The sequence below is a fragment of the Arvicanthis niloticus genome, chromosome 25 (genome assembly GCF_011762505.2).
Source record: "Arvicanthis niloticus isolate mArvNil1 chromosome 25, mArvNil1.pat.X, whole genome shotgun sequence".
In the NCBI taxonomy this organism is placed as follows: domain Eukaryota; kingdom Metazoa; phylum Chordata; class Mammalia; order Rodentia; family Muridae; genus Arvicanthis; species Arvicanthis niloticus.
The window spans coordinates 38,454,463-38,598,641 of NC_133433.1; the positions used below are offsets into that span (position 1 = coordinate 38,454,463).

Genomic DNA, 144,179 nt, shown 5'->3' on the forward strand with positions numbered 1-144,179 from the left:
ATTCCATAAGTTTTGTCAAATATTTTAGCCAAAGAAATTCAAAGCAAAAACAATTTGTATAATTTTATTAGTGATAAGCTAATTTTAAATGAAATGAAAGAATAAATCCATGAGAATGTGTCTATGAATATAAGCATGATTAAAAACCATATAACTTCATATGCTGTAGAACATCTTAGAATCATCAGGTATACAATTTCACTGAGTCTATGCCAATGGTTTAGATCATTTAAAATACAATTTTTTTGAAGATGTTAAGTTTAATTGATGAAAACTGAGAGTAGTTTTTACTTCCTCTCAGGCACTTTACAAATAATCATGTTTTCAAATTAATCATCTCCAATGCTCTGTGAACATGCATGTTGCACGGAAATACATCATAATCCACGTTCTACTAATGTATAAGAATCTGAGAGTAACATATGAATTATAAGTTAGATAAAAACATGCCTGCACAAAGTAGGCTCACGCAGGGTTCTGCTATGACAGAGCTTGTCAGCTAACAAGCCACACTAAACACACTGTGAATAGCACGTATGGTAAGCCCTCACCCTTAAGGCTGCCCTTCAAGCTGCTAGCTTAATGGTTCCATTTCCATTCAGCAGGTGAAGAAACTGAATCATGGATCAAGTCCCTGGCTCAAGGTCAGAACTGGTGAACAGCAGAGGCAGACTTAGTTCTGGCAGGCTTCTTTGCACTTCATGCTCTGAACACACTGTTCATACCCTGCTAGTTTCCTTACCCAGCATTCATTTCTTTGCTGAGCCTCATTATCTAAAGAAATCGAATTTCACCAGTTTTGCATGTTAGGTGCCCCCAGCCCCCACCAATGGCGTGGAAGGGCACAGATATGGAGACATGGATTCACTTGCCTTTGCTTGTCTACAGACAGTACATTCCCATCACCACAAAATGAGCAATTAGTGCTTCGGTGTGGCTGCACTCATTCTCACACAGCAGCTAAGATAATAAAGTGCTCCCACTTTTCAGAAAGCAGAATAAGCTATTAGGTGGCAGCAGCCACAAAAGTGCCACCATTTTCTGGCCAGTGATTATCTGAGACACAATAGTAGGGACAGACTCCTACAGCATTCCTGCATCCGTTGTCATCTCCTACAGCATTCCTGCATCCGTTGTCATCTCCTACAGCATTCCTGCATCCGTTGTCATCTCCTACAGCATTCCTGCACTCCGTTGTCATCTCCTACAGCATTCCTGCATCCGTTGTCATCTCCTACAGCATTCCTGCATCCGTTGTCATCTCCTACAGCATTCCTGCACTCCGTTGTCATCTCCTACAGCATTCCTGCATCCGTTGTCATCTCCTACAGCATTCCTGCATCCGTTGTCATCTCCTACAGCATTCCTGCATCCATTGTCATCTCCTACAGCATTCCTGCATCCATTGTCATCTCCTACAGCATTCCTGCACTCCGTTGTCATCTCCTACAGCACTCCTGCACTCCGTTGTCATCTCCTACAGCATTCCTGCATCCGTTGTCATCTCCTACAGCATTCCTGCATCCATTGTCATCTCCTACAGCATTCCTGCACTCCGTTGTCATCTCCTACAGCATTCCTGCACTCCGTTGTCATCTCCTACAGCACTCCTGCACTCCGTTGTCATCTCCTACAGCATTCCTGCATCCGTTGTCATCTCCTACAGCATTCCTGCATCCGTTGTCATCTCCTACAGCATTCCTGCATCCGTTGTCATCTCCTACAGCATTCCTGCATCCATTGTCATCTCCTACAGCATTCCTGCACTCCGTTGTCATCTCCTACAGCATTCCTGCACTCCGTTGTCATCTCCTACAGCACTCCTGCACTCCGTTGTCATCTCCTACAGCATTCCTGCACTCCGTTGTCATCTCCTACAGCATTCCTGCACTCCGTTGTCATCTCCTACAGCATTCCTGCACTCCGTTGTCATGGTGCTGGAGCCTCTGAACCTTAAGGGACACAAGTGCCCTTTATAACAAATCACATTCTAGTTAGTGTCTAGTTGGCAATTATAACCCAACTAGACAGGAGTGGTTTGTGTTTCCTGTGCCAAGATGCTCACAGGGTTAGCATTTTTTCCTTTATGGAATGATTTATTAGTTTTAAGACAATTAAAATTTTTAAATCTTAGTATGTTTGATTTAGAATTGATCATAAATTATATAGGACAGGTGTAAGAATACATTTCTTTGTTTTCATTATTGGCAGTTTTACAGAGAACCCTTTCCTGGCTTTAACTCTGAGGACTGATTTCAGCTTCCTGAGATGCTTTTCTGGGTGTTTCCTGGCTGCTGTTAGCTGGTCTCAGAGTGATAGATAGCAGAGCACTTTTGTTTTCCAGATTTTTCCTCCTTGATGGTGGCAATGAGTTTTGAATGTGAATTCAATAAGACAAGCTGAAAGGAGATGGGCAGGACAAAATTTCCAAAGATAGAAAACAGAAGAGGCAGCCTGGGCAGTCTCAGTCAGGCTTCAGAGAGCCCTGCCTTGTGCAGGAATGGGAAGCCCTTGAGCTGGTCTAAAGCCTGTAAGTACAGATACTTGGAACCCTTGAAGAGACAATTCCCAAAAACTCTTCAATGACAATGACTGAACAACTTGTGCAACACAAACTAACTCAGATTGGATAAGATGGCAAATACCATTAAATTTATTACAACACCTGACATTTTGCTCTCCAAACAAAGGTCATGACATAACTCTGTGTCTGTTTACCTGATAGCTCAAACCTACTGTCAGTGCAGGGGAGAGCCTTACAGATGACATGGGAAATTATAAGTAATAAAATAATAACAGCTCAGGGACAGACAACAGGCTAAATACTAGTCACCAAGGGTTTTGGTAAATACCAGTTACCAAAGGTTCCAAAACCACAAACAGAAAGTGGATCAAGCATGTTGCTGTACAACTTCCATACACTAAAAGCTGAAGTTCACCCCAGAAGGTAATTCACAACCACTGAAGAGGCAGGTGACTTTAACCACTGATTAAAAGAAAAGTATTTGCTTCATTGTGGGAGCCTGTGTAAGAAAGCTGTGAGCTTACTTTGAACTACAAATGAGACAGAGTATATAGAATGTGGCCTTCTACGAAAGGTGATGTTCTAGAAATAATTCTATAACCTGTGATAAGTGATTGCGTTTGAAGTCAAGGACATGAAGGATGTGCCCTGACATGTGCACATTACCTCTGTAGGAACAACAAAAGCAAAGAATAGTCTTGGCCCTTTTCACATGGCCAAAAATAATAAAACATAGCACCAGGTGTACTCCCACGCTGAACTTGTGTTTGCTAAAGCTGACTGTCCACATCACCCCACGTTTTGCTTGCTCTAGTAATAAAAATGTGAAGTGCTTCGTTGAGGTGGTTGTTGTTGTGGCACTTCTCTTGAGCTCAAATGCCTGAAGTCACCTGGTTATCTTACACAGATCTCTTGGGACATCGTCAATGGAGACAACCTCGCTGGCTTGCACAGATCAACATTTCATTGAAACTCACTCTTTTCTAAAAACAAAACAACACAAAACAAAAATAGAACCCAACAAAAACCCCATGGATCATTGAGACGGTTCAGTGGAAAACCACCTGAAGCCTGATGGTCTGAGTTCTAAGTTGGATCCTGGCGGTCTACATGGTGGAAGGAGAGAACTGACTCTCACAGGTTGTCCTCAAACCTCCGTTCATTCACCATGGTATCATGCAGCTGCACACCAATGCCTATACACACCAACAAACTCACACCATAAGCCAATAAATGCAAAAAATTTTACAAAAACAGGTTGTAGAGGTTTTTTTAGAGAATTCCTTTGCAATTTAAAAAATATTTTGACCTACACATATATTGACTATACTTATTTGTCCTGATGATATCCTGTGTGTACCACTGGCTATAAAAAGTGACACATTTGCAGAACAAATATCTTGTGTACTATTAGCCATTTTATTTGGTTGTTACAGTTGTCAAAGACAAATACAGACACTGTTTTGCTACTAGGAATGGACCCTATGGTCTGATACATGCTAGGCAAACTTTAGGCCTCCGACTTATAACACCAGTCTTGGTTTTTGAAGGAGTGTTTCTACATCCTTCTGTGTCCATCTTGTCTTTTAATGTTTACAATTCCTATCTTCAATTTACTCGGGCATTATTTTGAAATATGAATGGGGAGAGGAGCAGACTTGGTTTATTTTAAGAAGTAATGCAATGTCTTCCCATCTGAGCCGAGACAGTAGGTAGATTTCCCTAACTTGCCCTCTATGCCCTGTGGAAGAGCATCAGTAGAGTCAGACTCCTTCTCTTTGATGGACTGCAGACTTAGGTGGTACTTCAGCCTGAGCCAGAGGGAACAGATGAGAGCCTGCAGTTCAGAGGAGGAGGACAATGATGCTGGGGCTTAATCCCTAGGTAATACCCTGTGGTGCTCCCAGAAAGATGGAGAAGGACCTGCCTTTAAAAATTCAAAATAAGGGACAGGAGAGGTAACTCTGCAGTTAATGACCTTTACTACTCTTCCACAGAAGCAGAGTTTGGTTCTCAGCACTCGAGCCTGGGAGCTCACAGTCCCCTGTAACTGTAGAGAGCCGACACATCCTTTTGGCCTCACAGGGACCTTTACATATATACGCATAAACACACACAGTAAAAATAGAATAATATTATATTATTAATATTAGAATAATATTACAAAACAATTCTAGCACTCAAAAGGCAAAGAGGAATGTCATGAGTCTAAGGCTTGTCTCTAAATAAACAAATAAAAATATACCACTATGTAATGACCCTGGCCTAGGCTTCATCTATGCTATAAGCTGCATTATTTTAATTTATATTTTTAAAAATAGCTAATGATTCATTTGAGCAATAAGTCTTTTATAGGGATGAAGTGTTCTTCCCCAAAGACCCAGGTACTGAAGCTTTTGGAAACTTTCAAAAGTCCCGCCTTAGATAGCGGATAGGACCCTGGGAATAGTCGTTGAACACTGTACTCTGCCCTAGATGCCTCTACTTCTGTTGTCTGTCTGCTGGGGTGAGCCCTAACTACCTTGTGCCATAATTACTATGGTCTTCTGCTGTACTGCAGATCTAGATTCAAGAGCCAATGAATCTACAGTTAGGAGCTGAAACAAACAATTCACCCTTTGAAATGTTTTGCTGTGGCATTTGATTACAACAATATAAAGCTAATTAACGCCACTTATGATCAACCTCTTTGCGCTTCAGCTAATGTATATGGGGAAGCACCCAGAAAGATGCCACTCAGATCGAAAAACATGGTAATTGAAAAACATGGTAAATCTGCTCTACAAATTGGTGGGGGGTCTTTGAAATCTTAGAAAAGCGATAGATAGCCAAAATAATTTGGAATCAAAATCCTTAAAGTACTAATAGAAACAATATTAAGAGAAACCCAGGGGCTTATAAACTTGTTAACAATATATTTGGAGATTGGGACATGACTAGAAACAAAGTCATATAGATATTTATGGGAAAATGAGCCATATACAGTGGACTCAATAAAATAGAAATGGCTACCAGGAAAACATTCAATGTATGTGGGGCTTTTACATAGAGGCAAAGGGGAAGCAGAATACAATCCCAAGACTGTAGTTCTCTTGGGAAAATAAAGTAAAAATAACAAAACACCTGCTTAAAATACATTCAATATATTTTCTACAGGAAAGCAAAATAAATACAGAGAGATGAAAAAATTATGTTAGATGCTATAAACAGGAAGAAACTGAGAATAGGATTTAAATATTATATATTTATAACACACACAGATATATATATATATATATATATATATATATATATAGATAGATAGATAGATAGATAGATAGAAGATAGACTGATGAATGGAATCTTTTGAAACAAGGTCCCATACTGCCCAAGTTGACCTTGAACTAGCTATATACAGTTGAGAATGACCCTGAACGTCTGATTTTTTTTAACTTTTTTTTTTTTTTGGTTTTTGGTTTTTCAAGACAGGGTTTCTCTTTGTAGTCCTGGCTGTCCTGGAACTCAGGCTGTAGACCAGGCTGGCTTGTGAACTCAGAAATCCACCTGCCTCTGCCTCCCAAGTGCTGGGATTAAAGGCGTGTGCCACCATTGCCCGGCCTGAACTTCTGATCTTATGCTTATACCTTTGAGTGTGTGGATTCCAGGGATATACCACCCCACTGGCTTAAGCACTGCTTGGGATTAAACCCAGGTCTTTGAGCATATTAGCTAAGTACTAAGCACTCTACCAACTGAGCTACATCCCCAGCATAAAAAACAAAACAAAACAAAACAAAACAAAACAAAACAAAACAAAAAATCCGAAGGTAAAAGCATCACCTAAAACAAAACTAAATGGTAAATATGTGAAAAAGATAAAATAACTGCAAACATAATCCACCTGATAATAACATCTCAAATACATTTGTCAGAACTGTGAGTCAAATATGTAAATGAAATTCAATGTATTAATCCGTTTTATACATGTTTTTTTTTTTGCTCTGTGTAAATTTGTTTTTTTTTTCCACACAGAGGATGGTATTTTCTCGTTTTCTTCTAAATGTTTTGTTTTACTTTTCACATTTACTTAAACAATACATCACATATTCATTTTTATGTGTTTCAGACAAATTTTGTGGCTACAGTACATTTAATGCTGAGAGAAACGAGATTTAAAAAAAACAAACTGCATATATTAAACAGTTGTTTCTTTTGGAGTCCATCTTTAAAGCAATTTTGTTAAGTAGGTACTCTGTTCCTTACAGCAGGTTCTTCAAAAGACACCAGAATTTTCTATAGGAAACAAGTCTTGGGATATTTCAAGGAAGTCTGGGGTATGTTGCTGATGAAGTTTGGTAATGGGCACCGATGCTGTGGGATCACTGATAAGCCTGGCCAAAGTAGAGTATGGGATCCTAACAGGAACCGGAAGTGGATGACTGTAGGTTCTGGTCACACTCAGCTTCTGTGTGGCCTTCAGTGTGTGTCCCAAGCTTTAGACATTAGCATTTTTGTGTTCTGCTGGTAATGTACAAATGGTTTGCTTTGTTTGCCCTTGCCCAGAATTTCCCTTAAGGCAAAATGTATATTCCTTTCAAGTACAAAGGCTGGTTAGAAACTCGACTTTCTTAAATGTCTATTGGTTCTGAAAGTGTAGGCTTTATCTGAGCAACTCAGATTGTCATGAGAAGCTGTAGAGAAGAGCTTGTTACTCTGTCACTCTCCACATCTCATGAGAGCCATGTCCTTTCCAAGGTATAGCTGTTTTCTTAATCATGAAAATCACTTGTCAGTTCCAGTAATGCCCATTTTGGTTTGGTACCACAGTGAACTTTGTAGGGGTTCTAGTTATTTTTTTGGAAGGTGTTCATATGTGCATGTGCACAGGTGGCATGCATTAATGTGAACATGCATGTGGAGGCTGAAGATCTATCACGTGTCTTCCTTAGCTGCTTTCCACTTTATTTTTAAACAGGTTTCTTACTGAAGCTGGCTCACTGATTCAGCTAGTCAGGCTGGTGATAAACTTCAGGGATGCTATAGTCTCTGTGTCCAGCACTGCAATTACAGGTATTTGCTGCTGTGCCTGTTGTTGTTTTGTTTTTGGTTTTTTTTTTTTTTTAACATGGATGTTTGAGATCTTAACTCTGATTTCTGTGGCCTGAGATCTAGTTATAGTTCTAAAGGCATTGTCATGAATATTGAAGAACCTCCTGTATCAATGTGGTGTAAAGCATGTTCCCCAATTGTCTCTGATTTGTTTGCTAATAAAAGGCTGAACAGCCAGTGACTGGGCAGAGGAGACAGGAAGGCTGGACTTCCCATCTCAGCCTAAGGGAGAAGAGTCAGAAGAAGGAGTTGGCCATAGGGCAAGTGAGCGTCCAGAAGAAGGGCCACAAGGCAGGTAGAGGAGGATGAACATCTCCATGAGGCCGGGCATGAGTAGGAGTTGCCAAGGGAGTTCAGATAGCTACAACAAAGCAAGTCAGGGAGAGACTAAATACAAGGAGGTCAGTGCGTGTTGCTGGGAAATAGCTAGATAACCATAGAGGGTTAGAAAAGTCAGTCATTGTGTTTAAAGCTTGTTGAATAAATGTTTCAATAGGTCTCTGACTCAATTATTTCAGAGCTAGCCAGGTTAGAAAAGCTGCCACTTTTAAACTTCATCTAACATCTACTTTCCAACAGAGATACAGAATTCATTAGTATTTTTCATTTGGCAACTTATTACTTACAACAAGTGTATATCTTTTTGGCTTGGTGTGCATTTATGAAAAAATGATAAAATTAATACTACTGATTCACGAAAGTGTTCAGAAAACTAAACATATTTGTAGATTGCAATAGCTCTTTCTATAACAGTGACGACTATTTCTTGAATACAGCCATGGCCTTTTAACTTATTACAAGCACAGTAATGTTACATGCTGAATCAGAAATATCCTCTGTAGGATCATGTTCTGAACCCTTGGGCCCAAATATCTTGGGAGAGTTCTGTAGACTTTGTGAAGTAGAAACAAGCTGAAGGTGGTGAGTCCCTGGAGGAAAGTCCTTAGGGATGTGCTTTCCCTGCCCCTTTCACACTTCACTCTGCTTCTTGGTCAGCCTGACGTGAACAGTCTTACTAACATACTCTTGCTTTTATGATCTGAGTTTCTCCTACCATAATGATAGGAGCCAAAAGAATTCTGTCAGGCATTCTGTTACAGCATTGCAAAAGGTTAAATAAAATCTACGTACCTCTTGATGTTCTGGCCTAAGAACTGTAGCTAGTTTATAGTGTGAGATTTTAATGGTCTCAGTAGATAACGGCTAAGCTGACTTTTGTAGCAGTGAGGGGTATGTATGCTAGGTATCACTGATTAGTGTGGAGCTCTGTTGGCAAACCAGGATCTAGAACTGGAAGAGGATCTGCTATTCCCAGCCCGTGTGGGCTTATCAGGACTGGAGTGATGATCAAATGCATCAAATGCAAAGTGTATTTCTAAATGTTCTTATTTAGAAGGGCACTGTTACTTCTAGATCATTTCACTGTTTTTATAAATATACGCATTGCTTTCATGACTGTAAGGCAAGCCCTCTGGTGGAGGTTTTCAGAAGATGAAATAACCAATATGAAGCTTCACAGGAAGCTGCTCTCACCCCCTTGGCTGAGGCTAAGTTGGGACACTCATGAGGATGTGGTACTTCTGTGCAGTAGCTGTTAAATAGACAAAGGCAGAAGGGAAAAATATAGCTTCCTATTAGAACACTCAACCTGTTTTAAAGGCAGTACAAAACTTCCAGAAGCTATACTGAAATAGGTTGCACAGGGAGCTAAACATGTAACCTGTGATAAGAGAAAATGCTGGGAATGCAGACAGTTTATGCTTGTGAGATAGGCTATACCTTTTCAGAAGAGTTGTGGTTAAGAACATAAGCATTCATGTTCATCTCCTAAGCTAGTTAAGGTCATATTCTCTGGCAGAGCCGAATTCCAGAGAGATTACAAGTGACACCAACAACATGAACTCTCCAGCTCTACTGGAATTGGATGATGACATTTCTAAAGCAGTTAAGAAGGAGAATTACAACATCATTTTGGAATCAGATTCCCAGAAGCCTTTTTTAAAGGTGCCACAAAACCAGAGTTCTGAAATAAACACCAACATTCATAAAACAAAACAAAACAAAACAACTGTCAAGAGTTATGGAATCCACCAGAAACTCCTAAAATGGAAAAAAGAAAGTTGAGGGCAACTTTAAAGATTAACAGCACACTGACACAAATTGGTGATGTGTGTAAAAAGGTTCAGAAGTATTGCCATGGGGTGCAACCTCTGCATAGCAAGGCAGCCCTGCTGCATTCTCATAGGACACATGCACGTAACTGCTTAGATTTGAAGATGAGTGAAGTGTAGAACCTGAGTTAATCTTAAGGGTTGATACTCTTTTCTTAGCATTGGAAATGACATTGCTAAGTAAGCTTTAAGATAGGAATGAAAGAAACTGGTATTGCTTACTCTAAATGGCTGCCAAGTCTGAGCCATCCAAGAAGTATGTAAACCACATAGCTTCCAGCTGACTGTTCGGTCTCTTAACCACTAGTTAAGTACTGCTTGAAAGAATTTCCATCTCACCCATAAAGATTATAAACTGTACTACTTAAAAATTTTGGCTAAAGACAATGTACCAAGCTTATGAGGAACATAAGAGCTACCAGTTAATAGGAATTAAGAAATCTTGCTTCCTAGTTTTTAAACAATTATCAAGGTAGTTAAATTTATGACAATTTAAGCATTTACCCACTTTGGTCGGCTTTAGTCCGTGGCTTCTGCTTGATTTTTGTGGTGCTGAGGACCAAGTCCAAGTTCTCACTATGGGCATGCAGGCCAATGAAGATATTTCCCCGGCTGCATATTTTTAAAAGCCCATGTATATCTGTAAACCTAAATCTTAAAGGACAACAGCTACTTTAGACCTACTTTTTAAAAGGACTGTAAGTTTACAACTTTTCTCTAGGTATTCCTGCATATTAACTCTGTGTTGACTCCTATTTTGACCCAAAGAATGTGGTAGAAGCTTCTGACGTATGTTGTCAATCTTACTAGGATGTTGCTGCTCTTTGTGAGCATCAAACAAACACGTGAGGACATGGCCAATATGAACTATTCAGTCTCAGCCATTAACACACATCTGCAGCAAAATAAGCAAATAAATGGTGTTATCTTAGGCCCCAGAGAGCTAAAATGATCTGTTGCACAACACAAATCTCATACTAAAGTTCCAATATAAAGATCTGAATAAAACAAAACCCCTGAACATATTGCTGTTATAGAGAACAGACTATTAATAGAAGTCAAAAAGGTTGAGAAAGTGTGCTGGAGACCACAAATGTGGAAACTTATGGCTAAAACCAGCAAAAACAAATGGCCACACCAGCAAAACTACCATCCGTGCTAAGGCTGCCAAGTCATGTGCAAGGTATGATAGTTGGCTCATTTTAGCTGTTTTAGTGAAGCAAGACAGAGATCAAACAAATACTAAAATGTTCAATCTGTGAGAGTAACTTAGCTAAAATAAAGGACTACTCAGGGACCAATGAGTTGGCCTCAGCAAACTGAAGATGTTGAGTATGGGTGTTATGTGTTCACAATCAACACAAGTCTTTGTGAGATCCTCGGTTAAGATGTCCCTATTCTGAGCTAGAAAAAGTGACACCTACAATATCACTCCGAGAGGCCTGCATTATGATTTAGCTAATACGATAATGTGAGAGGCAAAGCTTTTTCCACCATCAACAAGACACGGATGCCTACTTCCACATCCACTTGACAAAGTATTGATGTTCTAGAGGGCAACCAAGAAGTGGAGCTATGCTGGCAGGTGACACGAAAGCCTTAACAACCTCCATCCCCACCCCACTGTCAAGCAGTTAAGTTTCAGCATGTAAGAAAAACACATTAAAATTAGTGAAGTGTGACAAAACAGTGGCATTAGACAACACTCACTGAAACACCTAGGAGTGTCCAAAGAACAACTGGCATACTAAAACTGCAAAATACTGAGACTGACAAGATGGAAAACCTCTATGGCTGAATGAACACAATATTCTTGCTCCTCATTGATGACATTTTTGCTTTTCAGCTTTTAGGAACTTTATTTTCCTTCCACCTTTTCCCCTTTACTCAGGTGTCTGCAGAGCAGCCCAGGTCCATTCTTAATGTGATCACTATTTAAATCCTAATGATGCCTCACCACCAAATAAATGTAATAAACATTTTAAAACAGCTTGACACAAAGCTAGGAAAGAGAAACTTCAATTGAGAGAAGTTTCCATTGGTTTGTCTTTAGGAACGCCTGTAGGGCATTTCCTTGAGTAATGATTGAAGTGGAAGGGCCCAGATCACTAGAAGTGGCAACATCTCTGGGTACGTTGCTGTGTTTTATCTAAAAACAGGATGAATAAGCCATGGGGAGCAAGCTATGTATGTGGCATTATGCTGTAGACTCTGCTTCAGTTCCTGCCTTGACAGTCTTCAGTTGTTGACTGTGACCTGAGAGTTTTCAGGTGAAACAAGCCCTTTTCTCCCCCATGTTACTTTTGGTCATGGTGTTTTATCAAAGCAATAGAAAAAAAAAAAGTTACCAGGTTTGTAGGATATAGCTGTGACAGCCATGACCATGTTTTTGGTAGAATTGTCAAAGGACCTTGGAATTCTGAGATAGAAAAGCAACTGAATAGTGTGGTGGTTTGAATATGCTTGGCCCAGGGAGTAGCACTATTAGAAGGTATGTCCTTGTTGGATTTGGTAAGACCTTGTTGGAGTAGGTATGTCACTGTGGGCCTGGACTTAGTAGAACTCTTAGCTCCTCTTGCATCATGCCTGTCTGGAAGCTGCCATGCTCCCACCTTGCACCTTGTTGACAATGTACTGAAGCTCTGAACCTTCCCCAATTAAATACTGTCCTTCTAAGAGTTGCCTTGGTCACGGTATCTATTCACAACAATAAAACCCTAGGACAAGAAGTGTTCAGAGCTTAATGGGTTGTTGTGAGAACTTAGAATGTAAGAACAGTATGAGCAGTACAGGTGATGAGGATTTGGCTTGATAAGTTTTGTGGAAATTTAAAACTGTGGTGTCTGGGAAGTTGTGTGACTAACTGCACTAACATGAAATCTTTGCTTTGCTGTAACAATTGATACTGGTCAGCAGGGGATAATCAGATGTGATAGGGGCCAGCATCATGGAGGCAATAATCTTCTGGAAAGTGTTTCCTTGGGGTCACCACACAGAAGCTGTGAGCCAAAGGGACCAATAATATCATAATGTAGTTGAACTTGGTAATATACAAATCAGTTCAAATGTGAATTCTCAGCTGCTGCTCCAGCTATCTGTCACCTCTGCTCTATCATCACCATGGACATCTGAAACCATAAGCCAAACACCATCCTTTCTTCTACAGGTTGCCTTGGTTTTATCACAACCAATAGAAAGGCAATGATAATTCACTATTAGATTTTAATGTGTTGTTCTTAAATGTAAAGAAACAAGTAAAGCTCACTCTTGAACACATGCAACATGAATGTTAAAGAGACATGGAAACAGAATGAAGGGGTCGTAGAAACTCACATTATTGAGATGAAGAATGGAAACAGAATGAAGGGGTCATAGAAACTCACATTATTGAGAAAAGAGGCATGTAAACATAATGAAAGCGACACATAAATTAACATTAATCAGGCATGGTAGGGCACGTTTTTATTCCTAGCATTTGGCAAGGGTAGGTGGATTTCTGAGTTTGAGGCCACCTGGTCTACAGTGAGTTACAGAAAGTTCAGAGATAGATAGGGTCTATCTATATGTATATATCGTATCTATATGTATATATAATTGCATTAAAAGTATGACAAAACTAAGAAACATTAGGGGCTACAATATATTTTTAAAAAACTTTTATACCTTACTCACTTTTTCAAAACATTATTAGTTTTATTTCTGTACACTGATTTTACTTATTTTTCTCTGAGACACAGGGTCTTGCTTCAAATGCTTGAGTGCTTTATTTATAGGCATGAGCCAGGCATATATAATTTTTTTATTATATCAAATTACCAATGTTACAATAAACATATGTAACATAAGCATTCTTAAAAAGTTCACAGTAAAGGCCTTTTTTTTCTCCCACCTGCTCTTCAGATACTGTGTTTCCCTGTTGCTCAAGCACTCCTGCCTCAGCCTCCTATGATGCTGGAACCACGTGCAGCCCTTATAAAGCTACATTTTTGTCTCCCTCAAGACTATACTGTATAAAGAAACCTATAAAATGGTTAACATTTTTTTAGTTCTGAACACATTCCTAAAAGTTATTTGCATTCAAAGTGCAAACTCTGTTACATAGGTTCCATTACCCTGTTTTAAATATCAGACAAATGAGTCTGTTTATGAAACTATATAAAAGTCCTATCTGAGACTGAAAGTCAGGCATTCTAGCTGCAAACTTCATATTGCTTTTAATCATGTAAAACCAAGAATAAATTTAGGTTTCTGGAAATGTTTTGTTTTCCTTCTAACAAAATCATTTTAGTTCTCACTTGTTTGAATGTTATGTGTGAACACTGGTAAGATGAATATGAAAGCACTATATAACAAAAAAACAATTAAGGACCACAACAGTATTAATGAAAGAGATTTAGTGTGTCAGAGCACACAATAATTCCACAGCATAAAACCATATATTATATCTGAAGAGCACCAATTAAGTTAAATGAACTGTGCTAGCAGACTCAAACACAAATACAACTGTTAAAAAAAATACATAGTCATGTTACATTGTAGTCTCTATATAAAGAGGTCATTGAAGGATTGAATAGAAACGTATGAAATCATTTGTTCATTTATTCATTAATAATGTTGTTGAATTAGGTATTCTATACACTATCATGTTTATTCCATTTTCGTTCTATTAGATTACATATTTATAAAAATATTCAACTTATTTTTATGAAGAAATTAAATATTTCTGAAAAAGAATCATTTTATTACTGCTCTCTAACAACAACCCTGAAGAAACTCTTTCCAATCAACTAGCTACTTCAACATCTCTGTTCAGTGCTTTGTTCAGCTTCTAAACCTTGAGTTTACATGGTTCTTCTGTTCCACAGAACACCACTTCACCCTGTTACATAGGATACAAACAACATTTTTGTAATAAACATGTTTCTCTTTGATACAGAACATTTTTTCACCTTTCTCAGCAGTCACGAAATATATTAAAAATGTAACCTTCAAAAGGCACACACATTTACACTTTCAATTCTTTATTGTCTTAAAATTGTACAGGTCCTTTACAATACAGAATTTTGTTATTTAAATGACCTCTAAATGTTAATGTACAATGAATATCTTCTTCTGAAGCTCAACCAGGAATTATGAGTTCATCAATATGATTATTTCAAACAGTCCTAAGATACTGAGAGGTCTGAGTCCTGTACTTGAAGATATCAGTGGTACAGACTCTTCCTCTCTGGAGCCTGGATGATCTGTGTGAAAGTGCTTTTGAAGATTGCTCATTATTTATGGCTGATCTTAAAGTCAGTCAAATTACACTGTTATTTTTTTTTGAAACATTAAAGGGTATTTTTAAAAAAATGAACAAATTTGCTTTAGCAGTCTTCTGAGGCAAACTCAAAATTACGATTATCTGCATGCAATAACACTCTTTAAATAGTTTGGAAGGATTTATACATTTTATAAAGAACATGTTAAAGAGTGCAAGGACTCTTGAATTCACAAGAGGACAAATGCTGGTAACAACACGGGTAACTATTCAGCTAGTGTTTATTAACAGGCAATTAATGAGGCTAGTCACAAGCCACAGTGCAGGCTCTGCCCTTGGAAAACATCTACTTTGGTCCGCATTTCTAGTTATTTGGATGGAAACAAACAAAACCATTTCGATTCAGCCAGGAATTTTAATAAATTTATTGTTCCTAAGATGTAGCCACTTAAAAGTTGAGTGCAGTCCACCAGTGAAGTATGTTGTCTGTTAATTTTGTTAAAAAAAAAAAATGGCCAGCTGTTGTTGGAAGTGGTTTACCAGCACTGGAGGGCAAATCAGAAAACGGTATCAGATGTAGAGAGTTCTTCTGGGGCTATACTTTCTTATTCCATGACACAGCTTTCACTCTGTAAAACTTTGTCCCCAAAGGAACTTTAAATCTGTTTTGTGCCTATGAAGGAAAGAAAAGAAAAAAGAAGAGGAGTCACTGAATGACTGAATCAAATGACATAAGCACCCTTCTACCATACTGCTTACTGCTAGAGTATTGGAGATGGGGTGAAGTAGAGTCTCTACTCTGTACCAAACTATAAAAGATAGGTTCTGAACCAAGTGAGAACACATTAGGTAATTAATATTAACACGTGCTGAGGGTGGGAGGATGGTGTAGTTACCCCTTCCCTCTCTATTACAGTCTAACTATATGCCCTGGAGGCCATGGCACTCACTAAGCAGACAAGACTGGCTTCAAATTTGTAGCATCCCTGCTTCCCCTCTCTTACAAAGGCTGGGATAACATGTGCATACATTCATAGCCCAGGAATGGCTTGAAACTATATTGATCCTTCTGTTTCTGCCTTGGCTTCAAGTGCTTTGGTTAGAAGTATACTACCAATCCTGGCTTGCCAGTTTTCATTTCCAAATAAAAACTTGAGAGCATCTTTCACTAATGGTATAGCATATAAAAATGAGTACAGACCAACTGTGCAAATAAATAAAGTTCATTGTTGCTTCTAGTTATACAGTGTGCTTTCAACATGAGTTCAACTGGTTGTTCTCCTTTGTAGGTGAATGGACTGTTGGCAATCCACCTCTTTTATCTACAGATAATAGTAATATTTACTAGGTTCCTGGCTTAGACTCATTTAATAAAATGCAAGCTTTAAGTGAAAAACAGTAAGAAAACACTAGTAACCATTTCCATATAATAAAACTCCTATGGAATACTATTACAGGATATAGCTCTTACCTTTTTGGCTTGACAATATTCCTTTTCCATTACTTTCCCAAGGACCCAGGGTCTTCTCGATGCACCTGAAGCTAATAAATAAATTGGTAATGTATTTCAACGTTCATTCATGAAAAAAAAAAAAAAAAAAAACTTCAGAATCAAAACAATAATGGAGTTCTAAGAATCTTTAAGCACTTTGAAAACCAGTAAAATCACTGAACCCAAAGTTTTACTTATTGAAGAAAAAAAACTATAGTGTGCTCCAATATAAATATGTGTGCTTTTTAAAATACTCATTCAAGGAACACTAGTAATCTAAGTAGGATTCATGAACCAATAACTAACTCGACACTGCCACCTACTGAAGGAACTATGATAAGGACATCCAGACTTCGGAGTGGCAGTCCTTCAGTGTGTTGGAACCTGTAACCAGTGCCTAGCACAGCAACATCAACATAACTGGGACTCAGTGAGCAATTAATAATAATAAAAAAAAATGAAGTCTAAAGTGTAGAGACTGAGAACAGCCAAGACCAGAACACTAATGAGAAGACAAGCACTTTGTTTTAAAATTCATTACAATAAAATTGTATTGCAATACTGTAATACAATTCATTACAATACTTGAAAATAGTACACATTTTCAAGTGTACATGTTTAGAAATACACATAAGAATAAGGTAGAGCCGGGCAGTGGTGGCACACGCCTTTAATCCCAGCACTTGGGAGGCAGAGGCAGGCAGATTTCTGAGTTTGAGGCCAGCCTGGTCTACAGAGTGAGTTCCAGGACAGCCAAGGCTACACAGAGAAACCCTGTGTCGAAAAACAAAACAAAAAACAAAACAAACAAACAAAAAGAATAAGGTAAAATGATACCAGGTGAATCTGGGTAAATATGTGGGTTTGTTTTGTCTTATGAATCTTTATAGTTTTTAAAGACTCATTTTCATCTACAAATATAGAGAGCTGAGAGACAACTTAGAGAAATAAGTCATAGGTTTGATTCCCAAACTGTGAAAAACAAAAAACCCTAAGTAAATACAAGGAAACAAGTGAAACAAGAACAAGGCCAGAGGGCAGAAAGACGAATCCGGGCATAGTGCTTTATGCCTGGAAACAAAGCAGTGTGGAGGTACAGGGAGATGAATCAGGAGTTCAAGATCAACCTCAGCTGTTCAACAGTTTGCTACCAGTATGGGATATATGAGCCTGGGTCAAAAATCCAAAAATATACAGTAAGAAAAATGCTACCTATTTCCCAAATTTTATGGTGAAACTATATTTATCTTTTCACTTTTCATGGTTCTGTAACTGCTGTCCCACAGACTTTCTAAATAGGTCATACATCAAAAGCCATGATGGAGTAGTCAAGTGACACTGCCCTAGCCCACGGATGGGGATTTGTCTACAGGTCACTCCACATAAGAATATCAGATCATGTGGGGAAACTGACTTCCCTTTTCTTTGTTATTTGAACAGGGTTTCTCTGTGTAATCCCACCTGTCCTGTTATCTGCTGAGACAGCGTGCTGGGATTAAAGGCATGCTCTACCACACTTGGCTTGGTAAACTAATTTTCTAAGCAGTTCTATTTAGTGTAAAAATTCCAGAATAGCTATTCTCTTCTCTTTGAACTTTCTAATGAGCCAACAAATAAGAGGTATTGTTACTCAACATACTGAACAAAGCTCAGTTTCTATACAACGAAACCCCTTTAACGATAATGACAATGATGAATCAATGAACAAATGAACAATGTAGGAAAACAAATCATAAATAGTACGGGAAAGGCACTACTTAAACAACTTAATACCTTTGAGCAAATCAGCATATGCTAATTGTCAACAAAGTGAACACCAAAATTCTGACAGTAATTTTGCAATTACTAGGTTATACCATGTTTGGATATGGATACACACACACACACACACACACACACACACACACACACACACGCAGTCTGAGCAGCTGATCTACTCTAAAATACTATAGTCAAATTTAGAATTATCAACTAAGTCCATAAAAAAATGTAGCTAATGTAGATTTCATTTTTTTAAAAAAGGCAGATTTTCCTAATGACTTAATTTGTGTATAAAATAAATACACAACAGAAGGGTATACATGTCCTCCACTCAGGATTAGTATTTTAGAAGTGTATATGCACTTACCTCCCTCACCTGGTTTGAGATCCAGGGCAGGAAGAGACTCTGAATGCAGAAAATACAAAGTAGGACTAACAGTAAACAACACATAATTGTCATGCCGCTCATCTAGGATGATGAGAACCAAATCTCCCACCTGAAAACTAAGGAGAGGTAGGTAGGTTATTGCCCTAGAGAGCATTAATCATGTGATACACACTTGAGACTATCCAGCTGGCTCAGTGTTTGTGGGTTCTATATCTATTATTTGCATGGAGTAGAAAAAATACCTAGTCATAGGTTAATTTTTACCCCCAATCTTTCATTTTATACCAAGAAACATTCCTGGAATTTCAATTCTTAGATGTTATGCTCTTCATTTAAAAAAAAAAAAAAAAAGGCAACTGAACCAAGTCCATGTGCTGAATCAGGCCTTAGAAGATGTTGAACAGCAGATGAAGAAATAGTTACAACACCTACATGTACACTTAACTAGTGCCTGCCTTTCAAACTGTGCTCAAATATTTACAGGTTCTGAAGATAAGCCTCAGATTTAGTTTCCAGCTGACAAATTCAACTATGAAGCCTTTTTCCCTTCTCTTTTTTGGAGACAGGGTCTTGCTATGTGGAATAGGCTGGCCTTTGACTTGAAATCGTCTCTTGCCTTCTCTTTCTCAGGACTGGGACTACAGGTGGATGCCACAAGGATAGTCTAGGAAGAGTTTTAAATGCTGCTACAACGATGGGGTAAATACTGTTTTGACTGAACCAAAACCTAATATATTAAACAGAGGTAAAGGATCTTTTGAGGCAGTAATGTTAATAAGCTCGTCTCTAATCTTTCAAAGACTAAAGATTTGATACATGTTGGGCCTTGGACGAGATAACTCCATTTAACCTGTTACCTTCAGTCACGTAGGGCACAGGTAGAGGGTGTGACTAACAAGTCTCCACCTCCAGAAATTTAAATATTAATGAATTATCAAAAGGCTAGGGGTGTAGCTAATTAAGTTATTCCCTCCCCTTTCTCCCTTCCCTATAAGATTGGTCTCCCCTGGCTTTTGGCGGGGGAAGCGTATACCACTTGCGCCCATTCACCATGCCATGAACAATAAAAGCTTTGGAAAACCGGACTCCACGTGTCCATGGTCTGTCCGCTTGATTCCCAGCTTTTGGAACCCTGGAACCTTGCCGATGCAGCCTGGCCCGCCCACCAACAGCTGCGTGAATGTGGGATCCTCCACTGGCGGCGCGGGAAGCCCGCCAGGGACCCTGATGTCGGACCGCCCTGGGACTCTGCCCGCGAGATTTCTTCCCCACAGATACACAGCTAGTTAAGCAGACAGCTATCCTGCCATTTCATCAGTTAGAAGATAGAACTGAGATGCTAGGGCATCTATATATGAATATATGAGATTCGTACAAAAAAAAAAAAACCCCTAGACAAACAAAATGAAACAAACAAACAAACACCCTTCAAACAATTAGTAACAAAAATCTACTATGAATAAAATAAAGGTCTTCACAAATACTTCCAGAAGCTGAGTACTGTGATTCAGCACTTTAATCCTAACATTTGAAGCAGCAAGGCAAGAAAACGGTGTGTGGCAGGCCAGAATGAGCTATGTGGTAAGACTCTTTGTTTTAAGAAAATCAAGTAAGTGAGTAATGTTCAGTAATTCTGGCACAACAGGGTTCGTTGAGCTGCTGTGATGCTTTTCTCTATTATTCCAGAGCTCCAGCCAAACAACCCCAGGGGAGACAACTACACTTCTATGAGTTAATTTAGTCCAGAAAATCTACAATGTTAAAAACTGTTTGACTGATGAAAATTTCAAATTATACTCTGAATTTATAACACATAAAAAATATAAAATGGAGAAACAAAGCATAGCAACCTAAAATCAAGATCTTCCAATTTGAAGTGAGGATGAAGAAGCTAAGGATGTTGTTTTCAGAGCAGACGGTCAGCTGAAATGTTAGCCACTGTCAAGGAAAGCTTCCTGGGTGTTTGTGTAAATGGCAGACCTCTAATGGAATGATTCAGAATAGTCAGTCCCAAAGCTCCAAGAGAACAGTGAGAAAAGTCGCTTTCCAATGAGCTTTCATTTTACCATTATGTACTTGCCTCAATGAGCATGGATATAATAATGATTGTTACTACAACACATTTTCACTAATTCAACAATTTGACGCAAAACCCACAAAATAAAAATGAGATACTTACTCTCTAATGGCTATTTTTTCAGAATGCCTTGAAGATACTGAGGACAAGCTCTGAGACATCTGAGACAAAAAAAGGAGACTCATGCATTAGATGCACACACAGTGCCATACTCACCAGAAAGATCTGCTGTTATACATCTTTTATTCTACGTCTTTTATTCTGTGTTCAAGCTGAAGAGGCCACATTAACACTTATTTATGTTCATTAATTCAACACTGAAATCTAAATTTGTGCATTAAATGTCATCCACTCCATTCCAAACCGTATCTTGTACAAAGGCAAGGAACTGGTAACAGAATTATCTGACTAAGATGGCCTAACATCTTTCAAGAGTTGATAAAATTACCCAGGAGAGTGACATATATCCTACCAGAGAAGTTAAGTCATATTCAACACATGTTCAATTTTATTTAGATGTTCTAAAAGCTCACTCTATAAAAAGCATCTAAGTTTGGAGAAAAAAACATGTCAATGCTTCTGTGTAAAGACAGTAAATGTGTGAGAATGCACCCTTCTCTGAACACCGGGTCTAGCTGCATGTGCTAGTTCTCTGGGTCACATGGGAACATCTCTACTTCTCTGGTTACTACTATTCTAGGTGCTAGGGGGAAAAAAAGCAGTTTTAAAATATTTCTTGACCTCAAAACTGCTCTATATGAAAGCAAAACAACAAAATATTAGTAAAAATCTCAGCCAAATAGGGCTTATATTCCCTTGGGGACTCTCCATAAAAAATGTATCGGTTGATGTCATATGGAATAGGCCACTCTTCTTTAAAGCCTTCTTAATTAGTAATACTCTCAGTATAGAACATCTAATTTGTGTTGGTGTGAAGGCAAAGGAAGAAAGCAGAAGCTGGCAATAAATGGTGGCACACGCCTAGCTGGAAGTAGCACACTCTGAAGGAAGGACTATGCACTCCTCCTGATCTCTAGTTAGACAGATCCTGTCTCAAAACAAACAAACAAACAAACAAGAAAGAAAGAAAGAAAGAAAGAAAGAAAACAGAGAGGGGATGCTTCACTGCATCTGTGTACATCTTTGTACATCTGTTTCGAGACAGGGCCTCTCCTTGTAGCCCTGGCTGTACTGGAACTCCCTGTAAAATAGGCTGGCCTTAAACTTATGGACATCTGCCTACCTCTCTCTGCCTCCTGAGTGCTGAGATTAATAGTGTGTGTCATTACACTCGACTCACTGTTACTCATTAAAAATAACCAACTGCAGAGACCAGTGAAATGGCTTAGTTGGTGTCATGGTTTGAATATTCCTGGCTCAGGGAGTGGCACTATTTGGAGGTATGGCCTTGCTGGAATAGGTGTGTCACTGTGGGCATGGGCTTTAAGACCCTCATCCTATCTGCCTAGAAGTCAGTATTCTGATAGCAACTTTCAAATGAAGATATAGAACTCTCAGATCCTTCTGTACCATGCCCGTCTGAATGCTGCTATGCTCCTGTCTTGATGATAATGGACTGAACCTCTGAACCTGTAAGCCAGCTCCAATATAATGTTATAAGAACAACATTAAGAGTTGCATTGGTCAGCCGGGCAGTGGTGGCGCACGCCTTTAATCCCAGCACTTGGGAGGCAGAGGCAGGCAGATTTCTGAGTTCGAGGCCAGCCTGGTCTACAGAGTTACAAAGTGAGTTCCAGGACAGCCAGGGCTACACAGAGAAACCCTGTCTTGAAAAACCAAAAAGAAAAGAAAAAAAAAAAAAAAAAAAAAAAAAAAAAAAAAAAAAGAGTTGCATTAATCATGGTGTCTGTTCACAGCAATAAAACCCTAGTTAAAACAGAAGTTGGTACCAAGAGTAAGGTTTACTGTGATGGGACTGACCATGCTTTTGTTTAGAAGAACATAGATTTTGAGACTTTAGATTTGGAAAGCAGTGGAATTCTTTAAGTGGAGCTTAATGGGCTATCCTAATAGGAATATAAAAGACTTTGTTACTGAGAGTGATTTGGACTGTGCAGACCTGGTCCAACAGGTTTCAGTGGAGAATTTCAATATATGGCCCAGAGACTGTTTTTGTGGTATTCTGGGTCCTGTTTGCCCTTGTCCGAAGAGTCTAGCTGAGGCTAAGGTAAAGAGATTTATATTAATTACACTGACAAATGAAATCTCAAAATAGCCCAGCAGAGACATTGTTCTCTAGTTAATAAGTCTCATGAAGAGTCTTTTGAAAAAGTATAGCAAGCTTATAAAGGAAAAATATAAAATACTTTTAGTAAGAGTGCTTGTTGCAGAAACCCTGATGATCTAAGTTCAGTCCTTGGAGCACTGGAGGAAGGAGAGAACCTATATCAAAATTTGACCTTTTACCTTCACATATTGACTGTGATATATATGGGTATCTGCACAGAAAATATTTCTCCTTATTTTTTTTCCTAACCACTGAGCATAAGCCTGAAATTATGTCTTCTTTAAAATATGCAATTATCAGAAAATAACTGTTTTGGATGCTAGGAATTCAACCTGATTTAAGGGAGTATTAAATAATTACTCTATTAAAACACAATTGCTGAGGAATTAAAGCTGCTGAAGAAATTTAAAAAAAAGACCCAAGTCAGGACAGAGCCAGTTATCTTCACTTTCAAGATTCATTAAAGTAAATGTCAATTGTCAACAGATTACAAAGTCCTCCTAACTCAATGAATTAAACACGCAAAGATTACATGCATAGATATGGAATCCAAAGAAATAGTAGTTCCTTAATAATAGAGACTATATTCATTTTCTTTTTTTTTTTTCCCTAAGTATCCAAGTAAGGTAGTGAGTCGACTTTGTTAAATTCTAAGTACAATACTTTCAAGTCAAGAAAAACAAGATTCGGGCTAGAGAGATGGAACACTGGTTAAGAGCAATTGCTGCTCTTCAGAGGATTGGGCTTCAGGTCCAGCACCCATGTGATGAGTCACAACTATCCGCATGCACTCACAAGTTGCACATAAGTATATGCAGGCAAAACATTCATATATACAAAATAAATAAATCTACAAATAGCGGGAGCAGGTGACTCTACAATCAATCAAAACAGCAACCCTGACCCAGATTCCGTCACTTGAGAGCCAGTGATGGTCAATGTACAAAATAGCTTAACAAACACAAGGATGAATAAATCACACACATTCTGGGCTGGAAAGATGACACTGCAGATTAAAAGCAGGTGTTACCAAGTCTGATGTCCTGAGTTCAATCCCCAAAAACACGTGGTGGCAATAAACGTATTTTATCATCTGATTTCGTTACTGACACTATGGTGGCACACGTGCTCCATTCTCTGATTAGTACACGTAAAAACAAAATTAGAAAAGAATATATCCTTGAGGTACATGATGTCTACACCAAAATACAAAGTCAATTTTTTAAAAAGAGTCATAACCAGAAAACACTTACCAATCTTTGATTTAACCGCTTGTTTTCTTCTTCTTTCAACTGCAGTGTCTACAAGTGAAAACAGACCTGTGGTTTATCCTTGAACGATTAGCAAGGTTCTAATCTTCAAATAGAGTACATGTCGGTCTATTCTAACTGTTCTGATCACTAACCAGAATATACTACAGAATATATATTTACAGAATATACTACTCTAAAACTTGATTCCTTAAGTTTTCGAATCTTGTCATTAGCTGTGTAATGCACAATAAATGCTGCAATTATCCCACCCAAATTTGTTAGTTCAGAGATGGAACTTGCATTTGCAACATATTGCTACATCTAGTGTGATCCTAAGGTGTTAATCACAAAACAAGAAGAGAATGGCTAATACATCAGAGTTAAATCGGACAGTTTGGCTCCAGATTATTTTCTAAGCTGGTATACAACAAAAACACTGGTGAAAATCGTCACGACCCAGTACTGTTTTCAAAGTACTTTTCATTCATAAAAACTGCCAAATATTTATCCTTTATTTTTGGTGTGTTTGTGTGATCCATTTGTGTTTCTGTGGGTATATATATACAATTTTGTATGCAACTGGAAGGAAGTCCCTTCCACATTTCAATATTATTTCAATCTTAATTTTTTTAATATTTTTGCTCAACTTAAAAAAAATCTACTTTTGTTTTTAAAATAAATGTGTTGAAATTCTTATATTATTGTTTTCTGAGCTGTTATTAAGTAAAATTCTGTAAAACAAATTCTTTTTGCCTTCTAGAGATGTCAATCCTTGAAGAAGTTATTACATGGCAAGACCTGATCCTACAACTATTCATTCAGCTACTAGAACACAAATGACAGACTTTCTCAAACTAATCATAAAAAGACTTAATTCACAAACGCAAGTCAAAATGTAATGTTTTTTAAATAAAAGGCATGTAAATGTTTTCCCCAGAGTCATCATATTAAACAAGTACTTCACAGAGAGTCTGCTCACCCGTTCTAGGAGCATGATCCTCTGCTTCTCTTCAGATAGCATATTTTCTCTAAAAGTAAGAGAATGGTTGTTTTTAAGGTTTAAGCACTTTCACAGAATGTACACTCTAAATTGTACATTCATCAACAAGATTTTAGAAGCTTAGCTGGGCATTTTTTTTTTATATATATTTTTGCTCAACTTAAAAATCTTTAAAATCTTTAAAAATCTAATCTTTAGGATTAGAGGCTGCACACCTCTAATCCTAGCACTTGGGAGGCAGAGGCAAGCAGATCTCTGAGTTGAAGGCCAGCCTTGATAACTTTAGTAGAGTAAGAGCTTGTACTAAATTTTCAAAGGTAGCCCATATTTATCAGAACAGCTGATACTCTGTGTTCAGATTTAGACACTTCCTGAGACTTATTTACACAAAACTTTGAATATGTTTTTATCTAAAGATAATGTCTACAAAATTCATACTTTCTCAGACATTAAATAGCACTCTTTTCCCTACCTGAATTAATTTTGAAACAAATGTATATACGGTTATACAGCTCTCTCAGAATATTCCATTGATTATACTTGGTTTTAGATCCTTTTGTTTACTCTAGAATAGTCCAATTTCTACTTACATACTAATATATTCTTAGAGGCATCAATAACTATACATCTAAATAAAGATGTGTTAAAATTTGCAATTACACAAAGTCACCTTTTTGTTATTAACAAAAGTTGGGAAAATTGATTGTCTTTTTTTTTTGGTGTGGGTATGTGGTCTATGCATGTGTTTGTAGGGATGTGAGCATATGTGTGAAAACCAGGTCAACATCAGGAGTCTTCGTTGAGACTGCTTGCTACATTTTTTGAGTCTTCTCACTGACCCTGGAGCTCATGAATTCTGCTAGAATAGCTGTCCAATGAGCTCTGAGGATCTGCCTGCCTCTGTCCCCTCCCCGCCAATACCAGGTCGAAGATATTAGATCCATGCTATACTTTATCTCCTACATTGAGCAATTCTATATTGTTCTGTTTTAACTGCCTCTCCTGTACATAGAAAACAGCTGGGTTTATTTCCCCCCTGTAGGTCACTTTTCCACTCTGGATTAATTTCTGTCATTTATGAATTTTAATTACCATATTCTCTTAGCATGTTTCTACACTGTCTTTTTAAATTACTTTTATATGGGCTGAGAACAATTAGTAAAGTTAAAAATACATCCTTTCTTTAGAATTTTCTAATTTAATGGAATAGCAGTACAGATTCTTTTGTTTGTTTGTTTGTTTTGTTTTAGTTTTGAGACAAATTGTTCAGGCTGGCTCTGCGTTCACTGATGCCCAAGGAGAGCTTTAACTTGTGATCTTCCTGTTGGGATTACAGCTCCATGACACCAGGGTCAGGCCCAGTATGGTACCGTTGAATATAAAAAAGCCTCTGATGAATTGAATGGAAAATAAGCCTACTTACTGGACAGACATCATGCTTGTCTCCATTGCTGAATCCACTCTGCCTTCATCTGCCGTCTCCAGGGCTGATCTCTCCGGCTCACCTGGGAGCTCAGGTGCACAAGCGCCATAAAGCTCTGGGGCTGCAACCACAGGCGCTGAGGGAAGGAAACTGCTAGTGCGCAGTTTACTCACTTCCTCTTCAAGCTGCTTCTTCTCTTCAAGCAAACGAGCTCGGTCTTCAGAAAGTGACTCTATCAAATCTAAGACCCCAAGTTCAGAGATGCATTACTTGCTGAAAACACTTCAAAGTATTTAAAATCATACTAGAAGACAACACTGACCTTTATCCCGCTCTTGCTGCTGCATTGTACTTTTTAACTTATCACTAAGATCGTTTATTATGTTTTCTTTCCTCATTTTCTCTCTTGTTAAGACTGTGTTAAAGTTGGTCTGAAACAACAGTAAGAGTCAATTAACTGCATACACTTAGGAGCCAATACTATGGAAATAAGATTGCAAGGTTTTCTTTTCTGAGGTACATTTGTGGAATCACATGACTAAGCAAAAATGGTTTATATTCCAGAAAAGGTTATTATTTTCTTTGTTTGAACTCAGTATCTTAAAAACAAATTTTATTTTCTCCTTGTCTGTATTGTCAAATGCTTGAGATTTTAGGGAAGGAAGTTAAATGATTAACAATTTAAATAAGAGTGTTGTTGTATACATGAATTTTCTTTGGGAAACTTTCTTTCCTCTGAAATCTTTGATCTTTGGCTCGTTCTTGACTATTATGCTAGTATGTGATTATCTTTCTCTCTCTGATTTGACATGTGGAAGGCCCTCTGGGCCTCGATAGTGATTACACTTATTACTCCCCAGGTTCTACCCACTCTCATTGCATGAAGTTCACATATCCAGTTGCCTAGAGAGATCTGACAGACAACTGGCAATTTTAATTACAGAGATTAAATTTATTAAACATTTCATTTATATTCATTAAACATATCCATTCATTAAAATATACCAAATACATTTGAGAAAACAATCTAACCTGATTCTTTAATCTACTTAGCATTTACCCAAAACCTTTTAGAAATCCATTAATGGCAAAAGAGAGATCATTTGACAGGAAAATCATTTGACAGTTTCAGACAAAACTATAACAGCAAAGAACAAACTAAAAGTTTCAGGCTACCAAGAACATTCAAAGAGCCCTAGAATTTGAAAAACCTTTCTTTGAAGAAAAAAAGGGAATGAATGTTACCAATGCAGCTTACTACCACGAAATTTGTTTACAAATAGAAAATTAGCACATATAAACGAACATTAACCACTGTTTATTTTTATGAACCATGAAATTTCTGTACTATGAAATGGATTAAGATGATAATCACAATTTATAGTAAGCAAACTGGAATTTTAGGGTAATTCAGATAGTTGTTTGCTTCCCAGTTTTGAATTCAGTTAATCTGGCCCCTAATTCATTATGGGAATCTGAAATTGAGTATATTTTTATAAAAGAGCACAGTGAGAACTGCAGAGAAAGAGCCCAATTACATGTGAAGTAAGTTGTACCAAGGACACTGCAATTCTCCAAAGCAGATTTCATGTCTATGTGAGTTGATAATTCTTATATAAACTGACTACATTCATGTGACATTATTACAAATTTTCTTTTTTAAAATAAATGCTTTTATCATGAAAAAAGTCAAACATGAAGAAGGTCAAATAATGGAAGCACAGCCCACAAGAACCCTCAACTGCAGAGAACTAGCTTGCCCAGCTTTTACCAAGTTCCCTCAGATCGCAAGCGCACCTGCTGCTCAGCAATCAAAGAGGTTCGGACATTTTGCATTTCTTCATTCTTCCTTTTCTCTTGTTCTTCAAGTTGTTCCAGAAACTTAGCTTTTTCTTCCTGAAGTTTCTCCTGAAGTTCAGCAACTAAGCTTGAAGAATCTTCTCTGGCTGACTCAAAGGCTGGACTTAAAATTGAAAAAAAGATTTTTTTTTTTTAAACCCAATAACAGATAATCAAAATATATCAAATATCATACTTTAGGTTATTTACCTCCCAGAAACCCAAGATAATGAGAAATGTACTTCTGTATGAAACCTGTTTTTCTGACTGAAAATGAACTATGAAGTATGTAATATCTGAAGTAACATGACTGATGACAGCGACGAATGTGGCATTATCAGGGCTTCCATAGGCATCTTTGAAACCAATGTACTTGTTGGGCATTTCAAGATTCAGCTTTTCTATCCCTATAAACTCAAGAGGAAACACATACCTGGCAAATTCTTACAGAAAATAGATTTTGGCTCAATTTGATGCCTAATGGTAAATAATATGAAGCTAAAAGAGAACTGTCCATACAAAGAAAATCGATATATTCTTAAACCTATTCACTTTAGTCAAAACTTGGCAATCTTTTAGCAAGGCAGCAGAAATGAAAATAGCCAAGTCAAGCACAGACCAGGTAAATGATTACACACTGGTTAGTAATCTTAAAGATTTTTTATTTTCTTACTGGTTATTTTATTTACATTTCAAATGTTGTCCCCCTGTCCTGTCCTGATCCCCTCTGTCCTTTGCCTCTATGAGGGTGCTCCCCCTCCCACTCACCAATTACTGTCTCATCACTCTAGCATTTCCCAACTCTGGGGCATCAAGCCTCCACACGATCAAGGGCCTCCTATTCCACAAAATAGAAATAGAAAGAACACTCCCTATTCTGTTCTATGAAGCTAGTTACGCTGGTACCTAAACCACACAAAGACCCAACAAAGAAAGAACTTCAGAACAATTTCCCTTATGATTATCGATGCAAAAATACTCAATAAAATTCTTGCAAACTGAATCCAAGAACACATCAAACCAATCATTCACCATGACCAAGTAAGTATACTTCATCCCAGGGATTCGGGATGTTCAATATATCCCATCAACATAACCACTATATGTTATAAACTCAAAGAGGAAAAAAAAAAAACAGATGATCATCTCATTAGATGCTGAAAAAGCATTTGACAATATACAACACCCCTTCATGTTAAAAGTCTTGGAGAGATCATGAATTCAAGGCACATACCTAAACATAATGAAGGCAATATACAGCAAACCATCAGGGAACATCAAATTAAATGGGTAGAAACTTAAAGCAATCCCGCTGAAATCAGAAACTAGACAAGGCTGCCCACTCTTTAATAACTCAATCCAGTACTCAAAGTCCTAGCCAGAGCCATTAGACAACAAAAGGATGTCAAAGGGATACAAATGGGAAAGGAAGAAGTCAGGATATCACTATCTGCAGATGGTATAATAGTATATACATAAGTGATCCCAAGAATTCTACCAGAGAACTCCTACAGCTGATAAATAACTCCAGCAAAGTGGAGTTATTTATCAATTAACTCAAACATTTCAGTAGCCTTCCTCTACACAGAGGAATAAATGGGCTGAAAAAGAAATTAGGGAAACAACAATCTTCACAATAGTCACAAATATAAAATACCTTGGTGTGACTCTAACCAAGCAAGTGAAGTTCTGTAATGACTGCATGTAAGAACTTCAAGTCTCTAAAGAAAGAAACTAAGGAAGATGGAAAGACCTCCCACGCTCATGGACTGGCAGGATTAACATAGTAAAAATGGCCACTTTATCAAAAGCAATCTACAGATTCAACACAATCCCACTCAAAATTCCAGCTTCACAGTGATATAATGAGCAATTCTCAAATTCATCTAGAATAACAAAAAACCCAGGATAGTGGAAAAATTATTCTCAACAATAAAAGAACTTCTGGGAAAATTACCATTCCTGACTTCAAGCTGAACTACATACAGAGCAATAGTGATAAAAACTGTATGGTATTGGTACAGAGACAGGCAGGTAGATCAATGGAATAGAATTAAAGATCCAGAAACAAACCCACACTTGATGTTTGACAAAGAAGTCAAAATCATCCAATGAAAAAAAGACAGCATTTTCAACAAATGGTGCTGGTTCAACTGGCTGTCAGCATGTTATCTTAATTTGCATTCAACTTTGCAAAGATTCCTAAAATATTGCCTTTGAAGTATTGAACCAAGCCAGGCATGGTGGTTCATTCCAGCACTCACATTTCTGCAAGCTTTCTTACCCACACTAGCGTGGGTTTCACATAGTATCAGGTGAGCCTAGGCTGCATGGCAAGGCTGTTGTCTCAACCTCTATTTAAGTGTCAAAACAGATCACAAGAAAATAGAGGCTGTTGTGTCGTTACTAGAAAATAAACTTTCAGTGTGCATTTGGTTGATTTTAAAAGACACTGGAATGTTTTTGGAATAGAGGTGCAATTATAAACAAGATTTTTAGTTTAAAAAGTTATGCTTTTTATGCTCATGCCTAGTTTTTTATTGTAATCATGGTGGCAATGTACAATTAATACTATAGCAATTGAAATTATGCAGAAGACCACTGGGAATCTTTTACCCATATATCCAAATTTACGGATAAAGCTAACCCAAAGTTAACACTCAGACAAATCTTCCTTCTTAAGCACTTTAAACAGTCTGATTCATGACTTAGTGCAGACAGTTTGTAATCTTCTATTTCATAACATAGCATTAAAAAGTGAAGAGCTTATTTTGTTTCTCCTTAAGGCTGAAAGAAATGCTGAGGTGCAAGTCAAAGCTAGTACACAGAGCTGCATGCAGGAAGTCTCAGCGAGAAACACAAAGGACTCAGGACTGTAACAATGGATAAAACTAGGCCTAGGCAGTGCTGAGAGGTAATCCTAATCAGCTAATACAGTTACTGAAGAACTACCCCTATAGCTGGAGGGTACATAGCAATAATTTAGCATATAGAAGGTCATAGCCAGATTAGGTTATGACCTGGCAGAGCATTGTATGGATTGTACTGGCAACAGTCACAAATTCAAACTTACTGTAAACAAAATGCTTTCTGAATGATACCATGAAGGAGAAGAACATGTACCAAATAAGTAGAGGAGATTTATATTACTAAGAATGAAACAGTAGTCAAATTGTGTGACTGGGGGTGTGTATGCCCAAAGGCAAATACCTATCATTTCTAAATTTTCTTTTTTTTTTTTTAATCTTTGTATCACTGTGCATTGTGTGTTGGCATAAATGCTGGGCTGAGATGACACAGGTAGAAGAGACAGTTCTAGTCAAACAAGCATATACAGCTATCATACTCACTCTTTCTGAAAAGAGCCTATGATCCCCTAAGTGATTAGCACAGATATATTGCACAATGACACAATGGCTAAAGGGGAGAGAAATACAGCCTAAGGCCTGAGATGGAAGAATTAACTAACACAGTAATGAAATAGTAACAGTTGATATAACCAACATTTTGTTCAGTTTCCTTTTTCTAGACTACCACTTCTAGGCTTTGGGGAAGCAAAGAATTGTGAACTGGCAAAGGAGTGGTAGTGATGATAAAAGGACACACTGAAATTCAAGCTTAAATGCGTACTGGCTAAGATTTTTAAGTGGTTCTGTTTAACTGCAATCAGACTAAGCTTAGCTATAAATAACCTAACTAGTTATAACCAAGTGGTGAAGTAAAGCACCAGTAGATTAGGGCATTGCACAGCAACTTTTATGAAGGGACCAATGAAGGCAGGGCTCTGGGGTATGTTCAGCTGCCTTTAAAATACTAAAGAGCTTCCATTCCATACAGCACAGGAGTCTTCTTTTCCAGAGGGATGCAGTTCCGTCCTTGAAACTTAGGTCCTTTACAAGATCCTGTCACAGAATTCAGTTGCTTCCACACCCACCGTGACTTTCAAACCACGTATCCAAGTAAGTTAAAAATGTAACCAAAGGAGGTTTATATTCATCAATTACTCAAATTGTTTTGGCAAAAATATGGAAAGATAGGGCGAAGAATATACCTAATATGGGAGACATAAGCTATTATTATAGGAACAGAAACCCAAATCTTCTGTCGTGGTACAGACAGTAAAAGTGTTAACCCAATGACAGGTGTTCTAACTATTCAACTTCAGCAAAAGCAGTCACTGGAAAGTTATACATGAATGTACATGGCGCACTGCAATAAAGCTGTATCAGAAGCCCCATACCTGCAGGGTCAATGTCTCAAGCCATACAATGGAGGCCTGGCAGCATAGAGATTATCAATTCTTTATATACTGTTTCTATACACAAATATATAAGGCAAATATTAACTTACAAATTAGGCAAAGAAAATAAATGATAGTCTTGTAATTTTTTATAAAACATAAAAAATTTTATAACATATAAATTTGCCCTCTCAAGATATCCTATCATACTATACTCACTCTCCAAGTCAGGAGAGTTAGGAATATCTACCTGGTGAGATGAAATAAGGTAAATGAAGTAGCCACTGTGTTAGAAAGCCAGGGCACTTTACCTCCATTAGAAGAGGAATTGTGCGCCATAATGCTTCTGAAACTAAGAAAAAGATGGAGAAACTGGGGGTGCACATATATAACTGAAGCGACAATACACATGTTACAACAGTGGACAGATTTCTAGATTCTAGCCTGTCAATTCATGCTACAAATCATCTGCTAATTTTGTTAGAATCGGGTTAGCAGGCATTAAACATCTGGCTTCAAGTCTTGATTAGAAGCTGACCTTGCGGCACAGGCGGCACAGCAGTTTCTTACCAATTACAGAAGGTTTTGTACTAGTTGGCAGAGATGCTCGGCTTCCTCCTATTCTGGACAGCAGACCGAACTAGCACATTTAAAGGCAACGGCTGGCTAAAGTTGACTTGTATTTAGAATTATAATATATCTTCATTGGGCAAGACATGAAGGGCTTATACAAAGGCTATGAATATTTGGGGTTAGTCAGCAGAGTCTGTGACCCTTCTAAAAGGGAAAAAAAGGCATGGCTGGGCAAGCCTCTAAATCTTGGAAGTAATACAACCCCACCTGAGTATGTTGTTTTGGGCCATTTGCCAAAACTGATAAGGCTGTCTGTCTACTTGTTCAAGGAACAAAGCAAAATCCACTTTTTTTTATATGGTCTAGACTAGCATATAAGCTTCCTTAACCCTTAGACCACACACCTGAGTAGATATTTGAAGTATGGCTAACAGAAATGAATGATGTATAGAAATTTGCAGCGTACTGTAAGATAACCACAATTAAGACTCTAGAGATAGGTAGTCAGTATTTTCCTTTTGCAGAATTATCATCAAGTGCGCTACTTGGTTCCTGCACAGATTAAAACCCTTACTGCAATAATCTCCTAAATTACTGAAACACCATGGCTGTTTTCCATAAAGTACTGTCTATATTAGTTGCTTTTCTGTTGCTGTGATGAAACATGAGCAAGAAAGACTTTACTTTAAAATCATAGTATACGAGTGGCACTTGCATGGGTGAGGTAAAGTCCAAATGTAGTTAGTAGTGCTCAGTCTTAAGATCATCTGATGACAATCCTGCCCGTTACGTCACAGTAGCAGAACTTGAAACTGGTACAAACACTACTCCAAAGAAAAGCAACAGGAATCTGGCCTATGCTTATTTAGAAGTGACTTACTTCTTGGGAGTTAGTGAGATGGTTCAGTGGGCAAAGTACTTGCGACACAAGCACCCTGATATAAGTTGGAATCCCCTAAAACTACACAAAACCAAGTGTGGCAGCATACTTCTGTAATATAAACATACTACTAGTAACATGGAAGGTAAAAACAGAAGAATCCTTGGAGGCTTTCAGGATAACTATTCTGAGTATTCAGTATTGAATGTTAACAAAAGAGGCCCTGTGTCAAACAAAGTGGAAATCAAGGCTGTACTTTTATCTCCTCTCATGGCATAATAACATTCTTTTAAATTATGTTATCACTTGGCCACTGAGCCCTCCTCCCACATTATACTGAACCATTAAGTACATATGTTATCTGCTATATAGCTGGCTTAATTTCATACTACCTAATAGAATAAGGACAGAGAAGACGATTAATGTATCACGATTTTCCTGGGATGTATCTAGGCATTACCATGTTTAGTAATAGAGGGGACAAAAAGAAAACTAATGAAAAACTATACCAACTAAGAATGGGGATGTGGTGGTAATTGCCTAGCTCAGTGGTGTAATTGCCTAGCATGTACAAAGCTCTGGGTTTAGACAGACAGACAGACAGACAGATACCCACCCTCTCTCTCTCTCTCTCTCTTTATAAAAAATTAAATTAAAAACCTCATGGCACCTGTCTTATAGAAGTAGTCTTACAAAGATTTGAAGTAGATAATAGAAGGAAGAAAGCGGCATATGTTTGTTTATCAGTCACAAAGGTAATTACAGAAATAGAGGCTAGTCATTAAATCAATTTACATTAATGCATTTCATTTTCTTTAATGTTTCTTAAAAATTTATAATCCCTTCTTCTACTCCTACAGCTTATGAAGTAAGATAGTTAGAATGATGGTAGTATTTTTTTTTCAGCTTTTACCCTACAGAATGGCAGTGATTGCAACAAAACAAAAAGGAAAAAATAATTCAATATAATAACATCAATTTGAGTCTTACCTTTGAAAAGGGGATAAGAAAATCTCAGGCATATGTGGGACACAAGTTGCATCATGTGAAACAAATATGATATTAATCGAAGTGTTTTTATTTGGGTGTTCAATATGAATAAAGAAACAGTGACATCTGACTACTACGTTTCTAACAGGGTACAATGCTATACTGCTCTCCCCCACAACACTGCTACCAACTCTTTTTTAATCTCATACATACTTCAAAGGAGAGAGTCTACCTTACCCAAAATCCCTTGAAGAGCTTCAAATATGCCAATAAAAGAACACCTGCAAGGTTTTGGAGACAGAAGAGAGGTCCAGTCCTATTCCCCAGAAGTGGTTGTAGCCAGCGGTCTCACAGAAACTTCCTGACAAGTAACTGAGAACTACTCATTTGATGTTGCAGATTAAGCCAACATTTGCTGCTTTTAAAGGGTTCCTGAGTACTGCGGCAGCTTCCCAGTAAGCCAAGGAGAATCGACGTTGATGGGTACTTCACAAGATGTCTTGATTATTTCACTCAGAGCCTGGCAAGTCTCACTAAACATTAGTCAGTCTTTCAGGCCCTTTAGACTCCAAAATTGACAACTGTCTTTGTCAAGCTTGTACCACTTAGCTGTAGCATGGTGTTTGTAAGTCAGTTTGGAGAAAATTTCTCACTCCTGCAATCTGATCTCTCTCAATTGGATCAAATTCTTTATCTCCTATGCTTGGTTTCTTATCATTCTACCTTGCTATCGGCAAGAATCTCGGAAGGTCAGTTGGAAAGGCTAAAATTCCCTTTCATTTGATTGCTTTATCTTTATAAGGCATCATCCTGATCTGGATCCTGTTACCTAGAATAAACCTGAACTGGTCCATGCTGTACTAAGAACTAAACTCAGTTTTATAGTACAGCTACTGCAATAATTCATTAATATACTCTGCTATTACCAGTTACCATCCAGTTCTTTAATGCGCTTTTCATATTCATTACACTGTTTTGACGTTTGTCTTCAAGTTCTATTTCCACAAGGCTTCTCTATTAAACCCTCTCACGTCCCATAAATATAAAAAGAGCTATTTTAAAATCAAGATTGCAACAGAGGCAGAAACATACATATACACACATACATGCACGCACTATACAATATTCACATTGGGAACTTCTGACACGGCTAAGTGATAGACTTAGTCTACTATAATGCATAGAAATCCCACCACAAAATGGAAATACCAAACGCCATCTGTGGTAAGGAAACAAACAAAAAAACATTAAAAAAATTAATAAAAAGAAGCACACAAGCAAGAAGTCTGAAATGTAAAGCATTAGCTCTCTAACCAGAGAAAACAAAAATGAAATTGTATCAAGAAAGCAGTAGTGAGGTCCATTCTGCATATTCCACAACCACATAAACTCTAAAAAAACAGAACATAAGCAACTTCAACTGAAAAATTTAGTAAAAGGTACAAATCACGTGCTTCAAAAACTTTTTTTTCTGAAAACGATTTGTTGTTTCCTTTTTAAGACAAAGTCTAGCCTAAAACTAGTTCACTCTGTAGCCCAGGCTTGGCTCCACAGCAATCCTCCTGCCTTAGCCTCCCAAGTACTTAGATTATAGGCATAGGCTATCACACCTAGCTCCAGCAATAGTAAATTCACATAATGTTATTTTCATGTTTGATATTATTTTTATTACATATTTTATTTACATTTCAGATGTTATCCCCTTTCCCTATCCCCCCCCAGCCAGAAACCCCCATTACCCCTTCTCCTGCTTCTATGAGGATGTGCCTCCACCCAGCCACCCACTCCCTCCTCCCCACCCTCGAATTCCCCCACAGTGGGGCATCAGGCCTTCATGGGACCAAGGACTTCCTCTTCCACCTATGCCTGACAAGGCCATCCTCCCCTATATATACAGCTGGAGCCATGGATAAATAGTATTCTAAGATAAAATTTCTTCAGTTTTTGAAAATATCCCACCCAGATATTCTATTTAATTATAGAAAATCAACAAATCAAGGTATAATTAACACATACATCTGAAATAGTTAATTACATTCTAAGCTTAATACTTACCTTTTGGCTATTTGATTCTCAAGATGTTTAACTTTTTCTAATAATTCTTTCTCAACAAGTTCTCTCTCCAACTTAAATTCATTGAGTGCAGTTTGAACAGCTTCATCTTTTTCAAAATGAAGCTTCTGAATTAACTGTTCTTTGTCTTGTTCATAGTTCATGACCAATCTCTCCTTGTCTTTCTCAAGAGTCTGAATAAGTGCTTCATACTTCTCTTCTTGTTGGGTTATTTTTTCATCTTTTTGTTTTTCAAGAGCACTCAGTTCTGAGTTCAATTTAGTCTGCAATTCAACTATTTGTTCTTTCAGTTTTTTTTCTATTTCAAACGCTTGGTGATGCAAAGATGTAACACTGTCTAATTCAGCCTTAAGTATATTAGATTCTTCTTCATGTCTACTGATTAGCTCTGAAATGCACTGGTCTTTCTCAATTGTCATTAAAGCTCTTAACTCTGATAAACCCACCTGATAACTCTCATTATTATCATGAATTTTTTGGTTTAGTTTACTTATTTCTGTTCTTAAATTTCCGGTCTCTTGTTCAAGTAGAGATTTCAACGTTTCCTTCTGCTGTGTTCTGCTCTCTTCCAACAAGATCTTTATCTCATCCGCCTCTGCTTCCTTCAGTGCAAGTTCAACCTCGAGCTTACACCTCATGTCTGACAAGTCAGACACCTTGAGTTTCAGTTCTTGCAACTGTTGCTCTTTTTCCTGAATAGCTGAGGCATGAGAGTCTAACATCTGATCGATTCTTTTCTGATTTTCCTTTTTTAATTTCTCCAAAGACACTTTGTGGTCTGTCATAACTTTCTCAAACTCCTGTGTGTGCCTGATGTGCAGTGTGTCCTCTAGTTCCTTCAGGTGACTTTGTTCTAAGCACTTGAATTCAGCTCTCAAGGACTCTATTTTTTCATCATGCACCTTTCTCAGGTCTTCTAACACCATCTCTCGTGACTGCTTCAGTTCTTTAATTTCATGATTTTGAGTATGCATTATATTTTCCATCTCTAGCAACTTCTGATCCTTTTCATGCTGCCTGCAGACAACAGCATCCTTTTCATGTTTAATCAAAGCAAATTCACTGTCTTTATTTTGTAAAGCCTCCTCGAGGGATACTAAATCTTCTTTCAATTTTAAAATTTTATTTACATTTTCTTCACTGTCTTTTGCTAAAGCATCAAGTTTACATTCATACTCAAGTTTTAAAGACTGGAGTTCTTGCTGATGCTTTTCCTTTAGTGTTATTTCTAGGGAACATTTTACTTTTTCAATAATATTTCTTATTTCTACAGCTGTACATTTTAAATAATTTGATAAGTCATACTGTTCTTTTTGTACAAATGTTCTGAAGTGGCACAGATCATCCTTGATGGTTTGTAGACTGATGTGAGAGTCCTGGGCAGCAACTCTGTATTTCTCCAGTTGGACATGGAGAGCAGCCCGATCCCCAAAGCCCTCATTTCCACGAGTACTTGTGTCCTGCATGCGCCTACTGTCTATCGCATTGATGACTGAAGAGTAAAGTGACTCCACCATCATTTCTGGACTTTGTGGATCACTTATAGGGTTCGGAGACGATAAATTTTCTTCTATCACAAACTCATTCACAGCAGACATAAAATCAGACTCAGGGCTTTCTGCTAATGAATCCAAGTCTATAGAAGCTTGGTGAACAGTCTGATCTGTGTTTGGATGGGAGATGGTTTCAAAATCAAATGTATGAGCATCAATGCTATCTGGAGATAATTCTTCTAAGGGACACACTGCCGGACATAAGGTATCCTGAACAGTTAGTGGAGGAGGAGTTTTTGGTGAGGTAGTAGTTGTAATGCCTGTTGCACTTTCTATTCTTGGAGAAGCAGCTGACTGTGGGGATGCCTGACTTGTGGAAACCTAAAATACAGAGTGAAAGTTTTAAAAATATGCAACAATGAAAACATATTAATAAAAATATTTAAAACAACTCATTTGCCTTTTGTTCATTCAGCAGATCTGTAATGGTCTGTGACATTTCATCCAAACTTTGTGCTGCTTTTACCAAATTATGTAGGGCAAGTACATGCTGGTGTAGAGGTTCAAAGTCACAAAGTAAGGGAACCCTGAAAAAAAAAAAGATAGATTTTTACTAACAAAAACTGCAAACAAATTATTTCACTCAGTTAAAAACCATGAACAGCATGGCCAGTCATTCTTAAGCAAGAACAGGCAAGCTAAAAGAAGCCTGTACAATCATTTTTTAAAAAACAATATTAAGTTAGCGAAGCCACAAGAAAACAAATCATAACTTTCATCATTTTAAGATCAACTGAAGTCAAATGTATTCATGGCTGTTACCTGAGGAATGGCTGCACTTCTGAGGGACAAAATGATTGAAGAAACTGTAAATCTTTTAGTGATATATCTGGGAGTTCACAGTCAAATTTTCGAGGCTTCTGAGTCTATAAATGGAAAAACAAACAAACTTTACCAATACAAAGGATGAATTTATGATTTCTAGTATAAGAGACTGAAAAAACATGTCAAACAAAAGACCATGCAAATATGACAGGGCACACTAGTCTGGGAACTGAGCTTCTTGATGGTAACTAACTAACATGCTTGTTCTTTCCCTTTTGTTTTAGCCGCATTTTATAGAAATTCTAGTATCCCATCAAAACTAAATGGTGCTATATGTTATACTGCGTAAATTGGGAAATTCTCCAATTTTCCCTTGACTTGCAGAATGGTCACAAAAGGTCTCTATAGTAAACCTTTTTTGTATACCTTAGAACTATTTGGGATTTTTGCTTTTCTCATTTTGAAGAATTCAAACTTTAATTCTAAATGGAAAATGGAGTGTAAAGACCTACTAACTGTTTTTTATAATACTGGCAAGAATTGGTGTCTTTTCAAAGTAACTCTGATTATGTTAATCACTAGTCAAGAAGTTTTAAATATGTGAGGATAATCTTCATTAAAACAGGTTAATTGATAAGTGAGTATGAATTTTAATTATAATTGTGCATTCTTAAGAAATACTGCCATGGAGAAACATGTTTGAAATTGATGTCTTAATATGGTGGAGGGACACAGCATTTCCTAAATTTCTTTGATCATGAAACATGTTTCTTTCCATTTAAAAAATTAATACACCCACTTAACTTCCCTTGAAATATATCAAATAATATTTTCATGTTTAATTTTTTTGTTTGTTTTTGGTTTTTTTTTGTTGTTGATGTTTTTCGAGACAGGGTTTCTCTGTGTAGCCCTGGCTGTCCTGGAACTCACTCTGTAGACCAGGCTGGCCTCAAACTCAGAAATCCACCTGCCTCTGCCTCCCAAGTGCTGGGATTAAAGGTGTGCGCCACCACCACCCGGCTTCATGTTTAATTTTAAGGAAGATTTACTGAAGACTCAAGCTACTCTGAGTCAAATAATGAAGTGGCATGGAGACAATGGAATAAAATGATGACAGCAGAGAGACCACAAAAAGATAAAATGAAAAACAGAAAAAAACAAAAACAACAACAACAACAACAAAAAACCCAACTGCACTGCCATCGATGATGGCAGCCTACTCGGCTCTTGGACGATAAAGTAGTGTAAAGCACTCACACCTTGGCAGTAAGCAACAGCTCTCTAACTGAACATAAGACCTGCTCAACAGAAATAGGCCATGTGTGGGGAAACTTAACTACTCAGCACTAGTGAAATCAGGATTATTATAGGAGAATATACAAGCACTAATTTACTAAACCAGCATAATCCCTAACAACAGGCTTTGAATATCTGTCCTTATACCCACATGGGAGTATACATCTTTACCCCTCACCAAAAAAAGTCTCTTTTGCAACAGAGACTACAGAAAACTAAAACTAGAGTTGAGAAAGCCAGTACCAAAGGATCCATGTATAAACACTCTAGCACTAAAGACTCAACGAACATTGGAAAGAGGGGGCAGAAAGATTTTAAGAGGGATCAGGGACTTTGTCTTCTAGTAACATCAGAAGCTACACCTACAAAGTCTTACCAACATGACCACCTGAACGTGAGCTAAACAAGGAGGACACTAACAAATACACCAAGTTGCATGGGAAAATCCCCAATGTGTACACAAAGAACTACAGATAACTGAGTAAAACTGAAAGCAGGAGAGGTGACCTTTCCCAGGGTTGAGCACACTAATCAATTGTCCAGTGCCAAATGGTCAACTCTGAAAATATACATATATGTAGCATTATATGGACTCAGATTATATGGACTCAGATTATATCTAGGAATATATATATATATATATATATATATATATATATATATGCATGCATGCATATAATACCAATGGATTTTTAAAAGTCCATGAATTTGAAAGAGATCAGGAGATCAGGAGGTGTATATGGGCGATTTTAGAGGGAAGAAAGGGAAGGGAGAAGCATTGTAATTAAAATATAGTCTCAAAAATTAACAACAAAAAGTTATTAACACATATTGAAAAGCTTACACCAGGTAACCCTTAAAGCCAAAACATTTTATGCTAAGTTAATCCTATCACTCGCAACTTATTCTGTTTTTGATAAATGCTTGTAACCCTTCTAAAATGAGGTTTTACAATATAGAAATTTAGTCCTGGTTAGAAAATAAATACATACACAAAATGAGGAAGGCCAGGAGTCCAGTCCCTTAAACAAACGATTTCTTAAAAAGGACTTCCCTGTACAAAGAAACCAGCAACATGATTATTTTAGAAATTACTTTAGGGCCAAACAATAAAGAAGGAAAAGGGTAAATAAATTAATACTTACTAAATAATTTCCCAAAGGATTCCCTTTTTGACTTTTCAGCTTCATATAACTGTTTTCCATCTTTGACTAAAGCACCAGCCCACTTAGAAGAGGAACATTTATGTTAATAACATATACCAATTATGAATTGAATATATAATTAAATAATTAGAACTGCTTACCTCTCTGTAGTGTTTAATGAACATTTTTCTCCTTACAACCTCAACAACAGCTAGGCAATACATCTGAGGAACTGTACTAAGAGCCTCAACAATTCTGACTCTTTCTAACAGCTCTATCACAAGGCGGAGTAGTGCTTGCAGTTTTTCTCCATCTTGATCAGCATGAAGCATCACAAAACAACACCACCTATAGATAAAGATGCATTGTTTTCAACAGCTCCAACATTTGGTAAGTCATCCTGTAGGTGAGCTATGAAGATCAAGGCTCTCTCTATAAAGCCCAACCCTAGGGCTAGTCAATATGCATTTCAATGTAATCATAAGGGGAAATTACTGTTATTAGTGGGAAGATTAAAAAAACATGAACTCTCAAGAACCTAAATTAAGTATGACAGAATCTCTTACTTCAGTCTGACATGTAGATTGTTTGCTAGCTCTTGTTTGGCAGTGGTACACTTCTGTTTAATATCCAACAGTTTTCTGTGGTTTTGCAACATAATCATCAGCTGATTTGCATGACTCAGGCACAGATCAGGTAACACAGATGCATCCTTCAAGTTTTCAGCTCTCATCTGATTAGCTAAAAATCCCTTTGGGAAGGAAAAGGTTTAACAATATTTAATTTTATTACATAAATAACATAAGCTCTCAAGTAAGAGAAAAATGAACAATGTACCACTTTTTATTTGGATTCCTATAATTTCTATCTCACATTAAGGAAGAAAGAAGAAATGGCTATTCCAAGGACAGAAAACAAACTTAATGATCTGAACCTTGAAAGCTTTATTAAAATAATTAACTCAAACACAAGCCAAAAGCAAACAAATTCTTTAAGATGTCAGAGAAACACAAAATTTAAGCTTACACTTTTACAATATTTGAGTTTTCTTATTAAAAATAAGCATATGAAACATCAACATCATAAGAATAAAAATATAACAACCACCAGAAGTCACAGCACTTAAGCAAGCAGACAACCTGGGCTACACAGAAAAACTCCAGCCCATGAAACGCAGCAGGTGGGAGGGAAGAGGGAGAAGGAATGAGAGTAGAGGCATGGTAGCACAAAGTGAAATTCAGCTACTTAGTTCTGGGGGCTGGAAAACAAGTGGTCATAAGCAATACCTGAGCAAGCTCTTTCTGTTCGTTTACCAGCCGGCTACAGCTAGCAATCATCTGGTCCAAGGCATACAGCCGATCTTCAAGCCCTTTAATGGCTTTCATATTCTGATTATCAAGTTTGGCAATAGTTTGATGGCATTCTAACATAAACGGTTGAATAATCTTTGGGTCAAGCTAAATGAGAAGAAAACATATGTAAATAAAAATTTCCGGAAATAGTTCTAACTATATTTGACAGTAACTGAATACAGAGTCAGATACAAAAGAGATAAAAATGATACAAAAAAAAAAAACAACACATGGGAAATCAAGTTATACTTCCAAAGGGAGGTTAACAGAATGAGCCTCGTTCTAAACAACAAACTAGAATACAAAAATCAAAAGCATAATTTCAGGAATCACAAATCTCAATCAATGCTCTAATTTAAACAATTCTAGGTATCCCTAAGAATGTTATTTTCAAAGTCATCAAGGTCATATAAAGTAGAGCTAATGGCAAACCCATTCTTTGGTAGTAACTCATCTATTCATCTTCTCTCAAAGCATCTTCCATAGCCAGATGTTGGCATATGTTTGTAATTCAGAACTCAGATAGAAAGACCAAAAGTTCAGGCCAGCATAGGCAACTCGGCAAGACGTCATTCTTCAAAAAGGCAACTTTTTTTTTCTCCCAAACTGGGACAGAAAGCTAAATTTATCTCTACTGCAAGGAAATGACTTGATCAATAAGGTTTCTTAATCTTTAATCTTTCCTGTTCTCTGACTTTATGCTACATGTTTGTAGTATAAAATTTAATTACATGATGCGCTTAATGGTGACTGTTTTCTAGTAAAACTGGTCACAAATATTAAATGACCTTTTTCATTAAAGACTCCTGGAAGTGTGACATACAGAGTATACTACCTTTGTTTATCTCATCTTCAGGCTCTACTGCTTCCTTCACAGATCCCTCCTCAGAGTCTGATTACTCTGTATGATTTTAGCATTCATTAAGCATAACATATTTATTTATTTTGAGGCAGGGTCTTATTCAAGGAACTCACACTACATTGCCTAGTCTAGTCTCAAATTTTCAGATTATTGGGATTATATGTGAGACCTATCACCAAAAACTTGAAAGAACATTTTATCACTTTATCATTATTGATATTGTAGTACTAGTAACTAAACCTAGAGCCATGGTGGGTAAAAGACATTTGCAAAAAGAAACGTCTTCTCTCCTTTCACAATGAGTCCTGAAGACTAAAATGAGGTTTCAGGTTTTTACCCACTGAGTCACCTTGCCAGATCCTATGCTCAACTTTTAATGGAGGAAAACCAGCACAGCTTTTCAAGCATTCTGAATACCTGCCAATATCAATATGCAGATATCAACCAAGTTATTTCTTCAAGTATGTTTATTTTGTGTATGTGCCAACACATGCAAATGCATGCATGTGTTAAGGGCACAAATCTGAGCTCTCAAAAGCCATGACATATACATGCAGGTCAAAGGACAACTTGTGCGAGTCAATTTCCTCCTGTGGCCATCTAGGACCAAACATCATATTCAGGATCCCCTTTACCCACTGAGTCATCTTATTGATGAGGTCCCTTTCACTCTCCTTCTGTAAAGGAGGACTGTGTCTAGGCCCTTAAATGAGGTTAGGGAGAGGGTAAAACAGGAAGATACTTCAAGTGATATGAACAATGGTCAGAAAGAGAAAAAAAAATGGATTTATCTTGAATTAGTTTAACATAATCCCTAAAAAGCCTTACTGTAATAAAATTTTATTTAATATTTTGTGAATTTTAGTCCATTTTCCCAAAGATAATAAAAACTACAATTTCCAGATAATTTGTATTAATATTAATCATACTAATAATTACTTGTTTAGGTCTCCAATATCAGCATTTATTGCTACATTAATCTTTACTCAAGAGTGAAGTTATAAAACGAACTCTCTAATCTCTATTCCGAACTATACAACCTTCAAACAAACTGCCCTCTATTCAATAAGCAAATTATTCAATAAATAGCTGAGTGTACCAGTGTATGCTTTTATTCCGAGCACTTGAAAAGCTGAAGAATTTCAAGACTAGCAAGGACTACATAATGAAATCCCGACTTAAATAGACAGACAGACAGACAAAATAAGTGGCTTAAAAGAAATACTAGAAACATTAAAGGTCAATGAACTCTGAAGTTTGAACTGAGCTAAGTATAAACATATAACCCACGTATTGATCAGAAGTACAAATGTTCTTCATTTACGAAAGAGAAGTCTACAAAAGAAATCAACAATTATAGAATATTATGTATAAATTAAAGCTTCGTTGCAAACAAAACTACTATGAAACAATCCAGCAGTTCATACAAATATAAAACTAGGGATTCAAATTGATAAGGAATTTATAAACACAAGAGTAATCCACAAGTGTTAGGGCTGGAATTCAGAAATTATAAATATTAAATTCAACCCCTCCCCCCCAAAAAAATTATGTCCCAACTCATTTCCTGAGGCAGTTACTGGAGTTCACAGTTGGAAATATGCATTATGAAACAAGAGAGATCAGACTAATCTATGAAGCTAACTAAGGGCTTTAAACAGAATTTAAAAAAAACCAAAAGAACAAACAAAACTATCAAATTGAAGCACCTTTTATTATATTGCTGGCAAACAAAACTACTGCTATGAGATAAACAGTACTCTCTAACTGAGAGATGGAAACAAATGTCTCCTGGTAGATATGGCAGCAAGTCCCACATAGTCCCAGGTACTGCTATGAGATAAACAGTACTCTCTAACTGAGAGATGGAAACAAATGTCTCCTGGTAGATATGGCAGCAAGTCCCACATAGTCCCAGGTACTGCTATGAGATAAACAGTACTCTCTAACTGAGAGATGGAAACAAATGTCTCCTGGTAGATATGGCAGCAAGTCCCACATAGTCCCAGGTACTGCTATGAGATAAACAGTACTCTCTAACTGAGAGATGGAAACAAATGTCTCCTGGTAGATATGGCAGCAAGTCCCACATAGTCCCAGGTACTCAAAAGGATGAGGCAGAAAGATTGTAAAAAGACTTAACTGGACTACACAGTTGAGTTCATAGTCAGCCTGGGAATGTTATCTCTGCCTATACCAGGGGATACAACAGTATTGGAGTACTTCCCTAGCAAGCATCAGGTTTTATGCAAGATTGTTTTGAATTCCAGGATAGTTTTAATTATAAAAACAACACAGGTTATTGGGACCACTGTTATATGGCTGATCATGCAGTCATAAATGGAAGTTTCAGCTACTAAGATTTTTTTTTTTTTTTTTTGGTTTTTCGAGACAGGGTTTCTCTGTATAGCCCTGGCTATCCTGGAACTCACTCTGTAGACCAGGCTGGCCTTGAACTCAGAAATCCATCTGCCTCTGCCTCCCAAGTGCTGGGATTAAAGTTGTGCGCCACCACTGCCCGGCAGCTACTAAGATATCAGTATTTAAGCAGAAATACTAGTCTCGCTTTCATTCATTTGACAATTTTTGCTGGGGCAAGTGCCTTAAACTGAATTAAATTATTACCTATTAGATGTTATCAAGGACAAAAATGCTGAACATTAGAAAGCCAAGATCTTAAGTTTCTCATTTTACTTATAAGTTAAACAAGGTAGCCACATGCTGTTCCAGGTATCCTGATCCAAATATTCAGGTGTTTTGTTTTCTTTTTGAAGACTGAATGAATCAAGGACTAAACCTGTTTCCAAACTAAATACCCCTTTTAAGCAAAGTCTTTTGTATTCTAACAACTGAAATCTTCAAAACATTAATATTTTGTGTCATTAAAGCAATTTCCTTTCATCAACTTACAGATCAAATGTGAAAAGACATTTATTCCATGTTTACTTCAAGAATTATAACTGAAAGCCCAAAGTCTTACTAATGGAATAGTTACAATTCTCATGTAGAGAGGTGCTCACTGGAAAAAGACCACTTTCCAAATAATGGAAATGTTCAATAATACATTTTAATTGGTAGTGATTTATTTTTGAACCACTCAAAATCTACTTATGTAAATAAACCCTTTGAACTGCACTAAAAATTTACACTCTCAAATAATCTTCCCAAACTCAACTCAAGAGCACAGTTACAAATAATTTGATCTAATCTCCAAGTTTCAAAGCAAGTTCTGCTGTTAATCATCCCACCCCAACATACACACACATACACTACTTACCCTGCTCATAGAATCAAAGCACTTCCTGACCAGAGATTCCACATCATTAGGTCTATCTTGAACATTTATCCAGTCTAACAAAGAAACATTAAAAAAAGGCAGATCACTGTCTTTAGCATCTAGTGAAGCTTCTTCTTGCTGGACAGTACTTTGACAAGATTCCCTAAGTTCTCTGCCACGTTCAGCATCGGTGGAATCTGGAGCTACATGCTCCATTGACTTGTGAAATGAGGTTAACAAGGATGTGTTAGTTGTTCTAGGCATATCAGGAGAGAGCACCAGTTCAGTAGATCTTTTCATCTCAGCTTTCTCTGAGCCTTCATGTTGATTTAAAGAATCCATTCTTCCCAAACATTCCCTGTAACTATGTCTGGTTAGGCACTCCAACAGTGGAATCTTGGCCATTACTGAAACCGCAGTTCCTAAACTTAATATACAAAATATGAGTCAGTAAAACGAGTGTTCTAGTATCATCCAATGAAATCACACTGTACTTCAAAACACCAGCCTCACCAATGCTCCACGTCTTATTCTTATGTAAGCTTATTTATTAGCCAGCTAAGACTACGGCTTAGTAGAGAGGTGACTACTACCATTAAAATACCAACTTATAGCAAAGCTAGCTAGACTGTACTAAAGAAATAGACACTGACTTTCAAACCTGTATCAAATACAATCTATTTGTTTACAAACATTAAAATTTATGAAGACTGAACATAGAAGTCCCTCACACTGTATCTGTCTTTAGCACAATCAAATATATTTAATATATTGAAAATATAAGATTAAATGAAGAATTTCAGCCTTAGGATAATTCTTATACTAATCACATCAGAAAAATGCACTGAGAGTTAAGCTGCTAAAGGATATGGAGGAAAAATATGTAATCTTTAAGATGTCATAAAACTGTAATTAAAAATTCAGGTACTTAAAGTAAACTGATGTGGTTAGGAGGACTCCCCCCAAAATAGGTACTTGGGAAAGTTATTGTAATAAACATTTAAAATGATCCTTTTACTACTACTAATTATTCATTCTCTTTCTTAGCAATATTTCTTCCGAAGCCAACTAAGAACCAAAACTTAACTTAAAATAGTCGATCTACAATATTAAAAAAAAAAAAAAAAAAAAAAAAAAAAAAAAATGTGGAAAAGAAGGAGTAATGGGGGTTGGGGTGAAAAACTGTTTTTCTGAAAATGTCAAAGGTTGAGTTCCCAGCATCACTTAAAAAGAAAAAAAATTAAGGAAGAAAAAGAAAATAAGAGAATAGACATGTTATCACCTCTAAGATAAATTCAAAGAAGAAAAACAAAACCAAAAAACTTAAATACACAATCTGGAGAGTACATATTCACATTACTATTCTAAGGTTGATGTATTGCTCACTTGCATATTAATTAGAATATTTTAGTACTTTCCTTCCAAAACCCAACAGTACTTGATGATTTATATGTAAAGGACCTATACTAAGTTTTCCATGTGTCTTCCCTGGCCCCTATTTACATTTTCTCAACTGGGCAAATCTGAGGAAGAGATCCTTAGATAGACAGAGCAAAAGAAACCAAGAAAAAAACCAAAATCACAACTGTGACTGTAAAAATGGGTCAGTGAGATGGCTGAGTGGGTAACAGGAACAGCCCGAATCCCACAACTGGAGGAGAGAGTCTGCTCTGGTTGTCCTCTGACTTTTACATAAGCACTATGAAACACACGTCCCTGTACTAACACACACACAATAATAATAATACTTATAATGAAGTGCTTTAAGAGATTCTGAAATAATCATTTAAATAAACACAGCCTCCAACCAACATCCAGCAACTAAAAAACTACTAATAAAAGCATTTAAAAAATCCACTTAAATAATAAACATACTGAGTAAGTTTTAACTTGATGTCTTCTATAGATTGCAGATAATCAGAATAAATACTTTCAAACTTGAAAAGAAGTTTTTGGTATGAATTTGAGCAGTCCTCCAGATTGGCCATGATTGCAGCCCAGCCTTGGTGCTGAAGATGTTCATCATGAACAAGACCTTCACAGAAAGAGCACAGCTTCTTGGCAACTTCATACATCTCCTGTTTGAAAATGGAAAAGAAGAAAGCAATGATCTGTGTGTTTTTTTGCATACATATACATTTTCACAAACATTTTTGTCAAACTTGAAAGATTAAAATACATTATCAAATTCTAGAATATTATAACACATTTTCAAATTATAAGGTAGAAGTCCTCAAATATAAAAATAAATCATGTGTGTGTGTGTGTGTGTGTGTGTGTGTGTGTGTGTGTATCTATGTATTTGTTGTGCTATGTATATGTAGTACATGTATGAACATGAAAGCTTTAAGAAGATGCTGGGTGTCCTACCACTTCCCACTTTACTCCTTTGAATCAAAGTCTGCCTGGAGCTGGGCTGGTGACCAGCCAGCCTCAGTGACACTTCTGTCACATGCTATCATTCCCAGCTTTGTGTACAGGTGTTCGGGATGCTACTCTCCTTGCTTCACCAGCAAGGTTCTTACCAACTGAACCACTCTGCAGCCCTAAGAGCCAAATGATTTTTAAAGACAAATGACTAGAATTCAATTATAAAGAATGAAGTATCAAGTGCAAACTAATAAAAAGTAAAGTGGGAGACTTCTGAATAAGAGAAGTTCCCTGTCACAAAAGGTTCTGCTCCTGTAGAAAACAAGTAACACTATGTTAAAGTGAACACTTTCAGAAGTTTAGACCACTTATGAAGGTACAAAGAGAATATGGACATAAATTAAGAATGAAAATTTCTGAAGGCTAGAAAATAAGTAGAAAAAATAGCAAATGTAAAATATTAACTACTTAATGACAATCTAGAGGAAAAAGAAAGAGAAGACAGGGCTACAAATCTCACAAAATGCTACCAAAAAAGCAATCAGATTTTACTGTGGGTCAATATGGTGTTGTGCACGTGTAATACTAACTAGTATTTGAGTAGCAAAAGTATGAGGAATACAGACAGACACACGTGATATCTGTCAGGGAAAGTGACAGAGAGACAGCAAGTTACTATTATAAAGCACAGCACTGCATATAGGATATGTATATTAAGATGTCAGTGGAGGAGTGTGGCAGAGGACCAGTCCCCACAAAAACACAATACAGGTTAGCACGGCTCTTGGCTGTCCATGAGTGTTTGTCTAAGACCCTACAGCTGGACAGCTCACACATTCCTCATGAAGAAAAGATAGCACTGACCAGGAAGCTTCTTCTCTGTTGACTGGCTCTCATAGTACTAGAAGTTGCTATTCAAGCAACAGGTGTAGAGGGGGACATCAACATTCTTCCCAGCTGGAAACTCTGAACTGCTATGATTACTAGGTAAGACTATTGATCTTGTAAGATCAGTGAGAATGTAGGTGCAAAATGTTATGAGGGTAATCAATCACTTTCTGACTTGGGGCTTGTTCCACAGAAGAAAACACATGTATGCCTGTGAATAATGTGAAACATGCCTATGAAACACCATGCCTGGTGAATAATCCATGGTTGGAAGCTCAGAAGACCTAGGTGAACCTACTAGTATTGTGCAAAATGAAGAAAGTAAATATCAGTGGACATGGCATTTGCTTACTCTTAGCTGAATCAATAAAAATTAGAAATGAGGAAATATAAAAGCACAAAATGAAGATATTCAGAAGATAGGTGTGTGGTGGTGCATTTTTTGTTGTTGTTGTTCCCACTTGGTAGACAGAAGCAGGCTGATCTCGGAGTTTGGGGACAGCCTAGTCTACAGGGCTAGGACTAGAGGGAGTGCCAGGACAAACAGGGCTAAACAGAGAACCCCTGTATCATAAAACACAAACACAAACATACACACACACACACACACACACACACACACACACACCCCACAAAAAATCACCACCAATAAAAAAAAATTTAGAATAATTTTTTTTTTTTTGTCACTGGGAATAGAGCCTGGGTCCTCTGGAAGAGCAGCCAGTGCTCTTAACCACAGAGCTATCTCTCCAGCCCTATATATTTAATTTTTAGATGTTTTTACCTACAATAAAGAAATCATCTCAGCTGACATATCCCCGCCCCACTTTTTTTCAAGACAGGGTCTCTCTGTGTGTAGCATTGGTTGCTTTGGAACTTGTTTTGTAATCCAGGCTGGTCTTGAACTCATAGAAATCCACCTTTCTCTGCCTTCTGAGTACTGGGATTAGAAGTGTGTGCTCCCGCTACTATCACCCAGCTCACAGTAGAATCCCATTGAATTTTTTTCCTTGATGCCACCACCAAGAGGGTCTCAGCCTGACTCAAGCACTACCAAGTCTTTCATCATGATGATGACAACAGCAACAGAATGGACTCAGCAGTCCTGGGTTAAGTCACTTCCTGCTATCAGCCAATCACAAAGCCAGAATGCTTGTGGACAAGAAGAAAAGCATCTTTAAAGTCCATGACTAATAAATATATGGACAAATATCAAAAGGTTAACCCACTCCAAGAAAACCAAATAAAAGTCTGTGGCTCCCTAGTCTGCTCAACAGCAGCTTCCTCAGCATGCATTCTCTTCGGCTCCCAATAAACCAATGTGCGCCTTGACTGTGATGTGCAAATCCTTCTCACCTGTTTTACTGCTACAAGAATTTTTGTCCGGTCTTACATAACACATCAAAATGAATTCCTAAGTTTTAATTCTAAAACAAACTTTTCTAAATATTACCCTTTTTAAATAGAATATAAACTGTGTTACTTCATAGGTTCTAAGAAACATTTTTCTTCCTTATCTAAAAGTAAAACACAGCAATTTCTTGACAGCTTGGAGTCAATGACATTGTAAAACTACTGGTTAGCTAATCAATTAAAGAATGTGACTATCATCTAGGGAAGATGCTTGCCAAATCATATTTAAGGCAATCTTCTCATACCATCTAGTAATGCAGAAGACCAAAATCCTACAACTTGGTATATTAACTATAAAGAAAATAAGCCAGGGCTATACAGAAAAACCCTGTCTTGACCTGCCCCCCCCCCTCAAAAAAGATTTTTTTTTTAATTAATTTCAACTGTGTATGTGTGTACACCAAATAAGTACAAATAAGTTCTGTGAAGTTAGAGAAATCAGATACCCTAGAGTTGGCGTTTCAGACAGTCGTGTATCACCCAAAATAAATAGATCTGGGATCTAAACTCAAGATTCTCTGGAAGAATAATGCATGCTCTTAAACTATGATCTACCTAACTTTAGCCCCAACCCTCAACCCTACACTTAAATGGAAGAGGATTTTATAAAGAATCCTGTCTTTATAAAGAGGCCTGAGACAGGTACCAAGTAGACGAGCTAATCCCTGAAACTATATTGAGAACCCATTGCCACTAGATGTTCTTTCACAGGTGCACACATAATTAAAAAAAAACAAAACTGTGAGGGGAGTATATTTCATGTTAACTATGCATAATTTTGACTTATCTGCTATCTAGACTTAAATGCTTTTAGAAGCAATTAGTTAGAAGAATTGTTTATATCATACCACTGCAAGCTGTGTCCTTGAAGCAACAGTGTGAAAAACTGCAGGCATCATAAGAGACTCTTCGACTTTTATTTCCATGTCATTTTCTGTTGAAAAGGTAGTTTTAGGAATAGCAGGTGCACGGTCACATAAGATCATTTCTTTATTAAAAAGAAAAATTGGATTCGTGTCCTGTATCAAAAAATTCAGAAATGATAAAAATATACGTGTTATAAATGATGAATTTGTATACTGTCCTTAATACAAAAACGGTCCCTGCTCCCATCTGCTAAGACAGCAGAATCTACAGTACAGGCTCTTTGACACCTACCGTCCCGGCGCTGTAAGTACACACTCTTCGATCTGCGGCCATGCATTCGCCTCCATTGACCACTAGCACCTGGTGCTGAATAGCAATCTTGTATTTGCTTTGAATGGCATGCTTAAGATCAGCCACACTTAGAAAAACAAAATCCAGTTATTTACATATTTATAGCACTTCATAAAACACATGCACACCACAATAAGACTACTGAATTTCATTCTAAGGTTTTTCTCAAAAAACAGTAGTAAGTTTCCTATTTTTTAAATTAGATACTACAATCAACTGGCTGGCTATGAATTAAATGCCTATGTTTTTCATATCTAAAACTTAACCCATAAAATACAGGCAGCATATACAATCACTTTTCTGGATTTTGCATAACGGTGAAAGGTATAAATAACATACATGTATGTTTAAGCTGAAATCTAGTTTGGTAGGACTCCTCAGAATACAGGATTTGTGTTTAAGATTTTCACAATACATTATAGAAAGTACATTAAATCTAAACCATGTGAAAACTGCTTCAAAAACAAATTCCTATAGCCACATGTTAAAATCTGTAATTCTAGAAGGAACCTGGGCAAGTTCAAGGCCAGCCTGGGCTTAGTTAATGAGAAATCATCCTTTTAGAAGTAAATCTGCATCAATAAAAATGAATGTATTTAAAACATAAATCAAGATAGCTGGGTGGATAAAGTGCCCACTGTACAAGCAAAATGACTTTCGTTTAAATCCCCAGGACTCATGCAGAGGCAGTGTCCTGGCCCACGTTTGTAACCCCAGCACTAGGGTAACAAGAAAACATGTAGATGCCCCAGACCACTGGGATGCAATGGCTAGGCAGGCTAGCCAAATCAATAAGCTCTAGGATCAATGAAAGCTCCTTTCTCAGTGGGGAAACAAGGCTAGGTTATAGAGCAAGATATGACTCATCTACACAAATGTCCAACATTCATAAGCCACACCATGAATGACACTAAAAAACAACAATCACAAAATAACCCCTTAGTGGCATTTGTGTATGTTCACCTGCGCCCGCATGTGGATGCAGGTGGTTAATGCTGGGTGTCCTCTCCACTGCTTTCCACCATGTTTCAAGATGGATTTCCCACTGAACCTAAAGCTCACTCACTATTTGGCTAGATTGAGTGGACAGCAAGCCCTATGGATTCATCTGTCTCTGCATGCTGCTGTTCCCCTTCCTACACTGCTGAGGGTTACAGGCACACATTGAAACATCGGGTTTATCCATGGGCATTGGGCATCCAAACTCAAGTCCTCATGCTTGCATAGAAAAAATTCCAAAGCTAACTCCCCATAAAGTTTTTTATTAGCACATATTAATTACACATATTAATAGCACATATTAATAACATTTCATTAAACATTTTCACAAATTGTATATTCACTCTTTCCCTCTCATCTCCCCTCCACTCTCATCAGTTTCCTTCCTCTTTCCAACCACTTCCTATCTTCTACTCTCATGCTGGTCTTTCTTTTTAAGGTTTAAGTAGGGTTACTTAAAGAGCATGGGTAGGGGGATGGATGGATGGATGGATGGATGGATGGATAGATAGATAGATAGATAGATAGACAGATAGATATACATATACACACACACATACAGGAGTATAAGCAACTTACCACTGGAGCCACTACTAAAGAAAATATTGCTCTGACTCCAGCACTCACGAACTAACTACAGATTCTCGGAGAGAAGCAGAACTATATGAGACCCTCTCCCAACCTTAGTACCATTTGAGAATATAAAAACATGAAAAATAACAACAAAAACCCTTTTTAGTTGGTGTATGAGTGCTTTTCAGGCGTGTGTGTGTGTGTGTGTGTGTGTGTGTGTGTGTGTGTTGCCCAGAAGCCAGAAGGTGGCATCTGAATCCTGGAACTGGAGTTCCAGAACAAGAACAGAACAGAAGAATTGTGAGTTACCATGTTAGTTTTGCAAACACACCCTAGCTCCTCTGCAAGAGCAACAGTGCTCTTAACCAATGAGCCATCTTTCCAGTTATCTTACTGCTATTTTGTAAATAAAAATTATTCAAAGTATTTGTAATAATTTCATGAGATTATTCTGCAGTGCTATCAAATTCTTACAATAAAGTAAATAGCCTTGAAAGTGGTATGAACATATTTGTTTCTTCTTCCTATGAGAACTCAAATTAATTTTTCCTTGCCCTGAGAACTAACCTTTATGCTTTATAAGCTTATGAGAATATTCAAATGTTTGCTATCCTGGCTAAAATAGAAAATGACTAGAAATGAGCTTCACTAAATTAGGTAAAAATAGTCTATTTGTTTTATTCTCTCATTAATAAGCAAAACAAACCCATTGACTTAATTCATGCAAGAATAAAAACAACAAATGGACAAGATGGCTCAGTGGATAAAGGAACTTACTGTCAAGCTTGATGACCTAAATTTAATCCCCAAGTCCTAGGTGGTAAAAAGAACCAATTTGCACAAATTGTCCTCAGGTTTCCACATATGCACCTTTGCATGTGCAAGCGTACACATGTACACATAAACACACACACACACACACACAATGTAATACAAAATTACCGAAAATAGCAAAGTGATGCCTGCTGCTCTAATAAACTTTTAGTTTAAAATTATTTTAAAATTGTGAATAACACAGTCATGCAAAACTCACAAAGCACAATTTACAGAATTTAATTTTAGCATTTTATAATTGATTATGTATTAGTAAAATGATATTAAGATTTGAGATTTACTATATGGCAACTGTTTGTTTTGAGATAAGGTCTCACTATGTAGCCCTGACCGTCATGAAACTCAAGTGTCCATCTACCTCCAAGGTGAGTGCTGGGACAAAACGTGTGTTTAACATTCCCAGCTGCCTATTTTTTTTTTTCATATAGATTGGTAATTTTTTAAAAAATTAGATTTATTGGTCTTATTATTTTTATGTGTACTGTGCACTACATATGTGCCTGGTGCCTCAGAGGTCAGAAGAAGGCACTGGATTCCCTCGAATTGAAGATACAGATAGTTGTGAGCTGCCATATGGTTGCTGGGACTCAACTTGTGTTCTCCTCAACAGCAAGTGCTCTTTAGTTGCTAAGCCAACTCCCTAGCCCAGTTGTTTTAGAAGCAGAGTTTTAAAAATGTTTGTATATGTATGCAGATGTGTATGGTTACATGTAAGCTTCCTCAGGAAGTATTATCCATGAGAAGTAGATTTACCACCCTGAAGACAGTGTCTGTCATTTTCTTGAGTTTCACCAAATTAAGCTAGACTGTCTATCCAAAAAGATCTATCCCAGCCGGGCGGTGGTGGCACACGCCTTTAATCCCAGCACTTGGGAGGCAGAGACAGGCGGATTTCTGAGTTCGAGGCCAGCCTGGTCTACAGAGTGAGTTCCAGGACAGCCAGGGCTACACAGAGAAACCCTGTCTCGAAAAACAACAACAAAAAAACAAAAAACAAACAAACATTAAAAAAAACCCAAAAAGATCTATCCCAAACTTCTATTACAAGAGCACATCATAACAGCTGTCATTCCTACGTGGGCTTTGGTCATTAAACTCAGAGTGTGCTTCTAAGTGTTTTACCGTCCCCATCAGGGTAGAACATTTTCTTAAAATAAGGTAATTTTTTTCATTAAATCAAGTTGAAAACCAAAGGATAAGTGAAATATAACTCACGTTTGCACAGTTAGCTCAGTGTCAAATGTCAGAGTGGTTCCAGTGTTAACCAGAAACACATATAACTTCATGATGATCTTTCTGGAATCTGATACCTCACCCTCCAATGTGGTTCCTAAGAGAAAATACAAAGAGAATCATTTAAGAATAAGGTTGAATACCTTCATCACTATGATAGAACAGTCTTACTATACCACAAAAAATAAATGTGTGTCCATTTTAAGACAGCTAAATTGGACCATGCAAACAACTCATATTTTGTTTTATTTTGAATGAGACTACTGCATGATTTGTATGCAATATGCAAAAGGTTCTAGATTTAATCCTTAACAGAGGATTAAACATAAAACAAGGTGTATATGTGTATTGGGGGGAAGAAGGCAGTTACATACTTGTAATCCCAGTATTCAGGAGGCTGAGGCAGGCACATGGCTTGGAGTTCAAAGCCAGTTTTGGATACATATTAAGTTCCAGGCCAGCATAAGAAGCAATGATTTTAATCTCAAAACAAAAACTCAAAAGGCACCGTTCATCCTTCTTGTTTCAGGGAACAAATAAAAATACAATTGGCCATTATTAGGCTGAGAAGATGGCTCAGCAGGTGAAAGTACTTGCTGCTTAATCAAGAGGATATGAGTTCAAATCCCAAGGACCCAGGTCACAGGCAAGCTGATAATACAAACATTGTGAAAGGAAAACACAGAAAGCTCACTGGGACTTGCAGGTCCCCAACCTAGCTCCAGGTTTAGAGAAGGATTGTCTCAAGAAAATAACAGAGAAGAGAGATAAAGCAAGACAAGTGATATCCAATTCTTACCTTCATTCCAGGATACAGGATCATATATATATACACATCATGAACTGTGTGCACACTCCCTCCCCAGAGACAGAGAACAGCTATTAATTTCAAGTTAAACACACACACACACACACACACACACACACACACACACACACACACACCTACCTTCCTCCTACTTGGTTGCTGCTTAATCTGTATTCTGTCTCTGTAATGAGCTTGACTATTCCACAAAAAACCTTAAACCTTTTCCTACCTCAAAAAGCCAGCAGCCAGGGGCTGGACAGATAGTCCAGTGGTTAAGAACACTGCAGCTCTTATAGGACCTAGGTTCAATTCCCAGCACTCACATGGTGACTCACAACTGTCAGTAATTTTAGTTCCAGAAGATCCAATGTTCTCTTTTGGTCCCTGAGTGCACCAGGAACAGACATACACGCAGGCAAACACTTATACACAGAAATAAAAACAAACATATCCTTAAAAACAAAAGATCACCCTTTACCACTAACTGTAAACAGGATGGAAATGAAATTAAAGCTACTCTGCCATTAACTTGTTCAATTTAAAAAGTCATTTGTGAACATTTCATAATAAAGTACCATGACTGGACTTTAAGACTTTTGTTATTTTTTTCCTTCATTATTTTATTTTATTTGTTTTTAATAAGCAAGAGGTAGAAATCCTATAGACAAATGAAACTGATGAAATTACCCTCTCAGCATGTTCTTCCTTTGTGAGTCATAAAATAAAATTTTCATGTAGGAAAACATGGGCACGGGAAAATTTCCTGAACGGAACACCAAAGGTTTATGCTCTAAGATCAACAATAGACAAATGGGACCTCATAAAATTGTAAAACTTGTGCAAGGCAAAAGACACTGTGAATAGGACAAAACAGCAACCTACAGGTTGGGAAAAGACCTTTACCAATCCTACATCCGATGGAGGACTAATATCAAATATATACAAAGAACTCAAAAGTTAGACTCCAGACAGCCAAATAACCCTATTAAAATGGGGTACAGAGCTAAACAAAGAATTCTCACCTGAGGAAACTTGAATGGCTGAGAAACACCTAAAGAAATGTTCAACATCCTTAGACATTAGGGAAATGCAAATCAAAACCCTGAGATTCCACCTTACACCAGTCAGAATGGCTAAGATCAAAACCTCAGGTGATAACAGATGCTGGCGAGGATGTGGAGAAAGAGGAACACTCCTCCACTGTTTGTGAGATTGTAAGCTGGTACAACCACTATGGAAAGCAGTCTGGCAGTTCCTCAGAAAATCAGACATAGTACTACCTGAGGACCCAGGGAAGGCTATACCACTCCTGAGCATATACCCAAAAGATGCTCCAACATATAACAAGGACACATGCTCTACTATGTTCACAGCAGCCTTGTTTATAATAGCCAGAAACTGGAAAGAACCCAGATGTCCTTCAACAGAGGAATGGATACAGAAAGCGTGGTACATTTACACAATGGAGTACTACTCAGCTATTAAAAACAATGACTTCATGAAATTCTTAGGCAAATGGATGGAACTAGAAAATATTCTGAGTAAACCCAATCACAAAAGAACATACATGGTATATACTCACTAATAAGTGGGTATTAGCCCAAAAGCTCAGAATACCCAAGATTTTCAGACCACATGAAGCTCAAGAAGGAAACCAAAGTGTGCATGCTTCAGTCCTTCTTAGAAGCAGTAACAAAATACTCACTGGAGGAAATATGGAGACGAAGACAATCTGTGGAGCAGAGACTGAAGGAGAGGCCATCCACAGACTGCCCCACCTAGGGATCCATCTCATACACAGTCAAACCCAGACACTACAATGGATGCCAAGAAGTGCTTGCTGACATGAGCCTGATATAACTGTCTCCTGAGAGGCTCTACCAGAGCCTGACAGAGGTGGATGCTCACAGGCAACCATTGGACTGAGCACAGGGTCCCCAATGGAGAAGTTAGAGAAAGAACTGAAGGAGCTGAAGGGGGTTGCAACCCATAAGACGAACAACAATATCAACCAAACAGACACCCAGAGCTCCCAGGGACCAAATGGAGGGACCCATGGCTCCAGCCGCATATGTAGCAGAGGATGGCTTTGTTGGGCATCAGTGTGAGGAGGGGCCCTTGGTTCTGGGAAGGCTTGATACTTCCGTGTAGAGAGGAATGCTAGGTCAGGGAGGCAGGAGGGATAGGGTGTTTCCAGAGGAGAGACCAAAAAAAGGGATAACATTTGAAATGTAATAAAGAAAATATCCAGCCGGGTAGTGGTGGCGCACGCCTTTAATCCCAGCACTTGGGAGGCAGAGGCAGGCGGATTTCTGAGTTCGAGGCCAGCCTGGTCTACATACAGAGTGAGTTCCAGGACAGCCAGGGCTATACAGAGAAACCCTGTCTTGAAAAACCAATATATATCTCCAGTAAAAATGGTAGTTTTTAAAACTATGATGTCAATGGATCAAAAACACAGTTATGAAGGTTTAAGTATGACTTACCACCAGATACTGTGAAGAGAACTACTACTTTTCTTAAAAGATTACAAGTGTCTTATATGTGCTTGCTTGATATTGGCAACTGAGTGGCATTACTGGTGAAACTCAGAGAACTGAAAAAGAGAAATTTCAGAGTCATTATAGAGAAATAATTCAATGTCAAAACAACACAATGTTAATCATTCTTTTCCTTTAAAACTGCCATCTATAATAATAGTTCTCTCTCTGGCCCAGTTTTTCTGCCTGAATATTTACTGAATCCAAAACTATGATTCAGACCCATAATGCTCCACTTAAGACAAAAAGTCACCAAATTACCAAGAATGTTTGATAGCCTGCAGTACTAATGCCTAACAAAGTATCCATGAGGTTACATGACATTTACTTATTGGCCTTCAGAGTTTAATGTCACAGAATACATTCACTTCTTATATTCAGAATTATTTCTAAAGACTAATTTTTAAACAAGTAAAATTGCTATATCAAAATGCTCAATTTTTGTTGGTTTGTTTGATATTGAGAAATAGTCTCATTATTCAGTCCAAACTGGCCTTAAATTTGCCTCATGCTCCAAGTGCTGGGATTACAGGAACACATCACTATACCTGACTTGAAACAATCAAGTATTTCAGTTACTAGAGTATATTATATTACCCATACTCATCAGGCCATATATCCCATTTACACGGCTACATATCCTTCCCTGTAATAATTCACTTCTTTATATTCCATGGCATCTTTGACTGCTAATAAGTTTGTTGTTCATTCACAGATTCCCTATAGTAGTGGTTTGGCCCCTATCGTTTTTTGTTTGACTGCTTGGCCCGCAGGGACTGGCACTACTGGGAGGTGTAGCCATGTTGGAGTTGGCGTGGTTTAGTTGGAGGAAGTGTGCTACTGTGGTGGGTGGGGCTTAGGGGTCTCCTATGCTTAAGCTATACCCTGTGTGGCAGTCTCCTGCTGATGCCTATAGACTAAGATGTAGAAATCTGGGCTCCCCAGACCATGTCTGTCTGCAAGCTTCCATGCTTCTTGCCGTGATGATAATGGACTGACTAATTAAGTTAGCCCTAATTAAATGTTTTCCTTTATAAAAGTTGCCTCAGTCATGGTCTTCACAGCAATTAAAAGAAAAAAGAAAAAAAAAACTTACTAAGATACCCACTAAACTGCTGGGGTGATGGGTCAGTAGTTAAGAGCCTGACTCTTCTTCAAGAGGTCCTGAGTTCAATTCCCAGCAACCACATGATGGCTCACAACCATCTGTAATGGTATCTGATGTCCTCTTTGGGTGTGTCTGAAGATACACACTGAACACATCAGGCACAATGACCGGAATAAACACAACCTCTAAAGTACTGTAAACTTCAATCACTAGGAAAAAAAAATAAACTCCACTGTTAGGGCCATCTTAATTAAAGATTAGGCAAGCCTACACACACACAGACACACACACACACACACACACACGCACTCTTACATACATAGAATATGAGGTAGGGGTGTAAGTGCCAGGCATTTGCTATTTAGCTCAAGTCTAGAAGGTATGAAAGACATGTTGAGAAGCATCCCCTCAGCTACTTATATATGGAAGCCTGTGCTTTCATCCACTGACTGGCAGCTTGACAGTTGATAGATTTTGACCAAATTCTTTTATTTATCCACACATCCAAGAACATGCATGGTACAGAAAGTTAGCAATCACTGCTCTCACCAAGAGACTGTTAGAATCATTATACTAAAGAACTTTATATACATTGCCTCATTTATCACACAACATGTACTATTACTGTTTTTTTCTATTTGCAATGTAAGATTCAGAAGGTACTTAGCCTGCTTAGAATTAGAAACACAACATATAAAAATTCCAGGGACTGAACCCAAGTCACTTTGCTACATAATTTCAACCAAATAGCAGCTGGGACTAGGAAAGTTGGTACTTACTTACACACTTGCAGTTCCAGCACTGCAAGGTCTTATATTCAATATCTAGTACTATTAAAAAATAAAACATTTTCAGAGGGAAAAAAACCACATAATACATAAAGTAAAAGAGCTGGGCTGGAAATGCAGCTCAGTAGAATGCTTGCCAATGTCCTAGTTCAACTACAGAGCATGGGGGAGATTACTCTGGAAATGTTAATATCAAAAGATCAGTCTGGATCTTTTCCAAATTCTAATTTCTACTTACCCCTCCCTTTTTTTGGAAAGGAAAAAAAAAAAAATCTCGCAGCAGCAAGTAAATGTCAGTAGCTGTTTGGAAGAGGGGGAAAGAAAAAGGCCATGCCACTTAAGCTCATCAAGCAAGGAGGTCAGCCACAAAACAGACCAAGTAGCCACAGAAAAGTGAACTCCAAAATGCTAGGGAAAGTATGCTTAAAACATGACAGAAAAGGAAAGGTATGGTGTGTTGAGTAATTCAGAAAGTGAGCAGGCAGACTTTTGAAGCTGAAGGCTTCAGCTCTATAAGCAACAGCCTGATTTTAATTTGCATCCTTTATTACAGTAAAAGTTCCTAAGTTTGTGAGCTATTACACATAAGAGGTGGGGGTGAGGGTCTGAAATCACTGTGCTTGCAGTCTGTTTCCAGGGTAGAGGCAGTCTTCAGAGCCTTTTCTAACTCTAGAATTGGGTAAACTCATTGAACACTCAACATTGTGGTTTCTAAGGGGGCTATTAGAAGTTGCTAAATTTAAAAGTCTAAAGAAAAAACAAAAAACAACAACAACAACAAAAACAAAACCCAAAAATCCCAATCACATATGCTTAGACCATTTTAATGTGCCGTACAGTAAGAAAAACTAATGAGACCATGACAAAAGGGCAAAAAAACCAACATCATCACGGCTTCCACTCCCGTAGTTTAATCATCCATCCAAAAAAAAAAAATTTTTTTTTTACAAATAACTAAATAACATCAAATCTGTAAAAACGCATGTCTATAACCATAAACAAAACAAACAAAACCCCTGAGGCTAGTGAGGTAACTAAGCAGGTAAAAGCACCTAATAACCTGAGACTATCCCCAGGATTCAAGTCGTGGAGAGAATTAACTCCTATCAGTTATCCTGACTCCACAAACATAAGTTATGTGTCTTCTACCCATACACACAAAACAAATAAATTAATTTAAAAATTAAAGTAAGATGCTTTCAGAACCCATTATTAAACTGGAGAATGAAAAATTAAGCTCTTACTTTTCTTACATGGAAAAAAAGCCATTTTTTTAGGTGAATACAGGAATCTAAGCCTAAGTCCTAGATATTAAAGAATTTCAAGCTGCAAAGTTTTTCATTATGGAATGCTTGCTCAGCATGCACAGCATCATTTAGTTTGTATCCTTTAGTTTCTATTTGACTGGAGGCTGGAGAGGCTGGTCAGGGTTAAGAGTTCCTACTGCTGACTTTCCAGGGGACTTCAGCTCAGTTTCCAGCACATTTGGTGATGGCCCTAACTCAAGCTCTAGTCAGATCCATTGCTTCTGGTCTCCACAGGAACCAGCACACACACCCTGGACACACACATTATGAAAATAATATTTGCAAATTATGCTTCTTTGGTTGATAATGGTACTACGGTTAAGACAAAATAAGTTGGAAAAACTAATGTGTAAAATGATACTTGATTTAAACTACTACTCTAAAAAAAACAAATGGTAAAAAAAAAAGAAAACAATTTCAAAAACGGTAGCAGAACTGAATTGTGTTGAAAGATATATTGAATAGTACCCCCAACAAGTGAGGATATTTTGCTCATTTGTAAATTTTCACAATAAAACATTAAAAATAGTAGTAAATCATTTGAATCATATTTAACATTAGTAATAAAGTATCAATGTACCATGAATAATTATAACCTTTCTAGAAAACCACTGTTATTTGTTAGGGTAAACAAAAATTTTATAAATTCAGACTTCCCTTAATTCAATAATAATACTAGAAAACCCTTGTATTTTTTTCTTTAAAATTGCATCAGTAGAAATACCAGGTTTTAGAAAATCAACAATGCCAGATATTGAATTTCTATGGCACTGCCCTTGAAACACACTAGCAGAAGAGAACTGCTGAGCACAGATACCCGTGCAGTTCAATAAAGACCCTTCTTAAGGAAATCACAGCCAGGCATGGGATGGTTTCCTTTAATCTCAGCATATTCTCTACAAATTCCTGGCTAACCTGGTCTACATATGAGTTCCAGGACAGCCAGAGATACACAACAACCCTGTCTGATTCCCTCCCAGCAAAAAGCAAACCATTTTCTTACGTATTTAAAATAAAAAGCAACTTTACATTATTATTATTTACATATTTATTATTAATAATAAATGTGGGGTTACTCATTCTTTTGGTGTAAATATTGTTGGAAAACATGGAATAGTTAAAGAACAAGCCACAAAACATAAGCACAGCTAGGTGTTATGACTTATACCTATAATCTCAACACTGGGAGAGTGAAGCAGAAGGACTGTTGGAAATTCCAAGCCAATCTAGGACACAATCTTGGTCTTCTGCTATCCTTCAATAAATAACACAATCAAAGATGTATAGAGAAAATGTTCAGGGCAGTGTTTAGAGAGAAAATGATACTGTTAAGTATTGGATTAGCAACAGTCTTTCAAAATAGTAAGCCTCTATGAAAACATTTTCTAGTTATATATATATATACATATACATATACATATTATATTATATTATATTATATTTGTTTGTTTTGAGACAGGGTCTGACCTTGAACTTATGATCTCTCCCTGCCCCAGCCTGAGGAATGCTGGAATTAGACATGTGCCTGTTACCTTTCCAGTTATAATATGTCCCCAGTCAGCATAAAAACAACTGAAAGCTCTGGTTCAAATCCCTCTACCACAATTTCTAGGCTGGACAATGAGAAAAGTATTCTGACTTCCAGCTTTCTTCTTAAAAGCAGGTAACATAGTCCTTACAGTGTCAAATAAGAGAAGGGGGAAGGCAAAAGTCTAGCTAAAGCAAGATGGGAACAGAAGGAAGTTACTAAGATGCTGTATGGGTATACTAGGCAGTCTTCTATGTCCAGGTTTTTGTTTCTCATTTCTGTTAAAATAAATAAATTAAGTAAGTAAGTAATTAAAACAAAAAAATAACTGCAATATAAAAGCAAAGCTTACAAAGAGTTCTAGGTTTCCGTCCCTACTTACAGGACAAAAAAATTATATAGGTAGAAATTTCTGTCAATAAATTGGTCTTTTGTCTGCTTACTTGTTTTTCAATAGGGCCAAAGGAATGATTTCTCAAAAGCAAATCCATCTTCTAAAAGCCTAGTGGAAAGACTAGGTCTACTGTGGTACTTACATGAATTGGGATAGTGTCTGGACATTAAGCATATATATTAAATATGTCCTACATAATCCTCCCCTTATTCAAAATGAACAAAAACTAATCATTTCGCATACTGATTAGTCATCGTTACTCATGCTGATGTACTAAAACACTAAGCCTCCCAAACCCAGGCATGGTGGTATATGCCTCTAATCCCAGCAGAGGGAGGTAGATTTCCATAAATTTGAGGACAGACTGGTCTACAAAGTTGAGTTCTAGGCTTAGCTAAGGCTACACAGCAAGACTCTATCTCAAATTTAATCTATTTCAATTCTTTACAACTGAACTTACTAATTTTATTTCCTGTAAGATATCAATGAGAGGGTTTGGGGATTTAGCTCAGTGGTAGAGCACTTGCCTAGCAAGCACAAGGCCCTGGGTTTGGTCCTCAGCTTAAAAAAAAAAAAAAAAAAAAAAAAAAAAAAAAAGATATCAATGAGAAATCAAGTTCTTAAATTATGTATGGACTGAGCATATGTCAATTCTTAGCATACTATTTGTAGCCAATTCAGGAACATAAGCAAAAATGCCTAATAATGCCTATTACTAAAGGATTGTGAACACCCTATACACAAGGCAGAGTACAAGCAATAAATATACTTTACTAAAAATAACTGAAATAATAATCTCAGCCTCCTCTAAGCACATCATATACAAATCAAATTTCCACTGCATCAACACCTAACCAACATAAGAGGTATTTAATATTTTTCTCATTCTTAGCTAATATCCAGCTTTCTTGTTTTAAAATTTAAAAAAAATTAAAAAACAAAGAAAATGAAAGAATAATTTGACTTGTTAGTGTATACCCTACTAAGAGTCTACAAAGTAAAGTATGCGTTTCCTCAAGCCAGCTGCAGGGAAAAAGCCAAGACTGGAACTACCAGATTCAAGGGGTGTACCATCTTTGGCTTTAAAACAAAAATGTGGGGGAGGCAAGCTCTATGGCAGTAACACTCTGAGGGGACTGGAAATATACACTCTGCCACAGACCAAGATTACCCAGCTTCTGTCACAGACATTCTCTTCCACCATACAACTGCTTCCTAAAGCTGCCATTTCCACGGACCCCTTCTCTCTGCCTTGGTGCTCACCCTACCAACTCTTTAGCAAGTATTTCTGGGCTAGGTGTGTAATGCAGTGGTAGGCGCTTTACCTAACATGTTCCAGGCTCTGAGCTAACACACCAGAACCAAATATACAAGCTGTCTCTAACTTGCTACTTCAATCCTGGATCTTAAATTTTAGGTGGCCATGATACTGCTTTAGAGCACCACAGTTGTGCCTGATAAAGGAAAGGTTTTATTTTAATTTCCCTTCCACAGTTTAGACTAAACACATTGTGGGAACTATAAACTTCTGTGTAAACAAGATAGAAATTTGTCATCTTTAATTGACATACATTTAATAGGCTGGAAATGAAGCTTATTAGTGGAATGCTTACCTAGTATGCACAAGGCCCCTGCTTGCTTCAATTCTTAGCTCCTTAGCTAATGTGTATGTATTAAGGATGTAACAATCCTTAGCTTATGTGTATGTATATACATACACATAAAGATGCTTATTATATGTAAGAGGAACTTAAGATTCTTATTAAATATCCTAAGACTTTTTTTTTTTTTAACAAAGCTCAATTTTGTGTAATCTAACTCAAAGTTCTAAAATTCACTGAAATGTTTCTTCTTCAGCCAGTCACTGAAGTAAACAGGTTTTTTTGTTGTTGTTGTTTTTTTTTTTTTTTTTTTTTTGAGACAGGGTTTCTCTGTATAGCCCAGGCTGTCCTGGAACTCACTCTGTAGACCAGGCTGGCCTTGAACTCAGAAATCCGCCTGCCTCTACCTCCCAAGTGCTGGGATTAAAGGCGTGTGCCACCACCGTCCGGCAACAGGTTTTATAAAAAAGGGCTGAGAAGAAGAAAACTTCTCTATCAATACACAGTTAAATTTCTAGTTACTTTTAAAAATTAAATTTCCAATTCTCCAATATGGAGATGCTAATAATGTCCACTCCATATAGCTATCACAGAAAGAAGATATAATAAAAGGTATTTTGTACAATGCCAATGTCACAGTAACTGCTCCAAAAATGCTATCTAGAGGCAAAAAATAACTGGCCTAACATAAAATATTCACCCCAAAGCATCTGATGAGTGAACAGGCAACTGCACTCTTAGCATGTTTCTAAGAGTCTCTATAGTAGGCATTGTAGAGTGAAAAAATAACTGGAGAGGTTAGTTAGTGGTGTGGCTTTGTGACAAGAGTGCTTGCTTAACTGGCACAAGACCCTAGCTAGGTTCAGTGTCTAGCACTGCAAAAAATTACAGATCACACCAAAGTAGCTTGTTTTGGGTAACTTCTTTATTTGCCAATATATTTCCAAACATGTACATTTAAAAAGAGAATTTACTTGGTTTCCTATCATGTGGTTCTCTGATCCCATATCCATCAGTAATTAAGTCTTTATATCCCACCCATCTTTCATTATTTCTGTCTAGATAGCATTATGTAGTATACAACTGAGCCTGACAATGCTGATAGCAGAAGACCACCACTAGAACAAGATTGGGTCCTGTTTTGATGCCACACTACTCCAAACCAAAAGCAGCTTCATAATCTCTACTCATAAGGGTTGGAGAGTAGTCAAGAGCACTGACTGCTCTTCCAAAGAACCTGAGTTCAACTCCCAGCAACCACATGTTGGCTCACAACCATCTGGAATGGAATCTGATGCCTTCTTCTGGTGTGTCTTTAGACAGCTACAGTGTACTCATATATATATAATAAATAAATCTTTAAAAAAAAAAAAACTACTCATAAAACATGCCTCTTTAGATGGATACCCCACCAGTAACTGCTCTGGCTCCCTGCATGAGGCCTGTGACATTTACACTGATATGAGAGGAATAAGCCCTGGTTCTTTGTGCCTTTACTCATGTCACTCTATGTTTCTGTTTTATAACCAAGAAGTCACCAATATTTTGGCAGTCTTTGTAAACAATAAATAGTCTATTTCATAACCACTGACAGGCCAAACTTCAAAATCTAACAGTCATATCCATAGCCCAGCATAAATGCCCTGCTACACTTTTTCTTTAACTGCTGCCAAGTATCTTACATTGCCCAAGTTGGATAGCAAATGACAGTAGAAAACATGGTAGTTAACTTTTTTGGCTTGTTTGTTTCAAACAAGTTCTTACCATGTAGCACAGGCTAGCCTCAAACTCGAAATCCTCCTGTCTCCATCTTGCAAGTGGTAGGATAGCAGGTGTATGCCACCACTTGGCATATGCCATTCTTTAAATACTTAATAACTAACAAACATAATGGGCAATCAATGGTGTTTGAGGCAAAAATGATGTATCCCAACTATGAAATAAAAAAACAAAATGTCTCAAAGAGAATTCACAGGAAACTATCTTGTCAAAATGTGATGATCCCCAGTTGAGCTTTCTTTTCCTTGTGAGTTCTAAGCGGACATGGAGGCGTGTAAGTCACCCAGGTGTGCAAGAGGAAGCAGTCAGCTAAAAGTCTGCTCCAGGTCATCTAGAGCCACACAGCCAGCTCCACGCCAGCCAGATAACAATTTCTAAATAAAAAATAAACATTTTGGCCGGGCGGTGGTGGCGCACGCCTTTAATCCCAGCACTTGGGAGGCAGAGGCCAGCCTGGTCTACAACGTGAGCTCCAGGATAGACAGGACTACACAGAGAAACCCTGTCTCGAAAAACAAAAAACAAAAAAAACCAAAAAAACAAAAAAACAAAAAAAAAAAATTTTAAATGTCAAGTATCAGTATAGAGATGATTTAGGAGTTTAGAACACTGGCTTCTTATAGAAGACCTAGGTTTGATTTCCAGCATCTACATTGAGACTCTTAACAGTCTGTAACCCCAGTTCCAGGGGATTCAATGCCCTCCCTCTTCTAGCCTCCAACGGGGCCAGGTACCCATGTGGGTGGTGCACATAAATGCAGGCAAAATACCCTTATATAATAATAATAAGTAAAAATGAGCCTAAGCATATGTGTAACTACAGTCTTGGCTTATTACTTATTAGCTAGCTACCCAGTTTTTCCAAATCTGTGTTTTTGCAAAAGTCAAGCAGTACATGAGATCACTCATTCAATGTTCTCGAAAATGATATAGTCAGACTATGCATAAAACCAAGTTCTTATGTAGTCACTTAACAACTTAAAAAAAAGTTTGTAGTGACAAACTTCAGTATTAAGCATCTTTTAAAACCTCACCATATAAAATGACTAAATATCAAGAAAGGAGGTATGCAAGTACTATCCTAAGAAGGAAAAGACAAGAATTCACACAAAGAAGGTATGATTTTTAAAAATGGCAACTTTCTATACCTCAGGCTTGTAAACTAGAATGTAAAGCTCTGGTGCCATGCTTGGCTGCCTGCTGTCATGCTCTCTGTAATGGTCTCACCCTCTGTAACTGTAAGCTTACAATGAACTCTTTGATTAACCAAAACCAGAAATCTGCACATATAAAACCAACTCCAATTAGAAACTAAGTTTATCCTCACTGAGCACATTACCAAAACTTAACCTTACACTACTAACTCCTAAAACAACTGTAGGCTGGCAAGATCGCTCAGAAGGTAAATGCACTAGTAGCTGACCCACATGGTGATAGAGAGGACACTAACTATCCTCTGACCTCAACATACACACAAACAAAATTGAGTTAATGCTCGTATTGATTAACTTTGGGATTGCTCATTAGTTTATACATTTGCCCTAATTTATGTAAAAATCCTTAATTCCATAAGTTGCTTCTATGAACTGGACTTGTTTGTTGCACTTAATTTTCAGAACTAGCATTTAAAAAGTCATCCTTTTTCTTTATTTTTTGGGGAAATGATCCCATAAATACCCAAAGTAGCAAGTCCTGTATCTAAACAGTGTAATGTTCACCTGACACACAACCTCCTATGAGTTTTAATCTACTACAGTGTAAATGTTTGTAAACAGTTGCTAGAATGAATTGCTGAGGGAATTATAACTGGAAGACTTTGAGTGTATATAGTAATAACACACTTGCTTGCCTACTACTTTTTATCTCTGGTTCTAAACGCTCAGTACTCTTGCCTGAGCTCAAGAGTTCAAGTATGTACCACCATACCTACTCATTTTTATTTTTATTTTACATGTACAGGTGTTTTGCCTGCATTTTTTTGTGAGCACATCACAGGCATGCCAGGTGCCTTCAGAGTGCAGAAGCTGTGTCAGATCCTTTTGAATTGGAGTCAGAGATGGCTCTGAGCCTTCATGTGGGTGCTAGAAATCACCTGGGTATCCTCTAGAAATGTAACAAGAGCTCTTAACTGATGAGCCATCTTTTCAGCACTCCAACTCCCAACTCCTACTATTTATTAACCACCTGCCTAAGTATTGTCATTAGCTTCTAGTCAATAAGACAAAAAGTATTAATACATATTTCACTGAGACAACACTACACAGAAATATCAAAACATGTCAGTCATGCTCAAACCTAGTGAATTTTAGAATTTCAATTGGAGAGAAAAGTTGAATTTTTTTCAAATGACAGTTCTAGGATGGTGTAGCACCTGTGTGACTCCAGCACTCAGGAGTCTAAATAAAGAGCCTGGAGGATGAGGATGGAGATGGAGATGGAGATGGAGATGGAGGATGGAGGATGGAGGATGGAGGATGGAGGATGGAGGATGGAGGATGGAGGATGGAGGATGGAGGATGGAGGATGGAGGATGGAGGATGGAGGATGGAGGATGGAGGATGGGGATGGGGATGGGGATGGGGATGGGGATGGGGATGGAGACGGCCTGAGCTATGCAGCCAAACCACATCTCAAAACAATAGTAGTAAAAATAAATAAATAAATAAGTACTAACTGGATGTGCATACTAAACTGAAAAGTAAGAACTATGATGGTTACAAGACATGATTTTTAGCATTCAGATTGCCACTAATTATTAAATGTTGAAAAGGTAACAAGCAATGTGCACTGGCTTTTCCTTGTTCTTGTTCCTTCCCCTTTCCTATCTCTTTTGTCTTGAGACAGAAAAGAGTCTCATGTAGTTCAAGTAGTCTAAAATTTCTTAGGTAGCAGGCCAACTTTGAACTCCTAATTCTCCTGTCTTTGTGGTCTGTACCACCTACTACACCTAGCTTTACTGGCAGGAATAAGTTGGTGTAACTCTTAAAGAGACTTGCACCGTGTACTAAAAATGCACAAACTAAGAACTGCTTTGTCTGTTTTTAGACAATCTCAGGGTAGTCTCAAAATCAATTCTGACCCCCCCCCCCCACTCTTATCTTCTAAGGATGGTACTAAGTGTATTTCACTATACCTCTTGTTTTGGGGGGTGTGAGTGTTGTTTGCTTGCTTGTTGAGACAGGGTCTCTATGTAGCCCTAGCTGTCCTGAAATTTAGTATATGGACCATATGTTGCTCTGTTCCACTTTGTCTCCCCTAAATGGTCACTCATATTTATTCCTCTAATTTTTATATTTAGGGAAACAGAATAAAAACAGATGACTCAGAAAACCTATATTCAACCCTACCCTACTATGTGACCTTGACTACCAGTTCTTTCGTTTGATAAGGAAAGATCTATTTCCCAGGAAATAATCTTCATATGTAGTAAAATTATACAAACTCTTCCCACATGTTTGAAAACAACATCAGTTAATGTCAGTAACGATTCAGACCCATCTCCTACTATAGTACTAACTAATGTAAAACCTTTCCAACTACAAATCCTACTCTCAAACATGTCTAAATTTATTCTTCTTTCTTTCCTTGTTTTGGGGACTGAGTCCAGTGTATGCTCACTGGTAGAAATGATTGTGCATGTCAAGAATCTTAGCACTTGAGACACAGAAGTATGCCTGGGCCTCACAGTGTCATTGACTTCAAGAGGTTGATGGGTAAAGAGCTTGCCCAGATGAGCATAGAGAAATCTCTGGGTTCACTCCCAAACACTGTATAAGCCAGGTGTGGTAATGCATACCCAGTAATCACAACACTTGGGAACTGGAGACAGGATGATCCATCCTAACTTCAAGGATATTCTCAGGGAGTTTAAAGCCAAGCTGAGCTACATGAGACCCTGTCTAAAACAAATAAAAACAAAAAACCAAGACTAGATTAACTGCTGGACTACACATCCATACACATCCAAAAAGTCCAATTTTGAATTTGATGCCTTTCCTTTAAATCTTTCCCTTCATTTTATTTTACACAAAACTATCGTTCATTTCTGTTTAAATTCTGTCCATATTTTCTTTTAGAACGACTCCTAATCTTCCATGGCAAAACTTTATACTGAAAATTCTTTTACCTTTCTATTGTACTCCTTCAATACTCCTACCAGCTGGCCTCAAATTCTGCTTCTCACTGTCTTTCTCTGCCTTCTCTGAAGCTACCTTTCATGTGCTATAATATTTAGCTAAGCACTACTTTCTTCAAAGCTGGTTTTTCTTCCTTCTCATTGAACCACTGTGCAAAATAAGTGAAAAGGCAATTTCAGAGAATGACAACCTACATGATCCCACTTACTTCCTTTAATTTGCAACCCCACTACATGTGTGAACTTGACAACTCTGACACATAATTATCCTAGAAGGGCAGTGTTTGGAGCAAGATTTCTCTCTATTTAGATTCTACCTACTCCACTGGGACTCAATAACTTTAGCATCTCAGTTTATAATCTACAAACTGAAAATGATACATTTACATAGTTGGTAAGGAGGAGAGCAACAATGTACATTAGAATCCTTTACAGTACCCGGGATTGTATTCCATACATTTAAAAATATCACTAAAAAGTGGTGGGTAGTAAGCTTTAATGTTTAATAGCTTCATAATTAACCCCAGTTCCTCTCTCCAGAATTATCATCAAAGGACCCCACACATGAAGAAAACTATACTAACACTTTGTATTTTCAGATCAAGTAAAATCCCTCCTCCAAACTCTGCTTATCTGAATTTTAAAGTCCAAGTAAGGTCCTAACATTATTTCTGAGCTGGGTGTGTAGTCCAGCAATTAACATGGTCCTTCTCGTTTATAGTTGGCTATAAATGATGGAAGAGCTGGATAGATGGCTTAGCAGCTAAAAGCACTTGTTCTTTCAAAGTTCCCACCATCCAAATGGCAACTCCTAAATCTCCACAACTTCAATTCCAGGGTATCCAATGCCATATAAAGTAATCTAAAACAATAACTTTTAAATTAAAAATAATCCCATTATATTTATATAGAATGCATGGCTGATGCTTGACTTCCATATCTATATAAAATAACCAGATATCATCTCAGAAAAAAAAAAAAAAACTCATCTTGCTTTGTCAGGTGTGGTGGTACACACCTGCACAACTTTAATCCTAGCCCTGAGGAGGCACAGGTCATAAAATAAATCCCAGAGATGGAGGCCAGCCTGGTCTACATAACAAGTTCCAAGCCAGCAAAATCTTCATAGTGAGAATTTGTTTCAAAATTAATTTAACTGTCTAGCCAACTTTTCAACTGAGGTAATTCAAAATTTCCTCTTTAAAAAATATCACTGTGATAATAAGGCCCATCACTCTAGCCTTACCACCAATTTTCTAAAATGCTAAAACCTCAGAATTAGTTTTCTTACATTTCAAGGTTTTCAAGATTTCAATACTTGGGATGAGGGTGGCAGTGGGGAGATCTAAATAAGCCGGGCGTGGTACCAGGTGCTAGGAATATAAATACTTTCACGTTGCTTTCAAGTCTAATAGAGCACAAAGTCTGGATGCTACTAAAGAAAGTAAACTAAAGACCTCATGGAGAAAAGCAATTTGAAATAATTTTATCTCGTTTCTAATTCTACAAACTGCAATTCTTAGCAATTCTACCATTCTGAGTGATGACTGGGTTCTGCATTAATGAAAATAACATTCACCACAAAAGCCATATGGGTGGCCCAGACCAAGAACTGGGTGTCAGCCTCTGCAAATCAGATGCACCCCATATACCACCACCAAGAGAAAACAAAGAGTAGGGCAGGTATCTTCTTTACACTCTACAAAGAAAACCTGTTTCATAAAGGTTCATATCTAAGCGTGTGCCTTCTCTGACACTAGATAAGCATGCTCAGGTAAGGTTACTACTCAAAAGGTTGCTTGTGAGCATTCAAGTTCTGCACACACTTGCAGACTCACTAGACTCAACTTTACAAAAGGGTGAAAGAAAAAATAATGCTCTTAGGACCTTCGATAATGATCAGTTTTATAATAAGCAAATTAGGTTTCCTAGGTCCATAATGCAAAAGAATACTATCGAAATGTGTTCAGTATGTTTTTTGTCTAAAAAGTACATTGCTTAACCTAACTCACCACAGTCTGCTTCTCTACCTCTTTTCTAAGCCAGCAATTGATATGTTTTGTTCTTCCTTCTTTAAAATGCCCAATGGTTGTCTAATCACACACATATGAGATGTGTGTTACTCTAGTACACTATTATATACAAGTGTACTTTGTAGGATCAATCAATATGTGAGGAGTAGATTCGTTGTTCAACTGTTCCCCAGACTTGTGGGATCTACTGACACTCAACTCTGTGCCTTTATACATATGCAGGGTCCATAGAACCCACATTTTTACTCTTTTTTTTTTTAACTACTATGACATAAAACTTGAATGTCTACGGAATGCCTCTTCCTCCTACTACCCCTCAGTCCAGGCATCCATCTTCAGTAACACCTTTTTCATGGAATACACTTTCAATCAGAGCCTTCCATATTTTCTATTTCTTCTCTCCCTCATCCCTCCAAAAGGGTCCTTTTGTCAAGTAGCCATAGCTTCTTAAATTCTCTTGGGTCTTTACTCAAGATAGTAAAACACCTTATCCAAAGTTATACACACACACACACACACTTCTTAACCTTCCTGGCTTGCTTAGATATCCACTTATATTCTCACTTTTCTTCTGAATGATAGAAACTTGAGTTTGTCTGCTGCTGAATACTTACCAAAACTCTGAGATGTGTCAGGTATGACAGGTCTTAGCAAAAGGGGTCCAAGAGCTGAAGGCCAACCTGAGCTACAACGTGCACCTCTAAATGAAGGTCTCTTAATCAGACAATTGCACCTCTAAACAAAGCTCTCTTAATCAGATAGTTGTGGAAGCATTTTTCCCCCCCCCTCAGGTCTTAACAGTGGCTCAGGGATGTTAACACTTCACAGAGCATGCTGGAAGCCCTGGGTTTATTCCTACTGGTACACACGAATAAGCCAAGAAACAAAAACAAGCAAACAAATATAACCTGGGGAGAAATCAGTTCTTTTAATCTGCTGTGCATTCAAACCCTGATGTTTGTCATAAAGAGCCAACAAACAAACAAACAAACAAAAAGACAAAAAGAAAAAAAACAAAAAACCTCTTCTCTGGGGCCAGACCGCTTCATTGTCTTCCCTACCAAATTTAAAACATAACAAAAATTCTAAATTTTGTTTAAGTCTACTAACCAATTACATTATAATAGGTTTATTGATGCAAATGCTGCATCACATGCCTGACACACCCATGGCATAACTATGTAAATATCATTTTTATTGTTTGCTTTTTCAAGACATGTTTTCACTATGTTTCCCAAGACCACCTTAACTTACTGTCAAATAACCTAAAGCCATCTTTCTGTCTCAGCCTCCTGGAATGCTGAGATGAATACAGCAGCTACGTTCTAACCCTAGGCTAACATTTAAAACAGATATAAACACTAAAAAAACATGACAAAAACGTACTGGTAAAACAATTATTTGTGTCATATTTTGTAATAACACTAAATAAAGTATTTCTCACATAATAATAGCAGTCTATTTATAGACCCAGTAATCCAAAAAAAAAAAAAAATCACCTACTGAAATACAGTAACATTTGATTAAGCACACAGGCTGGTCCATTTTTAGGCTTCTAAACTGCTAGCTTTGCAAATCCTCAGATAAGTTAGTCTCATCAGTACTTTACAGAAAATGTATAGCAAAACGGACAATTTTTAACGCTCCTAATAGACTTGTCAACATCCACACCCAACAGAATGTCTTGCAGGGACTTTATCAATAAGTGAGTGCACGAGTGTTCAGTGGTATCAGGCCTATACCAGTTCACAGAACGACCACACTTTAAAGGACTCATGACGGAAAGCACAGGATTACGAAACCATCAACAGTCACCATAGCACAACCACCACTCTGTAGAGAAAGTATAGACACCACGGTCGGAAGCTGTCATTTGTACCAAGTTTTGGAACCCGCATAAACCCCCCACCCCAAATCCATCCGTGGGGCGAGCGAGGCTGAGTCATTCCAAGGAGTAACTTTACACCGAAGCTTGCACTCCGGGGTCGGGACAAAGGCATCACCTCTAGGTTCCTCCCCTCTGGGCACTCCGGCCCTGGCCCAAACCCTCTCCGGTTTCCCGAGCCCGACACCACAATGCTCCGCACCCTGGAAACGGAGGCCGCGATTCGGGCCTCCGGTGAGCACCGGCGCCCTGCAGCTCCCGCGATCTGTCAGCAGCCGGCGGGCCTCACGGTCCCCGTAGGGCAGGCGCGGCGACCCTCCGAGCTGGCGTCGACAGACGCTCCAGCGAACCCGTCAGGTGTTGACCGGCCCGGCCAAGCCGGCCGCCAGATGGGAACGGGGCGGCACTCACCCGGCAGCGCCTCCTCCGCCCGCGGCAGCAACACAGCCGGCGGTCCCCCGCACCATCTTCTGCCGCCGCCCTGGCCTCGGCGGCGGCTACCAACCGCCCCTGCGGCGCCGCCAACCGACAAAACCGTCGGCGCCCGGCCGCCGAGTACCCGGCGAGGCCTGAAGGTCCGGCGGGATGGGAGTCCGGCGTAGCCGCTGCTCCGGCCTCTCGGCTCCGCGCGGGGACCCGAGTCCGCGGGCTGAGGCACTGGGAGCCTGTCAGGGCAGGGTCGCGGCCGCCGCGGGGTTTGTTATTGTCGACTCGGCCTTTCCGCCGCAGAGCACGCCGGGAAACAGGCACCGGGGGAAGGGCGCTCCAGGCGTCTGCGCAGATCCGGAAGTCGCTGGGCTGCCCGGACGGGCGCGGCTCGGTCAGGGAGTGTTGTCCCTGGCAGGCGACTTGTCTGTCCTTCCCTGACCCTGGAAGGTATTTCGGTGCTTGCCGTGGACGGCCCCAAGGTGAGCGTGACCTCCTGGCCGCGGCAGACCGACCCCGCCAAACCTGGAGCAGCCCCAACAGTGGAACTGGAGGCTGAAGAGTGAGCACTAGCACAGCTCGGGGACCCCCGTCGGCTGGGCTGCCCCGCGGTCAGCCGACTGTCACTTGGGCCACTCATACCGCGACCGCCAGGTTGGCAGGCAACTCGGAAAGTATGCCTGGCATGTTTGCAAGGGTGGGGCGGCACAAAATCAAACCAGGTAAGTAATGAGGACGTCCAGAAGAGAAGAAACGAAGCAAAGTGTACTGGCCTGTAAGCGGCTGGACCTTACAGTACTGAGGTCGATAATGGGTCAACAGCGTCAAGATTAGGGAAGAGAATGTCAGCTTGGGAGAATATTGCATTTGTATTCGGGCTCAGGCAAGGACTTGAAGCTACAAAACTTGAGTACTAAAATTTGATGAGCAGATGTTACTTGCAGACCAATCAATTATGTGACATAAACACGTATTAAATAACTATTTCCAGGAATATCTGGTAGAGGTAAAAGTTTAGGAATAGTCTCTCTAAGCCAACAATGAGTGGTTGGTTCCCAACAAAGTGAGACATAAAGGGTATTAAACCGATCGAGATCTGCAGCTCTGCTCTTTATTGTGATATACGCTGGAAAAACATTAGCTGCACTTCAGAGTTGTTTGGAGAGGAGCTTGTTTTTAACTTTGCACTTCTGCCATATCCCAGAAAAATGTTGTCTTCATGATTTTTGATCACACTGTTAGACATATTGAGTATCTTTTAAACTGGAATTTTGGTACATTACACCAACAAATAAAGCAAAAGTGGAAAAAAAAAAAAGGACTCAATTATTGTGCACCAGGGAAAGTAGTGAATTGGCAAGAGTAAAGACAAGAAAAATTGTTAGTACATTAACACATGTAAGCTATGTGATATTGCAGTCTAGCTAGAAACTATGAAAAACAAAGCTGACCTGGAGGTGGTGGTGGCAGCCCTTATCTTTAATCCCTTCACTCAGAGTCGGAGGCATGGTCTACAGAGTGAGCTTCAGGACAGCCAAGCTACACAGAAAAAGGAAAATCATTGCTGGTGAGATGGCCCAGAGGTCATCTACTGACTACCAAAACTAACCACCTCAGTTTCATCCTAGGACTGACATTGTGGGAGGAGAGAACTACTCCTTGAAGTTCACACACACTCAAAGAGCACTAAGAGCTGTGTTTCCTCACAGTTAATCAGTGGCATTGATCAGGAGAGATACACTCCAGTTTCACATGTTAAAGTAGTACCACCTGTCTCATGATGATGTACTTGTCCCTGACTTCTTTGGGAAACTGTTACTACTACAAGTGTCTGTTACTGTATACTCTGATGTAAATGTTTAGAGTTTATATGTTTCTCAAATCATTTACTAAGACTAAAGTGAAAATATTTTATATGAGTTCTGCTAATTAAGCTTTTGAGTACATAGGAGATAAATGTTACTAATCATGCATGTCCTGTCAAAAGCATATCCATGTTTTCTGTCACAAGTTATTTTCCCTCATTCCTTTGAACATTCTATTCTCCATAATTACAAGAACAAACTCCTCCTGCAACGCCAGGTGAAGCATCCTAATGCATTTTCTTTTTGGCTTCTGGGATTTCCTCAATGAAACTGCAAACAGATTTACAAGGACCTTAGAATGCTCTTTCATGGAGAGGGCTGAAACATCATTTAAACTTCTTACTAATGCATTTGTTCCCCTGTCCTTGTGTTACTTCTTTCCTGTTGCTTGTAAACCCCTGTCCATTTACTGGATTCTTTTCCCAATTCTCAATTAGAATATACTGTGGGTGATGCAAAGATTAGGTTCTGTGTGAGATAAGAAGACTACTTATTCTTGGCCTCCATTGATTTGTTTTAATTTAATATCTGTCAATGTTTCAGTGAATTTTCATGGAAGGAGAATAAGTAAAGGTACTTTCTACCAAGAACAGAACTGACTCCATTCCTCCACATATGTATATACACACAAACAGACAGACACATACGCGCAGGAACGCATGCACGCGCCAATCGAATCAGTAAATGTAATTTTTAAAGTGATTTTTTTTCTTTTAGCAGTCTGGAGGGAGTCTGCCAGAGTACTTCAAAACATTCACATTTTTAAGTCTGTTTTTCTTAGCTTTAACTTCAGTGTCTACTAGTCTATACCTGACACATCAGTAACTGGATCTTTTAAGTATCTAACATGCTGATTTGATTGTAAGCTCCTCTTTAAATATTAACCCCACCCCCTGAATAATGATATGCATTCAGTATTAACATTTGTTAGCAGCATCTTACAGCTTGTTCAAGCCCCCTGCTTCTGGCTGGCCTTGTATTAGCCTTCATCCAATTATGTCTCTGCTCTTCCTAAGGATTTTCAGTGGTTTTGTATTGTAGATGGATAAAATTTGAACATAGCACAAGAAATCTTGTGTGGATTGTGAGAGGTCTCATCTCACACTAGATTAAATTCTCCTCTTCCTATGAATCTTTAAATTGGATGAATTTTTAATACCATAGGATTCTGGAGGGATTGACACAAATTATAAAGCATTTAATAACTCTGTAAACATTAAATGTTAATATTTAATATCATTAATAACTAAATTTTAATATGTAAGGCCAAGTAAGTTTCTATGAAAAATTCTTGCCCGCAGATGTCTCAGAGGCGACTAGTAGGAAGTAATACAGGGGCCACTCAAACAAAACTACAGGGATAGCTGAGCATTTGGGAAATAGAGGCAGGAAGATTAGGAGTTTAAGGACATCCTTAGCTACACAGACATTTTAACAACAGGCCTGATATACAAACACTGTAAAACAAACTGCAATGACAAGGTTCTACAACATCTCTTACAAAAATCCCTTAAGGATACGGGGAAACACCTAAATTTTTTTTGCACACACCTAAATGTTTTTAGCTCTGCCAAATTTGAAATTCTACTCAGAACATATATTTGCTATTTCTTAAACTTAGTGTTGTTGCCCTAATTTAAGGTAATGTTCAATAACAGTCACTTAAAAATATACATTGGGGCTAGAGAGATGGCTCAATGCTTAGGAGCACTGACTGCTCTTTCAGAAGTCCTGAGTTCAATTCCCAGCAACCACATGATGGCTCACAACCATCTGGAACAGGATCTGATGCACTGTTCTGTGTCTGAAGACAGCTGCAATGTACTTAATATAAATAAAAATAAGTACATCTTTAAAAAATAAAAAGCTTGTAAAGAAATTGAGCATCTTTTTAAAAAGTATAAATTGATCAATTATGTTTATATATTTGGCTAATTTGTACTCAATACATATCAAAATTAAGTCTGTTAAGAGTTAAAATACTGGTTGAAATTTTGCTTTTAAAATTTTAACTAGAAGGAAAGAGAGCTGGATCAATGGTTGAGAGGACTTAATGCTCTTGCAGAAGACCATTTGGTTCCTAACACCCACCTGGTCACTCTCAAATATCCATAACTGCAGTGCCAGGGCATGCAACACCATCTGACCTTGGGCACCAGCCGTGCAGGCAAAACACTCATAAAATAATATTTAAGGATCGTAACTCAATTGTCAGTCACTGTTGAAAATGCTGGTGTGGCACAGTGTGTTCAGGAGAAGGATCTTTGTTCTCAGTGCTGTTTATAGACCTTACAGCTGTTCCACTACTTAGTTGGTTTGTTGGTGTTCATAGGTGTTACTAGTGATGATGATAGTTAATTTGAGTGTCTTCAAGGATAGTAATGAATCTGAAGAGCTAGTAACCAACTCTGTTGATGCTGAAGTTCAAAACATGCAAGTATATCACCCTTGATGTTCTAAAAGATTTGAATCTATAAAGACAGGCCTTTTTTTCAAATTGAAAGAGATAGTATCCCTAAGATTATAAAACATTAGTTCTTATATTAATTATCTTAACATTTATCAAAATGTCCAGAAGTAGAGCGAATTCTTTATGGAATATTTTTAATGATAAATTAGTCAATCACGTAGACAGAACTGACTCCAAATGAGAGTTTGGGATTTTTAACTTACATACATTACAATATACATTTTTAAAATATAGATGGAGAGTGTAGCTCAGTAATACAATGGATGCTAGCATGGCCTTGTATTTGTTCCCTACTACCTAAATTCATAAAATAGCTGGATTTAATAATGCATACTTCTAATCTTAGCACATAGAAGCTAAGGTAGGACAACAGGCCACCCTGTCTAATAACACCATGATCAAGGACATACAAATTTCTGTCTATATTAAAGACACATAAATCCTAAGGAAAAAATACCTGTTGCTTCTGAGGCAGTAATATTTTCTATTCTTTATTCTCCCAATTCTAATATTGACCCAGCAGTGATTTTTATCATTATCTAATGGCTTGAAAGGCCATTTGATTCAGTGCCAGGAGACAGATCTTGAGATTTTGATTTCATACTTCTGGCAGTCCTTGTCATTATGTTTATTTTTAAAATGTAATTTTTAATTGAAAATACTAAAATGTTCTTAGATTTGTGTCTCTTGGCTTTTACATTACAGTTCAACTTAACTATCTTAACTAATCCAGATTTTATTATTTACTCCCAGTTTTACAGATGGGACATTGATTCCTGAAGACTAAGCTACTGAATCAGTACACTTTTCTAATTAGTGTTCCTTAGCTGGTAACAAGACTGGAGTTTAACCAGCTGATGAATTCTAAGGCCATAACCATAGTACACAATGCTGCCCCTTACTTTGGTATCAATTCAAATTAAGGTTAAAAAAAAAAAGGTATGAACTTGAAAGTTTAGTGTAAGCTAAGTTTCTCAATGATAAAACTGTTTTGTGGGCATAGGGGAGGAAATAGGTCAGTTCATCACAGACCATCCTGTGAAAGTTGATTTTTTTAAACATGTTATTTTATTCTATTTGTTTGGATATTCTATCTACATGTATGAACATGCACCATGTCCATGCCTCATGCTTAGAGACCAGGGCACTGGATCCTCTGACATTGAAATTACAGAAAGCTGTGAGTCCCGGGACCTGAACATGCTCTTTGGCAGAGCACCCAGTGCTCTAGATGGCTGAGTCTAGAGCCCGCTCTAGCCCCACATTTTAGGATTTTTGACATCTCTAGCTTTCATCACCTGATATCAGTGATACTCCTATCCGTAACTGCTTGGTTTCAGACTCCAGGACAAGGGGCTGAGGCACATATTTTACTTACCAAAGCAGACCTGGCCTCCAGATTCTCCCAGCACCCCTCAGTCCCTACCTGACATACCCTGCCCCCAACCTTGAACTTTCCAGCCTAGGGGCTGGCCTGCCCTTCCCCCAGAGATTCTTCCCTATATAATCCAAACATTTTGCACCACATCCCCCCCTAGATGTGCTCTTTCTCTTCCCCCTCCCCTCTTTCTCCCTCTTCATGGCAATAAATCTATCTACGTATACTTTGGTTAAAATTGGCTCATTTTACTGGTGGAGAAATAACTTATCAATACCAACTTAAAAATGCCTCTGCAAACACTACAGTACTGCCTAGAGGGACAGACAGAAGAACCAACCCCTTTCCCACAGTGTCACATATCTGTACGATGTGACATCGTACAGCTACTGGAAATTGTATTTCAGAAAAATGTTAGAAGGCATGGAATCAAACTACCATAATTCACATTTTTATATTAATCTCTGGAAATTTGAATATAGTTAACTGTATGAGGATCTTAAAATCTTGTCATTTATTCCCTATGCATATAAAACTTAAACCATGTTAGCTTAGAAAATAAAATTCTAAAGATTTCTAAAAAGATTTCTATAACAACCTAAAGTGATGATATAAACATTAGGTAGTGGTATGATTAAAAAATAAGAGTAGCCAAGCAGTGGTGGTGCACGCCTTTAATCCCAGCACTTGGGAGGCAGAGGCAGGCGGATTTCTGAGTTTCTGAGGTCAGCCTGGTCTACAGAGTGAGTTCCAGGACAGCCAGGGCTACACAGAGAAACCCTGTCTCGAAAAACAAAAAAACCAAACAAACAAAAACAAAAAATAAGAGTAATGAGATTTATCAAAACTTCTTTGCTTCACTTTGGTTTTTCAAGACAGGGTTTTCCTGTGTAGCCCTGGATGGTTTAGACCTCCACTGTGCACTGGCTGGCCTTGAACTCGAGATCTGCTTGCCTCTGCCTTCTGAGTGCTGGAATTAAAGGCATGAGCCACAAAAAGTAAAATACAAAGGAATTTTATTTGTACCCATTCTATATCTTTTAAACTATGTCTTTGTGTAACCTATAAAATTAAGGTTTCTCTCTAGTTTCCTAAAATCATTTTATTTTAGTAGCATTTGTTTTCAATTTTATGTCCTCAAATGACCCTTTGGTTTTAGTCAGTTTGCACCTGTACATGTTTATGAGAAGGCACCTTGTGGGAGTCAGTTCTTTCCTTCCAACATGGGTTCTAGAAATTGAGCTCAGGCTATCAGGCTCAGGAGCAGGCACATTTACTCTCTGAGCCATCTTACCTGACAAACCTCTCATATATTTTTAAGGTGACTTACTATAAAAGGAATGTTGAACTGAAAATTTTGGCCATGAAGTCTTCAATCCTACTTAAATCTATTGTCATGCCAGTCCTTATTCTGTACTCTGTGTTTCTGGGACTCTAGCTTTAATTATGGTCCATTTTATCTTTAAAACCACTTGGTAAGTACTATGAACTGAATTTACCAGAGAAAAGCCAGAGCTTTGTAAAGGTGTAGGGGATTGATTAGAAACTTCCTGATTGTGGAGAGCTGGGATAGTGCAACTTCAGAGCTAAATTATTTTGGGCTGACAATCCTCTTAGTAGCTATTCATTGCCTACCTCAGTATGACTTAACAGTCTTGTGACATATGTGACATGTTTTGTAATATATTATCCTAACAGATGGCTCATTTCCTTCAACTTGAAATCGAAGAATGACTGACATCAGATAACAAACATCTCAGACCTATAGTAAAGGCTGCTCCTACTGTACTATAATACCAATGTTTTCATCAGTTTGAAAAATAACTTGATTTTTGGCTATTCCAGCTGTCCTGGATCTCCATATGTAGACCAGTCTAGCTTCAAGCTCAGAGATTCTGCTTCCTCTTTAAGAGTATTAGGATTAAAGGCATTTGCTACCACAACTGGCCTGCCTTCCTTAACAAAAACTCACAAAACTATCATTATGTTAGAATATGTTATTCAGGGTAAACTGAATGACCAGTGGTATGGTCATTCATATTTTACTATGTACAACTGTTTTTTTAAAGATATGATATAGTACATGATTATATTCCTTTGCAGATGTTTTGTTATAATTAATAATTGATGCTGGGATATAGCTCAGTGGTAGTGCATAAGAATGGATTTGATCCCAAGTTTTATAAAATATTAGTAGATACTGAAAATTAACAAGTGATGTGATTAGCTATAACTTTTAGGCAGATATAAAAACTTAAATAGGAGCTGGAGAGGAGACTCAGCAATTAAAGGCACTTTCACGTTTGTCAGAAGACCTATACTGATGCTTATAACCATCTGTAACTCGAGTTTTGGGAGATCTAGTACCTTTTTGTAGCTTCTTTGAGCATGAGGCACATTCATGGTGCAAACAAAATAAAAACAGATCTTGAAAAGTCTAAAAGAGCCGGGCGGTGGTGGCGCACGCCTTTAATCCCAGCACTTGGGAGGCAGAGGCAGGATTTCTGAGTTCGAGGCTAGCCTGGTCTACAGAATGAGTTCCAGGACAGCCAGAACTACACAGAGAAACCCTGTCTCGAAAAACCAAAAAACAAAAAAAAAAAAAAAAAGAAAAGAAAAGAAACAAAAAAAGAAAAATCTAAAAGAAAAAAATGTTACCAGCTATGGTGGTATACAACTTTAATTCTGCACCCAGGAGGCAGAGCAGGTGAATCTGTGGAATTCAAGCCCGTCCTAGTCTACACGGGGAAGTCTAGAACCAGGGTTTCTTAGACTCTGTCTCTGACATCCTAAATATTAAGAGTGGGATAGCACTTGCTTTTAATCCTAGCACTTTTGAATTTGAGGCCACCTTAGTATGTAGAGCTACAGAATAAGAACACTCAAAAAAAAAAAAAAAAGGAATGAATAGTTTTATAATTTGCTTTAGATTTGCCTACTATAAAGTTTCAATTCTTCATCCTTTCTATGGCTTTTATTTTATGATTGTTACTAGAACAAATAGTTTAAATGTTAATAGTTTAAATGAATGTTACACACTAACAAGACAGGAATTCTAGGGATACCTGTATACATGTGTGCATTTTGCATAATGCTAGGAATGAAACCCAGGGCCTTTAGTCTCTGCTTAAAGCATCTTTCTACTGAGCTCCACTCTCAGCTTCCTCTCAGGGAAAGTGTTAATGCAAGTAGTTCTGGGAACCTCCCAATCTTTAGCCATGGATGGGTCACACCCTCTTAAACTGCATACCTCAAGCAAATTCAGATCTACTCCCAAAGCTTTCTGAATTTTTATAGATTTGGTCTGAGTAATTTGAGTTTATCATTCTCCAGTCTGCCTTATACTTATTTTAAAAATATGTATGTAGCTTACACATACATAGCTGATACGTTAGGTGACATATAGGAGCTAGGAAGGGTGGGGTCCATTTACATTTGGACTGTAATCAAAGTCTCTTTGTTGTTTGGTTGTTTTCTTGTATTAAGACAAATTTTTAATGCCAGGGGTGGTGGTAAACACCTCTAATCTCAGCATTTGGGAGGTGGAACAGGCAGGTGAATCTCTGAATTAGAATTAGAGGCCAGCCTAGTCTACCTAGAAGCTCTAGGCCAGGGGCTGGAGAGATGGCTGAGTGGTTAACAGCACTAACTGCTCTTCCAGAGTTCTTGAACTCAATTGCCAGCAACCACATGGTGGCTCACAACCATCTGTAATAGAATCAAATGCCTTCTTCTGTCATGTCTGAAAACCATGACTGTGTGTGTGTTTGTATGTGTATTAAAAAATATAATCTTTAAAAAAGAAGAAGAAGCTCTAGGCCAGCAATATTAGTCAGGATTCTCTTTAGAGACAGAATATAAGTATTAGAATGACTTACAGGATGCAGGTCAACAAACCCACAATGGTGAGTTGTTAATGGAAACTTCTCTCAGCTGGTCTTTTATATACGCTGGAATCCTGAAGAAGTAGGGTCCAATGCCAGAGAAGAAATCGATGTCCCAGCAAGGCAAAGACAAACAGTGAAAGAACAAACCTTCCTTCTTCCATTGTGTTTATATAGGCTTCCAGCCAAAGGTGTGACCCAGATTAAAGGTGTGTCTTCCCACCTAACGTCTGGATTAAAAGCCTGAGTCTTCCCAATTCAAGGTCCAGATCATAAGCCTATGTTTTCTAGCCTCAAGATCTGGATCAAAGGCATGTTGTCTTCCTGCCTCAAAATCTGGATCACAAGTGTTCCCTCCACTTCTAGACTGTAGTTCATCCCAGATATAGTCAAGTTTACAACCAACAGTTAGTAATCAAATCTACCCCTTGTCAACTTGACACACAACCATATCTCCTTATGTCATGGTTAATACCAAATAAAAACAATAGCCAGGTCATAATAATACCAAAACATAATATAACTATCCCATGAACAATTGCAAACATACTATATATTTAACCAGGTCATTGTTACCACTAACATAACGTCACTATCCCTCATACAATCACAAAGGCAATATAAATTTAGAATAGGTGGCATTGTCCCTGAGGGACATCCTATTCGTCTTCTCTTAATTCATGCTACAATGTATGATATGAAAATCTAAAGAAAATACAAATATCTGTACAAATCCATTTTAAATAAAATACAACAGAAGCACTCACGTCAATTATAATCCTCATTTTTCCAACTAGTTATGTGGCCTTAGATGGTATCTCTATTTTCCTTTTCCATTTGGAATTCCTTCCACCCTCTGCAAGCACCTCAGCAGGTCTCAGATGTTTTCCTAGAAAAGTGACCCATACTTTAGTTACTGATGGGTCTGTGATGCCTTTTGTCACCCTACCTGGATTAAGCTGTTGTGGTTTCTGGACCACAAATCACAGGACACAGTAGTACCAAGAGATGCCCTAAAGGATCTCCTGTACTCCAGACATAATGGACTTATGCCCACTGTAGAGAAGCAATCCAATTTTCCCATAGTAATCTGGATCTATTACCTCTCCTAACACTGTTACTCTTTTCTTAGCCTGTTGATTTAAGGGCATTAGAAGCCTAAAGTGAGCAGGGAAAATCAGAGCCTTCAGGTCTATGGAATATTTTTTTGTAGCTCCTGGCAGGAAAGCTCCACTTTGGAACCGAAGCTTCTAAGCCAGCAAAACTTAGGGTTGTGAGAACAGGAAGCAAAAATTTACCCAGTGGGTTACTAGAGAAGATATTGAGAGGAAGTATTCCCTTCTCAACCCCTTGATTCATGGACACATCGATTGTGGCTATATATTGGAGAAACTACTATATTTGGGTGCTGATTCAAAACATATACCACCTAAAAAACCCTGCCCCAGCCCTCCAGGCTGCTGCCACCTAATTGGCGCCGTTACTGTGTCTTCAAATGGTCATTCTATCTTTCTATTAAGCCAGTTGCTTCAGAATGATGAAGAACATGATAAGATCAAGATCCGGATCAAAAGCCTGTGCCTTCCAGCCTCAAAATCTGCATCAATATCCAAATCACACTTCTGGACTGTCATTCATCCCACATATAATCAAGTTGACAACCAACAATAGCCATCGCACCAGCCAAGGCTGTATAGTGTGACTGTCTCAAAAACCAACAGCAAAATTAAAGCATTTATATATCAAGTGTATGCATTTGAGAACGATTTGTGGGATTGGTTCTCTCTTTTCACCTTATGGGTTCTGAGGATCATTCTCAGGTTGTCAGGCTTGGCAGCAAACAATTTATTGAACCATCTTGCTGTTGTTTGCAGTTTTCTTTTAGGGTGGCTATGTAGCCCAGGCTAACCTTTTTTTTGTTTTGTTTTGTTTTGTTTTGTTTTGTTTTGTTTTGTTTTTTGTTTTTTTTTGAGACGGTTTCTCTGTGTAGCCCTGGCTGTCCTGGAACTCACTCTGTAGACCAGGCTGACCTCGAACTCAGAAATCTGCCTGCCTCTGTGCTGTGATTAAAGGCGTGCGCCACCACCGCCTGGCAGCCCAGGCTAACTTTAAACTCTTTATTTTCTATCTCTGTTTCTTGGTTGCTGAGATTACAAGTTTGCACCACCTTATCCTGCAAATCCTCCTTAAAATAATATTGGAAACACCTAAATTTGTGTCACCTGATTCTGTACATTACATCTAAAATTATACAGTTCTGACTGTTTACTAATTACCCATACAAGCTCAGATATTACCTCAGAAAGGTCAAGTAACCCTGACTCACCCAAGAACATGGATTCAGGTTGATTTCAGGGAAATGATTACAAGAAGTATTTATAGTTCTAAAACAAAAGAAAGTCCTAAATCCAGGGATTTTTCCAAATAAATGAATAGCAACATCGAGTTTGTTGAGTTATGGGAAAGTGTAGACATCTCTCCTGTAGGTCTCTAGTGTTACTTAATGGCATTCAGCTTTTGGGTTAGTGGAAGCCTAGGGGCAATGAATGTCTTTTAAGTGAACTAAAAATTGCCATAGATAATTTGACTGTGTACCTGCAACATTTCAACTCTCCACAATCACAGAAGCTGTAATCAAGTGAGCCTTGTACAGTCTTTAACAGGTGTGGTTTTCTTTTTAAAAACAAGTATGAATTCCCTAGAATGTACTCAGTACTCCTTGAAAAATAAAACTAACCCCAGCAGTTTTTTTTTTAATCTATGGTGTTTGTATGTGTTTGAGTTTAAACACTTACACTTAATATTTTAAAAATAACTTTTGAAATATTTTGTAATAATTTTTACCCATTTATATTTATGCATTAGAGACTTTGTTTTCTCCCACCTTTGATTCCTTTACATCCATCCCAGACTTCTAGAAGCTGACCAAAGACAGGTTTATGCAATTGCTTGTTTTCTTTGCATATATGATGCTATCGATAATTTATCATCCCTTTTAAGATTTCCTTTTTTAAAATAATGAGCATCAACAACTAATTTCATCCAGCTTTCGTTAAATTGCAGGGGTTTTGTTTTAATTTCAGTATATAACATGCTGAGTGGTAGAGCATAGAGAAATCAAACAGGAACTGACATAGAAGCTTCCCTATTGCTGGTTAGTCCTCATAGTATCAGAAAAAGCTATTCAGTTTGCTGAGGAGAAAAGTCATCAGGTCTTACTCAGCTGTGGGTCCTACAGGGTATATTACTGACCAGCCAGGTCACGTGTGCCCACCTGTACAGTAGTGAAAAATCTGTTGTGAGAATAACCAATGACTTTCTATCTAGTTTTCAGGCCTGCTCCACAGGAGGGAATTTACATCTGGTATTACAAACCTGGTTAAAGCCCATGGCTGGGAGTTCATATACCCTAGCATAGAAACTATAGCTGTTTTGCTAAATTAACATGATACACCTGACAAATTCTCTTCTAAATAATTGTGTTTATTCCTCATAGATAATGTGGTTGTCAGCTTTGATCAGAGAAGCTTCTTTTTGCAATGGCCAGTGGTGACTGCAGACTCACAAGGGACCAAAGTACTAAACATAAATGAGTGATGGATATTCAGCCATAAGTGAGACATCTGTATCATCCCCTTCAAGGTTAAGGAACACTTTATAATAGAGAATGGAAAGCACCAAAGATGGGGGGAGTGGGGTGGAAGATGTTGTGACATGTTGTCTTCTAGGCATGACATTGCCTATGGTACTTTGCACCCCTGTGATTGTGTGCATGGAAGAGCAGTTCCACCACCAGAGAAGTGCCACCAACAAAATAGCACAAATTCTGGGCATGGTGGACACGTCTTTAATCCCAGCATTTGGGAGGCAGAGGTAGACAGATCTCTGTGAGTTCCAGGCCAGCCTGGAATACATGGTGAGTTTATGACAGCCAGGGTTATGTAGAGAGACCCTGATTCACAAACACCAATAATAATAATAATAATAATAATAATAATAATGATAATATAAATGTATGCAAATGCTTATAAAATACAATTCACAGCAGCTAAAATAGGCTAGCTAATGAATGCGTGACCAAATATAATTATATGTTCAAACAACAGACTATATGTGATAGAAGAATTTAAGCAGGGGATTGCAGAGATGCCTCTGTGGATTAAGAACACATACTGCTGCCGGGCAGTGGTGGCACAGGCCTGTAATCCCAGCACTTGGAAGGCAGAGGCAGGCAGATTTCTGAGTTCCAGGCCAGCCTGGTCTACAGAGTGAGTTCCAGGACAGCCAGGACTACAAAGAGAAACCCTGTCTCGAAAATAATAATAATAAAAATAATAATAATCACATACTGCTGTGAGCAGAAGTCCCACATTCTTTTTGTTTTATTTTGTTTTGTTTTTTTGTTTTTTGAGTGCTGGGATTAAAGGTGTGTGCCACCACCGCCCGGCGAAGTCCCACATTCTGTTCCCAGCACCTATCACACCAGGCTGCTCACAAGCACCTGTAACTCCAGTTATAGGGGATCCAACACCCTCCTCTGGACTCCACAGGTTCCTGTGTAAAATTCACACAGAGACTTACAGGATTCCCTAGAGAAACATGACTGATAGAATATATATTTATATTTCAGTTTGTCTTCAGTATACACCAGAATCCTGAAGAAATAGGCTCTAATGCCAGAGAAGGCAAAGAGGAACCTTGTTCCACATCCTATTATATAAACTGCCACCAGAAAGTATGGCCCAGATTTAAGATGGATCTTCCCACCTTAAACCATCCAGTCCAAAAACCTCACAGGTATACCAGCAACCAGCAACTGCGGTTTTATTCCAGACATAATCAACTTGGTAACCAATACCTGTCACATGTATATGCACACAATTTTAAATGTTTGTGTTTTTTAAAGAATGTAGCAAGCCAGGTGATAGCACATGCCTTAATATCAGCACTCCAGAGGCAGAGGTAGGTGAAAATCTCTGAGCTCAAGGCCAGCCTGATCTACAGAGCAAACTCCAGGAAAACCAGGTTTTCACAAAGGAACGTCTTTCTCTCTCTCTCTCTCTCTCTCTCTCTCTCTCTCTCTCTCTCTCTCTCTCTCTCTCTCTCTCTCTTTCTCTCTCTCTCGCAGAGTAACAAGCTAATTGGCAAAGTACTTGCCTAGCATGCAAAAACCCTGGAGTCAGAGGCCAGCACCATATAATTCAGACATAGGCCAACCTATAATCCTAATATTTAAAAGAGGTGCATATAGGAGGTTCAGGATTTCAAGCTCATCCTTGCATACTTAAAAGTTAGAAGACAGCCTGGGATATTGTGACCCTGTTTTAAAAACAGAAGGCAGTTCCATTCCTAAGCTTGCCTAAGAAACTTAAAACCTTCAGGTGTGCACAGTAAGGTAAGGTTTTGATCTAGCATTTAGGATTTCAATTTCCAAGACAGTTTGAGCTATGTAGTGATATCCAGTATCAAAAAACAAGAACTAGATGGTTGATGGTGGCACATGCCTTTAATCCCAGCACTCAGGAAGCAGAGGCAGTTAGATATCTGAGTTCAAAGCCAGCCTGGTCTACTGAGTTCCAGGACAGCAGAGACTACACAGAGAAACCTTGTCTTGGGGAAAACAAACAAACAAACAAACACACCTCAGGGTGTGCTCTTCCCCCAGACTTGAGCAGGCCTGAGAGACCTTGCTTACCACAACAGACCAAGTGATAGGATCTAGGTGGAGTTACCCACCTTAGCTGCACAGAACACAGAAGCAGAACTGCCCCTGGGCTTGCCTAGAGATGGCCGGGACCTAGAACAGATTATGGATTATCCCACCCATCTCCCCGGCTGAAACCAGGAGGGGTTGTGGGTTGGGCCTTCCCCTTTAATTTGAGAGCTGAACATTAAAGCTTTGAGCCTTGATAAGGGAAGTTGTCTTGGCTTCCTCTTGCCCTCCGTCCCCTTTCATTCCCAGCCCCCCTTTCAGGTGAACCCAGTTGATTCCTGGCTGCAGGCGGCTACTTCAGGGCACTTGCTGTGCTTGCAGGGGATCTGGCTCTCAGCACTCACTTCCTCTTCTGGCCTCTGGGAGCCACAGCACATACATGCAGGCAATAAAATAAATCTTTTTTAAAAAACAAAAAAAAGGTGGGAGTTTGGCAAGATGACTCAGTGGGTCAAGGTTCTTACCAAGTCTGCTTGCCTGAGTTTGGTCCACAGGAGCCACATGGTGGAAGTAGATCTGACAACCACAGATCTTGTAACTTAACACCCCCCCCACACACACACAAAAGCATGTACACTAAATGAGCATAATGAAAATAAACACTTCAATGAACTAGTTACAGAGTCTATAATAAAAACTCGAAAAAAACTAAGTTTTTCCTTTTACATAAAATATGTTTTGGGTTAGCACAATATTTAATGACACAGAGAACAGTTACACTGGTAAAACACCAACAGTGGTGCAGATGAAATACAGGACCAGGGTGGGATCCCTGAGACCACAATGATGGAAAGAACTAGCTTTGACTTCCATTCATGCACCTATATAAAAGTTGGTTTTGGTTTTGTCTTTGGTTTTTGAGACAGGGTTTCTCTGTCCTGGAACTCACTCTGTAGAACAGACTGTCCTAGAACTCACAGAGATCCTACAGTCTCTCCCTTCTGAGTGCTAGGGTTAAAGACGAGTGTCACCACTGCCTCGACAGAAATGCAATTTTTAAATACTTATAATTTTAAAAGGACCATTGGACAAATTCAGCAGGTAAGGCACTCTCTGCCCAGCCTGGTGACCTGACTGTCATCTCCAGAACCACATAGCATAGAGAACTGACCTTTGAACCTCGTCTTTAGAATAGAAGCCATCAAAACATTAACTGATGAACGGTAAATGTGCTCAGTTGGTTTGAAAATATATATAAGCAAGAAATTCACTGGCCATCAGTAACCACCCTTGCTAAGTAAATTCTGAGTTATTTAACCACCATTGAGTGGTGTGTAAGACAGCTCTTAGATTTAAAACCCCCTCGCATCTACTACACTAAGGAGAACAAAATAAGAGTAGTGAATGAGAGTTCTGGGTTGGTTGTATGGGAATGGATACTCCTAGGTGTGGCCAGCAAAAGGCACACTGTTTAAAGTTATCATTGACCTGTCATGAAGAGGCAGATAAAGTGGCCCATGCTTATAAATCCCAGCCTTTAGGGGCTAAAGCAGTAGGAGCCTCAGTTACAGCCCAAACTGGGCTAGGTAATGAATAAAACCTCTCAAAGTAAAGATAGATCCTGCCTCATTTTGTTCTGAGTGTGTAGCACCCATCCCAAAAGGGTAGTGAAGCAGGCCTCCCTAAAAAATACTTAAGGAGTTGAAGACAAGATGCCATTTCATTTCTGTGCCTAGTCCTATGAACCCTTTGCTGGGCAGTTCTCCCATGTAACTTAAGGTCCTTAAGTGTGCTTCAGCCCCCTCACCATTTAACTTCAGTAGCAACCTCTTCCTTCCGGTAACAGGCTTTAGTGTTTCCAGATAGTGTCAAATATCTCTTCAGATTCAAAACAAGATTGAGAACCACTGGCCTAGTTTATAAACCAATGGCCTAGTTTTCTGTTGAATATTAGTGAGTGACTAAGCTTTGGTGTAGCACATTTTTTTATCTTGGTTTTTGGAGCTGAGTTGTATTGCTAGTGTTTTCTCCAATTAAATATTTATGCTTTTTTTTTTTTTTTAACTTTTTGTTGTTGTTTGTTTTTTGAGACAGGGTTTCTCAGTGTAGCCCTGACTGTCCTGGAACTTACAATGAAAACCAGGCTGAATTCAGAGATCTTGAATTCAGAGATCAAAAGCCTGTGGGATTAAAGGTGTGAAGCACCACACCCTGCCTCATTTTACCCTTTTGATAAGTTTATCTAAGTCTTACATAGTTGACTCATGCATACAATGACTCAGCTTTCCATGTGTGGTGATATATAGATATATACAAGGCTGTGAATTGAGTTGAACACTTTAAACCCTAGAGTTTAATAGTATATTCAAAATAATGATAGTACATCATGACTTTAAAATGGCCAAGCCACAAAATAAGGAAGTTCAGTCCTATATCATTCTGTGTGCACATGCCCCTCCAATTACAACATTTTCCTAAACATCTTTTTTTTTTTTTTTTTTTTTTTTTGGTTTTTCGAGACAAAGTTTCTCTGTATAGCTCTGGCTGTCCTGGAACTCACTCTGTAGACCAGGCTGGCCTCGAACTCAGAAATCCTCCCGCCTCTGCCTCCCAAGTGCTGGGATTAAAGGCGTGCGCCACCATCGCCCGGCACCTAAACATCTTCTGACCACATTAGCCTAGCTTCAAAGTATCTACTCACATAACAGAAAACCACAGATCTATTACATTTCACCCTAATCTTGAACTGTGTTTAAATTTACTGGAAAAGTTTGAATTGTATACTATCAATCAAAACCAATAAAGTATTGCTGATTCTTGTCCTTATTTTTTATTTTGTTTCATGAGTATGAAGAGTAATTGTCAGAACCTGGCTGCTGTGGCACATGCCTATAATTCTAGCACTCTGGTGGTAGAAGCAGGATAATCACAAGTTCAAAGGCATCTTTCAGTACATAGGAGTTCAAAACCAGTTGAGGCTAAAATTCCTATCTCAAAATATAATAATTTTCTTGGACTAGGGGTTGAAGGCATACTAATGAAGAAGCCTAGCTAAGAGCAGCTAGCACTGGCCTCAGCACTTCCCCAGAGGTCAAGCAGGCTGGCACTTACCTCAGCACTTCCTTTTCAGTCCTGCACCACCTGTCTCTCCCAAAAGACACAGCCAAAGGCCCCACAAATCCTCATTCCAATAGCAACTCCCTAAGAATGAACTCCATCCTGGTATCAGCCTAAGAACAGATAAACAAATTCAGCCTTCATCCTACATGCTGCCTGAAGCTGGCACCCTCTCTGATGGATGGCCAAACACTCCCTAACACAGGTGGCTTATGGCCTTGGGAAAAGCAAAAATTAGAGAGAAATCATGCCAATTAAGAGTTCCCAGGCAGCTATGACCAGTTTGTAAAAACATTATAGCTTCTCTTATCTGCTGATTCCCTCCCCCCATGTAACCTGCTTGTATCTATTCCCTATACTCCTAGACACGGGACTGCAACTTTGCTTTGTGCAATTTGCGGTCCAAACCTGGGTTTGAAATAAGGGCTTTTATGTTTCTCTACAGCGGATATGGCAATTCTTTGAGATCTCTTGGAGATCCCGAGACCTGGGCATAACACTAACTTTACTCAAGGGCTCATGTTTCATTCCCCATTGGAAAGGAATAGTAATACCCACTTGGTATGGTGGGAAACCCTATAGTGATAGCCCCTGGAAGGCTACTGCCAGCCTAGGTTACACAGTAAGACTGACTATGTGTTATGGTAGTGATGATGGTGATGATGATTGTACTGGCTGGTTTTGTGTGACAACTTGACACAAGCTGTAGTTATTACGGAAAAAGGGGTCTCCTTTGAGGAAATGCCTCCATGAGATCCAGCTGTAAGGCATTTTTTCAATTACTGATAAAGGGAGGAGGGTCTAGCCCATTGTGGGTGGTTCCATTCCTGGGCTGGTAGTCTTGGGTTCTATAAAAAAGCAAGTTGAGCAAGCCAGGGGAAACAAGCCAGTAACATCCCTTCAGGGCCTCTGCATCAGCTCCTGCATCCTGGCCTGCTTGAGATCCAGTCCTGACTTCCTTTGGTGATAAACAGCAATGTGGAAATGTAAGCTGAATAAACCCTTTCCTCCCCAACTTGCTTCTTGGTCATGATGTTTGTGCAGGAATAAAATCCCTGATTAAGACAATGATGATGATATACATTAACAATAGAGGAAGAAAGTGGTAACAACGGCCCATACAGGGCACACCCACTAGGGTTCAGAGGGAAAAAAAGACAAAAAGAGCACGTTAAAGTGAAAAGGAATAGTTAAAAGGTTGATAAAAACTTGTGAATTTAAGATGAGAAAGATGGAAATGAGAGGCTGAGACCACAGGGGGAAGCTGCTATCTTCCAAAATGTGTAATCAATGGATAGTGTTTATCATGATCCAATTTTATTTCCTTGGTGTGTATTAGGCAGTGGGCTAAGATTTGTGAGTGTTCTATTTTTAGCCATACATTTGAAATGTAAGTGTAAATCATTTCCAATTGATGATAGGGATAAGCTGGGGGTAAAACCTCCCACACAGAAGTAGTGTGGACTAAGCTACTCCAACAGTCCTCGTGATTCAATGCCTCAAGAGCTGACAGTGGTGCTTGTTCATCAGTCATACAGCAAGCCAAACTAGAAACAAACAAAATTGTTGTTTGGTAAAACTGTAGAATCTTTACATTCACAGCTATGGAAATCTTGAAATGTATTAATTGTGGTGGGGGTGGGATATGGACCACTTTGCCTCGAGATTTTTAACACATGATATGTTTCTCTTACCCTAGCCTCAAAACACATCATGATACAAATATTAAATAATGCCAGTGTACAGTTACGAAGTTCTTAAAATGAGGTTACCTCTTTGTCATGATATATAGACTTGAATTTGAGCTTAACAGACCTGGTGTGTCACAGAGTAACCTAGCCAGGTATATTAACTTTGCATAAATATAGCTGGGTGTGGTAGACATTAGGGAGCTGTGATTATTTCTTTTATTTAAAAAAAAAGTGGCTCAAAGGGCACTATTTACATTAGAGTAGAAAAACCAGTCTTGATGTAGTTTCTCTAACTAGTGGTTGTTTTGTTTTCTTTTGTTTTGTTATGAATTGAAAGATTAACCAGAGTCTAAGAACAATACAGAGTTCTACAGGGCTTAGAAATGTGGCTCAGGGTACATCACTGGCCTAACAAATAAGAGGCCTAGATCCCAGCCACCACTGGAAACAGAAAAAAAAAAAAAAAAAAAAAAGACTAGCCCCTCTCGACCTGTCCATCTTAGCCTTTAAACAACAACCACAGACAGGGGAACTTCCTGCAGAACACCTGCTGTGCCTATGACTACTTCCTTAGGTATTGCAGTTCCTAAGGATATCAACCACAGTCTGCCACGTGTCCACACCATGACACTCAGCATGCCCTGCATTCAGTGTCTTTGTGATTCATGGTGAGTTCACTCAACAAAGACAAGTCATGGATCAGACACTCTAACAGGTATTTTGTATAACTAATTATAGCTATGCTATGCATGCTTTTCCTCGCCTCATAGCATACTGGAACTCAGCAGTCTGCCTTGTTCACCTCCTATAACAAGTCCCAACGGAGCTCTTGAAACATATTGTAGAGAATAAACTTAACCGTCTGTCCTTCAGAAGGTATATGGATAAACCATAGTACATTCACACAATTGAACACCACTCTGTAATAAATAAAAAGACACAAACCAGAGCTACCCACATGTGTCAGTATGGATATGTAGAAAACATATTTAAGTGAAAACTTAAAGCATTTAACAAGATGATATATTAGAAAGAATGAAAAAGCCAGATAGTATGGTTTTTTGTTTTGTTTTATTGTTGTTGGGGTTTTTTGAAAGCATACAAATACTGCAGCCTAAAGGGTGAAGACTTTGGCAGTTGATTACAATATTAAAATTAAAAGTAGCAGATCTAGTTTATCTTACACAAGTATTTGTGTGTGCAGAAAATAGCATCAACAATAGTAGCTAATGCAATTTTATTTGGGGGTAAAAGGCTGATTATTACTAGTAGAGAGACTCATTAAATTGTACATAAATCCTCTGCATCCAGGACAAAAACAAACAAAAAAACCCAAGGAACCTTATACAGTGTATATAATTAACTCTAAGACACTTCTAGAAAACAGAAGTGCTGTAAACTTTGCTTATTTCCAGGAAGTTATTCTGGGCACTTGGGGCAAACTTGAGAAAAAAGAAACTTTTCACTCTGCCCTGGAAACATTTGAGCTCAAATAGTCTATCCATCAGAAACCGTTAGTAATTTGTCACAAAGGATCTTTCCTGGCTGGAGGGAAGGCATGAGATGAGGCACAGGGAACATAGAGAAATGTGGCCTTTCACAAAGCTATATTCTCAAAATGAGTAGCAATAGATAAGAATCTTCTCATCTGGACCTTGCTATAGGCCTCTTGCCATCTCTAAGTGTCCTTAGGTTGCTATGGTCTTAACTTAGATGCAGTAAAAACTGCAGAGAGCAAGAGCTGAAGTTCTGGACTCTACCCATGTCTACTAGCAGATGAATGATCTCCAAAAAAAGTACCTAGCTCTGCTGAGCATGGTTGTGCACACCTATACTCCCAGCACTCAGAAGCAGAAGGAAGCGAATCTTTGTGTGAGTTCAAGACCAGCCTGGTCTACAGATAGAGTACTATGTTAGGAGCCTCGGCGAGCGGTGATAGCATTCACCATTACAAGATGGCGCGGGCATCTTGTAATGGTGCTCCCACAAGTAAACAACTAAACTGCGCAGGTGCAAGAGGCGAAAGCGCGCCAAGCCACTGCCCATCCCGGGGCGTAATATGGGGTGATGAGTGAACAGCCAATCAGAAGTGAACACGCCACTCTAGGGTGCATATAAGCAGTGCCTTTTCCGGGCTTGGGGTCTTCCACTTCAGCTGATACAAGAATAAAGCCTCACTGTAGTAACTACCTGAACACTGCCTCCCATGTCTCTCTTGCAGGCGAGGGGACTCGGAAGGGGCGCAGAACAATCTGGTGCCAAAACCCGGGAACTTCAAGGTGCCACAGAGACCCCCCCCCCCCCGAGACTCGGGGTGGGTTAAAAGACTACAGGATCAAGGTACGTCTCTGAGAGGTATGTTTAGGGTGGAAGCCTTGGTTGCGAGCGGATTTTCACTCATTGCCGCCGCTTCACTAGTTGGACTCTTGCTTGCATTGCTCTCGCTTTTAGCTTATTTGTGTTGTGAGGATCCAGCTTGCAGCACAGCTATTAATGCAAGTCAAGAGTTTTTAGAAGAGGTCCACCCCAGGGTATCAGAAACAGAGTGTGTTAGCCGGCATCAGGCTAAGGGGACTGGGGAAAAAAGATAAGGCCAAGGAACCTGGAAAGGGGAAGCAGGCAAGAAGGCCTGGACAAAAGAAGCAGACCCAGGAGTCTGGTAAAAAGGGAGAGTACTCAAAAGGAACAGAGGCCACTGCAGGGCCTGTTAAGAATAAGGACCCTTCACCAGCTGGTGAAGAGAGAGTGGAGGTCAAAAGGACCCCCCCCCTTTACCCCAGTAAGGAGCTTGCCGCCATAGACCTCAGCAGCTCCGAAGAAGATCTAATGCAAGGAGAGGAAGAAAGCCTAGAGGAGGGGGCAGCCGCCTATGAACAAAACAGATATGGACCAAAAAATAACCGTCCTGAGATAAGACTAAGAAAGACCTTGAGTCCCTCGGCCCCGCCCTTGCCTCCAGCCTACAACCCGGGCAGCGTCTCTAATTCATTTCTCAGCCCAGGAGATCAGAGACAGCTACAGCTGGCATTTCCTGTCTTTGAAGGGACAGAGGGAGCCTGTGTTCATGCCCCAGTAGAGTATAGGCAGGTCAAAGAATTAGCTGAGGCAGTACGTGCATATGGAATTGGGGCTAATTTTATCGTATCCCAAGTGGAGAGATTAAGTACAGCTGCTATGACGCCAGGAGACTGGCAGGACACAGTGAAGGCGGTACTTACCAATATGGGCCAATATTTGGAATGGAAAGCGCTCTGGCATGAGTAGTTACAAGCACAAGCCAGAGCTAATGCAAGCATTGAGGGTCAAGAATTATGGACTTTTGACATGCTGGCTGGAGTTGGTGTACACGCGAAGGACCAGACCACTCATCCCTGGCAGGTCTACGCACAGATAGCATCAGCTGCAATAAACGCATGGAAGTCTCTCCCTAGGAAGGAAAGCAGTAACCTTTATTTGTCCAAGATAATTCAGACATCTAATGAGTCTTTTTCTGATTTTGTGGCCCGAATGACCGAGGCAGTGGGTAGGATTTTTGGTGACCCGGAACAGGTGATGGCATTGATAGAACAAATGGTCTTTAAAAATGCTACAACGGAATGCCACACAGTCATTGCCCCTCATAGGAACAGAGGGTTACAAGACTGGTTGAGAGCCTGTCGAGGCTTGGGAGGTCCCCTTACTAATGCCAGACTTGTAGCAGCAAACTTAGAAATGGCTGCAGTCCTCCTTAAAGGTCAGAATCGTGGAAAATTCCCTTCAAATCAAATGGCCCGATGCTTTGCCTGTGGAAAGGCGGGACATATGAAGAAAGAGTGCCCAAATAATCAAATACCATCAAAACTGTGCACCAGGTGTGGAAAGGGCTATCATCTGGCTCGGGATTGCCGCTCTGTTAGAGATATAAGAGGTCAGATCCTCCCTCCAAATCCCTCAGCCATTAAGGAAGAAAATTTTTCAAAAAACGGATATACGGGCCCAAGAACCCAGGGCCCCAAAAGATATGGGACACTGCTGAACGCTCAGGGGACTCTTCGCTGCATAGCCACAAGGGGTTCCGCAGGAGTGGACCTCCGTTCCACTTCCCGAGTCCGACTAATGCCACACATGGGGGTGCAGCTGATCCCCGTTGATTATAGAGGCCCCCTGCCAGGGGGAAGTGTCGGCCTTATTTTAGGCCGCTCCTCTCTTACTTTAAAAGGACTTGTGATACACCCCAGTGTAATAGATCAAGATTATACTGGAGAACTTCAAGTTCTCTGTTCTAGCCCACAAGGCGTATTCTCCATCTCCCCTAGGGACAGGATTGCTCAATTGGTTGTCCTTCCAAGGTTGCGTTATTGTTTTCCATCCACCGGGAAGCTAAGAGGTGCTCATGGGCTTGGTTGCTCAGGAACTGACTTTGCTCATCTGGTGGTTGACTTTAAAACTAGAACCACCTTACAGTTAGCAATAGAGGGGAAAAACTTTACTGGAATTCTGGACTCAGGAGAGGATAAAAGTATTATTTCTTCTAATTGGTGGCCCAAGGCATGGCCTGTCAAACGATCGTCCCACTCCCTACAAGGATTGGGATATGAGGCCAGCCCCACAGTCAGTTCTCGCTCATTGACTTGGCAGGCACCAGAAGGTCAAACAGGAAGTTTTATACCTTATGTGCTTCCTCTCCCTGTCAATCTCTGGGGAAGAGACATCTTACAAGACCTAAGGCTAGTTCTGACCAGTGAGTACTCCCCACAAGCTATAAACATTATGAAGAGAATGGGATTTAAAGAAGGGAAGGGTCTTGGCAGGAACGAACAAGGAAGGTTAGATCCTAACCCACAAGAATCAAACACAGGAAGACAAGGCCTGGGTTTTCCCTAGTTGCCATTGAGGGTTCTATGCCCATACCCTGGCTCTCAAAGGAGGTCGTATGGGTTCCTCAGTGGTCCCTATCATCTGAAAAATTGGAAGCTGCTACAAGACTAATTAAAGAACAAGTGCAGCTTGGTCATCTAGAACCTTCTACCTCTCCCTGGATTACACCCATATTTGTCATTAAAAAGAAATCCAGAAAATGGAGACTTTTACATGATTTAAGAGCCATCAATGCACAGATGCGACTATTTAGCTCTGTTCAACGAGGCTTGCCTTTACTCTCTGCCTTGCCTAAGCAGTGGAAAATCATAATTATAGATATTAAAGATTGTTTTTTCTCAATTCCTTTGTGTTCACAAGATAGACCAAGATTTGCATTTACACTACCTACTATTAATCATTTTGAACCTGATAAAAGATATCAGTGGAAAGTTCTGCCTCAGGGCATGGTCAACAGCCCCACTATATGTCAGCTGTATGTACAAATGGCCCTTGAGCCAGTTAGGAAACAATTTCCTTCTCTGCTGCTGGCCCATTACACAGATGACATTATTATGTGTCATAAGGATTTAATTACTTTACAGACCTCATACCCCTTATTATTAAACACCTTGGAACAGTGGGGTCTACATGTTGCTACTGAGAAAGTTCAATTTTCAGAAACTGGCTCCTTTTTAGGGACGATTATCTATCCAGAAAAGATAATTCCTCAGAAATTGGAGATTCGTAGAGACCATTTACATACTTTGAATGATTTTCAGAAATTATTAGGTGATATAAATTGGTTAAGACCATTTTTAAAAATTCCCTTGGCCGAGCTGAAACCTTTATTTGATATTTTGGAAGGGGATGCTCATATTTCCTCACCGAGGGCCTTAACACCGGCTACAAGCCATGCTCTGCAAGTAGTAGAAAATGCTTTACAAGATGCCCAACTAAAACACATAGATGAAACCAAAACCTTTGACTTATGTGTTTTTAAAACTAGACACTTACCAACTGCTGTGTTATGGCAGGAGGGGCCCTTGTTATGGATTCATCCCAATGCTTCTCCCGCAAACATTATTGAATGGTATCCAGATTCAGTTGCTCAGCTTGCCCTTCGTGGACTAAAAGCAGCCATTACCCATTTTGGAAGGGAGCCTAAGGTTTTGATAGTGCCTTATACTGCCCATCAAGTCCAAATATTAACAACGACCTCTGATGTTTGGGCAGTGCTGGTTACTTCCTTCAATGGTCAAATAGATAATCATTATCCTAAGCATCCCATCTTACAATTTGTCTTAACTCAAGCTATCATATTTCCACATATTGTGTCTCAGGAGCCACTCCCAGATGGAATGGTAGTTTATACGGACGGGTCAAAAACAGGAGTGGGTGCCTATGTGGTTAATAATAAGATTACATCCAAACAATACCATGAAACCTCACCTCAAATTGTGGAATGCCTAGTGGTGTCAGAGGTTCTGGAAATCTTTCCAGGTCCCTTAAATATTGTTTCAGATTCTTTCTATTTGGTTAATGCAGTAAAAGCATTAGAAGTTGCTGAGTTAATTAAGACATCTAGCAGACTTGTAGAAGTTTTTCAAAAGATTCAGCTTACCCTGGCTAAGCGAAGATTCCCTGTCTTTATAACTCATATTAGGGCTCACTCAGGCTTACCGGGACCTATGTCCCATGGAAATGACCTGGCAGATCGAGCCACAAAGTTGATTGCAATTGCCCTTTCGCCAAAATTGAATTTGGCTAAAGCCTTTCATAAAAGGTTTCATGTGACAGCTGAGATGCTACGATGTTGATTTAACATCACTAGAAAGGAGGCCAGAGATAGTGTGTCTCAATGCCAAAAGTGCTGTCAATTCCTACCTGTTCCCCATACCGGAATTAACCCTCGGGGAATTAGGCCATTACAGATCTGACAAATGGATGTTACCCACATCCCATCCTTTGGCAAATTACAATATTTGCATGTCTCCGTTGATACCTGTTCTGGAGTTATGTTCTCCTCTCCATTGACCGGAGAAAAGGTGGCCCATGTTATTCAACATTGTCTCGAGGATTGGAGTACCTAGGGAAAGCCTAAAATCCTTAAAACTGACAATGGACCAGCCTACACTTCTCAAAAGATTGGACAATTTTGTCACCAAATGGAGGTGACACACCTGCCAGGTCTTCCTTACAACCCTCAGGGACAGGGCATCATTGAGTGTGCTCATTGTACCCTTAAAACTTATTTGATAAAACAAAAAGGAGAAGTTGAGGAAGCTCTGCCCACGGTGCCACGGGTTATTGTCTCTCTGACACTTTTTACTCTTAATTTTTTGAATTTGGACAGTCAGGGCAATACAGCGGCTGATCGCCATTGCCTGGAACCAACTAGGCCAAAAGAAATGATAAAATGGAAAGATGTTTTGACTGGTCAATGGAAAGGCTCAGATCCTATTTTAATAAGATCCAGGGGAGCAGTTTGTGTTTTTCCACAGGAAGAAGACAACCCGTTTTGGTTGCCGGAACGCCTGACGCGACACCTCACAGTTGGGGACAATGATTCCTCAGCGGGTTCCCCTAAGAATGCTTTTGATTGCTACATGGATTCTCCAAGCTTGGGTTCCTAGTATATATAGTGAATTTAGATGGGCTATCCTATCTGCTTTTCCAAAACCTATGCCCTTGCCTCTTTTTTTTTTTGTTTGTTTTTTTGTTTTTTTGTTTTTTTGTTTTTCGAGACAGGGTTTCTCTGTGTAGTCCTGGCTGTCCTGGAACTCACTCTGTAGACCAGGCTAGCCTCGAACTCAGAAATCCGCCTGCCTCTGCCTCCTTGCCTTCTTAAAAGGCGCCGCTTCTGCTAAACAGAATTTCTCCTATACCTTTAACTATACCGAGCGAATTAATGCCTCACTCCAGTTTGTGCATATCCTCCATTTCTTTTCACCTTATCCAACCACTCCTTTAATACTTGTACCAATGTAACTTGCTTTATGTCCCAGTGCTGGTCTGCTCTTGTCTATAAGCAGGCCCTAATAGCCAGAATACCACATTGGATCCCTATCCCCATTCAGACATCTGAAACCTTGACTTTATTTCGACAGAAGAGAGATTTTGATATAACGGCAGCCATTGTCACTGCTATTACCATCCCTTGCAGCTGCAGCTGTGACAGCCGGCATAGCCATGGCTAATCAAGTTACAACAGCTACTGTTGTTAATCAAATTTCAGAAAAGACTTCTGAGGCTTTGACCACTCTACAGAAAATGGATGCACACTTGGCATCAGGCATTCTGTTGGTCAATCAGAGAGTTGATTTGCTCCAAGCCCATGTGGAACAACTCACAGATGTGGTTCAGATGAGCTGCGTGTCAGCAACCCCACATCTATGTATTACACCTCTGAGATTTATGAACGATACATTTATTCAAAGCCATAATCTTTCTGCTTATTTACAAGGGAATTGGACTGGGGAGCTGGAGCAGATGCAGCAGCAATTGCAGATCTGGATCTTGAGCCTTGATGGAACACGAGTGGACCCTGTTGCCCTTGGCGATTTTACTTCTTGAATTTCTTCTGCCTTTTCTTTCTTTAAGGAGTGGGTGGGGATAGGCCTGTTTGGTGCAGCCCTATGTTGTGGATTGGTGTTCATGTTATGGTTGCTCTGCAAGCTCAGAGCCCAACAAAAACATGACAAGGCCATTATCGCCCAAGCACTCATAGCCTTGGAGCAAGGATCTTCCCCTGAAATTTGGCTATGTATGCTAACAAAGTAACTGATGACTGAGACCCTCAGTCGATGCACCCCACGGGTTCAGCCCATTGCACTGGGTCGATGAGAGGTCTAAGTCTAGCCAGCCCTTGCCTGAATAACTGTGGTACCTAAATATTTAGAGGTGTTTGCGAGTGGGTACTCGACAGGGAATGTTCCACGAGTATGGACAGATTTCCCAAAAGTATGCCTGATTGCACAAAGGTTTGATGCCAAGAAACCTCCTCCCCTGGTGGCACCCCAGGGTGGAGGCTCCCTTTCCCAGACAAAAGGCATCGAGATGGGTATGGGAAGTATTACTCATTGCACGACTCGGAAGGGGCGCGGAAGAGTACTGGACAGCCAGGGTTTGTTACACAGAGAAACCCTGTCTCCAAAACAAAAACAAAAAGTACCTAACTTTCTGTATGCCTTAGTTTCTCTACCTTTACAATGTGAGTATGCTATGAACAATAATACTTATAGAGAGTTGAATGTAGTGTAGAGTGAAAAATTATAAAGACCATTTTATGATATATACTTTTTCTCTACCCTAAACCTGAGCAAAAGAATGCAAGTTCCAGAAAGCAGAACTGGATGTAAGATTTCAGGCTTTCACTGCCCTGGGACACACTCTGGGTGGAGGGCATTATCCCTGAATCAGAGGACACTTGCTGGATTAACATTCCTCAAGCCTCAGGGTGGGGCTATGGCAAGTGAGAAATAGTTAACCTGAAATAGTTGATAATGACAGGGTAGGGCACAATGACATGGTAAAAACTACATTTTTGAGAAGAATGAGTATGCAGAGTGATTTTCATGTGGCTCTAAATCATTTAGGGTGGGTTCCTCTGAAATGTTCCATTGTTCTTGGTTAACCCCCCTTGAGGTTTTCCCAGTGTTACAGCCTGCTGTTGTTCAAAATTTGTAAAACAACCAACCATGTGTAACCACTCAAAAATGCAACCAATCATGTGTAACCATGTGAAAATTCCTTCCTTTCCCCACCCCATGCTATAAGAAAAAAACCCTCAGCTTGCTGGCTTTTTGTCAAAATTCTGTTCCTGCATGGACGAGCAGTTTTGACCTTGGCTAGCCAACTCTCCAATAAACCTCTGCTGATTGCATCCAGGTATGGTTTCTTGTGATGTTTGGATGGTCATGATTTCCTGAGACTTGAGGAAGGGTCTCCCGAGTTTTGGGGGTCTTCAGTAGCACCTGATGTGTAGTAGGTGCTCTGTTATCATGGTCTACTAGTTATATAAGGACCCTTTTCTCTTCCAAATACATGACTTTACTCAGCCTGTGCTGCTCTGGAACTCTTTACTTTCTGTAAAACTGTCAATCCAGGCACATTTTGTTTTGTTTTGTTGGGGAATGGGATATCTAGTCTACCAACGGCATGTCATTTTTGTTGTCTGGACTGTCACAGAATTACAAACCATTTATATGTTCTTCCTATGCTCATTTTCATTTTGTTTTCATTTTTGTGTTTGTGTTTGTTTTTCTAAGATTTATTTATTTTTATTTCACATGTATGAATGTTTTTCTTGCATATGGTAGACCATGTAACCACTGCATCCTCTGGAACTGGTAAGTAAAGCTGGGTCCGATACCAGAGCAACAAGTGCTGTTAACCACTGAGCCACTTCTCTAGCCTATTTTTTGTTTGTCTGTTGGGGCTTTTTTTTTTTTTTTTTTTTTTTTTTTTTTTTTTTGAGGTTTCAACCTTAGGAGTGATGGAATAAAAGGCATTAGTCAGTATACCCAGCTTCTAGTCTGTCTTTATCTGAACACTTATCCTCTTCTCCAACACAAACTGGAAGTACCTGAGGCATCTGTCTTTTCAAAGATGCCTTTACCAGTTAATGACACAAAGCAATGAAACAGTTTTTAAAAACAAAGATCTTGGGGTTGGGGAGATAGTGCCCATGGATGGCACATATCCATAACTCAGTATTTGAGAAGAAAAAAACTCAGAGGTATCACATGGTTGAGACCATTATGGCCTACCTGGCCTCAAAAAAAAAAAAAAGGAAATTGAGTTATTTTATGTAAGTTATTTTTTATAAGGTCATTTATATGACTCTGTCTTAGACCACTGTCTTGTTGGGGTAGAGATCAAGTATTACCAATAGAATTTAGATTCTATCTCCTAAAAATAGAAAAAGAACTGTATTAGGTATCCTTTTTTTTTAAGATTTATTTATTTTATGTATATGAGTACACTGTCCCTGACTTCAGATACACCAGAAGAGGGCATCAGATCTCATTACAAATGGTTGTGAGCCACCATGTGGTTGCTGGGAATTGAACTCAGGACTTCTAGAAGAGCAGTTAGTGCTCTTAACCACTGAGCCATCTCTCCAGCCCAAGTATCACCTATTCTTGTTGTTATAAAAATTACAATGTGATTTCTGAACAAATGTATTGTTTCTTTCTTCTCCTCTGCCACTTTTCTTCTTTACCTTTCTCTCTCATCTAACTATGTCCTATGAAAGATAAGTAAAAATTGTCGCTATACAATTGTATCTAGGGTGAAACCTCTATGCATGGCCTGAGTTACCAGTGTTTTTTTTTTTTTGTTTTGTTTTTGTTTTTTGTTTTTGTTTTTCAAGACAGGGTTTCTCTGTGTAGCCCTGGCTGTCCTGGAACTCACTCTGTAGACCAGGCTGGCCTGGAACTCAGAAATCTGCCTGCCTCTGCCTCCCAAGTGCTGGGATTAAAGGCGTTTGCCACCACCCACCTGGCTACCAGTGGTTTCTTAAAATTGAAATTGTATCATTCATTTAAGATGTTGGGGTTCAGGAGTCACCCCACAAACCACACCAACACAGATCTAAATCAGACAAGGATCATTTATTGAATGCATATCCTGAGACTGATCAATCAGGGTAGCAGCTCCCAGTTCCCAAGTCTGAAGCTGTATCAAAGATGGCATTATGTACTGGAGATGTAACTCGGATATAGGGTACATATATACCATGGACAAGGTTGTAGATTTGATTCCCAGCATCCACTCTTCCAGCTACCACAAAATGGTCTCCTGGATTACAGACATGGAGCCTGGAAAGTCTGGCACAATTATTTGAGAGCTTGTCTGGCATTCATGAAGTTCTGGATCTAGTCCCTCACACCACATAAGTCTGGTACATTGTCACAGGTATTTCTTCTCAGCAGTTTTAGAAAGTTGAGGCAGAAGGATCCGAGTTCTGAGGCCAACCGGTCTACATTAAGTTCTAGGCCAGCTAAGACAACACAGTGAGACCCTGTATCAAAAAGATTAAAGATTGTAGAGCTCTGTCCAGATGTGATGGTGCTTAGAGACAGGAGGATCAAACATTCACCACCAGCTTCTGCTACTAAGCCAGATTCTGATCTGAAAAAACAAACAAACAAAACCCAGGAGAGAGACAGAGTGCTAACACACTGCATGCCTTTCTTTGTAACACCAGAGGTCACTGTAAGATAGAAATTTCCAGCACTATCTTAAAGTGTTGAGCTAAACAAGATTTATTTTTGTTTATTTTTGTCATTCCGCAAACCACACAAACACTGATCTCAATCAGACAGGGATGGTTTATTGAATGCACATCCCTAAGACTGATCAATCAGGGCTGTAGCTCAGAATTTGGGGACTGAGGTTACAACCCTGAAGATTTTTCTATATCAACTTATAAAAGCAAAAACCACAAAAAATTGTATTGAGCTCATATGCAAATACAAGCATAGCATGATACATGCTCATTGACCTTTAGTGGGCCCTACATGAAGCTTATAGTTGTGGAAGTTCATAACATACAAAACATAACGAGGTATGGAGTTAGCATGACCCTGCTCTGAGTTAAATTATTTTTCTGTGTCAATGACAGGCATATTACAGCACTAATCTGAAATAGCTGACAGGCATGGAACAAAATGGCTACAGCTATGCTAGTGGGGCAGACCTCAACAATCTGAATGTGTGCTTATTCAGAAGACTATTTTTAAGCCTCCCACATTTTTACTTGCCTGTATTACATTTACACATTTTAAAATTGTCTGAGTGTACTTCAACTAAAAAAATAAACCAACTTATTTAAGATTGTAGAGAGCCTTGCCTCAAAGTAGTTTTCCTTGAAGCATCTTCAGAATCCTTTTCCAGCAAAAATGTAATACAATTTCATAGTTCAGTAGATAAAGGCAGACTTGGAGTTAGAAAATATAAATTATTAAATTTACTGTATGTGGGTAGTTTCTTATAGATCTTTACTTCTGACTCTGCTCATGTTTCTAAATTCTAACTCAAAAATCGTAATTTTTTCATTTTGTAGGAGGAGCTAAGGTGGGAGGAGTAAAGAGAGGAAGAGGAGGAGAAAGGAGAGGAAGAGAAAAAGGAAGAGGAGGAGCTAAGGGAGATGGAGAATGGGAGAGGGAAGATGGAGGCTGATGTTAGCTTGTCTGTAGTAGTCAAAGGTAGTTGGTATATCTAGGTAGGGTATTGAATTACACCTCTGATTGTAAGGGTATCTAGTTATTGATCATCACTAAATATATGAGTCTTTGGATAATCTGAGCATTAGAGTCTCATCTGTACCGAACCCGTGTTGTTGGCGGGATGGAGCCTTGCAGAGACAGCGTGGAAGACTGCCAGAGCCATCTCTCACGCTGACATCTTGTGGGTGGCAAGGCTGGTGTCTCTAGCTGGCCATTTCTAGCTGCGGTGTGCACGTGGCCTCATGGCCTCAGAACATGGCATCTGATCTAGGCAGAGACTGCAGCTTAGATGGCTTGCCGGCAGCCACCTTTTAAATAATTACTACAACACCATTCTACCTATATCCCCCTACATACATTAAATAAATAGGTGTTCTTAAAAGACTTGTGGAGCTGGAGAGAAGGCTCTTAAAGAATGCATGCTGTTTTTGCAGAGGACTGGATTCTGGTTCTCAGCACCCACACCAGACATCCTTCAACTGCCTGTGACTCCAGCTCTGGGGGAATGCAGTCCTTCTGGTCTTTGAATACCCACAATCATACACATATTTTTGGAAAAAAATTTAAAAACATTCATATTATGACTTTGATAAGCAGACTATTTTTCAGACCAACACTTTTCAGTGTATTCAGGAACTATGGCAGAAAATAAGGCAAAGTGGGCTGGGGACGAAGCTCTGGGTTGCAGCAGATACTCACCATGTTCAAGGCCCTTGATTAGATGTTCTGAACAAAATATGTTAAACAAAAAGGAAAGAAGGTGGACATGGAAACTCATGTAACAAAGCACCACACTCATCCTAAAGGGAACACATATCGCTTATTCTAAGGCAAGTGTGATCATGCCCTGTGAACATGAAGTAACCTCAAAAAAAAATAGCATGATCTTGTGTGAAAGTAGTTACATGAACTTAAAAAAACAAAAGAGATCATGTAACCACACTCACTTTGTACAAAGTCCTGGCTGACCCTGGAACTCACAGTATAGATCAGGGTGTTCTGCATCTCAGATCTGCCTGCTTCTGTTCCACCCAGGACTGAGATTACAGGTAGGCTGTCACATCAGAAATTTATATGTGGGTTCTGGGGATCCCAGGCCCATTACCCATGCTTACGCGAGCCATTTCTCCAGCCTTTAGAGTAGTTCTAGTCAGTCAGTCAGTCCTAAAAAACCAGAAATAGGTGTGCCCTTTCTGGGGATTTCTGTTATTTAATGCTGGCCTATAATCCTGTAACAAGCACTTAAAAACCACCTTTGCTAAAAAGCATTGACTTCTCACTTGGACCAACTAGATGAACTGTAAGCAAGATAGAAGCTTGGCACCTCTGCCTTCATTTCATGTCTGTGTCATTCTGGCTCCAGCTTAACTTGCATAGGCATGTTAGTCATTCCCAGGAGTGTCTGTTTACACAGCCAGTCTTACTCCTTCAACACCGAAGGTGCAGACTGCTCATTTTCCTACACCTGAATTCACCTTAGATTCCAGGAACAGCAAGACCTCATAGGGCAGACCACAGGCAGATAAGGGTAATTAAGGAAGAATGTAAGGCTGCTCTTTATAGCTTAAGTAATCAACTTGTAGGAACAAGATTGTTTCAAGTCAGGGCTTCTTCAGACTACCTTGCAGGCTGAAATACAGATCAAAGGCAACACCGTGACCAAGACTTCTAACAGGCATACATCTCACCCTGTTCCCCAGGAACTATAGTTACTACATTTAAACCTAAAGGTCATGTGAGAACCCCCCAAAGAGGAACTTGAAGGTCACTGAGATGTTGTGTTCCTTTCCCCAACATGTTAGTTAAATCTCTCTCTGCTTTTTATGTTTTTAATTGAAGAGTCAGTGTGGAGGCCAAGCTGAACTCGTTGAGATGGGGCCTTTGTCTGTACATTTTGAAGAGTTCCAGCTCTGTGGAGACTATTGCAGGAGTATCACACCGGAGGAGAAATCCAGGCCAGCCTAACTGTAGAGTGAGCCTCAGCCTCAAATATATGGGAGACGAATGCCTAACACACATGTGGCTACCAGACTCAATGTCCAGCATCTTAAATTAAATTGAAACTTATATATTCTGATTCATACATGTCATTCCAACACTTAGAAAACCGAGGCAGGAGGATTTTCAAGAGTTCCAGGCTAATATATTACATATATATAATATATTAGGATTTTGCTGTAATAGTAGGTTTGTATTTAAATCCAGCTTTGTCTTTTTAGCTGGGTGGTATTGGGCAAACTATTAAATCACTTGTTTGATTTTGGAAAATGAAATCTGATTAAAACACTGTAAAAAATTCTCAAAGAGCTAATAAAGTTTAAAAATTAAAAGTACAGAAAAGGGGGCTGGAAAGATGGCTCAGTAGTTAAGAGCACTGACTGCTATTCTGAAGGTCATGAGTTCAATTCCCAGCAACTACATAGTGGCTCACAACCATCTGAACAGAATCTGACACCCTCTTCTGGTATGTCTGAAGAAAGTGACAGTGTACTGAGTATACACATACATACAACAAATACATAAATCTTTCACACCTGTAGGATTTGCTGAAGGAAGCAGAGGCAGGAGGATCATGAGTTTGAGGCCAGCCTGGGGTACACATCTGGGGCTGGAGAGATGGCTCAGTGGTTAAGAGTACTGATGGCTCTTCCAGAGGTCCTGAGTTCAATTCCCAGCAACCACATGGTGGCTCATAACTATCTGTAATGGGATCTGATGCCCTCTTCTGGTGTGTCTGAAGGCAGCAACAATGTGGTAATATAAATAAAATAATTTTTAAAAAAGACCAAAAGAACAATGGGTGTGTATGTTAGTTACTTCTCTGTTGCTTTGATGAAACAACATGGGTTCTGTTTCTCAATGTCTAGGAGTCGGTCATGGCCAGTAAGCATGCCAGCAAGTGCCAGCAAGTGGCAAGTTTGAAGAACAAAGCAGAGTTCAAACAGGGAATGGGACTAGACTATAAACAACCCAGGGACAAGTTTCCTCCAGCAAGGTTCTACCTTTCACAAGTCCCACAGCCTCTCTAAATACCTCCCCAAAAACCACCAACTAGGATCCAAGAGTTCAGATACCAGGTCCTATGGAGGACATTTCTCATGTAAGCCATCAGTATACAAGATGGTTAGTTATCAGGGAAGTACAGTTTGAAACAATAGTCAATCTACTTCACATTCAACTAAGTGCTAAAATGACTCCAATTATGAAATATTGGCATAGATAAGAAACAACTGTAACCCTGTGTTACTCTGGAATTTAAAATGATACAGCCACTATGGATCAAAGTTGACAGCTAAACTATAGTACAATCAATTTAAGCTTATCCCTGACTAGCTTACAAATAAATGAGACTCAGACTATGGTTATTTTATTTGGCTTTGACAATTACTGGGGTGGGGGGGGGTAACTCCTAATTTACTCATCTAACTGATGCCCTGGGTACTTTCCCAGTGGTATACCTTAGATATTTGCTGTTTCTCCTGACCACATGCCCATGGTCCATCTTCTCTTGTGGCAGCTTCTTCCTCTCTTCCCATTCTTCCTTCTTCTTCACCACCCCATCCCATTCCTCTCTTCTGTCTCTTCTCCACCCCCAACCAGGTAACTCAAATTCTACATACCTCTAAGCCCTCCACTAATTGGCTGTAGCCAATTTTATTTAATCAATTGTTTTAAATCAAGGAACAAGATTTGCACAACAAAAGCTTGTAAAAGTGAGAATTCATTCATAGGCCTAGACCTTCTCTTCAGGTACAGTATTTAGCATTATAAAACATAGCAACAGACCAAACTTTAACACTAAAGTTTTATGGTACTCAGCACTCTTGTGCTTGTCCAGAGAAACCAATGCATTTGTCCACACAAAACAGAACATGGTCCTCAAAGCTTTACTCACTACAGTCAGTGTCATGGTGAGGCTGTAGCTCAAGCCACAGAGCATCTCCCCAGCACATGCAAGGTCTTGGGTCCATTACTGGCAAAACCAAAAAGGAACAGTGTCTGTCAGTACATAATCAAGTCAATCAGGACAGAGAGACTTCTATAGATTTGGGGCAAGATATAATAGATTTTGGGGGTAGAGAGAGGTGAGGTCTCAACCTGTAACCCAGCATGGCTTTGAACCTAAAGTAATTCTTCTGCTATGGTGCTGGGATTACAGGCATACTTCTCTACAATGGGTTTTAAATGCCAAGACTTGAACCCAGGGTGGTCTTCTATACTTGGCAATCAATCTCCCAGCTGAGCTTAAGTTATGCCGCAATCTTATTGGTAGTCTTTTATATGGTAGTTTTGGTGGTGATTACATAGCTTCATATACTTGTCAAGATATAATTTATACATCCAAAATTATATACTTTAACTTTGGCAGATGTGGTGATGTTTGCCTGTAATGTCTAATGTCAGAGTCAGAGATTAGATACAGTGAGTTCTAGGCCAGGCTGGAAACAAGAGAAACTCCAGAAACAAAAGAAAGAAATGTACCCAGTTTTGTGGGAACAGCCTGTAATCCAAACCCCAGAACTGAGGACAGCCTGGGCTATATATATATATCAATGCCTCTTCTCAAAAAAAAAAAAAAAAAAAGACTTTATTTCTTGTAAAATATATCTGACCAGATAAAACATCGACAGACTTCCTGATGAAAACAGTAAGATACAGAGAGAAAGCCAAACACGGACTTGAGATTACAGGAATCTTGAAAGCTAATCTACAGACTGCCCACTATGATACATTCTAATGAATAATTGGTATGCTTGCCAAGGATGTCTCCTCACCACTTGTCAGCAATAAGCCATGGGGCAAAAAAAGAATAAGGAAAAGAGTCTATGAAGCATCACAAGAACTATAAGCAGACTATGACAATAAAACTAATTTTTAGAAAAAAAGTAAATATAGGAGATTGAAATGTTACACAAAATTATAGGCAGCTGGTTTCATCTGGCTAGCATTTGACACATAAAGCAGTAGATAGTTGGTCTAGAAACACATTTCCTCCAAATGCTGCTTGTTTGTTTTAAGATAGCATCTTATTCTATGACCTAGGCTGACAAGGAAGTCATTATGAAGCCTAGGTCGGCTGCAAATTTAAGACAGACCTCTTGTTTTGACTCAACTCCCCAACTTCTGAGATTGCAAGTGAGTACGGTTATGAGCACTTAGTAACTGTTGCTGTTAATTGGAAGGTGGCTTGTTTCCGAACAGATCACACCAGGCCAGCACAATCCCACAGGAAGAGGTTCTTTATTGAATGGGGGGAAGAAGCGAGGAAGAGAAGAAAAGAGAGAGAGGTTCGGGTCTGTCTTTTATCTGGGCCCTGACGAAGATGCCAGGTAATGAAGTGCACCACTACCCACAAGTATAATAAATACTCACATACTCAGGGAGTGTGTGGTGGTTGCCATGGCAACAGACACCCGAGGTTTCTTGTCGCCTGGGGATGACATCATCACTGGATTTGGAGGCTAACTGTAAACTGCTTCTGATGCTAGCAGTTATGTTTTGGTGAAGATTTTTTTTCTTCTTTTGATGCAGGTTGTGGTGGAGTCCCCAGAGGCTCATGTATTTGAAAGCTTGGTCAAGGGGAATGACACTATTGGGAGGTGTGGCCTTGTTGGAGAAAGTGGGTCATTGGGAGCAGGCTTTGAGGTCTAAAATGCTTCTGTTGCTGCCTGTGAACCAAGATGTAGAAGTCTCAGCTCCTCCAGCACCACGTCTGCCTGTATGCTACCGTGCTTCTAGCCATGACAATAATGGGCTAAACCTCTGAAATTGTAGGCCAGCCACAATGAAATGTTTAGTTTTATAAGACTTGCCGTGGTCATGGTGTCCCTTCACAGCAGTACAATCCTAAGGCCCCAGGGTCTCAAGTAATTCTGGATGCTGTTGTTTAACTCACCCTGTAGCTTAATATAAGCTTGAACTTCAGACCTCCAAGTCTTCTCCAGCCAGCAGCTGGGATTGCTGGCAGGCATGGTAACTGCTTTTTGACAAATTGCAGCCTGGAGCAGTGGTGCATATTTTAATCCCACTACCCACGAGGCAATCTCTGTGAGTTCCAGGGAGCCTGTTCTACACAATGGAGATCCCAACTAGTCAAAGGTAGATATTAAGACCATCTCTCAGAAAGTAAAAAAACAACCAAACAAAAAGGAAGTATAACAGCTAGTTGTCTTATCATAACTTTCCCATAGGACCCCCGCAGTGTTAACTTTGCAAATAAATTTACAAAAGAGACATTTGTTGATCCCACTGAGCAAGAATGAGGACCACCACCCAAATTAAAGCCAATTAGTTACTATGTATAGGATTTGACTCTCCAAAGTGGGCTTTGAGAGACCAGTAAGGGTGAACTTATAAAAAGGCTTCTTTTTATAAGGAGAAAGGTGTTTTCAGAGGAATTTGGCAGCATAAGGATTTGGCAAGCAAACTGCAGAAGCTGACAACATATGTGATTATTTGACAGGTCATTTTGGCAGAACATCTATAGATATCTCAAGATTCCTTGGCTGAACATCTTATGAGGGCAGAGTTCAGAATATGTTCAAACTGTGAGTTCCCTAGGTGGGGAACATGTCAGATTCTAGAAGTAGTTTAAAGCATGGTCAAAGTTGAGTTATACAGTAAAGAGAAACAAACTTATTCTGACCTTGTAACAAAACGGCTTTCAACCTTAAGATGGAATCAGGTTGGTCCATCATACCCTCTTGTTTTGTGTCCCTTTCAAATTCTTTATTGGGAACTATCATTTCTGTCTGTTTCATAGGCTGACAATTTCAGCAGAGGGTAAGTATTTTATCACTTTCTATCTAGCAGTAGACAAAATTTGTAATGCATCAGAAGATACGTGGCCTGATTGTGTATTAGTGGGCCTGCAGCCCCTGAGATGAGAGTGATTAGCCAGGGTGACAAGTTGAATAGGGATTGGTACCAATTATTTCCTCTTTGGTAATCTAAGTATTGGTTTTAAGATCATTTCATACCACAGCTATTGTTTCTCAAATTACTCCTGATTGGCTGGCATAGAAACAGCAAGTTTCTCCCTCAGCCACACACACCCTTCTTTATTTCATAAGAGCAAAATGAGACCTCTCCTGTTTGGCCGAAGTGTCTGCTTGTTCTAATTCAGAGGCTGAGTTTTTTTGTTTTTTTTGTTTTTTTTTTTTAAGTCTAAGTCCCATTTAATTTAGGCATTTAAGGTTTTGATCTCTTACTCTTAAAGGACTAGTGCTGATGTTTCCAGGGTTGCAAAAGCCACTATTCCTGTACCTACTACAAAAGTATTATTACAGTGGGAACCATCTGCTTGCTCTGGGATGGTCTGATGTTATAGCTAGATGTAAGTGGTCAGCATCCCCATCATAAATACAAATTTGAGGACAGTGAATGAAAATATATTAAAAAAATGGATCTGTCTCATGTACAATGGAGGAGACAGATAACACATAATTCCACCAGTATAGGCCTACCAGACATCTGTACAGGCAGAAAGAAATAGCTGTTTGTTCTCCATGCCAGTGACAGTTAGGTTTCATACAATGGTCACACAATTAGCTAAATAAAGAGATGCCAAGTGATCTGATGTATTGAAAATCCTGTTCTATTCATCACCTAGGATTAACTTGGGCTGGGACCAAGGACAAGTATCAGCAATAACTTGTGGTAATGCTGTAAAGACTGGTTATAAGCCATCCCCCCATAATAAGGGAGTTTTAGATTCAGACAAAGCCAACAATTTTGTGTTAGATTAGGTGTAGCATGATTGAGGAGGGAAAAGACTACTGACAGCATAGTTAAGATGGGAACTGTCATTGGGATAATAGATGTGGGTATTGGAGGCCTGTGAACTTTGAATGAGGGCAAGGTATGTGGAGTCATGAATAAGAGTAGAAGTTCAAATAGGCCTGACAGTAGTCAGCAAGTCTTTAGAATGTGTGCCTGCTGTGGTAGTTTGTGGGCATGATGGGAGAATCTGGGATACTGGGAAAGGATTTTTACTGGGTCCTTTAGGTACTGGTATTTCTGGTTGAAATTGTCTTCTTTGAATGGTAATGAGGGTAGCAGGATCTTGTACAGGATCAGAGATATACAACCTAAGTCTCCAGGTTCATCCAGTATTCCAGGGTAGTCTTAGTTAGGGTTTCTGTTGCTGCAAAGAAACACCATGAACAAAAAGCAAGTTGGAGAAGAAAGGATTTATATTTGGCTTATACTTCTATATCACCGTTCATCAACAAAGGAAGTCAGGACAGGAACTCAAGCAGGACAGGACCCTGGAGGCAGGAGCTTATGTAGAGGCCATGAAGGGGTGCTGTCTACTAGCTTGCTTGCTCATGACTTGTTCAGTATGCTTTCTTATAGCACCCAGGACCACCAGTCATCCTAGGGATGGCATCACCCACAATGGGCTGGGCCCTCTTCCATTGAAAAAAATTGAGAAAATGCCTACAGCTAGATCTCACTGAAGCATTTTCTCCACCGAGGCTCCTCTCTGATGACTCTAACTTGTGCCAAGTTGACCCAGAAACCCAGCCAGTACAAAGGGGAATCATGTATATTCTAAATTTTGGGCATAAAGTTTACAGATTGTGTGACTCTTGTTCAGAATTAGGGTTCAATCTGGGTTGAACCTAAGTCAGTAGGGCTTAGGGTTATAGCCATAAGATCAAATTTGGATTTTTTCCAAGTGGCAATAGTTTTATAGCTCCAAGAAGTACAAAAGTACTTACATTCACTGTCTTCAGCACAAGAGCAAGCTCCATGAGGTGGAATGGCATGAATTTGGGTGATTTGTAGGCTTTTTTCTTGATTAAGATCACTATAACACCAAGTACCTTTTGGGGGCAGGCATTATACCTAGCAATTTGATTCATACCAAACTTTTATAACTTTTATATAGGCCAATCTCAACAGTAGGATCTAGATTGAATAGACTCAAGGTCAGTGCTCAGCCAGGGTTGGTCCTGTGTCCTGACAGTTCTCCTATTGTCCTAGTTCCATTTGGATGGATTGTGGGGATTCTCATAGTTTAAGGGAATGAATATAATTCAACAAGTTAGGACTATCAACATGGTATTCATAACAGTAAACGAAAACAGGAACAGAATAGTAACATTAAACCTTATAGATCTTGAGGGCCACATTCAGTCACTGTCTACTTCAGGTAGCCCATTTCTTTTTCTGAAGGGTCCTCAGGTATCTTCTTGAGGTGTGAGTGATGAATCTAGTCAAAAATACCAGCAATCTAAACAGAAGCGATAAACTGAAGTCTCATGATGTAAGGTTCTTTCCATCTGGGTTTCAGCTGGTCAGTTTTAAAGTGGTGGATTAACACAGCATCACTGGGCTGAAAGTCAGATGAACAGTACCCAACAGGTTGAGTAGTCTGGACCCGAGGAAAGGGCTTATCCAAAGTTAATTATAATCCTCTTAAGGATTCAGAGAATGGAGTTGGGCAATGTGACAACAGTCTTTTGTGTACCCGAGGGCTTGTGGGGATAGTTGCCCATAGATTATCCCATATGAAGTTAATTTTTCTCATTTTAGGGTTTAGCAGTCCCTCAGGAGGGCATTAGGCAAGAGGTCAACTAGTCTCAAGAATATATTTAGTTTAATTTTTTTTTTTTGAGCTGTAGCAAAGCATATTGCCTACTTGTAGAAATGTTTATTTTCTTTCTTTCGGCTCGTTTTAGTGTCTGAGTCAATGATAATATTTCTACTTTCTGGGCAGATGTGTCACTGGACAGGGCTTGTACCCAGTGATTTCTTATTGATCTGTTATCACTGTTGATCCTGTACACCTGATTCCTTCTTTGATGAAAGTGTTGCCATCAGTGTAGAAGTCTGCATTTCTGTCAATAAAGAGAGATATTCATCAGGTCTGGTTGAGTACTTTGGATGACATCCAACATTTCAAAACAGTCATGGACAGGTTCCTCAGAAGGTCAGGTCATTGGACAGCAGGTGTCTGGGTTGATGGCCAAAGATTTGTTAAAAACCAGTCTGTCTTTGTCTAAATGGAGAGCTTGGTATTGAGTAAAATAGTCCTTTGACATCTACCAGTTAGTTACATTCCTGAGCAGGGACTCTGCCACCTGTGGGATGATTATAGTTAGAGTTTGTCCCAACCTAAGTTGTCTGATTCTTTCACAAAGATGGTGGTAGCCACTATGGCTCACTGGCAGGGTGGCTATCCCTAGGTCACTGGATCCAGTCTTTGTGAAACATAGAATGTCTGGCCTTTTCCAGGGACCCATGGTTTGAGTTAGGACTCATTTGGAAATGCCCTTTCTTTCAGACATAAAGATGGAAGGGCTTGGTAACATCAGGGAGAGGTCCAATACAGGGGTCTTCACAAGAGTCTCCTTTAAGTTCTTAAAAACCTCCTCAGGCTTTTCCATTCATTCTAAGGGAGTGTTGCCTCTCACAGAGGCTGAATACAGAGTCTGGCTATCTCAGCAAACAAGAGTATCCAGATGCAGCAATATCCAATGGCCCCAAGAATTCCCTAATTTTCTTCTTTGTGTTTGGGGTACACATTTCTCATTATAGCCTCTATTCAGGACTTTGACAATAGTCTTTTCCTTTCTTTTAATTTATACCCCAAATAGGTAACCTGTGGCATACAAATCTGAGCTTTTTTTTGGAGGCCTGGGAGCCTAACTGATCTAGAGTCCTAGAGTAGCCAGCCCTAAACAGGCTTCTTTATCCTTGGCAGCCAATAATAATCATCCACATATTGAAGTAAGGTATCCTTTGTATACTCACTGAGACATAAGTCCTGGTTAAGAGCCTCATCAAAGATGGTAGGGGAATTCTTGATTCCCTATGATAATTGGTTCTGAATCAGTTATCCTAGCATTCATGAGGCCAGGGAAGTTACCATGAGGAGCTGGGGGTGGGGATTGAGAAAGGGTGGGCATGAAGAGAGAGAAGAGAAAAAGAGTGAGGAGACCAGAATATCTGGAATATATAGGGAAGAGCCTCTTGGGAAAGGGCATTCCAGGAACTGGGGCTGGAAAGTTCAGGGTTGGGGGCAGAGTATGCCAGGTAGAAACTAAGGAATGCTGGGAGAACCTGGGGTGTCAGGTCTGCTTTTATATGTAAAATTTACACCTCAGTCAATTGTCCAGGGGTGCAACCAAACAATTCCCAGTTTGTGATCCACCCATTAAAATGCAAATATGGGCTAACTTAGTTTTGACAGAGGAATAGAGAAAAATTCCTCTTTTAAATCAAGCCCAGTATAGACCTCATGTTCAGGTGGTCACATTCTGAGCAGACTGTATGGATTGGAAACAGTTGGGTGGTAAGTTTCCTTCTTTTTGTAAATAGTAGGTTTATTTTATTTTGTATGTGTGAGTGTTTTGCCTGTTTGTATGTCTGTATGTATATGCATCACGTAAATTTCCGATATCTTTGAAGATCAGAGGAAACATCTCCCCTGGAACTGGAGTTACACCTGAAACATGGAGTTGTGAACTACCATGTGAGTGCTGAGGACTAAGCCTGTGTCCTCTGAAAGAGCAGCCAGTGCTTTTAACCACTAAGCCATCTCTCCAGCCCCAGGTGGACAGTTTGTATCTTCTTGTTAACATCCCTTAATTTTTCTACCAGTCTATAGTCTTGGGTTCCTGGTTTTTGAACTGGTAATAGAGAGTAGTTCAGGTTGACTGGTATGGATTGAATATGCATGCCTCAACCAAGTATCTTATGTGGGTCCTTTTCCCTTTTCTGGCCTCGGGAGCTAATAGGGTACTGTTTACCCCTGTGCTTAATAGTCTTAAAAGTCAGTTGTACTATTATCAGGGGCATGTCTTTGGCCAGGCCAGGAGGAGTATCTTCAGCCCAGACAGTAAGAACATCTTTTATCAAAATTTCCTTTGGTTCCTTGTCTGGATCTTGGGTTGGGCCTTGGAGGAGGATATATTTTTTTCTTAAGGCACAGGTGACAGTCAGGGTTGTGGCTAATTCCTTATTTGTATCTTAGGCATCTCCCCTGAACCTGAAAAGAAATTACATGGAACTTATTCAGACCTCTCCCCAGCCAGGGAAACAGACATTCAGGAATAACAATGAGAGAATGAGTCACAGTTTCCAAATCAATGGTCAGTTTTGCAGTCTTATTATAGTTTTAAATTTCCTCTGTAGCCCCCTGTACTTTCATTGCTCTTTTTGTCAAGAGGTCTCAAGGGTTTCAGTAACACCAGATATGATGCTCCTGTATCTACAAGGAGTTTACAGGTAACCAACTGAGGTTATCATAGTTTACTGGAAGCCTAAACTGAACAAGCCATGGCCTCCTTTCTTCCAGAGTCAGGACTGGTTTTGGATGAGGAACACTGATCTGTGGTTGAAAGTGCCAGGAGGATGTAGTACTGTCACAATGGCCCAATTTATTTTCTTTATAGAAAACCTTGGCTGTCTGTATTGTCAAACACTTCTTGGATTATTTCTGATAATTTTGACCTATTCTTTCCTGCAAACTCACCCATCTTTTGTAATCCCCCCACCCCCGGTATATCTGAGGCTGACTGAGTTACAAAGGCCTTCAGATTTGCTGGGTCTTCCAGATCAATAGAGGTATATAGCCAGTATGCCTCCAGAAAGTGTTCAAGGAACACTGAAGGTGATTCTTAGCATTATGTTACATCAACTGTTTTAGAAGGATTAGGTTTGTAAGCCTGAGGCCCTCCAGTAGAGTCTGGTGCCACTCACTGGGTGACCTTCTGTCCCATAGTTCCAATCTGGTTTCCTTCTGGATATAGTCATGTCAATTGCTTCCGTTCTCAAGTCATTGTTAAGAGTATATAATCTGGGCAGCATCTTGGCTGCTTCTGTTAGGATTTGCTCTCTATCTTTCATAGTGAGAGAGAGTGAAGAATTTGTTGGTAGTAATTTCAGGTGGTTTTACAGTTGTAAAGATCTATTATACTAAATGGAACATACAGGTACATCCTTTCCAGGCCCAGCAGAGAGGAAGAACATGGGCCTAGAATCCTTCTGCTTCTGCTTTGAAAGTGGAGGAGACTGAATTGGGGGTCTCATTTGCTTCAGGTTTATGAGTGGAAACAGAAGCCACAGGCCTGCCTGGGAAAGGCCTGTGAAGCTGCAGGCTAGTGGGAGTGATATGTGTATGTGTGTTGGGGGGTTAGGGGGAATGAGTACAAAGTCTTGATGGGGGGGTATGGGGAGGAGAAAAGATGGAAGGTGGGGGGAAGGAGGAGGGCAAGGAGTGGGATTATTGCCCTAGAGCCTGAGGAGTTGGAGAAGGAGGAGAAGCCAGTGGGCTCCAGAGAGGTGGGGGCAGCAAAAGGTGAAGAGGAATGTATGGAAGAGGAAGGAACGGGTCCTCCTGAGAGTCCTATAGGACAGGATTTTTTAAGGGATTTTGGTTTTCAGCCAGGGGTCTCTAGGGAGCTTTCTTTGCCCTTTCACCCATTCAGACTATTCAAACCTTCATCCATGGGAGCAAACTAGATGTTGCTCCTGCACAAGATAGAATATACTATATTTGGTCCAGGAGGCCAGGCATACGGATGGAGGCCATTCAACCCGGAAAAAAACAACAAACAAAACTGAGACAGGCAGAGCAATGTCTTACTTGTGCCCTGGACAGGATTTGATGTTCCTTATCTGGTGCCTTCTGTCTCCAGAAAGGGAGGATCCCACAAGAACAGTGTCAGATATTACAGGAGGAGATCCCTTACTATGACTTATGACTTATGGATGGAGGAATTCTCAGGTGTTTGCTGATCTCTTTTTGTCTCCCCTGTTCACCTCAGTAGTCCATGAAACCAAGAACATGTCCCTAGGCCTTGGAATTTCCTCAAGGTGTGCACCCCAAAAGGAAGTAGCTCTTTGGGTCCTCTAGTCTTGGTTGGGGTCAAATTTTACTGGGGTCTCCAAGAATATTGATCTTACCAAGCAAGAATGAAGACTACCACCCAAATTAAGGCTAATTAAGCAAGCTTTATTTATTATGCATACACTGGATTCTCCAAAGTGGGATTTGAGAGACCATTGAGGCTGAACTTTTTTGGGTCTCCAAAAAAGATGCAAAAGGGATTTTCAGAGGAATTTTGTAGCATAAGGACTTGTTAATCAAGAAGAATGTCAGGTATGTTTATTTGACAAATCATTTTGGAAGAACATCTCAAGATACTTCAAGACTCCTTGACAAAATATCTTAATCATATCAGGGCACAGTTCAGGGTATGTTCAGAATGTGAGTAAAACTCCAGAGGGTGGGGCATAGGAAACATGTCAAGTTCCAGAAATAGGTTGAAGCATGGTCAAACTTGAGTTTTATAGTAAACAAAAAAAAAATTTATTTTGACCTTGTAACAAAATGGCATCAAAAGTTTAAGACGGAATCAGGCACAGGGCAGTGGTGGCATACACCTTTAATCCTAGCACTTGTGAGGCAGAGGCAGGCGGATTTCGGAGTTTGAGGCCAGCCTGGTCTACAAAGTGAGTTTCAGGACAGCCAGGGCTACACAGAGAAACCCTGTCTTGACCCCCTCCCTACCCCCCCCCCCCAAAAAAAAAAAAAAGAATCAGGCTGGTCCATCAGTTCTTAACTGTATTCCCCAACACACTAAAGACCTGGGAATTCACACAGCCCTGAACATTCAAAACACCTAGAGGCATTGTTGGAAACATAAATTTCTACCCCAGAACATTTATTTCAGTTGACAAAATCTTTCCCTTTTTGCTTGGGGTGGCTTGAGTGGTAGACTGTTGCTTCATCTGGGAAACTGACAACCTACAATAACAAAAAACCATTTTATATCCTAAGTTCAGAAAAGACTTTAGCAATTTAAACATGCTCACCAAAAGAAAAGGTAACTTTCCCATGTCCAGGTTTGTACAATGATTATGAACAGATTTTATCTTAAAACCATTTTAATATGAATAGTTGAGGGTAATTTAAGATTCAATTGAGGGCTGGAGAGATGGATCAGTGATTAAGAACACTGACTGCTCTTCCAGAGGTCCTGAGTTCAATTCCCAGCAACCACATGATGACTTACAACCATCTGTAATGGGATCTGATACTCTCTTCTGGTGTGTCTGAAGACAGCTGCAGTGTACTCATATACATAAAATAAGTAAGTAAATCTTTAAAAAAAAATAAAGACTCAGTTGAAAGCTTATCAGAAGGCCAAGAAAGTTTAGCTATCACATTTAAATAAATGGTTTTTATATTTGAAAATCATTTTCCAATGAAATAATATTTACAAGAGAAGTTATCTATCTATCTATTTATTTATTTATTATTTTTTAAAATTGGCATAACTGCCAAGCTCTGTGGCACATGCACTCTCAGCACTCAGGAGGCAGAGATAGGTGTATCTTCATGAGTTCTAGGCCAGCTGTAGCTATGTAGTAAGACTTGAAAAAAAGTGAAATAATAGAAAATTTAACACTCAGTATTAAGCAAATCTTACTTGTTTGTCTATCTGTTTATTCATTTGAGACAGGTCTCATCGTGTACCTCAGACTGGCCACAAACTCTTGATCCAGTTTCTTCTGTGAATGTGGTCACTTCTGCTTCTGTTTCTACTTTGTTATGCTGGCAGAGAATAAACTCAGGAGCCTGTGAGATGGTTCAGTGGGTAGAATTGTTTGTTTCACAAGTATAACACCCAAGTTTGATCCCTGGAATTATGATAGAAGTTGAGAATGGCAGGGTAGTGGTGGCACATGCTTTTAATCCTAGTACTGGGGAGACAGGCCAAGTTCGATGCCAACAGAAAACCAACTCCTAAAAGTTACCCTTTGTTCTTCACATGCCTGCCAAAAGTGCCCATATTCACACTCCCACAAGTCAAACAAGTGTAAAACCAACAAATAAAACAAAATTAGAAAAAAAATATAGTTTACTATTTAAGGTGCATGGCATTTGGCAAACACACGTAGCCAAATAGTACAAGTGAAATTTTTACCTATTTCTGTTGTATACTAATAAGGAGAAGGGAACCATCTGTGTTGTGTTAGCATCTAATTTAAATTTTACAAAGTTACTTGTGGCATCAGTCACTTCTGTCACTGAGGGAACCTAGAGTCAGAAAGTCAGGCACAGTGGTGCACACCTAGAGTCCCAATCCTGCAGAGGTGGAGACAGCAAGGTCAGGAGTTGAAGGTCAGTCTTGGTTTCAGTTCAGATCCAGAAAATTTATCCCAGGAGATTAATCTTATATAAGGAATTTATCAGATTCTGCAGTGGAGTAAACCCAGATTGTTTCATGGGCCATACAAGAAATTGTTGAACCACTTCTGTGCTCCAGGCATTGCCAGGTTCTAGTAAGTGGTGTTGCTAGTGGTGGGGAATCTGTCAAATCTTGTTCTTTTGCTTTCTTTTCCTCCACCTCCCTAGCCCCCCAGGCTCTCCTGTGGCCCAGACTGGCCTTGAACTTGCTGTGTAACCGGGGATGATCTTAAACTACCAATCTTCCTAGTTCTACTCTCTGAGATCACTGCTGGGTGAAGCCAGAAGTTGTCCAACAAAAACAAGTTTGCTTGTTTTTTTTTAAACTGAAAATAGATTTTTCTCTCATACAATACATTCTGAACACAGTTCTCACCCCTCGACTTGCATATCATGTTCCTTCGGGAAGGAGCAGGCCTCCAAGAGATAACACTACAAGGCAAAAATCCTCAGTCTCTGCAGGCTAAACAGAGCAATCTAGTCAGACAAAATGAGTCCCGAGAATAGACAGAAGTGTCAAACACACCAGGTCCCACTGTTGGAAATCTCACAAGTACACCAATCTAACAACTATAACATATACACAGGGGACCTGGTACAGACCCATGCAGACCCTGAGCTTGTCACATAAGTCTGTGAGTCCATGTGAGCCCTGCTTAGTTGAATAGTGGTTCATGTTCTCCTGGTGTGTCTTTCCTCCCCCTCTTCCATGGGGTTTCCTGAATTCTGAGGGGAGGGACCCAATAAGAGACCTCCAACTTAGACTTCCTCTCCTTGTAATATGTGGCTATGAATCTGTCATGTTCTCTCTGCCACAAAGGATTGAAATTCTGTATGGTGTTTCTGTCAGACTGTCAGATATTTCAAGCACAGCAATACAAAAATGATTACTTCTTCTCCTCCTCCTCCTCCTCCTCCTCCTCCTCCTCCTCCTCCTCCTCCTCCTCCTCCTCCTCCTCTGTTCCAAGCCCCTCCGTGTCCCCTTCGCCCTCGAAAGAGACACGTGAGGCAGTGTTCGGGTGGTTACCACAGTGAGGCTTTATTCTTGTATTAGCAGAAGTGGAAAGACCCCAAGCCCTGACAAGGCACTGCTATATGTACCCTAGAGTGGCGTGTTCACTTCTGATTGGCTGTTCACTCATTACCCATCTCATTACCCATAATACAGGCCGGGATGGGCAGTGACTTTGGCGCCCTTTTTGCCTTTTGCACCTGTGCAGTTAGTTGTTTACTTGTGGGAGCACAGGATGCCCGCACCATCTTGTAATGGCGAATGTTGTCACTCTCACGAGGATCCTAACATCTCCCCCTATCAATTTTATTAAGACGGAACAGCCTTTTGCCTATCAAGCGCAGCACCAACTCAGTGAGGGAAAGCAGAGGCCTGATCCCCTTTGCAAAATGAGATATTGTAATGGATTTCTTCTCTTGTCATTGTGCAATGAGTAATACTTCCCATACCCATCTTGATGCCTTTTGACGGGGAAAGGGAGCCTCCACCCTGGGGCACCACCAGGGGAGGAGGTTTCTTGGCATCAAACCTTTGTGCAATCAGGCATACTTTTGGAAATCTATCCACACTCGTGGAACATTCCCTGTCGAGTACCCACTCGCAACACCTCTAAATATTCAGGTACGACAGTTATTCAGGCAAGGGCTGGCTAGACTTAGACCTCTCATTGACCCAGTGCAATGGGCTAAACCCTTGGGGTGCATCGACTGAGGGTCTCAGTCATCAGCTACTTTCGTAGCCTAGATAGCCAAATTTCAGGGGAAGATGCTTGCTCAAGGCTACGAGTGCTTTGGCGATAGCGACCTTGTCACGTTTTTGTTGGTCTCTGAGCTTGCAGACCAATCATAACATGAACACTAATCCACAACATAGGGCTGCACCAAACAGGCCTATCCCCACCCTTTAAGAAAGAAAGAAAAGGCAGAGGTAAGCCAAGAAGTAAAATCGCCAGGGGTAACGGGGTCCACTCGTGTTCCATTAAGGCTCGAAATCCGGATCTGCAATTGCTGCTGCATCTGGTCCAGCTCCCTAGTCCACTTCCCTTGTAAATAAGCAGAAAGATTATGGCTTTGAATAAATGTATCGTTCATAAATCTCAGAGGTGTAATACATAGATGTGGGGTTGCTGACACACAGCTCATTTGAACCACATCTGTGAGTTCTTCTACATGGGCTTGGAGCAAATCAACTCTCTGATTGACCAACAGAATGTCTGATGCCAGGTGTGCATCCACTTTCTGTGGAGTGGTCAACGCCTCAGAAGTACTTTCTGAAATTTGATTAACAACAGTAGCTGCTGTAACTTGATTAGCCAAGGCTGTGCCGGCTGTCACAGCTGCAGCTGCAGAGATGGTAATAGCAGCGATAATGGCTGCACTTATATTAAAATCTCTCTTCTGTCGAAATAAAGTCAAGGTCCCAGACGTCTGAACGGGGATAGGGATCCATAGTGGTATACTGGCTATTAGGGCCTGCTTATAGACAAGAGCAGACCAGCACTGGGACATAAAGCAAGTTACATTGGTACAAGTTAGCAGAAGCAGCGCCTTTTAAGAAGGCAAGGGCATAGGTTTTGGAAAAGTAGACAGGATAGCCATCTAAATTCACTATATATACTAGGAACCCGATTTAGGAGAGTCCAAATGAGAACTGAGAGCATTTGCAGATTAATCCTTGGGGGGAGGGTCATTTTCAGGAACCGCAAGTCACCTCGTCAGTCGCTCTGGCAGCCAAAATGGGTTGTCTTCTTCCTGTGGAAAAACACAAACCGCTCCCCAGGATCTTATTAAAATAGGATCCGGGCCTTTCCATTGACCAGTCAAAACATCTTTCCATTTTATCATTTCTTTTGGCCTAGTTGGTTCTAGGCAATGGTGATCAGCCGCAGAGTTGCCCTGACTGTCCAAATTCAAAAAGTTGAGGGTAAAAAGTGCCAGAGAAACAGTAGCTCGTGGCACCGTGGGCAGAGCTTCCTCAACTTCTCCTTTTTGTTTTATCAAATAAGTTTTAAGGGTACGATGAGCACACTCAATGATGCCCTGTCCCTGAGGGTTGTAAGGAAGACCCGTCAGGTGTGTCACCTCCATTTGGCGACAAAATTGTCCAAATTTTTGAGAAGTGTAGGCTGGTCTATTGTCAGTTTTAAGGATTTTAGGCTTTCCCCAGGCACTCCAAGCCTCGAGACAATGTTGAATAACATGGGCCGCCTTTTCTCTGGTCAATGGAGAGGCGAACATAACTCCAGAACAGGTATCAATGGAGACATGCAAATATTGTAATTTGCCAAAGGATGGGATGTGAGTAACATCCATTTGCCAGATCTGTAATGGCCTAATTCCCCGAGGGTTAATTCCAGTATGGGGAACAGGTAGGAATCGACAGCAGTTTTGGCATTGAGTCACGATATCTCTAGCCTGCTTTCTAGTGATGTTAAATCGACCTCGTAGCATCTCAGGTGTCACATGAAACCTTTTATGAAAGGCTTTAGCCAAATCTAATTTTGGCGAAAGGGCAATTGCAATCAACTTTGTGGCTTGATCTGCCAGGTCATTTCCACGGGACATAGGTCCCAGTAAGCCTGAGTGAGCCCTAATATGAGTTATAAAGACAGTGAATCTTCGCTTAGCCAGGGTAAGCTGAATCTTTTGAAAAACTTCTACAAGTCTGCTAGATGTCTTAATTAACCCAGCAACTTCTAATGCTTTTACTGCATTAACCACATAGAAGGAATCTGAAACAATATTTAAGGGACATGGAAAGATTTCCAGAACTTCTGACACCACTAAGCATTCCACAATTTGAGGTGAGGTTTCATGGTATTGTTTGAATGTAACCTTATCATTAACCACATAGGCACCCACTCCTGTTTCTGACCCATCCGTATAAACTACCATTCCATCTGGGAGTGGCTCCTGAGACACAATATGTGGAAATATGATAGCTTGAGTTAAGGCAAATTATAAGATGGGATACTTAGGATAATGATTATCTATTTGACCATTGAAGGAAGTAACCAGCACTGCCCAAACATCAGAGGTTGCCGTTAATATTTGGACTTGATGGGCAGTATAAGGCACTATCAAAACCTTACTCTCCCTTCCAAAATGAGTAATGGCTGCTTTTAGTCCACCAAGGGCAAGCTCAGTGACTGAATCTGGATACCTTTCAGTAATCTTTGCGGGAGAAACATTGGGATGAATCCATAACAAGGGCCCCCTTGCCATAATACAGCAGTTGCTAAGTGTCTAGTTTTAAAAACACATAAATCAAAGGTTTTGGTTTCATCTATGCGTTTCAACTGGGCATCTTGTAAAGCATTTTCTACTACTTGCAGAGCATGGCTTGTAGCCGGTGTTAAGGCCCTCGGTGAGGAAATATGAGCATCCCCTTCCAAAATATCAAATAAAGGTTTCAGCTCGGCCGAGGGAATTTTTAAAAACGGTCTTGACCAATTTATATCACCTAATAATTTCTGAAAATCATTCAAAGTATGTAAATGGTCTCTACGAACCTCTAATTTCTGAGGAATTATCTTTTCTGGATAGATAACCGTCCCTAAAAAGGAGCCAATTTCTGAAAATTGAACTTTCTCAGTAGCAACATGCAGACCCCACTGTTCCAAGGTGTTTAATAATAAGGGGTATGAGGTCTGTAAAGTACTTAAATCCTTATAACACATAATAATGTCATCTGTGTAATGGGCCAGCAGCAGAGAGGGAAATTGTTTCCTAATTGGCTCGAGGGCCATTTGTACATACAGCTGACATATAGTGGGGCTGTTGGCCATGCCCTGAGGCAGAACTTTCCACTGATATCTTTTATCAGGTTTGAAATGATTAATACTAGGTAGGGTAAATGCAAATCTTGGTCTATCTTGTGAACACAAAGGAATTGAGAAAAAACAATCTTTAATATCTATAATTATGATTTTCCACTGCTTAGGCAAGGCAGAGAGTAAAGGGAAGCCTCGTTGCACAGAGCAAAATAGTCACATCTGTGCCTTGATGCTCTTAAATCATGTAAAAGTCTCCACTTTCTGGATTTCTTTTTAATGACAAATATGGGTGTATTCCAGGGAGAGGTAGAAGGTTCTAGATGACCGAGCTGCACTTGTTCTTTAATTAGTTTTGTAGCAGCTTCCAATTTTTCAGAGGATAGGGACCACTGAGGAACCCACATGGCCTCCTCTGTGAGCCAGGGTATGGGCATAGAACCCTCAATGGCAACTAGGGAAAACCCAGGCCTTGTCTTCCTGTGTTTGATTCTTGTGAGACAGGATCTAACCTTCCTTGTTCGTTCCTGCCAAGACCCTTCCCTTCTTTAAATCCCATGCTCTTCATAATGTTTATAGCTTGTGGGGAGTATTCACTAGTCAGAACTAGCCCTAGGTCTTGTAAAATGTCTCTTCTCCAGAGATTGACAGGGAGAGGAAGCACATAAGGTATAAAACTTCCTGTTTGACCTTCTGGTGCCTGCCAAGTCAACGAGCAAGAACTGACTGCGGGACTGGCCTCGTATCCCAATCCTTGTAGGGAGTGGGACGATCTTTTTACAGGCCATGCCTTAGGCCATCAATTAGAAGAAATAATACTTTTATCTGCTCCTGAATCCAGAATTCCAGTAAAGTTCTTCCCCTCTATTGCTAACTGTAAGGTGGGTCTAATTTTAAGGTCAACCACCAGATGAGCGAAGCCATTTCCTGAGGAACCAAGCCCGTGAGCACCTCTAAGCTTCCCGGTGGATGGAAAACAATAGTGCAAGCTTGGAAGGACAACCAATTGAGCAATCCTGTCCCCAGGGGAGATGGAGAATATGCCTTGTGGGCTAGAACAGAGAACTTGAAGTTCTCTGGTATAATCCTGATCTATTACACCGGGGTGTACCACAAGCCCTTTTAAGGTAAGAGAGGAGCGGCCTAAAATAAGGCCGACACTTCCCCCTGGCAGGGGGCCTCTATAATCAACTGGGATCGGCTGCACCCCCATGTGTGGCATTAGTCGGACTCGGGAGGTGGAACGGAGGTCCACTCCTGCGGAACCCCTTGTGGCACACACAGGGAAAAGAGTCCCCTGAGTGTTCAGCAGTGTCCCATATCTTTTGGGGCCCTGGGTTCTTGGGCCCGTATATCCGTTTTTTGAAAAATTTTCTTCCTTAATGGCTGAGGGATTTGGAGGGAGGATCTGACCTCTTATATCTCTAACAGAGTGGCAATCTCAAGCCAGATGATAACCCTTTCCACACCTGGTGCACAGTTTTGATGGTATTTGATTATTTGGGCACTCTTTCTTCATATGTCCCGCCTTCCCACAGGCAAAGCATCGGGCCATATGTTTTGAAGGGAATTTTCCATGATTCTGACCTTTAAGGAGGACTGCAGCCATTTCTAAGTTTGCTGCTGCAAGTCCGGCATTAGTAAGGGGACCTCCCAAGCCGCGACAGACTCTTAACCAGTCTTGTAGCCCCTTGGCTCTCTGAGGAGCAATGGCTGCACAGCATTCAGCTGTGGCATTTTCAAAGATCATCTGGTCTATCAATGGCATTGCCTGCTCTGGTTCCCCAAAGATTCTGCCAGCTGCCTCAGTCATGCGGGCCACAAAGTCAGAGAAAGACTCATTAGATGTCTGAATTATCTTGGACAAATAAAGGTTACTGCCTTCCTTCCTAGGGAGGGACTTCCATGCCTTTATTGCAGCTGATGCTATCTGTACATAGACCTGGCAGGGATCAGCAGTCTGGTAGTTCGCGTGTATGCCAAGTCCAGCCAGCATGTCAAAAGTCCATAATTGTTGTCCCTCAGTGTTTGCATTAATCCTGGCTTGTGCTTTTAGTGCCTCATGCCACAAGGCCTTCTACTCTAGGTATTGGCCCATATTGTTAAGTACCACCTTCACTGTGTCCTGCCAGTCTCCTGGTGTCATAGCAGCTGTACTTAATCTCTCCACTTGGGATATAGTAAAATTAGCCCCAATTCCATATGCAAGTACTGCGTCAGCTAATTCTTTGACCTGTCTATACTCTACTGGGGCATGGACATGAGCACCTTCTGCTGCTTCAAAGACCGGAAATGCAAGCTGTAGTTGTCTCTGATCTCCTGGGCTGAGAAATGAATTAGAGGTGCTGCCCGAGGCATAGCCTGGAGGCAAGGGCGGGGCCGAGAGATTCAAGGTCTTTCTTAGTCTTATCCCAGAACAGCTATTTTTTGCATAGGCGGTTGCTTCCTGCTCTAGGCTCTCTTCTCCTTGCGTTAGGTCTTCCTTGGAGCTGCTAAGGTCTATGGAAGCAGGCTCCTTAATGGGGTACAGGGGGGTCCCCACGAACTCCACTCTCTCTTCACCAGCTGGTGAAGGGTCCTTAACATTAACAGGCCCTGCAGTGGCCCCCCGTTCCTTTTGAGTACTCTTTCCTATGACCAGGCTCCTTGGCCTGCTTCTGTTGCCCAGGCTTTTTTGCCTGCTTCTCCTTTCCAGGCTCTTTGGCCTGATGCCGGCTAACACGCCCTGTTTCTGATACTCTGGAGTGGACCTCTCCTGAAACCTCTTGACTTGCACTAATAGCTGTGTTGCGAGCTGGATCTTTACAACACAAATAAGCTAAAAGTGAAAGCAACGCAAGCAAGAGGCCAACTATTGCTGCGGTGGCAATGGGTGAGAATCCGCCCACAATGAAAGCTTCCACCCCAAACATATCTCTCAGAGACGTACCTCGATCCTGCAGTTTTTTAACCCGCCCCGAATCTCGGGGGTCTTCCGAGGCGCCTTGAAGATCCCGGGTTTCGACGCCGAGCCCCTCCGTGTCCCCTTCGCCCTCGAAAGAGACACGTGAGGCAGTGTTCGGGTGGTTACCACAGCGAGGCTTTATTCTTGTATCAGCAGAAGCGGAAAGACCCCAAGCCCAGACAAGGCACTGCTATATGTACCCTAGAGTGGCGTGTTCACTTCTGATTGGCTGTTCACTCATTACCCATAGTACGCCCTGGGATGGGCAGTGACTTTGGCGGCGCTTTTGCCTTTTGCACCTGCACAGTTATTTGTTTACTTGTGGGAGCACAGGATGCCCGTGCCATCTTGTAATGGCAAATGCTATCACGCTCATGCGGCTCCTAACACTCCTCCTCCTCCTCCTCCTCCTCCTCCTCCTCCTCCTCCTCCTTCTTCTTCTTCTTCTTTTAACTAAGCCATGGCAAGTAGTTTGTGGCCTGTTTGTTGGAATGTTAGATGCTTTAAGTTGCTTCTTTGGAAATCTGCTTCCTTTTATAATTCCTAGCATATGCATGTATGTCTTGTATTGCTATGTGCAACTGGAATTTCTTAATGCTAGAGTTTGTTTGTGAGCTGCCGGATATGGGTGCTGGAAACAACCCTTATTGGGTTCTGCAAAAGCAAGAAGCACTCTTAGCCTCTGACCCATCTCTCTAGCCCTCTCTCCCAAGATCTTGTATTAGCCAGCATTAGAATCTTTGATCTAGTTGTTGCTGCTAAGGTATTTGTTGTTGCTCCAAAGGTTCTTTTAAGCTGACAGGACAATGAGACATACATGTATATAATACATTATGAACATACATACATACATACACATATACTACATATGCATATCCATATGTAAACATCTGTATCCATAATGAATTAAAACTGCATTTCTACTAATATCTTGAGATTGTGTTTCAGCTTCCTCTTCTTAATTATTTGTGACCTTCTAACAGTGAGATCCTTGCTCTGTGGCAGAATTGAATAGTCTCCAAAAATACAGCAATATTCTAATGTGTTATATCATATATGGATTGGCTGATATCCACAGTATACAAGGAAACTAGCAAGAATAGAAGTCACAATGGCATCAAAGTTCTTTATTAAGAAAATTCAAAGAAGGACTATTGAATAGGATTAATCAACAGTTCAAAATCTTGAAAATATCAGATGTACTTCCTAATGAGAGAATAGCATTTGGTTGAGATGCTATATAATGAAGCAGGGTACAGTGGTGTCTCCAGCTTTCAAAGGTATTCCTCTTGCAGGGGAGCAGAATGATGCAGGAGGGAGGCAGGAAGCTGGCTGCCCATGGCTGAGGGACACAATTTTAGTTTATCTTCTGTCATTGTGTTGTTTTATTTTGTAAGACAGCATTTCACAATGTAGCCTAGGCTAACTTAGAATTTATGGTGCTTCTCCTTTTTTCTCTCGAATGCAAGCATTATAGTTATATGTCTCCACACCTATCCTCAGTCCACACTTTTAAGAAAAGAAATCTCAGCTGGGTGTGGTAATACACACCTTTGATCCTAGCACTTAGTAGGCAGATCTCTATGGGGTCAAGGCCAGCCCAGTCTACATGGTGAATTCTAAGCCAGCCAAGGCTACATAGTTAAAACCTTTTTCAATAAACAATACAATAAAAATCTCATAATGATCTCTATCTTTTTGTTTGTTTGTTTTTTGAAACAGGAGTTTGCCCTGTCTGTCCTGGAACTCACTCTGTAGACCAACTAGGCTGGCCTTGAACTCACAAAGATCCACCTGCTCTGACTCCTGAGTCCTGGGATTAAAGGTGTGCACCACCATCACCACCCTCACCACCACCTGGCATGATCTCCATCTTAATGAGGTTCTTGTCCACCTTTATAGCCATCTGGCATTTTCTTAGCATTTATTTAGTTTTAAAAACTGCCATATTCTTATATGGTCTAAGTTATACAGAGCTTTGTGAAAACTAGTTAACTCTGTCTTATCTGGAAGAGACCATAATGTCTAGTTTGGAAAAGAAGGCCCTATCCAAACTAGGCTAGGGGAGAGGAAGTAGAATTTTGACAAAGATAGAGAATTAAATGCTGCTACAGAGTGATGGGACCCTATGACATGGCTGCACAGTAGAAATGAGATTAAGCCCCATATTATGAACAAGACTACATCTCATGCACACAAAAGGAAGCTAACGATGGTCAAATTCATGACAGACAGCTCTAAATAAAGGCTGATTTCCACTCTCACCCACCTCTACTAAAGTTTAGTAATTATTCATTGGTTATTCTATGCAAACATCATGGCTTTGCTTATGGTAGTTAAGGGGTTGTTGAGTTTTAACCCAAGAATTGCTGAGTCCCTCCTACTGCTGGCACCATCACTTTGCATCTCATCCCATAGTTTGGTTTGATGTTTATGATTAGGTAGAAAGACCATGGATGTTGAACTGCTGAAATCATGAAGGTGGGATAGAAGAAATATACCTTCTTTGGTGGTAAATGTCCAAATTCTCCCTGTATTAAATCTTGAAGCATTTCTATGCAACTAACTGCATGCAGAATAGAACAGAGTCTGAGTCAAAGATTAACATAAAAGAATGTAGATATACTATGAGGTCAGAGATACTACATCTTTCCCTCAGTTTAGTCATCCATAAACTATTTCTAGAATCTAATAAAGCAAAAGTGTCCTTCAAGTTTCTGTTAGTTAATTTAGGTAACTCTGTCACACTCCACATATCAAAGCTGTTATCAAAGGTAGAGGGCTGGGTGTGACAACCAATCCAGTGCTCGGAGAGATGGAAACAGAAGTATCAAGAGTTCATGGTCATCTTCAGCTACACATTGAGTTCAAGACTAGCCTGGGCCATCTGAGACTCAACCCTTTCTTCTCCGCCCCACCGCCTAAGAAATAAAGAAGGAAAAACCAACAACAAACAAACAAGCTGCAGCAAAGCTAACTATATATTGCTCACCTGTGTAACCACCAAAATCACTGGTTTTTAAGTTAAAGGTGTTATTTAGGTTTTACTAGCAAATCCATCTTTCATTTGTGTATCTATTGTGAAGCCCTAGTGAAGCTTTAGTATGATCCTGTCAGAGGTGCTCCCACTCTGAAGGCAGCCTGTGTTTAATCTGTGCTTAGGACGATGTTATTGAGAGAGTACATCTCTCAGTGATCTCTACTCATTCCAGAGGGATGCATTCCGGATAGTCTTCCCAGTTAGAAGCCCAGCCTGCAAGGAGGGTCCAGTTAGACCACAAGTTTGGGACCTTTCTGGATTGGTATTTGCAGTTTATAATTTCTGAGGGAGGGAAAGCCGTTGTCTTCAGTGGGGTAGCATCCGAAAAGTTACCCAAAGATTTAGTAGACAGCTTGATATCCAGGTCTGTGAGGATGGTCTTGGTTAATAACCAGGAAGAAATGATTTTGATATTGGGGTAAGGGGTCTTTTGGGAAGAGAAGGGCATTGGTGCTGCCGTGGTATAAGAGAGGGTGGGATGGTGAGTGAGACCACAATGTATTATATAATATATAAAACTATCATAGGATAAATAATTTAAAAAGAAAAATGTATACGTTTATGTTTCCAGGATATCAACCAAAGTGATTCATATGTCTTACTGCTTAGGGAAGAAAACTGTCCTCTTTGTAGCTGATGGTTCTGAGTCTTGGGATTCAGTCTTAGGCAGAAAATATTTAGAGATCAAAACTGCCTGTACACAGATTTTTTTTTTACATTATTTCCCAAACTACACAGTATAATAATTATTTACATAGACTATACATTGTGTCAGGTGTTATGAGTGACCTAGTGATGTTTCAGAGTATATGGAAAAATGTGGCTATGTACTCTGTAAGTAGAATGCCATTTTATATAAGGGCCTTGACCATACATGGATTTTGTAAGGCTCCAAGAACCATATTATGGATAGTGACAGGCAGTTGTAGTTAGCCATAGGTAGGTAACCCAGGTAAAAAGCTCCAAACAAAAGATCATAAGATGTGTGTAAGCTGTTGCACATAGTGACATATGCCTTGTAATCTTAATACTTGAACATTTTTGAGCTTGGGAGTTTTTATGCTTTTAATTTGCAAGTGAGTTTAGATATAAAGAAAATTATGTATGGGCAAACTTTTTTTTGGCATAGTCCTAATATGTCTTTTTCTAATCCACAGAATTCTGTCCCTGAAGAGACTTTCTGAGGGGTACCTTGTGCAGCTAGAGAAACGCTTGTAGAGACAGAACACCCATCAAAAGGATCCTTGCTTACGTTACACCCAGGTTATGTGGGTGTTAGTAAGCATAGTTCAGGAATTTTTTTTTTTAAACAATCACATATCTGATGTCTTTGGAAAGGGCAGTACAACGTTTTCTAAGGGCGGTCTGGTCAGTTTTGTGGAAACTGCTGAGTGTCAGCCAGCAGCGAATGTAAATTCGAACCAGGAGAGTGATGTGGTGTTGTTTTCTGTTTCTTTTCTTTTAAAAAATATTTTTATTTTTGTATGTGTATGAATATTTTGTCGCATCTAAATATGTGACCTACGTACATGACTTGTTAGAAGGGGACATCAGATTCCCTGGAGCTGAAGATTTGGTTAAGAAACTCGTTGTGGGCTCTGGGAACGGGATCTGATCCTCTGGAACGCTGAGCTATCTCTTCAGCCCTGGTCCTTTGCTTTTTTGTTCCCCTTCTTTCTTAGATTGCTGCCATGCCTCAGACGGAGAGCTATCAGCATTACCTGGAATCTTGACTGAAAAGCAAGCTCTTAGGTCCCGTTCTTTCTGGGAGTTAGGTCCAGGACTCCCTTAACAGAGTCCTCAGTTTATTTCTTTTTTATGTTTATTTTCTGGTGCGCAAGGACATTTTATTAGAGTTTAAAGGACAAACCCCAGGGTAGGCAAGGGATAGCTCTTATAGCTGCTTGGAGAATAGAGATCTACCACAAGGTGGCAGGCAACTGCAGAGTGGGAGAGAGCAGCCAGGGGGCCTTCAGAGAGAGAGCAAGGAAGCCCAAAGCTAGGGACTTTTGAAGTATACTTAGGCTCTGACCAGCATCCAAAAGAAAAAGACAGACAAAAAGAAAAAAAAAAAAAAAAAGAAAGAAAAAAGAAATAGGCCTGTTTGAAGAAAGGTTCTCTGCTGCTTCTCAGTGCACCTTTGGTTTCCGTGTATCCCTTACAAAGTAACTCTGAGATAGTTATCAATGTACCGAGTTTCATCACCTTCATATACTGAGTGGTATTTTCCTCACTCACCCCCATTTCGTACTGCCCGTCACAGTATACCCGTCCTGCTTCCAGCTAGTTTCTTCACTTAGAGCTCAGTTAGCCCTTCTACTTACATGCTCTATTACCTTCTGTTTCCCAATTCTCCAAAGATCTCTTCCCCTGCTCTCAGGATCTGCTTTCTACTGTTGAGACTTACAAACGTAGTTCTGTGAATGACACATCTATTTTAAACTAGGTTCCACTTATGAGAGAAGTCACATGGTACTTATCTCTATGGTGCGCTCTCATGCAGACCTTCAGGTGTATATGGAAGAGTGGTATCACTGAATCATGAAGTGAGTATACCTTTAGCGTTCTGAGGAATAGCACGCTGATTTCCATAACGGCGGTATACGTTTATATTTCCACTAGCAGTGGCTTTCCCTGTTCACAACGTTCTCACCAGCTTATGTTGCCTTTCTTTTTTCCATTGGTGATAGTTATTATGATTGGGGTGAGATGACATCTCAAAGTAGTTTACTTTCATTAGTAAAGGTTTATATTTTATTTTTATTTACATCCTGTGCACGTTCCTGTGTGGGTATGAACAGGTGTCAACTGAAGGTACCCCCAGAGGCATGAAGAGTTCAGTGGATCCTCTGAAACTCGATTTACAAGTGGTTATACGTTGCCCAATGCAGAGAATTGAACCAGAGTCCTCTGGAAGAGCAGCGCTCTTGGCCACTGAGCCGCTTCTCCCTGCCCCATCATAGCAGTTATATTTAGCATTTACTTGATGGCTAAGGATGTTGAACACCTTTTCAAGTGCTTATTGACCATCTTTATTTCTTCTTCTTTTAAAAAAATTGTGACATCTAAATTTATTTTATGTGCATGTGTATATGCATATGTACACGATATGTATGGGGTGGGGGTGGCACCAGAGGACATCTGTAGGAGCCTGCTCTTTTTTCCTACTGTATGGCTCTGGTGATTAAATGCAGGTCACAAGAACTGGGTGCAAGTGTGTACTGGCTGAGCTTCCCCACTGCCCTATATTTCTTTTCTGAGAATTACGTCTTCACTTCACTAACTCATTTATCAATTGAGTAACTTACTTTGGGGTGTTTCATTTTTTTCAGATTCTCCCTCTCTCCCTCTCCCTCTCTCCCTCTCCCTCTCCCTCTCCCTCTCCCTCTCCCTCTCCCTCTCCCTCTCCCTCTCCCTCTCCCTCTCCTCTCCCTCTCTCCCTCTCCTTCTCCCTCTCCCTCTCCCTCTCCCTCTCCTCTCCTCTCCCTCTCTCCCTCTCCCTCCCCCTCCCCCCCCCTCCCACTCCCCCTCCGTCCCCTCTTCACCTCCCCCCCCCCCCCCTCTCTCATTCTTTTTCTCTTTTGAGACAGGGTTTCTCTGCATAAACTTGGCTGTTCTGGAACTCACTTTGTAGACCAGGATGGCCTGGCTCAAACTCACAAAGATCTGCTTTCTTTGCCTCCCAAGTGCTGGGATTAAAGGCATGCTCCACTACAGGCCGGCAGTAGGCTCCTCTTTAATATGGTTTGTTGTTGCTTGTTGTGCTACTTAATTTCATACAGTTCCATTTACTAATTCAAAGGGCTGTTTCCTATGCTATTGGAGTCCTGTTTAAACAATCTTTCCCTATATCTTTTATTTTAAAGAATATATATTCGTTAATACACACACATATATCTATATATACATATATATAGTATATGTATTAAAGAATATATATTTTTTAAAATAAAAGATATATACATGTATACATATATATGTATACATGTATACATATATATATACATATGTATATATAAAAGATATACATGTATATATGTGTATATATATACACACATATATATGTATATATAGATATATGTGTGTGTATTAAAGAATATATATTCTTTAAAATAAAAGATATATATACTGTAGCTGTCTTCAGACACACCAGAAGAGGGCAACAAACAAATTGCTGGGAATTGAACTCAGGACCTCTGTAAGAGCTGTCAGTGCTATTAACCACTGAGCCATCTCTCCAGCCTCCTTTCCCTAGATCTTGAAGTATCTATCCAAAGCAGTTCTAAAGTTTGGGTTATTGCAATAGTTCATTTAATCTATTTTTGATTAATTATTTTATTTTTGTAGGGTGAGAGAATTAGATTTAGAGATTTGGTTCTTTTTCATGTAGAAATCCAATTTTTTCCAGCACCATTTGCATTTTCTATAATGTACACTTTTGACTGCTTCATTTAAAAAAAATGGGGACTGGGCCAGGAACTGTGAACCCTTTTTAATATCAGCACTTGGGAAGCAGAGGCAAGGAGATCTCTGAGTTTGAAGCTAGCTTGGCCAACATAGTAAGCTTGAAGCTATCCAAGGCTGTATGCCGAGATCCTGTCTCAAAAAACTAAACAAAAGCAACCAAACAAAAAAGGTTGACTGAATTGTGTATGTTATTTTTGGTCCTATATGCTATTTTTTTTTTTAATTTATAAGTCTGTTTTGTGACAGTACTATTTTTGTTAGTATGGCTCTGTGTTATAATCAGAGGCTGCGTATTGTGATATCTGCAATATTACTCTTTCTACTGAGGATTGGTTTTGATATTGTAGGTGGTGTGTGTGTGTGTGTGTGTGTGTGTGCTTTCATATGAAGTTTTGGTTTGCTTTTCCTAGTTCTGTGAAGAATATGATTAGAATTTTGAGGAGTACCTCAGCGAATCTATAGATGACTTCCAGAAATAAAGCCATTTGACACTATCAATCCTGCTGATGCATGACCATGGAACCTCTTTTCATTTCTTCTTCAATTTCTCTTCCTCTGTGTCTTAAGGCAGGGATGGCTACACTGGATAAAGAAGAATTGTCTTATACCACACATTAAATACACAAGCATTAATGAAAGCTGATGGGAAAATATGGGTCTGTTTATATTTTTTGTGATATCTGCACTGCAGATAAGCAAAAACTTCCCCCACATAATAATCCTAGTTGTTAAATTTGGTGCCTCTGATCCCATCACTTATAGATGGCAATGGAAGAATCCAAGTTTAAGATTATCCCCACACATAGTGAGCTTAAGGGTAGCCTAGGCAAAATATTATTTATTTGTTTGTTTATTTATTTATTTTGTTTTGTTGAGACAGGGTTTCCCTGTGTAGTCCTGGCTGTCCTGAAACTCACTCTGTAGACCAGGCTAGCCTTGAACTCAGAAATCCACCTGCCTCTGCCTCCCAAGGGCTGGGATTAAAGGTGTGCACCACCACTGCCCGGCCACTATTTTTCTTTTAATAAAAAAAAAAAAAAAAAAAAAAACCAGCTGGGACAGCCAGGACTACAGAGAAACCCTGTCTCAAACCCCCCCCACCCCCCTAAAAAAAAACCTTAAAAGGTTTAAGTGTCTATCCTGCCTAACCCAACACTTGTATGAAACTCACTATTGTATCTCAACATTCCTCAAATGCATGCCCCAACTGTCTTGGTGCTAGGATTGTATATGCATTCCACAATGACTAGCTAGCAATCTTATTTTTTATTGTTGTTATTATTATTATTTTGTTTTTTTCCAGACAGGGTTTCTCTGTATAGTCCTGGCTGTCCTGATACTCACTCTGTAGACCAGGCTGGCCTTGAACTCAGAAATCCGCCTGCCTCTGCCTCCCAAGTGCTGGGATTAAAGGTGTGCGCCACCACTGCCCGGCTTTTTATTTATTTTTAATTTAATTTTTATTTTTAAGTATGTGTATATGTGTGTTTGTGCTTGTGCTTGTGAGTGAGTTTGTCCTGATGAGGCCAGAGGGCATGGGATCTTCAAGAGTTGGAGGTACAGGTAATTGTAAGCCGCCTGATGTGGGTGCTAGGAACCTGGGTCTTCTGCAAAAGAAGAAACTGCTCTTAACCACTGAGACATCGCTCCAGCCCCATAATTATTTTTATTATTATCACTGTTACTACTGTTGTGAATGGTAAACTCTGGTGGAGAGAGAAGAGAATCTAAGAAATCAGTGTTTATAATATGGTGAATCATAGCTGGCTCAAACCTAAGACGTCAAACCTTTCTAATAAAAGTGCTCTCTAGCAAGGAATAATAATTACGGCACAGTTCCTGCCACCGGAAAAGTGTGTGAGCATTGGCTCACAGCGCTCTACTGACACCCTTAGCCCTCACTAACAATGAACCTCAGAAGCTGCAGACGGGCCTCTGTTCAGGCTCAGGGCAGTCAGATTGCCAGATTTTACCTCAAGCACACTCTACAGCTAAGCTCTTATGTACCATGGAGCACACAGGCATGTGCTTTGTCATTTTCTCCAGACCCTAGGCGCTCACACTGAATCCTTCTCCCACATTTGCATGTGACCTTCTCTTCTTGGAGTTACTTTTCCCTTCCTGACCCACGTTCCGGAGTTTTCTCATAAGCTGCTTGTGTTGTTATTATTGACCCAGGCTGCACATAGAAAACCCATACTAGTTTAGAAATCTGT

General features: G+C 39.5%; 1 protein-coding gene, 1 long non-coding RNA gene and 1 other non-coding gene across 12 annotated transcripts; 1 reads left to right on the plus strand and 2 right to left on the minus strand.

Annotated features, from left to right (window-relative positions):
- Positions 1-13,213: 13,213 nt before the first annotated feature.
- Rb1cc1 (RB1 inducible coiled-coil 1) lies at positions 13,214-77,691 on the minus strand. Of its 3 annotated transcripts, none has more exons than XM_076924423.1 (23): positions 77,376-77,691; positions 57,041-57,155; positions 53,360-53,486; positions 53,050-53,220; positions 49,406-49,608; positions 47,531-47,957; positions 43,326-43,496; positions 42,606-42,790; positions 42,201-42,387; positions 42,040-42,121; positions 41,887-41,948; positions 39,596-39,699; positions 39,234-39,360; positions 37,263-39,154; positions 28,483-28,648; positions 27,008-27,116; positions 26,686-26,926; positions 25,242-25,290; positions 24,263-24,310; positions 20,864-20,922; positions 18,664-18,800; positions 16,515-16,585; positions 13,214-15,716 (listed from the first exon to the last, which is right to left on the minus strand). In XM_076924423.1, the coding sequence occupies exons 2-23, from the start codon at positions 57,109-57,111 to the stop codon at positions 15,639-15,641; spliced, it is 4,767 nt and encodes a 1,588-aa protein (XP_076780538.1). In that variant the 5' UTR covers positions 57,112-57,155; positions 77,376-77,691; the 3' UTR covers positions 13,214-15,638. The 3 variants fall into 3 exon arrangements, with proteins under 3 accessions (XP_076780538.1, XP_076780539.1, XP_076780537.1); XM_076924424.1 differs by lacking the exon at positions 77,376-77,691 and adding an exon at positions 60,353-60,462 and having other exon boundaries at positions 18,673-18,800; XM_076924422.1 differs by lacking the exon at positions 77,376-77,691 and adding an exon at positions 60,353-60,462.
- On the minus strand, positions 64,314-64,438 carry LOC143438686 (small nucleolar RNA SNORA8). The gene has a single exon (XR_013107388.1). It is a non-coding gene; the product is annotated as a small nucleolar RNA SNORA8 (small nucleolar RNA).
- Positions 77,692-77,737: 46 nt separating the features above from the next.
- On the plus strand, positions 77,738-107,173 carry LOC143438650 (uncharacterized). 8 transcript variants are annotated; one of them, XR_013107362.1, is made up of 5 exons: positions 77,754-78,112; positions 90,484-90,629; positions 91,618-91,784; positions 99,670-99,788; positions 105,751-107,173. It is a non-coding gene; the product is annotated as an uncharacterized LOC143438650 (long non-coding RNA). The 8 variants fall into 8 exon arrangements; XR_013107361.1 differs by lacking the exon at positions 91,618-91,784; XR_013107364.1 differs by lacking the exons at positions 90,484-90,629; positions 91,618-91,784 and having other exon boundaries at positions 77,738-77,872; positions 104,789-107,173.
- Positions 107,174-144,179: the final 37,006 nt, after the last annotated feature.

What these genes read in the sequence shown, in the direction of transcription:
- Rb1cc1 (XM_076924423.1), bottom strand. Translation starts at nt 57,111, where the DNA reads ATGAAGTTATATGTGTTTCTGGTTAACACTGGAACCACTCTGACATTT. An exon ending in GCAGCAAGAGCGGGATAAAG is followed by an intron (nt 26,927 to 27,007) that starts GTCAGTGTTGTC and finishes TTGGGGTCTTAG; the next exon opens with ATTTGATAGAGTCACTTTCT. An exon ending in AGCGGTTAAATCAAAGATTG is followed by an intron (nt 20,923 to 24,262) that starts GTAAGTGTTTTC and finishes TTTTTGTCTCAG; the next exon opens with ATGTCTCAGAGCTTGTCCTC.